The 142516-nt window shown below is 56.5% G+C and overlaps 1 protein-coding gene across 1 annotated transcript; it reads right to left on the reverse strand.

The window, feature by feature from the left end:
* Window positions 1-2585: 2585 nt before the first annotated feature.
* GALNT9 (polypeptide N-acetylgalactosaminyltransferase 9) lies at window positions 2586-93524 on the reverse strand (the record flags this gene model as incomplete). Its single annotated transcript, XM_082852519.1, has 11 exons — window positions 2586-2732; window positions 3673-3840; window positions 7519-7614; window positions 9579-9716; window positions 11762-11947; window positions 38444-38561; window positions 47688-47885; window positions 51046-51220; window positions 53279-53445; window positions 68842-69022; window positions 93284-93524. 11 exons carry the CDS (start codon window positions 93522-93524, stop codon window positions 2586-2588), a joined length of 1815 nt encoding a protein of 604 aa, XP_082708645.1.
* Window positions 93525-142516: the final 48992 nt, after the last annotated feature.

The raw sequence follows: 142516 nt of genomic DNA on the forward strand, positions 1-142516 counted from the left end.
CAGCAGGAAGCAAGGAACTGGAGGAACGGGGTCAGGATCCCCAAGGAAGGAGAAGCGGAAGAGGGTGCCCGGTGGGCAGGGCACTGGGGGAGGGGCACATGCCACTGGGCTTGGGACGGAGGACAGTGAAGTGTAGATTCATTACTTCACCCCAGGGCAGGGGGGCCATGGATGCATCACCAACATGCCCCCTCAGACTCCGAGGGAAGGCCAGAGCCCTCACTCTCCCCAGAGACCCAGAGTTCGCTTCTGTAACTGAGCAGAACCCTGTGGGGCCTTCTTGGGACAGACCCCCTGCCCCTGCCATGGCCTCCGCCTGCCTCTTGTGTGCAGAAAAACTTAGCCTCCTAGGCCTTCCCCAAGTTTCAAAGAATACATTTAATCAGAGAAATGAGGAAATGCAAAAAGAAAGGGAAACAGTCAAGCAAGACTATAATAGTTTAGCCATTAAACAAAGTCAAGGACCTTTAGTTCCTCCTCAAGGGCTGTAGATACTATGCTGAGCCGTGTCCTTGAGCTGTTTTGCAGATACCGAGACCCCCACCAGGTGGAGGACGTTAACTCTATGCTGCCCACAAGCACGTAGACCCCAGACAGGATGGAACCAGAAAGTTGATGGTGTTGACTCCCGATTACCTCGCCACCAACCAATCAGAAGAAGGTCCACAAGGTGGCCATGCACCTGGGAACCGCCCTCCCTCCCCCGAAAGCCCTCAGGGGGTGCGGGGCTTTTGAGCGCTACCTACCTGGGCTCCTTGCCCGCCCCCTGCAGGAGACGCTGCCCTTCCCTTCACCACAAACCCGCGCCAGCAGACCAGCTTTGCTGTGCGCAGGCGGCCGGACCCAAGTTTGGTTCAGAAACACTTCTTCTGCTTCTTTCATATCTTCCAGGAAAATTTTCATCTCTTCTTTGGGGAAAATTCCCCCACGAGAGATAAGATCCCTGGCACTACCAGAAGGGACTTTTCCTCTCCCAGAAAGAGGCTCTATGGGATTAATGACCGAGAGGCAGGGAGCAAGAGGGGGGAGCCTGGGAGGTGTGGGGGATGGACTGGCTCCCCGTCTTCTGGAAGGATGGGTTGCCTGGCCACAGCACAGTGAGAACAGGTAGGATCTTCAAGCCCCCCAGCCTGAAGCCCTGATGTCTGGAAACCCTGCCAGCCTGCTTTCCGGGTTACTCTATACGAATGGGGAGAAACTTGGAAGTTACTGATGGTGCCCACAATTTCTGTCCCTGGGAGACCACCAAAGGGGCCAGGAGACCCTGTGCATGGGGTGGGGGGAGCTAGGTGGGTTGGCTTTCGGGAGCTTGGCATCCCATCTACTGTTCGTTTCCATGGCTGGGTGAGCCAAGCCCTGGGGCCCCTCACCATTGCACAGCTGAGGCCTTCCACCATCAGACAGGAGGCAGGAGGAAGCAGCTAGGATTGGGAAGAAGCTAGCTTGGCACTGGACCTGATGGGGGAAAGGGACAGGCAGAACTTTTTGTCCTGCAATTTTTTTGTGTGTGGTATGCGGGCTTCTCACTGTCGTGGCCTCTCCCGTTGCGGAGCACAGGCTCCGGACGCGCAGGCTCAGCGGCCATGGCTCCCGGGCCCAGCCGCTCCGCGGCACGTGGGATCTTCCCGGACCGGGGCACGAACCCGTGTCCCCTGCATCGGCAGGCGGACTCTCAACCACTGCGCCACCAGGGAAGCCCTGTCCTGCAATTTTAAGTGCAATCTTGAGAGGACCTCCTGGAGTCTCTGGGACAGCCCTGGTGGGGGTGCGCTGCTTCTCAGCTCCAGCCCTGGAGTGTGAAAGCCGCTGTGGACAGTACATAAACCGAGGGGTGTGGCCGTGTGCCAATAAAACTTTATTTATAAAAATAGGCAAGGGGCCGCGGGTCATCGTTTGCTGACCCCTGCCTTAGAGCAACACAAGAGGTGCCTGGCCCCGGGTGAGCCACTAGAACAGGGTTCCTCCCTGGACGGCCGACCAGCTCTGGCTCCTGTGGGCGAGACATCAGGTCTGTACGGTTTAATCACTCTTTACTGGACTGAAGCAGTCACATCAGTCTCCTCGCACAAGCACTGCCAGGGGTTGTCTCTGAGGCCACTGCAGCTGCTGTCCCCATCCCCCCTCACCAGCCAGGGAGAGCCTAGCTCCGCTCGGTTTAGATGGAGGTGGTCACCGGGGCAGCCCCGCCAAAGGGCGGAGAGGTCAGGAGCTCGGAGTTCACAGGGGGCTATTGCTGCCTGGGGGGGTGGACGGGAGCTTCAGCACATGCAAGGAGGTGGCCACTGGCGGCCCGACAGGAATACCGTAGAAAAGGCACGTGATTCAGGTCTGGAGTTGGCGGTCAGCTGATGCGCTCAGGCAGAGCCGCCAGCTGCGGGGGTCCACGCTCCTGGAGGGGGAGAGGTCCCCATGTCCCCATGTCCCCAGGACCCGCCGGCAGCTGAGAACAGGTCCCCCCCCCGAGGGGATGCGGGCACGACCAGGGCCCTCTGGGTTCCAGTGGTGGGCTGAGTGGGAGGGGCCCCACGCCTGCCCCAGGTCCTCGGGGTCTGCGCTGGGGCGGGGGCACAGGGTGAGCCTGGGGGTCAGTGCCGCCCTGGCTTGATCCAGTTTCTGATGGTCCACTTCTGCCCCGAGCACCTCTGCACCACCAGCCGGAGCCCAAAGTTGGCGTCCTTGGACATCTCCACCTCCAGGCACCGGCCTGTGTCTCTGCTCACGATGGGACCGCCCTGCATGGGAGGGAGACCCAGTCAGCCCCGGGGGTCCCATCGCAAGAGCTTCCAAGGAGTGGGGGTGACACCAAGGCCAAGCGGGTCACTGCACGGCCACCTGAGACTCGGGGTCCTGACTCTCCCAGTCCCTCTGTCCCCCACCCCTCGGTCCCTCCTGACCCCCTATCCCCCATCCCTCTGTCCCCCAATCCCTCTGTCCTCTCGCCCCCACCCCCGTCAGCCATCTCCCTTCTCCTGGAGTCCCAGGAGTGATCAAGACAGTGGACCCCAGGGCCGCTGAGACGGGCTTCTCCCCCAGAATTGCCCCCCTGACCCCTGGCATGTCTGATTTGCCCATCAGTCACCTCTGCAGGCCCTCTGGTCCCCCAGACATCAAGGGCCCTGGCCCAAACCCAAGGACCCCCAAGCTCATGTCCTGTACGTCCTCTATCCTTCTCCAGACAGGTCCCTCCCATGCACGCTGGCCCTCAGCGTCCTGGCTCCAAACGCGGCCTCCTGGGGACCCGCTGGTCTTGTTGGGTCCACTTGAGACAGTGACAGCTCATCCCTGCAGCCTCTCCTGTAACCGGGAGCCCCCAGACAGGACCGTGCACGCATCTGTCCCAGGGTCTCCTGCGTGGGAGGAGTTGGGTCGATTTCAACAAATCTCTGGGGAGTCCAGTTTGGCCCGGCTTGGCCAGCAGCTGGGGCGGGGCTTCCGGGGCAGTCAGACCCCATCCCTTCTGCCTAAAGCCCCTCCCCAGGAGGCCAGAAGAGGCAGCCACAGGGCTGTGAACAGCCCGGCCCTTCCCTGGCTGTGACTGCTGGCAGGTCCCCTAACGTCCGTGAGGGGGTCACGTGGGAGCAGCTGGTCCAGCCCCCGAGCCCTGCAGCCCCCGCTGCCCTCGGCTTCCCCACAGGCTGGTCCGGCGGCCCGGGGTCCCAGCAGCCCGCTGACCTGGGTGAAGTCCCACAGCCGCTGCGCTGGCCGGGCCACGTCCTCACACTTCCTCAGGGCGGGCGTGCGGCCCCTGCCGTCATCCACCAGGCACTTGGAGTCGGGCAGGAAGGCGGTGGAGCCCAGGGGGCCCAGCTGCAGCAGGCCCTCGGCGCTGTACCGCACCAGCTGGGGAGAGGTGGAGCGGGCGGTGGGCCGGGGCTGGCCTCACAGGGGCCCGCCCGAGGCCCTGGAGGGAGTAGGTGGGGCATCGCGGGCCGGGCCAGCCCGGTCCGGGGCCAGCCTTGCTGGGGAGGGGCCGGGCCCCGAGGAGCCCCCTCGGCCCCAGGGCGCCCAAGAGGCCGTGGGCGGGGAGCCCACAGGGGATGCATTCCGGTGGCCCCCGCGGCCCCAGCCCCCTTTCTTCCACAAATTCCCCCAGCGGGATGCTCTCGGACTCCTTCCCCGGAGCTCTGCTCGGACCCCTCCCTCCATGGGGCCCAGAGCCTCGGCCTCAGACGAGGAGGAATTCACACGTGCCCCGGGCCGCCCGTCTGCCCTCGAACCGGAGGCCGCCCCAAGTTCATGGCTCCAGGTCACGTCATTTGCCAAACACCAGCTAAGTAACACCTGTGCACCCACGAGGAAACCAGTGCTCTAGATGCCTCCGCTCCCCGGCTGTGTGGCTTTGGGCGAGTCACGCCACCTCTCTGTGCCTCGGTTTCCTCATCTGTGAGTGGGAGATGATGACAGTGCCGGCCGGGCAGGGCCACCGTGGGGAACCCACAGGCGTGTGGAGTGCAGGCTGAGCACAGCGGGTGCCGGGGTCCGTCAAGTGCTTCTCTCCTCTCCTTTCTCGCGTTTTCTCTCCCAGAAGAGTGGGCGCGCGCGCGCCCCTGCTGTGTTTCCGGTACAACCTGGTGGCGCAGCACCTCCCCTGCATGTTCGCGGCCCTGCGACTCTGCCACCCCCGCTTAGCATGGGGCCCACGTTCTCTCCTGCGTCCTCCTGGGGGCGGGGCGTAAACGCGCGTGGCACCTCCCACGTCTCCAGGGCGAGGAGGCCCGAGCAGCAGGGGAGGCCGTGTGGGGAGGGGCCGAGGCCCCGGAGCGGCAGCTCACGGTGGCTCAGACGTGGCCTCACCAGCCTGCCGGGTGGCCTGGGCAGTGCCGTGCAGAGTGGGTCCTGCTGCAGATCTGTGAGTAAAATAAAGACTGTGGTCCTTGCGGGCCATTCTGCCTGGGGACAGGTGGTCACAGATATGCTCGTGTCCCTTCTCTGTAAACTTTCTGAAGCCACGGAGATTTGAATATGGGGTCCGCAGCCCCTGAAATGTCCAGCACAAGCTCCAAGCCGGAGCCCCTGCCACCTGTAGCTTCAGCCTCGGAGGTAAGGCCTGGCGGAGCTCGGAAGCGGGAGCCTCAGTGCCGGGGAGCCAGCACGGCCCGTGCTCAGGGAGGTCTGTCCCAGACGCCGAGCGGGGCAGCGAGCCGGGCTGGGAAGGGCTTCGGTGACCACAGGCGTCGCCGCTGGCTTGTGGGGAAGCCGTGTGCTTTTAGAGATGCGTTCTGAAATACTCTGAGGTGAAAGGACCTGACGCCTGCAACTTGCTTTAAAATGACTCAGAAAAAAATAAATGATGCAAATACGGCCCGGTCTGAACACCACTGCATCAGGATCGGGGTGGAGAACCGTGTCTGTGAGGGGCAGGGACAAGCATGTGTGCTTCATGGTTGCTGCTGCACGTGTTTTCCCTTCTTCTCCCTCCATAAACCTTTAAAAGGTAAAAACTCTTCTTTGGCCGGCAGGCTGCTCTTTGCTGACCCCATGAGTGTGTGGTTGGTCATCTGAAGACTTTTCTACTTTTCTGGAAGCTTGAAAGTGGTCAGAATAAAACCTGACAGGTTAAAGGAAGGGCCTCCTAACGACCCCCAGGCTATGTCGAGTCCAGCCCAGGAGGGGTCGCACGCCCACACGGGGGTGGACGCCCCTGCCCCGTGTCCCTCTCACTCACACTGGTCAGGCCAGCGCAGCGGACAGAGGACAGAGGGCTGGGCCCCATCGTGAGGGGTCCATGCACTGGTCTGTGTCTGCTCCCTGAAGACTGTTCACTAACCATCTGTACGTGTGCAGATTTTGGTCCGAGACTGGCTTTCTTTATGTTGTAGGCTGAACTGCTTCCCCCCAAAAGTCATGCTGAAGTCCTAACCCCCTGGCACCTGTGAATGTGACCTTGTTTGGAAATAGGATCGTTGCAGAAGTGCTCAAGGTAAGATGAGGTCATACTGGGTTAGGGCGGCCCTAATCCAACATGACTGGTATCCTGATAAGCAGAGAAAACAGAGACACAAGGAGAAGGCAGGGTGAAGACTCAGCCACAGGCCCGCCCAGGCCACGTGGTGCCGGAGGCAGAGCCTGGAGGGATGCGGCCACCAGACAAGAACTGTGGGACCACCGGGGCGGGAAGGGCGGCCCTAGAGCCTCAGGAGGGAGCACAGCCCTGCCCAGGCCGTGATTTCAGATTTCTGGTCTCCAGAGCTGAGAGAATAAACACCTGTCATTTAAACCGGTTCCCAGTTGGCCCCAGGACACTAACACAGCCGGGGATTGGGGTTTGGGGATGTAGCTTGTCCCCGTGAACACCTCAGCAGCCTCCACTGAGACCAAACCGACTGAAGTCATTTGCAAAGGAGACACCACCACGGGCGTGTCCGGCCTGGTGGGCACATGGGTCCAACCGACCTCTCCGTGGGGCACGGTCCTGTGGACTGGCCTCCCCGTCCACCTGTGTCCACATCCACCCTGGTTCCAGCAGCGAGGCCGCTTCTGCCGGCTGCCCCAGGGTCCACTCGCAGGTGGAGGGGGGCGCTCCCCCAGGCGTCACGCGGCGTCCTTGGAACACCCACACCTCACTCAGCCACGCGATTCGCTGCCCCAGACACCTCCGAGGCTGGCCCCGCGCTGCCTCGCTCCACAGCAGGGCTCGCTAGGAAAGGACCACTGTCCACCCAGCCACCTGGAGTCGAAGAGGAGCAGGGCGTGTCCGGCGACGCCCCACAGACGTGGCCTCTCACCTCACATCTGTACCGGCCAGAGGATTCCCCTCCTGCAGCTGAGGGCCCAGCAAACTGGATTTCTCCCGGGAGGCCACGTTTGCACCTCGACGGGTGATTCTGCTTTGCTCGCTTAAGGCAAGGCCATGTGCCAGCAGGGGTCCTGTGAAGAGGCTGCAGGGGTGCCAGGGGAGCACCGTCTTCTCCGTCACCACAGGCTTGGCACCCCCCACCCGTGATGGACCCCCGCACAGCTGTGTCAGCGCCCGTGGATGTCCCAGAGTGGGAGCAGGTTCAGAGAGCTTCAAGGGGGCCGAGTGTCATTTCGGGGGTTAATTTAAATCCCACCCACTGAGAAGAAGCATTGTCACTGCAAGCAGAAGGCGGGTCCGCTTGGGATTGGAAACATCAGGCTGTGTGTCGGGGTCCAGCACAGCAGCACCGCCACCTCTGGAAACACACCTGCCTCGGGTCTGGACACCCGAGTGACTGTCTTTAAAGCCCTCCAGGTGATAAGAACTGGTGGCTAATGTGATACTTCCTGGGTTACGTCTACACTGTGGCTACCATTTACCCTCATTTTCCACTTCAGTCCACACGGCAGCCCTGAGAAATAGGTACCGTGATCATCCCCTCGATGAATAGGGAAACTGAGGCACGGGTGTCAGGTGATTCGCCCAAAGCAAAGCCGTTGCTCTTAATTTACCCAGGGCCTGAGCTCACAGCCTGCAGGGTATCAGAATGCCCCGGCAGGCCTGCCTCTGCCCCCTGTGTTCGGGGCTGTGTCCCTCAGGAACGTCACCGCCACCCCTACCTGGGAGGACATCCCGTGGCAGGGGTACAGGATGGCACGGTCATCGTCTTCTGCCCCCTGGTCCAAGCAGTAGCCGCTGGCTTTGCTGTTTCTCACCTACGACCAGAAATCAAAGGAGAGGCCCCGTCACAAGGGTGCTAAGTGCAGAGGCAGGCTAGAGGAGCTCTACCGACCTGTCCCCTGCCCAGGACCTGTGGTCGCAGGAAGGGGTGGCCCTCCTGGGGTAAGAGGAGGGACGGGGGGAGGGGGATGGAAAGGAAGTGGGAGGGCGAGAAGGGGAGGGGGAGGGGGAGAGGAGGGGAAAGGGGGAGGGGGGAGGAGGGAGAGGGAGGACGAGAAGAGGGAGGGGGGAGGAGGGCGAGGAGGGGAAAGGTGGGGGGGGAGGGAGGGGACAGTGCCCTGGCCGGTGGGCTGGCTGCGGAGGGACTGGCTGGGCTCCTCGGAAGGGATGGCCAGGCCTGGCTCTGGGGGCGATGTGGACCGACGTGCCGTGCGCGCGTGCACGTGCAGACCCGGCCACCCTCCCCAGGTGAAGCTCACCACAGAAGCGGCAGCCTCGGAAAGCAGCGAGGAGGGCCTGGCGGCTCCCGGGAACAGCCTCCCCACGCTCACGCCTGTTGCCGCGTGACCGCAGCCCCCCCCCCCCGGGGGTCGGGGGGCTACTCCCACAGCCCCCGAGCCGGGCCTGGAGGCTTGTTCAGCCAAGGGGCGCAACGGAGACGGCTGCGTGCAGCTCTGAGCCGCAGGACACCTGCGGCCCCCGCTCTGCCTTCACCCCTGACTCTACCCTGGGAACAAGCCGGCTGCCCGCTGGGGGTGACAGACATGTCACCTGCGCCCCAGTGCCCTGTTGACAGCCAGCCACCCTCCAGGTGTGTGGGTGAGCCTGTCCCCAGAGACCTGATGTCAGACTGGCGAGGTCAGGGCTGCCCGGGTGACCCCGAGACTTGGAGCAGGCACGGGGCGCTGCCCGAACCCTCTGTGCTCTGGGGATGTTTGTTTGGCAGCACTGACTCACTGACACAGCACTCCCAGCCCAACCTTGTCAGCTGGCGAAGTCCCTAACGTTACGGCTTCTGTGGGCGGGCGACGCATGAATTCAACTCATCGTGGTCAGGAGCACGCAGGGCAGCCTGGGAGGGGCTGGGAGGACAGTGGCCTCCCGCCCACGCTGCTGACGTGCACCCGTGGAGCTCCCTGTCACGTGGGAAACCTCTGTGTCCAGAGGAGCGGGAATCTGGCTTGGGGGTGTACCAGGAGCTCCAGGAACACACGGGCCTCCTGGGATTATCCCCCGCCCCCAGTACCACTTCTCCTTGGCCCACCTAAGTTCATGCATTCCTTCGCCTGGGGAGCCTGGGTCCCCGTGGAGGAGCTGAGGCCTGGGGTAGGGGGAGGCCTGTCCCCCAGCACAGACCAGGACGAGTGGGCAGGAACGCGGTGCCCTCCCCCGGCTTTAAGGAGAGGTGTGCGTGGCCGTGCACGTGGGGGCCGGTGCAGACACGTGGGACTTCCCACAGCTGGTGCCTGTACGGGTGTGAGTCTGTGTGTCCTGTCGTGCACTCGCATGCAGGCATTGTGGCACACAGACGCTGTGTGTGAGCGCACCCGTGTGCAGGGCTCTGCGCATATGTGCTTATGTGTTAACGTGTCATTTTATCTCAGTAACGAGTGTTTGCACCGTGCAGGGCAGGCAGCTTGGGTGGGGTCTGCATACACAGGTGAAGATGTACAGGTAGCTTTCTGTGTGTCTGTGAGCAGAACAGTGTGCAAATGTACACTTCTGTGTCTGTGTGCACGGATCAATGCATGTGCATGAGGGCGTGTATAAACACACGTGTGCGACACAGATACGTATGCACACACGTGTCTCTGAATCTACTTTGTGTACCTCGGTATGCAGGCACGAGTGTGTGTCCCTGCGGCTCTTACACTGGTGTGAGTGTGCCCGTGCGCTCTGCTGGCTGCTGTCCGTGCGCGTGCGCCCGGGGACAGGCCAGGACGCCGGGAGGCGGGGCGCGGCGCGGGTGCAGGGCGCAGCCATGCCGCGGAGGCGGTACCTCTCCGTACGTGAGCGTGTCGTTGTAGGTCCTCATCTCCGGGTACACGTTGTCCAGGTACCACTTGAAGCTGCGGCACTTCAGCCTCCGGCGCAGGGCCAGCCGCTCGGACACGTCCCCAAAGTCCACGCCGGGGTTCTGCGAAGCCGGAAGCGAGGCGGGATGGGCGCTGCGGTGTGCAGAGCCCGCACCAGCCAGGCCTCCCCCCGGGGGGTTGGGGAGCCCCAGGCCTCCCATCACAGGAGCGTGCCCGCGCTCGGGGCTTCCCGGCCCCGAGCCTCATCTGGGGGCCTTCTGCCCTCCCAGGCTCCTGGAAGGTCCAGGGCAGCAGGGCCGATGGGAAAGGCCTGGCATCTCCGGCCTGTTTGCAGCAGGACCAGCTGGAGAGCAGCCGGCCTGGACAGACAGCCCCCGGCGGTGTGTGTGGGCCAGGCTCGTAACACCCTGCACCCGCCGAAGGAAAGACCTGCCCTCAGCCAGCTCCCGGGAGGTGGCTTCAAACACCCCGAGTATTGTTTACGGGGACCAGGCCAGGTCGTCTGTGCTCCAGGGTGATCTACGGGGGTCGCCGTGGGCATCAGCTTGACCTGTGCAGGGGCCGGAGACCAAGGCCGGGCACGTGGAGGTCAGCCCCGGGCACGTGAGCCCCAGTAAATTCTGGAGGCCGAGGCTCGGGTGCGCTTCCCGGGTTGGTGATACGCTGTACATGTTGTCACACATCGCAGCTGGGAGAATTAAGCGCAATTTCTGTGACTCCCCGGGAGTCATATCCTTTCATTATAATAAACCACAGCCCCCACGTAACAGCTTTTCTGAGTCCTTGTCGCCCAACACTGAACCTGAGGGTGGTCCTGGGGGCCCCGACACTCTGTGACAGGTTGGGGACGTGGGTGGGTTTGAGAAAGCCCCTCCCCGAGCCCAGGTCCCCGAGGCTCTGATACCAGCTCAGGAAGGACCGTGGGCCTGGTGTGAAGGGCAGACCCTGGGCTGGACGCGGGAGCAAGTGACCCTGGGAGCCCCCCACCTACAGGCGGCATCACCCGGACGTGGGGCCGCGAATCCGACCCAGTTCAGGAGGTTGCAGTGAAGATGTCTAAAATACCAGGACGTTTTGCACATAATGAAGATAATGTCTGTTAACTTTTTTGTTATATACACGCAGCTCTATCTGCTGACGGCTAGAAACCCACGCACACGCGTGCCTGTGTGTGTGTGTCCTAATCCATGCACACGCGTGCCTGTGTGTGTGTGTGTCCTAATAAAAGGTCAAGCTCCTTCTGCGGGTGGGTGCTTCCAGGATGAGTGTACCCCAGAGACACGAATCCTCCCATGTCCAGGGGAGCAGAAGTGCGTGGGGCTGGGCCTGCCGCCAGTGGGGGTGAGCGGAATGGGCAGCCTGTCCTCAGCACTCCCATGCACACGCACATACATGCATGCACACGGTGCACACACGTGTGTACGCCCAAGCCCCTTCTCCGGGCTGCCCCGCCCCCCAGGCCCTGGTTAGGACCCTCTGGCTCACACCCTTCTTCCCGCCGGCCACAGGCAGACCCCTCGAACAGACGCCTCCTGCCCCCGCGCCCTGCAGGGCAGGAGGATCTGGCTGCAGACATCACACGTGGGAGAAGCCGCCACCCCCACAGCAGGCGGCCCTGAGAGCCTCGTGACAGGGTCCCGCGGGGGACCGAGTTACGTTCCGGCTCTGCCTCTTTTCAGCCGCGCACCCTCGTGTGCCTCAGTTTCCCAATCTGCCGTGTGGAAGTGATGGGGTCATCATTACGGTCATCGTATCACTGTGGCCTCGTGCAGAACTACGGGGAGAGGCTTCTGCGTGGCAAGGGGTAGGCTATGTGTCCCAGGAGGGGCTGTGGTCACCCTGGGGCAGCTCTCAGCGCAGCAGCGACTGCGACCCCGCAGTGCCACGTCTGCGGCCGCTCGGGGGCTCACACCGTGGAGGGAAGGAGCTCTCGGGGTGGGAGGGAGGTGTGCCAACCAGCGTCACAGCTGCTGGAAACGGGCTCTGCTTGGTGAAGGTCATGACGTCCCTGAGCCTCACCCTGGCTGAGCTGTCCAGGAGGCCCCACCTCGCGTGGCCGGGCTGTGCCTTGGATGACCACTGAGGCTGTCCCCGGGGGCAGCCCCGCCCCCAGCCCTCCCCCTCACCACCCGGTCCACCAGCTTACGCTCATGGGGATGTTCCAGGCCATGTACACGTGGGACTTGAAGCTGTCCATCCACACCTCGGCCGCCCGCAGGGCGTTGCGCTTTGCGTAGTAGTCAATGTCATTGTTGTAGGGCTTCTTGGTACGCTCGATGTGGGCCACGCGGGAGCAGGGCAGAACCTCCATGCTGCCGCCGCACTGCCACACCTGTGGGGACCCGGGTCTGGATGGTGGGCCCGCCCCTCCCAGCAGCCACCGGGGCCAAGGGCACCCTCCTCCCTCCCCGCATCCCCTGTTCTCAGATCCCCGGGACAGGCCTTCCAGAGGGCAAGGAGGCCCGGCCGCCTGGGCCGTTCCAGCGGAAGATGCCAAAGAGAAGCCGTGGCTTTGGGTTAAGCCCACCGAAGCCTGGGGGCAAGGCTGCCTCCCCTTCTGGATTTCCCACCGAATTGCATTTCTCTTGCACGTCCCACGATCTAAACAATGGAGGGATTTTTTTCTGATATCCTGACAATTCATTATTATCCCTTTCCTATGGCCCCTGCCACCACTCAGTGTTTGCTCTGGGCCCAGAGCCTGGCCTGAGAGGGGTTACTTCCCACCAGCAGCTGTCCTCCCCCCGCAGCTGCAAGAACCAACCTACAGTCTAATTTTAAAAGAGCAGCTTGTGGGACTTCCCTGGTGGCGCAGTGGATAAGAATCCGCCTGCCAACGCAGGGGACATGAGTTCGAGCCCTGGTCCGGGAAGATCCCACATGCCGCAGAGAAACTAAGCCTGTGCACAACAACTACTAAGCCTTCGCGCCACAACTACTGAGCCTGTGTTCTAGAGTCTGCGCACCACAACTACTGAGCCCGCGTGCCACAACTACTGAAGCTCGTGTGCCTAGAGCCTGTGCTCCACAACAAGAGAAGCCACCGCAATGAGAAGCCTGAGCACCGCAATGAAGAGTAGCCCCTGCTCGCTGCAACTAGAGAAGAGAGCCCCTGTGCAGCAATGAAGACCCAATGCAGCCAAAAATAAAATAAATAAATTTATATTTTTAAAAAAGAGCAGCTTGCTATGCAAACAGTGCTTCAAGCACCCCAGACACAGTCTCGCTCTAAAGGAAAAGTCTAAACAAACAGCTGTTTCTTCTGCAGATAAGGCTCCCCAAAGTCCCTAAGCGCTAGAACCCTCACTTGCGATAGAAATGTTATCGCATCAGGATCTCCTTTCATGCCTGCTTGCTTCTGCACTGCCTCACCTGACAAAACTTAGCCTCACTAGGCACGGGTCGTGTTCGTCTTTCTATTCTAGCCCATCCTATGCGAGCCTACCTGTGCCATGAGGCGCCCAGATATTTGTTCACACGGCTCTGGGTGTGTCCAGGTGAGATGAACACAGGTTGGTCGGCCGAGTAAAGCAGATTGCCCTCCTCAGTGTGGGTGGGCCCCAACCAATCAGTTGAAGGCCTGAACAGAACAGAAAGGCTGAGGGAGGGACAGTTCACTCTTTGCCTGACGGTCATCGAGCTGGGCTGCTGGCCTTCTCCTGCCTTCAGACTTGGTCTGCAACCACACCCTCAGCTCTCCTGGGCCTCCAGCTGGCCAACTGCAGGTCTTGGACTTCTGAGCCTCCGTAACTGTGTGGGCCAATTCCTTATCATCTCTGGATAACCCAGACTAATGTCCTACGCTATCTTATCCCACCCTACCCCACCCCACTGAAAAAATGCTGGTGCAACCCACCAGGTCGACTTCACCATGAACAACTCAGTCTGATCAACTTGGCCCAAGCTCTCTTCGGTCAGATTCTTACCCCTAAGCTTCTTCTAATTCAGACATTTTGGAAATGCCAGGCATGTGCTTACTCGCCTCATCTCACTCAACCCACCACGACCCAGGAAGGACGGGTACCACAGGCCATGTTCTCCTCACTGTACAGAAGAAGATACCGAGGGTCAGAGAGGTTAAGCCAGTCACACGAGCTCACGGGACCTGACCAGGCCTGACTGATCCCACAGCCTCTTAATGTCAGTGCTGTGCTGGTCATACCTCCCCCACACGGCCACCGTCTTCTGGAAACTGTTGTATTTTATAGTCGAAATATAACATCAGTTCACAAACATTTGTCCATGCAGCCACACTTGAAAGTTGTCATTTCTTTTTTTTTTTTTTTTTTTGCGGTACGCGGGCCTCTCACTGCTGTGGCCTCTCCCGTTGCGGAGCACAGGCTCCGGACGCACAGGCTCAGCGCCAAGGCTCACGGGCCCAGCCGCTCCGCGGCACGTGGGATCTTCCCGGACCGGGGCACGAACCAGTGTCCCCTGCATCGGCAGGCGGACTCTCAACCACTGCGCCACCAGGGAAGCCCTCTTTTTTTTTTTTTAATAATTTGTATTGCAATATAGTTGATTTACAATGTTGTGGGCTTTTTTTTTTGGCTGCGTTGGATCTTCATTGCTGCACGCGGGCTTTCTCTAGTTGCGGCGAGCGGGGGCTACTCTTCGTTGCGGTGTGTGGGCTTCTCATTGCAGTGGCTTCTCTTGTTGCAGAGCACAGGCTCTAGGCCCACAGGCCTCAGTAGTTGTGGCACGCGTGCTCATTAGTTGTGGCTCGCGGGCTCTAGAGTGCAGGCTCTGTAGTTGTGGCGCACGGGCTTAGTTGCTCTGCGGTGGAAGGGGTCTTCCCGGACCAGGGATCAAACCCGTGCCCCCTGCATTAGCAGGTGGATTCTTAACCATTGCACCACCAGGGAAGTCCAAAAGTTGTCATTTCTTATCGCAGAGAGGATGGGCCTTAATTCACTTCCTTATTGCCCCAGTCATTAGACATTTAGATTTTCCTCCTGTAGTTTCTTCACTATTAAAATCAAGGCTGCACTCCACATCAGAAACACTTTCTTGGGCTAAATCATCGCGGTAAGTTGGCAGGCACGAGTACTTTAAGCTAAAGTCTTGTTGACAAATACAGCTGGGTGTTTCTCAGTCTTGGGCACGGATTTCACTCCGTGGGTCCCTCTGGCCTCTTGTCTAGCCTTCTTCAGCCTAAACGTTCTGCCTTACGCCCAGTTTAAGTGGCGCTGGCTTCATCAAGGCCCATTCCTCCCAGACAGCGACTGCGCAGAGTGGCCTTGATGCCTCGGGGCTCCAGCCTGAATTTGCAGAACCCACTTTGGGGCCCATGAGAAGCGGGGCTGGCTTCACGGGAGGCGTGGAAGGCGGGGCCTGCTAGAGCTCACACCAACTAGAGGCCGCGCTCGTTTCCTGGGGCTGCGTAACGAGGACCGCAGGCCAGGTGTAAACAACAGACACGTTCTCTCACAGCCCTTGAGGCCCCGCTCCCTCCGGGGCTCCAGGGGAGGGTCCCACCTCCCTCTCCCAGCTTCTGGTGGCCCCAGGTGCCCTTGGCTTGTGGCCCCATCCCTCCCGCCACGCAGCCTCCCCGCCATGGGTCTGTGTCTCAAGTTCCCCTCTCCTCTCTCGGGTAAGGACAGCAGCCATCAGATTTAGGGCCCACCCTACTTCCAGGAGGATCTCATCTTGAGACCCCTCACAGCTTCCAGGCAGAGGTCTCCGGGGCTGCCATTCACCCACCACAGACGCCAAGCCCCCATCTCGGGGAAGAGCACGGCCCAGCCCTGCCTGCTCCATCGGCCCTTCGGTCAGAGGAAGGCAGAGGAAGGCAGAGGAAGACAGGAAAGTCTCACAGCAGGTAACGGGCGGCCCCTCCTGACACCACCCACGGCCGGGATAAGAAATCACCCGAGCGAGGGAGGGGAGGCTGCCCGCTCCTCGTGGCTCACTGAGCACGTGCCCGGCACGCTCTCCCCTGGCCCGGCTCATGGCCACTCGGGACCACTGCTTGGCACCCTGCAGGCTCAGCAGGCAGCCTCCACGGCCTCCGCCCGATGGTGAGAACCGCGCACGCTCTGTATCAGAGACGCCGCGCATGTTTACGCCCAGGTCCCGAGCTGCAGACGCGGTCTTGCTTCCACGTGGCTTTGCTTCCACGTGGCTGGAGGTGGGGCCGCAGGGGGAGGGCTGAGGGCCCTGCCCAACTCCCACCACTTCCGCTCACACACCTCTGTCAAACCCCGGCACGTGGCCCAGCTGCCCAGGAGGCTGGGAGCGCAGGTGGTCACCTGGTGAGCCGGGAACCTTCCAGGAGGCCAAACACTGAAACAAACAGAGGAAGCTCTGCACACCCGCAGGGCAAGCGCCCGGTCCCCCTGCCCATCCTCTGTGGCCACCGTCACCGCACGTTTCCTGAGGGGCCTCCCTGCTGTCCGTGCCTGCCTAGTCTCCAGCCGGGGCCGGGGCTTCTGTCCAGCCGTCCGGGCCTCTGAACCTCCCCTCGCCCCTGCTCGTCTCAGCGCCCACCCCACACCCTGCCAGGGCCCCTGTGCCGGCTGCTCCCTCTGGCGGGAACGCCCTCCCCGAGCTCTGCCTGCCTGGCCGCCTCTCCACCTTCAACTGTGCTCGCATGTCACCTCCTCCGGGATTCCCTCCTTACCACCCCATTTAAAGTGCAGCCCCTCAAGCCTCATTCCCCGGCCAGCCCTGTCTCCCTCTGTGGCTTTTGTGTCTTTCTAACATGGGACACCATTTACCTGCTGATTCCATGTTGTCTGTCTGCCCCACTAAAATGTAAGCCTCGGTCAGTGGGGTTTTCCATTGCCGCATTCCCAGCTGACAAAGCTGGACCAGGAGGTAGCAGTGGGATGACGATAAACCCCAACAATGCCATGCGGGGGCGAGCAGGGGATTAACCTCGCCCTCGCTGCAGACGAAAATAAGAACTGAGGCTCAGAGACGTTAAGAAACACATCCAGGCTCACACAGCTGGTTCGTGGTGGGACAGGGATTCAGAACTCTTGCACGAAGACCCTGAAGTTTCTGCTTCACCCACAGCTGTGAAAGGCGTCACGGGGACGATTCACACGATCTAAGTGTTCCTGTCACACCCACCCTGTGTCTCAACCACTAATTATCTCAATCGACTTGGTTAATTGCCACCCAGACAGAAACAGCAAACACGAGGCAGAGGACCAGGTGTCAGGCCTTCAGGCAGCGGCTTGGAGGGAGGGCGAAGGGCACGGGGGTGGGGGGGCGCCCACCCCGCCCAGAGGGACCCCCGCCCCTCAGCCAGCAGATCTCAGCTCCCGGAGCCTTGCTGCTGGTGTCTGAGGCTGGGATTCCAGAGCAGCAGCCTTTATACACGAGCCCTTCTTACGAAGCCCGGAAATAACGGTCCGTCAGCAGGAACGCCTGTGAAGGTTTATCTACCCTCCAGCCGCCCGGCAATGCGCGCCCGACAGGGGCCCGACAGGAGCCAAGGGGCGGGGCCAGGACCCGGGGACGGGGCCCGCGTGGGGCCTGGGGACGGCAGAGCGGGCGACGGGGCCTGAGGGTCTTCCCTCGAACCGACGCCCTTAGGACGTCCATCGTGAGTCAAGCTGCCGCTTCTCGCGGTTCCTTCCCCATCTTCCTCCTGCACCACAATGGTCCTCACGACATTTCTGGAGAGCCCTGCTGCTAGAAAGCCAGTGCCTCCTGAAACCTGCGCGGAGAAGGAAAATGGTCCCGGCCCCTTGGCGGGAGAGGCCACGTGTCTGTGCATCCTTTGTACGGAGACGCCTCTCTGGACTCCGAGTTCATCCCCTTGGCCGCACAGCCCAGGAGCGTGGCACGCGGCCCCTCGCGGGCCCTGCCTCTCCGCGAGCCTTCCCGTGAGGGCCGAGGGACACGGAGGGGCACTGCCGCGCTGCCAGCGCAGGAGCTCCCAGTCTGCTCTGCGGTAGCATCTCCTGGTGGAGGTTAAAACTCTCACCCCTGCTGACCACACCAGAACTGCTGGTCCGATGGTCGGGTCCCTGGGGCCCGAATCTGCGCGCGGGGGAGGCCGTGCTGTCCCAGGGGCCTCCTGGGGAGGCGGAAGGAGCAAAGCCCTGCGGTTCTGTTTGGATATAGCTGAGCACAGAGGTCTCTGCTGCGGCAACCAGGGTTTCCAACTGGGTCCCCCCGAGAGGCGACGGGGCCCGCGGCTCCACCCTGCAGTGAGACCCGCAGGGCGGCCAGGTGGGTGGGAAAGGACACACGTACGCACACGCACACTCACACCTGCCGCGGGGGACAGCTCGCCCTGTGGGCGTGCAGCTGTTCCGTGGCGCAGCCCCCTGCCCCGTGGGGGGACTTCGGGAGGGACATCCAGGAGCCCCCCGGGGCCTCTGCCGGAGCCCTAGGGCTCAGCGCGCCGGGCCCCTGGGACAGAAGGCTGCTGACACATCTTGGACCCGAAATAAACAGCTCCGGGCCCAGAGCAGAGACCCAGCAAATCTCAGGTCCCTTGGAGCTGGTGGCCCAGCAAACAACTGCAGCTGCTTCTCCAGACGCAGCCCTGGTCCCCGAGGGGGATGGAGGAGGAATGGGGGTCGGGCGTCTGCTGCCTCAGGGCTGACCCCGAAGGCCTCAGGGGTCCCAGCGTCGAAGCTGGAGAGCGGCCGGGGCTGCTGCAGCTCCTCTCCCCTCAGAGTGGCCTGGGGGCCGGTCAGCAGTGCGGAAGCTCAGGCCCGGCCCACCCTCCCTGATCACAGCTGAGAAGCGCCTCTGGGAGACCCGGCGGGAGGTGCCCCGGTGGCCGAGCTCCTGGTCACGAATCCAGTCCCTCCACAGGTGGGCACTGGCTGGTGAAACAGTGCCAGATAACAGGTGAACACGTAAACCACCAGGCTGCGGGGACTCCCTGGCGGCCCAGGGGTTAGGGTTCGGCACGTTCACTGCCACGGCCCAGGGTTCAATCCCTGGCTGGGGAACTAGGGTCCCGTAAACCACGCAGCGTGGCCAAAACCACCCCGAAAAACAAAACAAACAAACAAAACAAAACCACGGGGCTGGTCCCTCAGCCTGGAAACGCAGGCAGTCTGAGCCTTGAGCCCCTCCCCAAACACCTGTCCATCCTTCCTGTGCTTTCAGAGAACCTGGGGAGCACCGCTGGTGGCCCAGCCTGATGCACGCGGCCACTGCCAGGCTGGGTCCGGGCTGGGGACACCACCTCCTTCAGGATTATTCAGGGGAAGGATCACCCCAAAGGGCATTGATTCATGTGCCCAAACGCAAACGTCCGTGACCTATAATGCTGGCTCATTACGAGACAGCTGGCCTGGGCTTGCACAGACTCGAGACGGGCCATAGGGGAGCCACGCAGAGGGGAGAGGAGGGCTGGCCTGTGTAGTAACTGTGTCTTTTTTTTTTTTTTTTTTTTTTTGGTGGCTCCAAGATGCCGGTGGGATCTTAGTTCCCTGACCAGGGATCAAACCTGGGCCCTCGGCAGTGAAAGCTGGGAGTCCTAACCACTGGACTGCCAGGGAATTCCCTTAACTGTCTTAAATTTCTTTATTCCGATACTTTGACGTCTGGGGCCTCGCTGACCCGGAGGGATGGCCTCTCCCAGGTTCCAGATTCCAGGAGGCTGTAAGCCACTCACCTGAGCGCCCCCGTCACGTGTAACCCAGCCAGCCCGATCCTCACCTCGACCCCCCCCCGTGGGCTCTCACCCCCAGGGCAGGGCCAGCCCCGCGCCCCAGAGCCCAGGGAATGGCTCAGCCAGCCACTGCTGGGCTCCCCTGAGGCATCCTTCCCTGGGAAGCCCAGTAAAGGCTCTGACCCCGGTGCACCCCACCTTCTGCCTCCTGACCTCCCCACGGCCCGTCCTCCTGGGAGCTGGGAGTAACCCCCTCCTGTCAGTGGACGTGGTCTCCTGATCCGCTGGCCGCTCTATACCTGAATAACAATAAAACAGCTGGCCAGGGCTGGCGGCTACCTGGGGGCTGGGACAGCAGGTGACAGCAGGGCCTTCGACCCCAATTCCCTCTCAGCTTTCATCTCACAGAGCAGGGTGTGCCTGGCCACTCCACAGAGGCCCGTCCCCGTTATTATTCTCCAGCTGCCCTGGAGGAAGATTCTAGCTGCTGGGCAAACTCAGAGTGTGCTGCTGGGAGATCTGAGAAGCTGCTGGTTCCCATGTGCAGGCCTGGGAGAAACTTCTGCTGCTGTTGGTGGCCTTGCCAGCGTCCTCGTGACTGCTCTCTGGTCCAGCCTGTTTAAGGCCACTTGGGAAGGAATGATGCCCAGACTCTGGCTCTCGGGGGTGCACACCCCAGTCAGGCACCGTGGGCCCCGCCCGGGCCACTTTGGCATAACAGAAGTCGTCAGTTTCACAGGCGACCTGCTCGGGACCCTCAAGTCTTTCTCACATGATTTGCAGGTGACACAGGGAGGCTTTCAGTAACACAAACCATCCCTGGCACGCATCCTGAGCTGCAGCTGTATCAGCCCTCCCCGTGTGCGCAGAGATGCCTGGTGGCGTCGGAGTCACGGCTGTTCCGCGGACTCTGCTGTGCGTCCAGGCTGGAAGGGTTCTCTGAGCGCGGCCCTCGGTTCCTGGTGACGGCTGTTTCTTGGTAGCTGCCTCGGCTGCCACGTGGACAGGCTCACCCAAGCAGACGTCCTCTCCCGCCGTCCGGGGAGCTCACGCCGCTGGGTTCCCTGAGGGCCCAGCCCAGGCCGGCACGTCCCACATCCACCCCGAGGGCCCCAGCTGGCCGTTTCGTCTCTGAGCCCTAGACCTGAGGATGGAGAGAACGACCCTTCGCGGTATCAGGATAGGCTGATGGCTCTAATCAGCAACCGGATCTCACTGCATGCGCACAGGAGTTCACGCCTGGCTTCCGTCTCAGCGCACTGCAGGCAGCGGGGCACAGCCCGGGTGGCTCCACACGGCCCCTGGGGACCCAGCACTTCGTGGCGGATACGTGCTCTCCCAGCGCCTGTTGGATGGAGGAGCGTGGGCGCGGGCGCCGAGGACAGCGTGGGAGAATGTCCCTGCTCAGGCCTGAGGGTGGAGCTGCCGCCCCCTCCCTGCATTGCCCCATCTGGGAGTGGGGGGCGGGGTGGGAGGCCACACCTAATGGGGCGGGCTGGTGCTGGCCTCCAGGAAAGGAAGGCTTGCGGTCACACAGGGGAGCTTTGCTGCAGGGGGAGGGGAGGGGAGGGGAGGGGAGAGGAGGGGGAGGGGAGAGGAGGGGAGGGGAGGAGAGGGGAGGGGAGGGGAGGGGAGGAGAGGGGAGGGGAGGGGAGGGGAGGGGGGAGGGGAGAGAATCAAAATGGAGGGGGGCAATCCGCCTGCGTGGGAGACCCCGTGGAAGAGAAGGAGCACGTGCTGAGCGAAGGCTGGAGAAGCAAATGAGAGGTCCAGAAGGGCCCACCTCCATTCATCCCTTCTAAGGGGCGTCCGTGCCAGAGCTGGGGAGGGACTGGCGTTTCCGAGGCTTCTCCCATGTGGGCTCATCCGCGTGAGTCAATTCCTTGGTTCCGAACAAGCAGTGTAACAGGCAGAGTGGGGAAGCTGGAGGCGGGGTGTGGGAGCCCAGCCTGGCATCTCCTCGCTGCGCCACCCTGCAGCCCTGAAAGGGATTTTCTATGGCAGGAGGCTCATGGCAGATGTCGGTGGGTCCCCAGGCCTGCAGCACCCAATCCTGGCTTCCCGTCGATGTGTCCCTGGCATTCACTGGGCATCTTCCTCCTGAGATCCGTGTGCCCTCATCACCTCTCTGGGAAGGGGCTCCACAGTCTGTGGGGAGTGTGTTTTCTCTTTGGACCGGTGAGCAGGGGGCTCATTGGCAGGGCCCGAGAGAGCCACAGGGGCAGAAGCTGACGTCTTTGCTGAGCGCTGTTCTGAGTTTAAAGCTGGCTTTGTCCAGGTTGTGTATTATGAGGAACATCTTCTTGAGTCTCTGGGCTTGTCGTCCTTGGGCTAGCCTGCGTTTGTAAACGGTGAGGACAACTTGGGGATAATTTAGTTCTTAACTCCTAGGTTTACATGTGATGAACACACACGTTTCCTTCTGGGTGTTGGGATCCACTGAACATTATAGAAGCTGGTTTTCACCTTGAAAATACTGAGGATGGGACTTTGCCTGTCAAGCTATGGCCAACATCTACTCAGGTTGGCCTCTCTCTTCTTTACCTTTGTAATAATCCATGGATCTAAAACCGATCAAATTGTCCATCCACCACCCATTCACTCATTGATAAACCCATTCATCCACCCATCTACTCGTCCATCCATCCATCCACCACCTATTCACCAACCACCAATATATCCATCCACTCATCTATCCATCCATCCGCCCATCCATCCATCCACCGCCTATCCACCAACCACCAATCTATCCATCCACTCATCTATCCATCCGTCCACCCATCCATCCATCCTTCCATCCATCCACCCACCCATTCATCCGCATTAGTGCATACAATCAACGTGACTCTAGGCAATGTGCAAAGCTGTATTAAGACCAGGAAATCAAATTGAGAGGCGAAGCAAGCTCAGTGTTCCTAGCCCAGGCCTCAAGGAAAAAGGTCGGATGCACCAGTGGTCCAGGCTGAGGCTGACAGGAAGCCAGGCATCCTGCCTCACACCTGGCACATACCCAAGAGGTACCAACCATCATCTTCCTTTTGGCCGTACAGAGTTTCCACCTTTAACAAAAAAACAGGGCTTTATATTCACCCTGAAGAAAGCGATGTGCCTCATGTTTAGAGATTTCACATCGGAACCTAATTTTTAAAAAAGATTTACAATCTGCTCAATAGCCACCCCCCCCCAGCCCAGGTCCAATTTCAGGAAATAATTCCTACAGGGCAGCCAAGGCTGATGCCTCCCTCTCGTCACACAGACTCATCGCTCTGCGGGAATGATTCATCTCCAGGGGCAGAATTTGACTGGATTTAGCTTTGGAAAAGCAAGTCCCATCTCCCAGGGCTCAGTTGGGCTCGATTCATAAATTTTTGACAAGAACACATCTCTTCCCGGACTATCTGAGGTTATATATATATACACACACATATGCTATGAAAACTGCTGTTTCAGTGTTCTGTTCTTATGCCAGAAACTTTCAAGCTGAGCTTTCATTCCAGATTCCTCCCACTTGTTTCACTGAATGCTTTGAACGTCTCAGAAAAAAAGAAAAGAAAAAACCAGTTTCCTTCCTTCTAAACAAGTGGTGCGCAAAGTGTGGTCCTTGGGGAATTCCCTGGCGGTCCAGTGGTTAGGACTTGGTGCTCTCACTGCCAGGGGTCCAGGTTCAATCCCTGGTTGGGGAAGGCAGCCAAAAAAAAAAAAAAAAAGTGCGGTCCTTGGACCAGAAGCATCAGCACCCCCCCAACACTCCTTAGAAATGCAGATTCTCAGGCTGCACTCCGGCTGCATTCCTGCTGAACCAGAAACTCTGGGAATGTTTTAATAAGGACTTTGTGGGGGGGGGGGGTCTGATGTTTGCTGCAATTTGAGAACAGCTGTGCTAAATGCTGAGGCTTCTCGTCCCTCCCCCCACCTTCTCATTAGTACTTTGAGCACTTGGCATAATCGTCTACTTCAGAAGCTGTGTCCCTTGAACACAGGGTGGGACCACATCTTATTGAGTTTTCTGTCCTCAAACAGAAGTGAGGCTATACTTTTTAGGTCATGATTCCCATGGAACCAAGCCCACTGTAGCTGGATGAAATGACAAAGAAGACATCTAGCTAATATCATGGATGTGAAAATCTCCCCTATCTGCCCCAAACATATAGAAATGATAGACAAAATGATTTTAAAAGTTAAAAATATATACTAGAAAGCAAGATGAAATTCCGCTTAGCTCAGAGGGAGCAGAAATGCGCTGACGTAAGTGAGGCGGAAGCTCTAAGGCAAATGCATGTAACCCTTATGAGGGGCGGGGCTGAATGTGTAGCCAGGATCCTCGTGTGAAGCCTGGAGCTGAGACTAGGCTCCCTGATTACGAGTAGAAGGCGAAACCAGCTCTGACTGATCCCTGGGGTTCAGCCAGAAATAATCTACCAGGAGAGGAAGCAGACATGTACACAGCACCTGGAATCAATCCGGTTCTCTGCATGAGAAATGAAACTGGAGATCTCAGGGTGAAAACTATCGCTAATCAACTATGGTTCAATAAAAAGAAAAAAAAGGAAAACCTAAGCCACTCAATTCTGAGCCATGGATCTGGGGACAAGATAACCTGAAACTTCCTCCCAGGAATGAGTGAGCGTGCTGTGAAGATACAGCACACAAGGAAACCGGATTCCAGGAGAGTCACCAACAACTCCAGAGATGGGTGGATTTAAACCCAAGGAAAGAGAGAGAGAGAAAGTGACTACGAAGGTCTTGAGCAGACTATTAACATTTTTCAAAGAGATGAGGAATGAGGGAAAAGCACTCCTCAGTACAGAACAGGAGGTATGAATCACAGCAGGCAGTTATAAAGAAGAACAAGCAGATATGAAAAATACCACCGGAAGAGCTCATAAATGTAAGATGTATTCATTAAAGTTGAAAGGCAACGCTAAGTAGGTGGCGTAACTAGTCATCTAGACCTGGCTGAAGGTAGAATTTGTTCACTGGAACATGGAGCTGAGGACATTACCCAGAACACATGGCAGGATGAGGAAGATGTGGTAAAGTGGATGAGCTCTGAAGAGACCTGGAGGGTCGACGGTACGGCCTCACCAGGCATCCAACAGGATTTCCAGATCAGGTGAGGCCACATACTAAGAACCCGAGCACTTTCTGGATCCATAAAACAGAAGCCTCAGGTTGATGACGTACGCCAGCACCCGAGAAGAATACAAGGCAAAGGGTCATAGAACACGAGGGATTCAGGGCCCAGGACTATCTTCCCATCCATTCCTGTGTGACACTCTGTAAACTCAACTGATGTACAGGTGGACAGAGTCTGATAAAATGTTTCTAAGTTCATACAAAAGAGGAAAAGCAAGAGAGCAGCCAGGAAGATTCTAAAATGACAATGAGGAAACATTCAATTGCTAGACATTAGCATATTTTATAAAGCAGGAGATAATGGCTAGAAGTAAAAAGTTCAAAATAGACACAAGCGTATCTAGAAGCACTTAGAATACGATAAAGGTCGCCTTTCTCATCAGTGGGAAAGGATGGAATGCTTAGTGGATGGTGTGAAAAGAGATAGTCCATCATTTAAAACGGTATAAAGAAATATCACAACCTTACTTATATAAATAACATATTCCAAGTGGATTAAAGATTTTAACGTAAAAAAGGAACTATAAAAGTGTCAGAAGGAAATGTGGTCAAATAGTCTTTCAAATAGGCCTTTCTAAGAAGGACAGCAAATACACAAGCCATTTAGTAAAAAAGTAGGTACTTACATTAAAAAATTCTCTCTATAAAAAGTCAACATCATAAAATTAAGAACAAGGAAAGCACTCGTGTCACACAGTAAAGAGTTAATATCCCTAATGTATGAAGTGCTCTTAAAATCTACTAGAAAATGAGGGACGTCATGAGAAAAAAATTAGCAAAGAAAGAGAAATATATGGTCAACAAATGTACAAAAATATTAACCTCCGGCTTCCCTGGTGGCACAGTGGTTGAGAGTCCGCCTGCCGATGCAGGGGACGCGGGTTCATGCCCCGGTCCGGGAAGATCCCACATGCCGCGGAGCGGCTGGGCCCGTGAGCCATGGCCGCTGAGCCTGCGCGTCCGGAGCCTGTGCTCCACAGCGGGAGAGGCCACGGCAGTGAGAGGCCCGCATAACACAGAAAAAAAAAAAAATTAACCTCATTAGTAATTGAAGAAAAGCAAGTTAAACAACAAGACGTTCCCTGTGTGTCTGTCATGTATGAAAAAAGGAAGATTATATTTAATCAGATCACATGTGTTATATGCCTGGGAAACTGCCTCCTCATGTACCATTTGAGAAAACACACACACACCACACACACACACCACACACACACACCACACACACACACCACACACACACACCACACACACACACACACCACATACACAGACACACACCATGTAATCAGACACACACACAACACACACACAATACACACACACCACACACACACACCACACACACATACACAGACACACACACACACCACACACACACACCACACACACCCCCCACATACACAGACATACACACACAGCACACACACAGCACACACACACACCACATACACAGACATACACACACACCACACACACACACACCACACACACACACCACATACACAGACATACACACACACCACACACACACACCACACACACACACCACATACACACCACACACCACACACACACACCACACACACACACCACACACACACCACACACACACACCACACACACAGACACACACACACACCACATACACAGACACACACCACGTAATCAGACACACACACACCACACACAGACATGTAGACACACAGACACACATAACACACAGCACACACCAAGCACACACACCACATACACAGACACACACCACACACAGACTTTTGTGGGGGGCAGCGCGGGGGATTTGGCAAACTGTATCAAAAGCCATAAAATGATGTGTTTCCGCTGATCTAGCAATTCCATTTCTAGAAGCTCATCCTGAGGAAATGCTGAGACATGAAGGAAGATCCAGACGTGAGAACACGACTTCAGGGCTGTGCCGTGTGGAGGGGCTGCCCCATTATAGACAGAGACCCACCGTCGAGTAACTGTCGGGGTCATGGCTTTCCAGAAATGTACACATATATAAAACATAAGTGAAAATGTGGCACACATTATGTGCACGTGGAGAGAATTTTAGACACACGCAAAGCACCTCTGAGAGGACGTCCACCCTGGCGACGACAGAGACAGAATCCTGGGTGACTTAATTTTTTTCCTGTTAGCTGACCTTGTGTTTTTCTAATAAAAGTCACTCTTATAAAGGGAAGAAAAATAGTATTCCAGAAATCCCTGCACAAACAATGAGTGCCGTCACATGCTGGCCACGTTTCATTTAATCCCCAGCCGGCCCCAGGAGTTGTGTCCTATACGCCCCTTGGGGACAGAAGTGGGAACTGAGGCTCAGAAAGGAGGTGGCCCAGGTGGCTGACGGGCAGGGCCACCTCCAAAGGCAAGTCTCAAGGGGACATCTGAAGACCCCATGTAGCCACAGGGGCTTTTCCACAGAACACTCAAGTGGATGAGACTTTCCCTCCCCCGCGTTGCATCTGCTTCCGCTGTCTGGAGGCCTGGGTCATCTGTTTGGGGGAGTGGAGGCTGGCTGGGCAGGCGAGGGGTCCCCCTGTGGGCTACTGGGGAGAGGACGCGCGTCCTTACCTTATCAGGCAGACAGACCCACTTGTGACTAGAACAAGCCCTTCCTGAAGCAGAACCAGATGGGACTTCACAGTCTACTCCCACTGCCACCAAGAAAGGTCCAGGACCAGCCTGGGGGACACCCACAGCCCCTCTGGTGTGGCCCGTGGAGCAGCGTGGATTCCTCCACGAGTAACGAGGCCACTTCCCTGCTCTGGCAGGACAGGAGCCTGTGACGATCCACTCCTGGGGAACAGGGAAAACTTACCACCCGGCCCCCAGATGTCTAGCGCTAAGACAGCCCCTCAGAGGGTCGGGAGTTGAAGGCCCAGTAATTGCCCTCCGTGCTGAGAGGTTTGCCTGTAACACCCTGGGAAGGCAGCGAGTCGGAACATTTTAAAATAGAGAAGCGAACGATTTCCAATTTCTGTGTGGCAGAGCTTTGCCTAACCAGGCGCATGCCTCCTGATTCTGTCTTGACCTTTATTAAACCTAACGGACGCGACGGATTCATTTCCCCCTAATTGGCTCGAGGACTTTCCTCATTACTGGACGAGCAGTTGGCATTTCGACAATCACAGAAATGTAAATTAGCCCCGAGACCACAGAATTACTCCTCTAATTGGACTGAATCTATCAGAAGGGCTGCGTGGCCATCTGTGTTAATGACGGATCGGATTCAGCAGTGGCTTCAAGGGCCATCTGGGCAGGAGCAGGGTTTCCAGGAAGGCGGGGGAGGAGCATGCGGGCCAGGGCCGCTCATGGGCTCCTGCCCCAGGGCCTTTGCACTTGCTGTCCCCTCACCGGGAACACTTCCACACAGCTCGCTTCCTCTCCTTCACGTCTGCTCAGATGTCACATCTCTGTATTCCCTTCCCTGATTACCCCTTTTAAAATGACAACCTCCCCCATCCCAGACACGGCTACCCTGGGGATGAGGGGACGTGCGTACCCTGCCGAATCCCAGCACCTGGGACGGTGGTCGGCACCCGGACGCTCGTCTTCATCAACAAGACACTTCAGCAAATGGACGGCTTGCCTCCCTTTGATGCCCCCCCACTGACCCAGAACTTAGCACAGCACAGAGGCCCCTCTTTCCCAAATGATCCAGCTGTTTATCCTGTAAGTAAACCTAAACGTCGACAGGCAGTCGCATGCAGCAGTGAAGGAGACCCAGCCCTGGGCACAAGGACTCACTCGCATCCCAGCTGGTGACAGAGCAGGGAGACAGGCAGTAAAAAGTAGGCAAAGCAGTGAGACAGTGGTGGGTAGAGCCGCGTCGTGCGAGGAGGCACAGCCAGGCTTTGGTGGGCTGTGGCTGGGCAGGGCCAAGACCAAGGGTCAGGAGCAGCCAGGCTGGGCGGGGCTCCTGGGCTGAGGGGGATGGAGCTCGGTTTGGACGAGGGAGGCCGAAGGCCAGGGGATGGTGCGGGTGGGCGAGAGGGTGGGCACCAGGACACATGGTCAGCAGGATGGCGAGAGGGTCCTGCACACCGTGGGAGGGAGTCTGGGATTAATTCTCAGGGTGGGGAAGCCCTAATGAGGTTGCGATAGCCCTCTCTTCGCTTTTACGTAGAGCGGATGAGAAGGCAGAAGGGTGCAGGCCAGAGATGCGCTGAATTCCAGGTGGGATTGACGCCGACCCGGGTTTTTTAATCAGTAGACGTTGATAAGAGGCCGGGTGAGGAATCCAGGCGAGGCTTTATCAGGGCTGTGCTGAAGCAGCAGGGAGCGAGAACTAGTAAGAGGTGCCTTGCCGGCTCCCGGGGAAGGTGGGCTGGTCCCTTAAATGGGGAGTGGGCAGGGGTGGGTCCAGGGCTCAGGCCGGAGGGGTGCCTTAGGCGGTCTGCCCACCCACTCAGTGATGCCGTGTGCAGGGATCGTGGGCAGGACCCGGTTTTGCTCCCTGCACCTGACAAATGGCAGTTGGTTTGTGGCCTTTTTGTACCTTATTGTTCAAAATTTGCCCCAACTGAGCATGCGTGCAGTTATTTTTAGTCCCTCATACTTTCTTCGTATTCTGTTGTCCAGCTGCAAGCACTCCAGTAAAGGGTCCCAGGTCCCAGCCTGTCTCAAAACCACACTTTTGGGACTTCCCTGGTGGTGCAGTAGTTAGGAATCTGCCTTCCAATGCAGGGGACACCGGTTCTATCCCTGGTCTGGGAAGATCCCACATGCCACGGAGCAACTAAGCCCGTGCGCCACAACTACTGAGCCTGCGCTCTAGATCCCACGAACCACAACTACTGAGCCCGCATGCTGCAGCTACTGAAGCCCGTGCACCTAGAGCCCGTGCTCTGCAACAAGAGAGCAATGAGAAGCCCAGGCACCGCAACGAAGAGTAGCCCCCACTCACCGCAACTAGAGAAAGCCTGTGCGCAGCAACGAAGACCGAACGCAGCCAAAAACAAATGAATTAAATAAATAAAAAATTTTAAAAAGAGTCAATATAACTTATAAAACAAAAACAAAAAGTACCAACAAACAAAAGTCCAGGACCAGATGGCTTCACAGGCAAATTCTATTAAACACTTAAAGAGCTAACAGCTATTCTTCTGAAGTTCTTGCAAAAAATTGCAGAGGAAGGAAAACTCCCAAACTCATTCTACGAGGCCACCTGATATCACCCTGATACCAAAACCAGACAAAGATACCACAAAAGAGAAAACTACAGGCCAATGTCACTGATGAACATAGATGCAAACATCCTCAACAAAATACTAGCAATTCGAATCCAACAGCACATTAAGAGGATCATACACCATGATCAAGTGGGGTTTATCCCAGGGATGCAAGGATTCTTCAATATTCGCAAATCAATCAACGCGATACACCATGTTAACAAACTGAAGGAGAAAAACCATATGATCATCTCAATAGATGCAGAGAAAGCTTTTGACAAAATTCAACACCCATTAATGATAAAAACTCTCCAGAAAGTGGGCATAGAGTGAACCTACCTCAACATAACAAAGTCCATATACGACAAACCCACAGCCAACATCATACTCAACAGTGAAAAGCAAAAAGCATTTCCTCTAAGATCAGGAACAAGACAAGGATGTCCACTCTCGCCACTTTTATTCAACAGAGTTTTGGAAGTCCTAACCACAGCAATCAGAGAAGAAAAAGAAAGAAAAAGGAATCCAGCTTGGAAAAGAAGAAGTTACACTGTCACTGTTTGTAGGTGACATGATACTATATGTAGAAATTCCTAAAGATGCTACCAGAGCTCATCAATGAATTTGGTAAAGTTGCAGGTTGCAAAATTAATACACAGAAATCTGTTGCATTCCTATACACTAACGACGAAAGATCAGAAAGAGAAATTCAAGAAACAATCCCATCTACCATCGCATCCACCCTCAGCGGGGATTCGCCGTCCAGCCTCCTTCCTGGGCTTTGGGCCTGCGTTCCATTCACTCCCTGTCCCTCTTCGTGTCCTGTGAGATGGAGGCCTTCTACCCAGGCCCCCCTCCTCCAGGGACAGGTGGCTTTTCTGGGAGGACACTGCCCAGGGCTGCGAGGCACCCCCGATCAGAACAGAAACTAATCCGGTCGTTTCAAACAGGGGATGCAACACAGGACTGGTCACCGGTAGGGCGGGCGGTGGGGAGGGCGGGGCTCAGGCAGCCAGCGACAGGCAACAGCCGGGCTGTGAGGGGCACGGGGTGCACAGCGCCCAGGCCTCTCCCTGGAAGCTGCCGGAAGCACCTAGGGACTGTCAGGGCAGGAGCTGGAGCCCCAGGCATGGGGGAGGGATGCCCAGCCCGGCCCCGCCAGAGCCTCTCCAGGACCTGGACGTGCAGCCTGCAGGGGACGCTGCGGGCACAGCCCCGAGGCCGGGAACATGGAGGACGGCGTGGCCCACCCCGCCCCCCAGCGGTGGTGTGTGGAACTGCTCCAGTGCCCTGGGTCAGGGACGGCCACGGGGCCACATCGCTGTATGACGTTAAACGACTGTTCCGCTGAGAAGGACATTTAGGAAAGGTGGCTTGAAATGACTCGCGTCCCTGCTCTAAACGGGGGCGGGGCACACCTGCCCACTCTGACCCCCCCACGGCCCGGGCCTGCTGCCTCGCTCCTCTGCGCTCTGCTGTGGCCCACGGGCTGCTGGGCTTGTAAGGAGACCCTGCCCTGAACTCAAGGACTGAGCCGGAGCCCCCAGCCCGTGGGACAGACAGTGGAGCTGCTGCCCTCGGGCCCATGGGTTTCCTGCCACTGGCTGTTAACAGCAGAGGGCAGCCTGCAAAGCACAGGGCAGGCATCGCTGAGGCGTCCCGCCGGCCTTCCCCACCCCCAGGCCTCTGCGAGAACAGCCTGCTGCCCCTGGATGTGGGCCTGCCTTCACCCGACGCCGGAGGGGAGGTCCTGGGGTTCTGATCCCGGCCTCCGGGCTCGCCCGTGGAGGTCCCACCTCCCTTCCATGTCTCTGTCTGATTTTTTCTTTCTTCTTTCTTGCTATTTATAATTTACTTTATCTTGCTGGGATTTTTCTGTTTCCTGGCAAGCTACCTTAAATCCGGTCAACAATAAAAGTTTATAAAAATAGAGTTGCCCTATGACCCAGCAATCCCACTCCTGGGCATATTTCCAGACCAAACTCTAATGCAGAAAGGTCCACGCACCCCCATGTTCACAGCAGCACTGTTCACAATGGCCAAGACACGGAAACAACCTAAATGTCCATTGACAGAGGAACGGATAAAGAAGATGTGGTGTATATATATATACAATGGGATATTACTCAGCCATAAAGAGAATGAAATAATGCCACTTGCAGTAACATGGATGCAACTAGAGATTATCATACTACGTGAAGTAAGTCAGACAAAGACAAATACCATATGAGACCAATTACATGTGGAGTCTAAAACACGACACAAATGAACCTATCTATGAAAGAGAATGGACTTGTGGTCGCCAAGGGGGAAAGGGGTGGGGGAGGGATGGAGTGGGAGTTTGGGTCTAGTAGCTGTAACCTATTATATATAGAATGGATAAACAACATGTCCTACTGTATAGCACAGGGAACTATATTCAATATCCTGGGATAAACCATAATGGAAAAGAGTAGAAAAAAGAATGTATATATATAACTGAAAAAAATAAAAGTTTAAAAATATATATACATATATACACACCTCTGTACCCTTAATGTACGTAAGTATGTGTGATTCTGTACATGCATATCTATCTCTATAATCTGTATGGATTCTACATGCCTGTCTATCCATATCTATACCCAGATCTACAGCAATATCTATATCTACGCCTCTGTAGCTCCATCCACACCCATGTCCACACCTAATCCATATCTACACCTACACCTGCATCATCCCAGTCCGCAAACGTCCCCTGATGTCCCACAGGCAACGCCAACCCCAGACCCCTCCCCGACAGCTAGGGGGACCCCGCCCAGCTCAGAGCCCAGAGCCCCCTTTACAAAGTGGAGACCCAGACCAGGGGTGTTGGGGACCCACCTGTGGTCAAAGCACCAGGGCCAGACGGAGCCTGCTGCCGGGCCTCCTTTTGCTGGACGCCCCTTCTTCAACACCTCGGAGGGTTTCTGTCTTCCTTCCAATCCCTCGTCACTGTGACCACCGGCTAGAACTCACCCAGGGGAGCATCAACCTGGCCCTTCGTCGCTGTCTAATGGCCAAACCCGCAGTCACCGTGCGTTCACAGAGCTCAGGTCTCCCAGCTACAGCTGGGTGCAAGGGAGCTTCCACACCTGGACCCCTCCCTGCCTCACCAGCTGGGACCGGGGGCTTTGCCAGCTCTGCCCTCCGCCTGTGCCAGTCAGCACCCCATGACCCCCATGTGGCCTCGGCTGTCCCCCATGTGCACTGGGCACCTACCCCACTTCTGGACGCCCCCTCACTGCGGGCCGTGCACTGTACGTGGTGGGCGTGGGCACTGCTCGTGTTACATTCGGGTCACCCCCCGCCCCGTCCCCTCTGTCTCCCCGACCACTGTGCAGGGTGCCCTCTCTTCCCAGTGAGGTGTCTCGTGCCCCCAGTTAGTTACCACGGCAACAGGCTCCTGCCTCTCCTTCAGGAGACGCTCCTTCGTGGAGGCTCACCTCCTTCCCCGTTCCCCATGCTGCAAAATCCTCCAGGAGGATATTCCCACCCAGGTGCCACCAGGGATGGAGACAGGCCCGTCTCTCCATCGCCCTCTCCCAGGCGCCTACGTGGTGACACCCAGGGCAGTGCCTCCCCCACCCCCCATACCAAGTTCTCTTTCGGACAGATTGGGGTCTCAGATGGACCCCGACCCTAACCTTACCCCCTACACAGCCTGCTTCCTGGATGCTGGTGGTGGCGTCCAGCCTCACTTCTCTCTCCCCGCCGGCATGTGGGATGAGGCTGTCACCCTCGTCCGGCCCCCCGACACCTGGTGTCTTCTCACCTCGACCACACCCACTGTTTCTCCTTCCCTGCTCGGTTCCCCCATGCTGGCTTCTGCCTGACCCTGCACTGCCTCCGACTTGAGCCACTGCGAGCCCCTGGGGGTCCCCGCCCTCAAATTCCTCCTCCTGCCCTCACGGCCCACAACCCCTGGCCGGGCCCACCTGGCTGGGTTGGCAAGGCCCGGTCGCCCTTCCAGGCAGGTCCCTTCCTGCCCTCAGGCTCCCAGCTGGGTTTGGTTTGGAAGGAGGCAGGGCGCAAGAGGTCTGTCGGGGCGCTTCTCCCCTGCCCCTCCCTGTGTGCGCGCCTTGCGTCTCCAGTGGTGGTTCATACCCCCCAGGGCGGTCCCTCCACCCAGGCGCATGTCCACTGAGCCCCCTGCTACCCACACCCAGGCCAGGGGTCAGGGGCAGCCCCCAGGGGCTCTGCAGCTTCCTTGGGACTCTGACTGTGGTTCCCGAGCTGACATCCTCTAACACTGGGAAGGATTAGAATCCAGTGTAGAGGTGCAGGAATCAGTCAGACACGGAGAGCGGGTACTTTCTGCCAGGTTCAGGAATCATCAGAAAGGATTTGTCTTTAATGACGAAAACAGCTGAGAAAAGTCAGCGTACTGAAGACTCTGCCGGCTAATCCTCTGATTCCATTTTAACATGTATAACTGAGGATTGATTCTCAATTTGTGATTTAAAATTGGACCTTGTCAGAGAATTTTAAACATTTGCAAACAATACCAAAATGCTTCAGAGAAGTTGAGATTTGGTATAAGTTTAATATACTAGACACTCTAGAGTTTTTTAAGCGCTTAGGGGAATTTCTGCAATGATATCAGGCATTCAATGTGCTTAAAGAGAAAAGAAAATATGCCACATTTGTAAGTGTCATTTTAAAAGTTCAAGGGAATTGAATTAACTAAAGGCAGAAATGGAACTGATGGTTGTTTAATAGCATTTAATCTGTTAAACTGAGTTAATCAAGCATTAATCAAAGAAGAGGGGAAGCTGAGTGTTCTTACTTTATCTATAACCACAATAATATGGTCTCTAGGTTTAACTGAAAAGCTTAAAGCAAACAGGTTTGGAAAGGTGTAACTTCAATAAACTGTATATAAGTTTTTAAAAACCAGCCTTAAATAATCTTTTCTGTGACCTAAGTCCCTACAGACAAACAAAAACCTAAATGAAACCCCAGAAAAAACCCACAAAATCCACAAGGACCCCAAACCAATCAGAGTTCAGCCCCACATCAGCAGAGCTCGGCCACGGTGGACCCCGAGGCCTGGCCCCTGGCCGCTGCCCTTCCGTCCATCCGTGGGTGTTTACAGAGCGCTCACTAGTGCTCCAGGCCCTGTGCAGAGCAAGCCTGGCCGGTTTACGGTCCGCAGAGTGGCGGCTGGGCGGAGGCTGGTTCTCAGAGTGGGTTCCCTGGACCAATAGAGTCAGTGGCCCTTGGGAATTTGTTGGAAATTAAGATTCCTGGCTGGGCTTCCCTGGTGGCGCAGTGGTTAAGAACCCGCCTGCCAGGGCAGGGGACACAGGTTCGAGCCCTGGCCCGGGAAGATCCCACATGACGCAGAGCAACTAAGTCCATGTGCCACAACCACTGAGCCTGTGCCCTAGAGCCCGTGAGCCACAACTACTGAGCCGGCGTGCCACAACTACTGAAGCCCGTGCACCTACAGCCCGTGCTCTGCAACAAGAGAAGCCACCGCAATGAGAGGCCCGCGCACCGCAACGAAGAGGGGCCTCCACTGGCTGCAACTAGAGAAAGCCCGCACGCAGCAACGAACACCCATCGCAGCCAAAAATAAACAAATAGATGAATTTTTAAAAAAAGATTCCCGGGCTCCACCCTGCCATACTGAATCCACATCTCTGGGTTGGGGCCCAGTGATCTATTTTAAGGAGCCTCTAAGGGATTCTGGTGCAGCTGGAGTCTGAGAACCAGGCCCAGAGACCCGCCTCACCCTTCTGGTAGGTCTCCTGGCCCCTCCTGCTCTGCCTGTGAACGTGCTCTGCTCAGCGCTCTGAGTGGTGGAGCGGCTGTCACAGCATCCTGGGGCCTCAGTGAGACAGGCTGGGACCTGGAACCTGGGCCCCTTTGCTGCAGTGCTTGTACCTGGACACACGTCTCCTCCAGCAATAAATACAAAGAAACTATACGGGACTAAAAATAAATGCACGCATGTGCAGCTGCTGCAAATTCTGGACAAAAGATACAAAAAGACCAAATAAAACCCAGCTGCCCCTTCTGAAGAGCTGGGAGCCAAAGCAGGGCACCTAGCAGGCCCCCTGCACTCAGCACCACCTGGGCGCTGGGCAGACCACCTGAGCCACGCCTCCAGCCCGACCCCTGGACACACCCCTACCCTCACCCCGTGTAAGGGACCAGCCCCCCTCAGGGAGCGGGCAAGCAAGGGAAGCTGTTGTTTGGTCTCCGCACACCCCCCACCAGCTGCAGCAGGGGCCCCAGGCACGCCTTGGCTGAATTTCCTGGCTGGCCTCAGGCCAATTTCTATCGACTGGGGAAGGCCAAGAACCCTGGTCGGTGTCATCAGGACTCAGCATCCCGGCTGACTGAGATTCTTGTCCCATATAATGGGACAGTCCTGCACACGCTGGCTTCCTCTGTTTTACATCCAGAAACAGCTCTGAACCTGAGGCTTGGCTGCTGGCGGCTGGGAGCTCGTGGCCCACCTGCTGCTGCAGGACTTGCTCTGTCCACTGGCCGTCCCCAGACCCTGAGCCTTGGCCGGAGGCCACGGCAGTGAGGTCAGAGGTGACAGTGTGGGGGTCACATCCCTGACCTCCAGCTCTGGCTTCCCAGCTGCTGGCAGCCTCGCTCCCACACAGCCAGAGCCCCGTGGGCCGTCATTTCCAGGCCGTTGGAGCTGCCCTGCTTCACAGTTTGGACCCATGACCAAGCTCAGTCAGCTTCCCCTGGAGAGAGGACATCACCAGCTGGGGCACCAACAGCTGCCTAAGTTACTCTGCCCCCGGATGGGACGCTCTTGGTGCTGGCAATGCTGATAATTAAGAATAATCAGGGGCTTCCCTGGTGGCGCAGTGGTTGCGAGTCCGCCTGCCGATGCAGGGGACGCGGGTTCGTGCCCCGGTCCGGGAAGATCCCACATGCCGCGGAGCGGCTGGGCCCATGAGCCATGGCCGCTGAGCCTGCGCGTCCGGAGCCTGTGCTCCGCAACGGGAGAGGCCACAGCAGTGAGAGGCCCGCGTACCGCAAAGAAAAAAAAAAAAAAGGTCTAAAAAAAAAGAGAGAGGAAACTTAAAACAGTGGTTTTTTTTTCAAAACATAAAGGGGTAATCAGGTTAAAACAAGGTCATTCAGGTGGGTCCTAATCCAGTGTGACTGGTGTCCTTCTAACGGGGAGCACACACAGAGGGAGGGGACGTAAAGACACAGGGAGAAGACGGCCATGTGATTGGAGGGTCGCATCTACAAGCACCAGGGTTCACAGCAAATACCGGGAGCTGGGAGAGGCAGGAAGGACCCTCCCTGGGAGCCCCCGGGGGCGCAGCCCCGGAGACTTCAGACTCCAGCCTCAGTGCAGTAAGAGGAGGGGGCCGTGGCTTTAGGCCTCCCGGGTGACGGTACTCTGTCAAGGCTAACAGATCCAGTGTCAAAAACTCTTTGATTTGGGGGCTCTGGTGTCGCCACTGGGTAGACAGCTAACCAGCTGGTTAGTTATGCTTGAGCTAGTGGGGATCTGCGTTCCGGCCCCTGGTACCAATGGCTAAGCTGCTTCCCCATCCTGGGCCTCTGAGCATTCTGTGTGGAGCGGGGTCACAGCACCTCAGAAGGAGCATTTGTGCGTGAAGGGCAAGGAATTGGTGACCTGGTGACCTGGTCGTAACCCACGACCTGGTGCTGAGGGCTCAAACCCGAACTCTCCTGGAAGCAGGGTCCTTTGGCACCCCAGGTCCACAGCCCTTGAAAGCCCTGCCCATCCCTCTCTGGATGGGCTGTGTCACGTCACGTTAATCATGCTGTGACCGTCCCGCTGAGCCGTGAACAGAGCCCAGGATACTAGCCTTTGACTGGGCTCCGAACCAAACCTGATTTTATCCTAAGAATACACTGAACCAAGGAGGTGAAAGGCCTGCACGCTGAAAACTACAAGACATTGATGAAAGAAGTTGAAGAAGACACAAATAAATGGAAAAGTATCCATGCTCATGGATCGGAAAAATGTTGTTAAATGACTGTACTACCCAAAGCAATCTACAGATTGAGTACATCCCTATCAAAATGCCAATGACATTTTTCCTCAAAAGTAGAACAGCCAATCCTATAATTTGTGTGGAACCACAAAGACCCCAGAGCAATCTTGAGAAAGAAGAACAAAGCTGGAGGCATCACACTCCCTGATTTCAAACTACATTGCAAAGCTACAAGAATCAAAACATATGGCATTGGCATAAAAACATTCCATAGATCAATGGAACAGAATACAGAATCCAGAAACAAACCCATGCACACATTGTCAATTAATTTATAACAAAGGAGCCAAGAATATACAACGAGGAAAAGATAGTCTCCTCAAAAAATGGTGCTGGGAAAACCGGACAGCTCCATGCAAAAGAGTAAAACTGGACCACTATCTTACACCATACAGAAAAATTAACTCAAAATGGACTAAAGCTTTGAGCATAAGGCCTGGAATCATAAAATTCCTAGAAGAAAACGTCCTCTCTGGAGCCTTCTCTACAAGCTGCCCCCCCCCAGGAGCAGCCGTGGGGAATTCAGATGCTCACAACCCCCATCTGCGCCCTGCTTTACACACATCCACCAAGACAAGCCCACGAAACAGGGTGGGTCTCCTCGTTGCCATCGAGCAAACTCCCCAAGCCGAGGACCAGCCTTTACAGTTTCCACCCCCCCACCGGCCCCCACTTTAGTGTAATGCAACAGAACGCGTGGCTTGTATTCATAATGTTTCCCAGTCGCGTTGCCATCGAGGTTTCTTACACTGACCTAAGTTTTGGGGCCTTGCGTCCCCCTTACTGGTAACACGCAGCTCACGGACCAGCCAGGCCAACAGGTCTGCTCGGCAGACGGTCCCCTCATGAGGCCTCGGTGGCCAGGCAGTGACACTTACCCTCATGCCCAGCTCGATGTTCTCCCCACCGTACACCTCCATGCCCGGGTCCAGCAGGCCGATGTCCCCGAAGTACTCCCGGTCCACCACGAAGGAGCAGCCGATCATGGCCGGGGTTCTGGAGGGAAGCAGGCAGTGCATGAGCTGGTTGCTGGTGTGTGGCCCCGGATCTCCACAGCCTGGGTGGGCTCACCATCCTCTTTCCAAGTCCCCACACCTCATCCCTGCACTCCTCGCCTCCGCTTGGTCACTGTGCCCAGGGCTTGGGACACGGGCAGGGCTGCCTAGGACTTGCCTTTGCATCCCTCAGAGATGACAAAAACCAGTATTCAATTCAGGCAACTTAGTGGAAATTTTTAAAAATCTGTTTACCCGATGAGTTGTTTAGTTGCCCTGATCATCAGTCACTTGCCTACCTCCTTCGTTATTTTATCTGTGTATCAGTAGTCAGGGCTGTAATGGGCGGTTGCACAGGCTGTGCACTGCTCAACTCTATGGAAGCTCTTCAATATCAGACTCTCTCTGAATGACATACCTTGAAGTTGTACAGTACACAACCTGTGCAGCTGTCTGCACAAGACTGCCAACTGTACTATTATTCCTGTAATAATTCTATTTACAGCTACATATTTTTAAAATGTCAGTAAATCTTGCCTTGTCCCAAGCAATTGTATCTGTAAAATCATGTGTCAATGTGCTGGTTATAGTTTTTTCTAAAATGCATTAACAATCTATCAGTGTTGAGATCTCCACTGGTCTCATGGAGCAGCAGGACAGGGTGAGACAGAGTGGCAGAGAAAAGTGGACGGTGTCACTGTGAATAGAACTGCACATTTGCTGACTCATTCATTCATTCATGATACATTCACATCATGAATGCAGGATATACTGAGTGCCTATTAGTCGGAGGGGATAAAAAAGAGAAAGGAAAGAGAACGGAAAAATAGCTTGCTAGCAAGAAGTAGACACAGTCTCTGTTTTGTAAGAAAGCAGGACCTTCCAAGCTTTTGAAGGACGTGTTTCCCTCAAAACAAAGACACCTCCCTTGTAGGCTGAGGGCTTAGTTTCTTCCAAGCTCTGAGAGGACTAGTAAAGGCTCCCCACTGGGGCTTCCCTGGTGGCACAGTGGTTAAGAATCTGCCTGCCAATGCAGGGGACACGGGTTTGAGCCCTGCTCTGGGAAGATCCCACATGCTGCGGAGCAACTAAGCCCGTGCGCCACAACTACCGAGCCTGCTCTCTAGAGCCCGCGAGCCACAACTACTGAAGTCCGCGTGCCTACAGCCTGTGCTCTGCAACAAGAGAAGCCACCGCAGTGAGAAGCCCGTGCACCGCAAAGAAGATCCAACGCAGCCAAAAATAAAATAGAACAAATAAATTAAAAAACAAAAACAAAAAGGCTCCCCACTGTCCCCGAAGGCCCCTGTGGTCCTGGCAAGGCTGAAGGCTAAGGCTGTTTCCTGCTCCGTTCCCCCCGCTGTCCCGCTGCTCCCACAGGTATGAAGTCACTCATGATAACGCCATGATAAATTGTTCTCAATCACAATTTAAAAGAAGCATTTCTTTTCAATGTGACTAGGACATCAGAAGCAAATGCCCATGAGTTGTCCAAGAATAACAGAGGCATTAAAAGGCGATTATCCTTTTATTTGTAAAAAGATCCAATTTGTTCAGTCATGACATTTGAGCCACAAATCTAACAGCAACGAAATTTTAATGTCATCTGTGATGTGTAATAGCAAGCGTTTGACTGGTTAAGTTATGGTTCACCAACCAAGAGAGATATTTCTCTCATTTTCTTAACGACACAAAAATCTCAGGCGATCTCTGGTGAACTTAACTACCAAATCCCTCCCAAGTCTGATGTAGCTAGTAAGAATTTTTTTATTACTGCTCAGAGTTCCAAAATAAACTTAAACTCAGAAGGCGATGGAAGCAGAATCAGCTGGCACGGAATTTATTTGCATGAGAAATTCTTGCTGTGTTTACAGAAAACAGCCAGGGCCGAGGGGTTCTCAGGTTCGGCCGGGCAGGGGGAGACGTGTCGTCCTGGGGGCATCCTTACATCGGGGCTGATGTGCACATGCCGGGATATAGCAAGCGGCATCTCTGCAAAGGGTCCTCACCCGGGCTCCTGCCTTGTAAAGGCAACAGACATGCAGACACACACAGATGCATGGATGCACACAACACACACACGTGCGTGCAAAAGTACACACATGCAACAGACAGGTACACGGACACATGTAGACACACACGCAACACACCCCCTACAAGGCCAGACACACACCCAACAAACAGATGTACAGATATACAGACACATGTAATACACGTACATGGTCCCACAAACGTACCCACAGATAGATACCCATACACACAGACCTACACGTACACACCCAGATGCACACAGGTAACACCCAGAGAAACACACATGTGCACCCCCGCACACATAAACACAGACCCACACCTGCAGTGAACACACACACAGATACACATACAACACATGCACACACAGAGACACACCCAGACACCCACGCATAGACAATCCACATCCTCGAGTCCATGGAATTCTGGAGTTCTGTATAAATGGGAGTGCATAGAATTAAGGTCACAAACGGGTCCTTCAGCCTTCAGGAGAGTGACAAGGGACAAGAGAGTCATCTGCTCCCGGCGTCTTGAGGAAGAACACGTGCTCGCAGGCAGGGCGTGGCCAGGCAATCAGCACAAGCACAGGGAAGGCGTGTGCAGAATCTTGCAGACTCGCTGCCGAACTGGGTGCAGGGGTCACATGCACTGGTGGCGAGTTTGTGGAGAAACTGGGGTGGGTTGGCTCAACTGTCTTGGAAAAGTCCAAAGCTATGAATAGACAGCCAACGATACCTGTGCAGTGATGCAACGACGACCCGGCTCGGTGCGCACCGGCTGTGTGACCTTGGGCAAGTCGCTCAGCTTCTCTGTGCTCGGCTGCCCTGCCCATAACGTGAGAGGCAGGACGGTGCCTCCTCCACAGGCTGCTGTGCAGATGAAAACTGCATAGAGGAGTGTCTGGAGCCTGGGAACCGTTTGCTGTTATTATTTTATCCCCTGATTCCACAGCTGGCATTTATCCTAGGAGACTAATCCAAAAGCTATTCGCACAAAGCTGTGCACTGCAGCGTGAGTTATAGCGGCCACAGGGAAATCAACTTAGAGTCCATCAGTGTAGACGGTCGAATGAATTTCGAGCCATCCCTTTTATGGACTGTTACCCACCCAGCAGGCGAGGTGCTTACCAAGACCCCCAGCACCACGGGAAGTGACGGCTCAGGAGAGGGTAAGTGACAAGTCAGCAGGAAAATGTCACTATGCTACCACCGTGACCGGAGAAGCAATTATGTGTGAATGTGTGTGTGCACGCGGGTCTATGTGTGGTCTTGCGCGTATGTGTGTGTGTGTGTGCGTGTGTGTCTGGGTGGGCGGGTCTGTGTGGTTTTGTGTGTGTGAGTGTGTACGTGTGTCTGTGTGCTTGCATTTGTATCTGTGTGTGCACCTCTATGCACGTGTGTGCACCTGTGTGTGATTTTGCGCATGTGTGTGTGAGTGTGCGTGTGTTACTTGGGGCCTCGTTCCACGCTCCCCTGCTTGGTGGGGGGGACTGGGTGCTGGGAGGGGGCCCCTCTGCCACCCCCCGAGCGTCCCCCTTTCCTCCGGGCTCCTCTGGCCCCACTGGTAGCGACTTACACCCGCGATCCCTCCGCGTCTACCAGACACACTGGCCCGGATCTGGACTCCCCTCGGGGGACGGGGTGCAAACCCTCGCACGAGCTCCACGGCCCCTGGAAGATGCGAGCCGCGTGCGCCAAGGGGCTGCACTGCCCTCCCCGAGGCGGGGGTCCGTACGACGCGGCCAAGACGCTCCGCGCCTGCACCCTGCTGGCAGCTCGGAGCCACGCGGAGACGGGGACGAACACGCCACTGGTCACGGGTCCCGTTTTGACCTCCTTCAGACCCGGGAAATAGCTCCATTTCAGTGACATGGTTTGCGCGTGCGGCCAGCCGCCCCCAGCACGCAGGACCCCTGGGCCCACACCAGGCCTGCGGGCCCCTCACTCCCCTTTCCACGTGCGGGGGGAGCCGTCTTTCTCCTTCTGTCAAGGCTGAGATACTTCCCTCCAGCAATCCAAGCCTTCTTCTCACGCCTTTTTCTTCCTTGAGCTTCAAGGATAATGAACGGTAGGGAAATTTCCTAAAGGAAATCTTCACACGCCAGCCTCTCCCAGGCTAATTTCCCACCCGGGCTCCAGGGTGGGTGTGCGAGCTGCATCCTTCAGGAGAAGGGCAGCGGGTCCGCGCCCAGGTCCGAGGGAAACGAGAAATCCCAGAGCGGTTTTCAGGAGAGACCTTTCCAGGCCCGTGCTGTCCCCGGGGATGCAGTTTCCCAGCCTGGGGTCCGGGGGTCGGGGTGTGCAGGGTGAGGGGCTCCATCAGAGGGTGGCCAGGAGCCTTTTCTGCAGGCACTGGGGTGCCAGGGCTTTTCCCGCGGGGTCTGCTGTCGCGGGGAGGTTGTGTGAAGACCCTTCCCTGAGAAGGGGGAGAGGAGGGCCATCCTCTGGATAACAACCTTGGAAGCAAAGGACCTCGCGGCTGCCCCTGCGGTCCTGTTTCTCCTGAACCCCCAGCTCGAGGCCCGAGGGGAACAGGCTGCGGGGAGCGCTGGGGACTGTGGTGCTGCCCCTCCCGGGGGACCAGTGGCAGCTCAGCTCCAGTGGACCGTCACCAGGCAGGAATGGGGGCCTGGGTTTTCCAGAATCTTCTACTTTTCAAAGAGTAGATATCAATTTCATGAGAAATCTCTTAAGTGTAAACATTGGTTCCAATTCAAACCATACACGGTACAATCGAGGCAACACGCTGTAACTCAGAGGCGGGCTTTTCTAGAACTTGAAGGACGCGGTTACGCCACCCTTGGCTCCCCGGGTGCTGTGCACACTGAGACGGGAGATTCAGAGTGACTTCTCTCCCCAGGAAGAGGGGCCGGGGGTCTGGGGGCAGGGCAGTGAGTCCCGGCACGGAGCCTGCTGAGGGCCAGGCGGGTCTGGGGAGGCTCCGGTCGGCCTCCTCTCTTCCCCGAGGGACACACCACATCTGATTCCCAGGGAGCCTTGGCTGGGCGCGGTCAAAGCCATCAGCCCCGCAGGCAGCCTTGAGAGGCCCTTGTCGGGACTCTGCTTCCCCGCGGGCTGCACTCATGCCCGTCGAGGACGCAGTTCGGGGACTGGCTGTGGTCGTGGCTCCGCGTGGAGCTGAGGAATGCTTGTGACTGTCACACGCAGCACCGGCTCCAGACTGCCACCATGGTCTCGCCTCAGCGTGGCTGTGTGCCGGCTCCATCCCCACGGGGACGCCCTCCTGGCAGATGCCCAGCAAGGCTTAGACCTTCCAGTCTCGGCGCAGGGCTCTGCAGAGGGCCTGTTCTGGACATTGGCCATTTTAGGTTACCCAGCGTGTTCACTTCCCGTGGCTGCGAAAAGAAGTACCATAAACAGGCTTCAGACCAGAGATGTGTGTCCTCTCCCAGCTCCTGACGCCGGAAGTCCGAGGTCGAGGTGTCGGACTGGAGATGTGTGTCCTCTCCCAGCTCCTGGCGCCGGAAGTCCGAGGTCAGGTGTGTCGGACTGGAGATGTGTGTCCTCTCCCAGCTCCTGGCGCTGGAAGTCCGAGGTCGAGGTGTCCCAGGGCCGCGCTCTCTCTGGAGGCTCCAGGGGAGGGTCCTTCCTGCCTCTTCCAGCTGCTGGGGGCCCCAGGCGTCCCTTGGCTTCTGGCTGCGTCCCTCCCGTCTCTGACTCCAGAGTGGCGTGGCCTTTCCTCTTCTGTGTGTGTCTCTCCTAAGGACACTCATGACGGCATTCAGGGCCCAGCCTGGTGATCCAAGGTAATCTCCCCGTCACAAGATCCCAACTGCATCTGCAAAGATCCTTTCCCCAATGAGGTCGCCTTCATGGGCTCTGGGGGTCAGGATGTGGACACGCCTGTCTGCTGCGCCCAGCCTTCTTATAAACACCCCAACATCTTTTAGGGAGACAGCCTCTCTCCTTGCACATTCTCCCTGTGGGACGGTGAGTCCCCAGACCTTCCCCTCTGTGAAGGTCAGCGGGTCACTGGAGGACGCCTTCTCCCATCTGCTTCCAGGAAAGGTGGGGGCAGGGGTTTGCGGCCCAAGTTCAGCCACTGCCTCCTCTGTTCCGGGGACTGACTGGGGTGGAGGGACACCCGTCCGCAGTGTCGGGGAGACGTCTGGCTTTCCTGCTGCCTCCTCCCCAGAGCCGCTTCAGCTCACGTTAGCTGGCGCCCTTCTCTGTTGCTGGAATCCTCCTGGTCCCGGCTCAGAGATGCTAATTTAACTGGCATGGTAAGCAGCTTGGGCATTGGAATTATTGCTTTTTTGTATGTTTTGAAATTCATTTTAAAAATCAACTCAACAAAGTTAAATTTACACGCAACAGGACACATCCCTTGAAAGCGTGTGGTCCGAGTGGTCTGACGGAGGGAATGTCGGGTAACCCCGTCCCAGTCCAGACGGAGAATGTGCCCACGCAGGGCTCCTCGGTCCTCCACCAGGGGACTGCGTTCTCTGGGCTTCTCTGTGCATCAGATCACACACTGCGTGCTCTCGTGTATCTGGCTCTTTCGCCTCTGTTTCACCATTTTGAGTTTCACCCGCATTGTTACGGGCATAACCGTTTATTCCCTTTTAGTTCTGAGAAGTCTCCCGTTACATAGATAGGTTATGCTTCGTTTATCTAGTCACCTGTTGGTGGACATTTGGGTCCAATTCGGGACTACTGTGAATAAAGCTGCCACCACAAACATTCGCAGGTGTCTTTTGTAGACGTGCGTTTTCATTTCTTTTGGGAAGATACCTGGGGTAGAGCGGCTGGTCATACAGGAAGTGTTTTTACCTCTTTGAGAAACTGCAAGTATTACAAAGTGGTCTTGCCGATGCCTTCTCGCACCGGCCGTGCTGAGAGTTCCGACTACTCCGTGTCACCAGCCCCCGCTGCCACCGGTCTGTCTGTCCGTTCTAGCAGGCGTGCAGGGCCCCTCACTGGGACACTGTGTGACTCCGTGGGGGGCGTTTTTCTATGAGTGTGTTAGCACTTTGTCTACCTTCCTGTGTGCAGTATCTGTTCGAGGCCTTTGCCCATTTTTTGTTTGGGTTTTGGGCATCAGGGTTTTCAAATGCTCTCCAGATAATAGTAAGAAGGAACAAAGCTTGAGACGATGCACAGTCTGTCCAGAGCATCCTTCCTGCAGCTCGGGGCACCCAGGCTGCTCTGAGACTTAATTTCTCGCTGGAAGCTCTTTGCTCATGGAGGGTAGGTGCCCGGAAGCCCCCGTAAGACACTCCTAGGGGAAGAGAGAGCTTTCAGAGGCGCAGTGAGGGATGGTCTTGGTCACTTGCGGGCAGAGCGGCTTGTTTCAGCAGGGACACATCAGTTTGTACAGATGAGGCAGGAGGGTCCCAGCCCGAGGCCCTAAGATCCAAACCTCTACAGGGGGGACCTGGCCAAGGCTGCAAGGGGTCAACAGATCCTGCAGATGCACGTTCACTCCAGGAAAAAAATACCTCCATCCTGCTGGGCCCCCAGGAGAAAGTGGTAGCCCCACTAGATTTTGAAACATAGATTTCCCAGGGGCTCAGCAGACTAGGGAAGTGGAAGGAAGGGCTGCAAACTACAGAAGCTCAGTCGGTGATGGAAACAAACAAAGCAGGCCAGGTGCAAGGAATGACAGCGCAGGTAGGAAGGCAGAGCGTCAGGGAGACAATGGGGAGGGGTGGGGATTTCGGGAACTGGAGACCACCACGCTGTTTAGACAGGGGACTGCTTCTCAGCCCCAGGGACTGCTGCCTTGGGGGAATGTGCACCTTCCCATTTTTATAAAGATGCTGGGCTGTGGGGTTTTTTTTTAATTTATTTAATTTATTTATTTGTGGCTGCGTTGGGTCTTCACTGCTGCACACGGGCTTTCTTCTCTAGTTGCGGCGAGCGGGGGCTACTCTTCGTTGTGGTGCGCGGGCTTCTCATTGCGGTGGCTTCTCTTGTTGCTGAGCACAGGCTCTAGGCATACGGGCTTCAGTAGTTGTGGCACACGGGCTTCGTTGCTCTGCAGCATGTGGGATCTTCCCGGACCAGGGCTTGAACCTGTGTCCCCTGCATTGGCAGGTGGATTCCCAACCACTGTGCCACCAGGGAAGCCCTGGGTTGTGTATTCTTTTTTAATATTTTATTTATTTAGTTAGTTATTTGGTTGTGCCAGGTCTTAGTTGCAGCAGGCGGGCTCCTTAGTTGTGGCATGCAAACTCTTAGTTGTGGCATGCATGTGGGATCTAGTTCCCGGACCAGGGACTGAACTTGGGCTCCCTGCATTGGGAGCGTGGAGTCTTAACCACTGCACCACAAGAGAAGTCTCTGGGTTGTGTATTTTTAACATGTGAAAATCTCTCCGTTTTCATGTTTGGGAACCAATTCAAAATAAAATAAATGCTTTGCAGGACAATCTCTGGGGTCTGCTGAAATGCCTGGGGTCTCTGTAGCACACACAGCATCTGTGGTCTCCAGGTCTCTGCTCTGCTCCCCGGCTTGTGTTTGTGACTCCTGTGGTGCTGTCTCTGCCTCTGTCTGTCTCTCCCTCGTTCTCCCTAAGTCTCTGTCTCCTTTCCCTCCCTCTCTCCATCTCGGCACCTCTTGTCCTCTCTGCTCCGTGGCGCCTTCCCAGTTTTGGCCCTTGGCCTCGCTGCCGCCTACGCTGACTCTGTCTTCCTCTGTGCGTCTCTCTTTCTTGTTCCCTCTCACTTTCCTTGGTGAGTCCCCTGTTCTGCTCTCTCCATGTCTGTGTCCCTTTTCTCAGTCTCTTTTACTGGCTCTTTCTCTTTGGGTGTTAGCTCTGTCTGTCTGTCTGTCTGTCTCCCTCCCTCTCCCTCCCTCTCCCCCCCCCACCCGACCTCGTCATCTCTCAGGTCACACACTGGAGCCGCTCCCAAGTTCCCCCATCACATCACCATGTCCCTCTGCACGTCTGGGCAGACGCTGCATCCCACCACATTTATTTGCCCACATGGCGCAGGCCCTGGCTTTCTGCAGGAGAGCACCCCCGTCCCTCCAGCCCCCAAGCCCCCTGCGGCAGCCCTGCCCTACCGCCACCTCCCGCTGTCCTGGCTCCTTCCAGGGCAGGCCCTGCCCCGGGGCCCCGGGGGTCGGCTCACCTGATGGGCGCTGCCTCGTCACCACGGTCCAGCCAGTCCTGGGGCGGGATGATGTACATGCACCAGAGGCCCCAGTTGTAGCCGTGGGCAGCGCTGGCGTACTGCTGCACCTCAAATGTGTCGTACTTGATGTTGTCGATGGCCGGCAGGACGATGCGCCGGCGGTCCTCCCGGATCCGCGAGAGGGCGGGCTCGGCCCTGCGGGGCAGTGCATGCCCATGGGGAAGGGCATGGATGCCGGGAGCCCCCGCCCCATTCCCCCAGGTTGGGGGGCCGGAGCCGGGCCTCCTCCAGGGAGGCGGCCACACCCGGGTCTGATGGCGCCTGCGGACGGCGGATCCAAGAGCTTCACCTCTGGAAGCCCCGGGGTCGCGGGGGCTGCAGACCCGCCTGCCGAGGTCTCGCCCTTCCCGGGCCAGCCCGTGGCTAAGGACTGATGGACACCAGGGATACGGGCACACGGACTGGGCCCAATCTCTGACGCCTCTATGGGTCCGTCCTGGCTCCAGAGGCCCTGTGGGTCAGCTCAGTCTGTCCCTTCACAGCTCGGCCTCCCCCTCCAGTGCATCCCACTTCCCTGCCCTCCTTCCCGCACGGGTGGCCGTACGTTCATTTACAAGCATGAACTGAGGACCTGTTATGTGCCACACCCTGTTTTAACACACCGGAGTACATTCACGAACTAGAAAAGAAAAAAAAATCCATGCCTCAGGGAACTTAGGATACACTGAAGGGACAGAAAGGCTACCAGGTACTGTTGTGCAGTGCACAACCTACACAACAGTATGTGGTAGCCCTGACTGGGTGGGGGTCAGGGGACAGAAAATAATGTATAAATAAATGATATAACATATTAGGAGGTGATAGCTGTTGTGGTGGAAAAGAGAAAGATTTGGAATTGCACTTTTAAATAGGGTGCCTGGTGTATGTTGCCCTGGGTGGTGAACAGAAGGAGGTGTAGGATGTAGCAGGTGGTTGGGAGAGCTGGGGGGGGGGGGCATTCCACGCAGAGGGAGCAGCCAGTGCTGAGCTCCTGGGACGTGCTGGTGCACTTGGGGAGCGGGCCAGGGGCCTGGAGTGGCGAGATGGGGGCAGTGTAGGCAATGAAGCCGGGGAGGAGAGGGAGGGACCGGAGGACATGGGCTGTCGGTTGCGGATCCTCCTCGCAGGAGTCCAAGAGGCAAGCAGGTGCAGCTTGACCCCAGAGACGGCCTTGTCTACCGCAAGGATGAGATGCTGCCCGAGGGCCTGTCACCGAACTGGAGTTCAACGTGGTCGTGAGCAGCCCACTGACGGGGCAGCCAGAGAGACGAACGCTACAGGGGGCCAGGGGGCCAAGCTCAGGCAGGGACAGCGGGGGCAGGGTGGGGCTGGGGCAGTTCTCTGACCCTGGCGAGATGCGCCACGTGGCCCGCCTTCCTTCCTGTGCTTCCAAGCGACAGCCTGGTATTTACCTGCCTTTCAGCTTCATGAGGAGGCTTAATTAATTACTGTTAGCAGAGTACTTCAGACGTGAAAAGCTCTCCGCAAATGCCACATCTGCTAATCAGGCAGGATCTTTGTGGAGGCAATTCTTGGAGGGAAGGGCTATTTGCAGATGGATAACTGGGTTTTCAGTTGTGAAAATTAAAGTTGCATTTTGACGTGGTAGACTTGTGATTCTCCCAAACGCCCTCCAAATGCTCCAGGGAGTTTAACGTATGTTAGAGGGACAGAAAGGCCTCCGAGTACAGCTGTGCAGTGCACAATCTGCTCCCCTGGTGGGGAGCGCGGACCATAACACGTCATTAACGATAGAACGTGACAGGTGTCATGGGAAAAGAAGACTCGCTTCATGAGGGTGGCAGAGGAGAGGGAAGTGGGGGCCAGCAGGGGAAGTCAAAGCAGAAAGACGTCGAATCTCGGTCAGGAACGTACTGGGACAGACGCAGCGCTGAGAACAAACTCGTGGTCCTGGGGTGACTGAGACGCCACAGCGAGAGTGGAGGGAACATGGAGGAGAGGGCTCCACTCACCTGCCGCCCAGGCACAAAAGCCCTGGTCCAACCAGCAGGAGCCATTAGGAAAACCAAGAACTTCGAGAGACACCGAAGGCCAGACCCTCGTGGCCCCAGCGGGGATGCCGGCCAGGCGCTGTGCGGCTTGGTCAGCACGTCCACCACGAACACCTCCTTACAGCGTTCGCAGCCCTCGCGTTTCCCGCAAGGGAGTATCTCAGCGAACGTCTTAGTTTAGGCTTCACAGAGTTTGAAGGTGTGATGTGGGCGATTTGATATAAAAACGGGGAGGTTTAGTCTCTCTTGAAACAGGGCCAGCTGCCCACCCACCCCGGGGCTGACTTTTCCCTGCAGCTCATCTGGTGGGGGCTCAGGCTGCCCCTGGGTGCAGGGCTCATACTCCCTGCCCAGTGTGGACCCCCTGCAGACCCTCCCACTGTGGGTTTAACTTAAGGATCTCGAGATGGGATCATCCTGGGTGACCTGGGTGGGCCCTAAACCCACTGGCAAGGGTACTTAGGAGAGAGAAGAGGAGAGACACAGTCACACAGAGAGGAGAAGCCATGTGAAGACGGAGGTAGAGATTGGAGGGACGCGGCCACAAGCCAAGGGACTCCTGGAGCCCCCAGAAGCTGGGAGAGGGTTGAGCAGTGTCTTCCCACAAAGACTTGTCCATCTGGAACCTGGGAGGGGACCTTATTTGGAAATAGAGTCTTTGCAGATGTAATTCAGTTAAAAAGCCCAAGATGAGATCAGCCTGGATTGGGCTGGGCCCTGAAAGCAAGACGTCCCAGCCTTCCTGCGGGGCGGGCCCCAGGGCACCTCTAGATCACCTCACGCAGATGCTCCTGCGTCACTGAGGTATCCCTGCCGCCCCCCTGGCCACATCCCCCTCCAGGTTTCTCACTAGCAGCCCACCTCACCCCTGCACGGATGGGTGGGAGAAAATGAGTGGACGCTTTGATCTAGAATTTTCCATAAGGATGAGAAATTGCTTCCAACTTGGTGCCCTAGATTTAGGTCTCCATTAACTGAGACCCTACAGACCACGTGTTCATGCAGGAACTGCCCCCAACCTTTGTGTGTTCCCCTGGCCTGAGGTCACACGAGCAGCCTCATTTGACTGTCACCTGCTGGAATGAGTGGCCAATTCAAATCCCTTTGGGGACAAGGTGGGGATACAGATCAATCCTCATCTATATGCATCAGAAACAGGGTTCTGGGTCCAGGAGCTGGACATGGAGCGGCCACGTGGCTGGACTCGGCTGCCCCGGCCCTGCCAGGCTCATCCTCTTTGCGGGGGTCCTGCAGGCGCCAGCAGACCCCCGCCGACCCCGCCCGGGGCCCAGCCCCGCCCTTACCAGCCCACGCTGAACTCCACGTGGGCGTCGAAGAAGCCCACGACAGGGGCCGTGGCGACCTTCCAGCCCTGCAGGCGAGCCCGGATCAGGCCTTCTCTCCTGCCGTTTCGGACGATTTTCACAAGGCCCGGGTACCTCTTGCTGACGTACTGGTCCAGGTGGAGCTTGAGTTCCACTGCGGGGGACACAGAGATGTTTCGGGCGTGGCACCTCGGGGGGGCCTGAGGTCACCGAGACCCACGGTCGTTGTGTGCCCTGGATCTGTATTTCATAAACATTTAAGAGGACCCGCCGTTGCTGGACGTGGGCTCGGGGTGCTGGGGGGGCCTCGGAGAGATGAAAGCCCACCTCGCGGAGCTGCATTCCAGCGGCAGAGGCAATGGACAATCAAGCCAGACTGATTCAGACAGAGGCGCGTGTTGCAAAGACAGCAGGAAACGGGGCTGAGTTACTCAGCTGCAGAAGGGAGGCAGTCCGTGGACAGACGGATGGATGAACAAAGCGTGGCCCATCCATGCAATGGAACAGGATCCAGCCTGAGAAAGGAGGAAATTCTCACACACGTTACGACGTGGAGAAACTCGAGGACGTTACGCTCAGTGAAATAATCCAGTAGCCAAATGACACATCCTGTGATTCCGCTTATGTGAGGTCCCTAGAGCAGACAGATCCACAGAGACAGAAAGCAGGGTGTTGGGTGCCAGGGGCTGGGGGAGGGTGGTGGGGAGTTAGTGGGGTTTTTTGTATTTTTTTGCTGTATGTGGGCCTCTCACTGTTGTGGCCTCTCCCGTTGCGGAGCACAGGCTCTGGGGAGTTGGTGTTTAATGGGGACAGAGTTTCACTTTGGGAAAGTGAAAATGTTCTGGAGATGATGATGGTGATAGTTGCACAATGATGTGAATGTACTTAATACCCCTGAACTCTACACTTATTTTGTAAATGGTTAATTTTATGTTATGAGAATTTCAACTCAGTAAATTATTAAAACACTGATGAGGGCGCAGGCGTCTACGTGAGGAAGCTCGCAATGGCCAAAAGTGCAAGCAACAAAGTAAGTCACCATAGTAACAGACTTTAGCCGGTAGGAAAAAGAAAAAGGGGAAAAGCGAGTGGACATCTGAGTGAGGCGGGAGCTTCTCCAGGTCGGCTGGGCATGTGCGGGGCAGCCTGTCTCCATCCCTCCCCCTCAGTCACCAGGCTCCAGTGGACACTCCTGCGAGGGCAGCCCTGGTCCCAGGGGTACCCCCAGCCGCAGCAGCCAGGGGCCCCGCAGGCCAGCCTTCCTGTGCTCTGTCCCGCCCTCTCCAGGGCCCCGCAGGCCGGCGCCGGCCACCCGCTCCCGGCTCCCTTGACGGTGTCGGGCGGGGCTCCCCCCGCCCCCCGCCCCGCCCTGCGTAGACACAGAGCACACACAGGGCTGGAGCTCCTTCAGGCCGTCCTGGAGGGCTCTGGGAGGCCTCGCCCCGCTCTCCTCCACCCGCCCCCCGACTCCTGAGGTTAGGAGGAGAGGCTGCTGTGATGGGAGAGACTGGGGACGAGGAGGGGCCGGCAGGCCCGGCTCAGCGTGCCAGGGGCTCGGTGTGGGGACCGCAGACGGGGGCAGGCGGGGCACCTCCGGACCCCTGTTAGGGGCTCGGAGCCCCTGTGCCTGCTGGGTGTGGACAGCGTGCTGGGCTGGACTGAGGCTGACGCAGGGCCACGCTAAGGGCCCAGGTTCCGGCCGTGAGCGCCAGTCCAGCTTCCCCACCAGCAAGGCTCCCACTGCAGCTTTGTCCAGGTGCCATTAGCATATGGGAGAACTCAACACGCTGGGGACCTTCCTGGCTGGAGGAGTGATAGCACCCTGCCACAGCTCAGGTCCACCCAGAACCTCAGAATGAGACCTCAGGTGGAGGTAGGATCTTTGTGGATATAACTAGTTCAGGATCTCGAGGTGAAAACCTTCTGGGTTAGGGTGGGCCCTAACTCCAAGGACAAGTGTTCTTAGAAGAGGAGAGACACAGACACACCGGGAAGAGGCCTTGTGAAGGTGGAGTCAGAGGTGGGAGGGGTGTGGCCCCAAGCCCGGGACACCAGGGACGCAGGCAGCCGGGAGAAGCTGGGCGAGGCAGGAAGGACCCTCCCCTGGAGCCCCTGGAGGGAGTGTGGCCCAACTCCCAGCCCGAATTCAGACTTCTGACCTCCAGGGCTCTGACATGCTTCCCTCACGGGGGGCCGGGCTGGTCCCACTCACCGTTATCGCTGTTGTCGTCCACCAGGATGACCTCCCTGAGGAGCTGGGAGGGCGTGTGGTTGACCACGCTGTGGACGGAGCGCAGGATGACCGAGAGGGCTTCATTGACAAAGATGAACACCACGGAGATCTGGGGCAGGTCGTCCGAGTAGGTCATCTGTCTGCACCTGCGGGAGAGACGGGGTTGGGGGCAGTGGTCCGTGTCGGGATGTAACGGGGAGGTGGGAGCCTGGTGCCCCCGCGGGATGCCCGCTGGGACCAGTTCTCAATCCTACTCCCAGTGGAAGGGCGACAGCAATGCCACAGATGGAAAAGGACCGAGCACGGTGAGAGGAACAGCACGATGACGTGTGTCTCAGAAGCTCTGGACTTCAAGGCTCTGAGCCTGAACCCTGCTGTCTCCTGCAGAAAGGCAGGGAACTTGCACTTTAAGGGGTTGAAGTCCCACTGGGATCACACAGAGCATTCTTCCTTGATGCCCTTGGAAGGCGTGGAAGAGAGATGAAAGGAATGGTAGTCATCTCGCGGTGCAGCCCAGTGGAGGGCCCGGGAGAGAGCCCAGCCCGGAGCCCACGTCAGCTCCCGAGGCCCAGCTCTACCTGAGCCCCGGGCAGTCACAGAGCAGGTGGCATCTACCGGGTGGGCCCTGCGCTCAGCGGCCACTGTCCCCTGAAGTGGGGACAGTGCTGGGCTGCCCAGGAGGGCGGAGCGCTAGTGCCAGACGAGGGCTGTTGAAGCGGGAGAGATGCCTGCACGGGACAGTCTAATCGGCCTCCACCCCACCCTAGCATCGAGGGTGAAATGGAAGGATGAAGTATCTTCTTCCCAAGGTCTTATCTTGGCTGTAGGGCTGTGGGAGGGGAAAAGATGGGGGGCAGGGAAAGCAAAATATTCCACGTTGGGTGTGGGATGAGGCCGGTGACAGTGGAATAAGTTCACAAACGGGCAAAGGGAGCTCTCAAAACTAGAGAAATGGGAAAAAAGGAACAAAAAATAAAGTAAGAAAGAAGGCACCCAATCAAGTACGTTGGCTGCTACAATAAACGCAAACAAACTTACTCTCTCCTTAAAATGCCAGAGGCTTTTCTTTCTTTTTTTTTTTTAGAGGCTTTTCAATGAAGTTAGATACATGCACTAAAGCACACTTACACATGCACACACTCACGCAGTCACTACACGCAGCTCTGCTGTGTGCAGTTTACAATAAACACAGTTCAGATAGAGTGATTTTTAATTAATTAATTAATTAATTTAATAAATTTATTTATTTATTTATTTTTGGCTGCGTTGGGTCTTCGTTGCTGCGTGCGGGCTTTCTCTAGTTGTGGCGAGCGGGGGCTACTCTTCATTGCGGTGCACGGACTTCGCATTGTGGTGGCTTCTCTTGTTGCGGAGCACGGGCTCCAGGCGCACAGGCTTCAGTAGTTGTGGCTCGTGGGCTCAGTAGTTGTGGCTCGTGGGCTCTAGAGTGCAGGCTCAGTAGTTGTGGCGCACGGGCTTAGCTTCTCTGCGGCATGTGGGCTCTTCCCGGACCAGGGCTCGAACCCGTGTCCCCTGCATCGGCAGGCGGACTCTCAACCACTGCGCCACCAGGGAAGCCCTCATCTCCTCTTCTAAGGACACCAGTCCTATGGGATGAGGACCCATCCTATGGCCTCATTTTGCCTCAGTCACCTCTGTAAAGGCCCGGTCTCCACACACAGTCACATCCTGAGGTCCTGGGGTCAGGACTTCAACCTGTGCATTGGGGTCGGGGGACACAACTCACCCCCTAACGAGACCCAAAGGCTAAGGAGGGCCCAGCCAGGCTAGGACCGGGGCCGTCCGGTGCGGCAGGAGTGTGTGGGCACGTCTCCCATGGGGCGATGCGCTGTCTCACTTTATTGTGTTATAAACATGTGCAGCTTACAGATGGTTGTTTAAATTAGAAATCGTGCAATATATATGGCTCATTCTTGTCCACCACAAATTTGCATAAAAATAATCTGTTTTCCTTATAATATAATCCCCTTCTCAGTTGAAAAAAAATTGGTTGTGTTAAATATTGAGCAGAGGGAATTCCCTGGTGGTCCAGTGGTTAGAACTTGGTGCTTTCACTACTGTGGCCTGGGTTCAATCCCTGGTGGGGGAGCTAAGACCCCGCAAGCCGAGTGGTGCAGGCCAAAAACTTAAAAATCAATCGGTAAATATTGAGCAGATCGAAGGGGATGTACCTCACACACAGGGAGGTGTGACGTCAGTGAGGAAGTAAGAAACCCACGCCTAAAACCCCGTTGAAGACAAGGAAGATTACCACCCTCCCCCTGAGCTTCTCTTTACAGCCTCTGACCCCAGGCACCTGGCCAGTAGCGCACATGGACTTGACCTTAGGCCGGAGTCCTCCTGTCCTGCCTTTGCACCCGCACAACCTCCAGTGGCCGCTGGGTGGGACTGTCCCACGACGCCCCTGCTTCCCTCCTCCGGGCAGGAGGTGCTGTGTTTCTGGGTTTCCTTCTGCACCTGAATCGGCCTCAGTTTCAGGGCTCAATGTCCTCCCACCCTGCAGGGACTGTCCCTGCGCTGAAGCCCGGGAGGCACTCGGTGGGGCAGGGGAAACAAAACTGGCCGCCACACTGCAGCCCTGGAAGAAGTCGGTCTGAGCGGAGCCAGAAGGTTCTCCTCTGTAATTGAAAGCCCTGTTCCTGTCCGACAGAAAATAAACCACGTTTATGGTGATTGGAAAGAATCAGAGTTCGGCAAGGGGGCGGCTCTGAGAGCTTGTAAACCTGGTGACCCAGGGTGGGCCCCAGGAGTGGGGCAGAGGCCGGGACAGAGGGACTCGGGCCCTGGGGCAGGAGTACCCCATCGCCCCCGCCCAGAGCCTCCGGAGGTGGAGGGAGACCAAGAGCGCTCCCACACGCCGAGGCTCTTGGTCACCGTAAAACTGAAGGAAGACGGGTGACACACTTTAAAGATTCCCACTTGACCGAGTAACATTTCTGCATTCAAACTTGAAGATAACAGGTACAGGTCGGGAGAGAACCGGACGACATCGCCCTGAGCCCTCCCTCCTGCTGCCCCCCACCTGCTCCCCTTAGTGATGAACACGGTCCATTTCTGGCCCACCTGCTCTGGCAAAGCCTTGGCCTTGACTGTGGTCTCCCCGCCTCTCCCTTGACCCTCTTCCTGGATGCGCTCACCATCCGCTGAGAAAGGGCGTGGTCTCTAGGATGTGTGAGCTGGGCCCCCTCTGACCTGACCTCTTTGTCTGTTTCCTTTTGCTCACTCAATGGCCCCACGTGGCCCCAGTGCCTCCAGGAGCACGCCAGTCCTGCTCCTGCCTCAGGGCCTTTGCACGCCCTCCCCCACGCGGCCACGTCACTGACTGCTCTTCTGCTCTTTCTCCCCTGGGCTGGGAGCCCCCAGGCAGGGCCCCCTGTTTGTCTGGTTACTGCTTCACGGCATTTAGAACGGCAGACGCTCCATGGGCTTCAATCCACAACATCTAAGAAGCTTCCATTCACAGCTCCTGGTGGAATCAAAGGTGGGGCATGAGGTGCACGTTTAAAGCTGCGACATGTGTCGGAGCTCTGAATAATTTTGTGCGAGGGAGACGTTAAAAGTCTAAACTTGAGCCTCGAGCTGAATCTGAGGATACGTGTGCACGTACCACATGGGCGCATGCATGCCCACACTCACACACACACCCACGAGCCCTTGACAGGGCTGTGCCCCCGCCCCACTTGGGGCATCTGCCTTATTTGGGGGTCTCTCCAGTCCTGGCTGAGCCACGTCTAATCCATCCAGACCAGGGTCTCCCAGTCTCAGCCCTATGGACTTTTGGGGCTGGATATTCGGATAATTCTCTGTTGTGGCGGTCGTCCTGTGTGTGATACAGTGATTAGCAGCATCCTTGGCCCCCAGCCAGGTTGAGACACCCCAGAATGCCTCCAGACCTCTCCAAATGTGCCCCGGGGTGAAATCGCCCGGCGAGAAGCCCTGGTCTAGGATCTGGGGTCTGGCCCTAGGGGGGCTGGGATTTGGCAACCGTTCCAGCATCGTGAGGCTCCCGGCACCCAGCCCAGCGTGCCCGGTGACTGATGTTAGCTGGAGTGCAACCCTCCCTAGGTCCCTTCCTCCCCCTGAAAATCGAACTCCAGCCGGAGTCCTGTCCATCCTGTCTCAGGCTGTGGATGTCTGCTGTGGTCCTGCTCAGTCTCTTCCTTGTCCCCCATAACATGTGTGGTTCACCCCCCACTGTCACATTCTAAGTCACTGGGTGGAATCCCAGCCCCTGGATGAAGCGGGGGAGACGTGACTGGGTCTGAACCAGGCAGCTCAGCAATAGGCTCAGGAACAGACACACAGAGACATGGAGAGGTTGGCTGGGGCCTTGGGGAGATAGGATGCGAGGCCGGAGCAGCTGCATCCATCTTGCGTCCAGTGGTCAGGATGAAACCAATGAGGCCAATAACAGAGCAGAGAGATGGTGAGATGCCAGGTCCAGATGACATCAGCTGAGCCTCAAATCCAAGTCTACACGAAGCCAGTGCTTCCTCCAGACTTTGTAGTTGCAGGAATAGTACATTCTCTCCCCGTCTCTCCCTTTCTCTCTCTTTTTCCAGCTTAAGCCAACTTGAAATGGATCTTCTGTCAGTCCTGACCCTGCACAGGTCCTGCCATGTGCGTGATGCAGGGACACACTTGTGAACGCCCCTCAGGAGGGGTCTGCCCAGTCAGCCGCACCCCAGAGTCCCAGACCAGGCCGAGAGGGGAAGACAGGGGACCAGTGCTCACAGACGTTAATCTGGTCTTGGCCATTGCACACCCTGTCTCAGGACGTCCCCATCCAGGCGAGCTGGGGGCTTTCTCACATTGTTGGTAGAGATGACACCAGCTGCTTCATCCTAACCCTGTCCTTGTCTAGGACACAGACAGTCCCAGCTTGGGACCTCGGCTTCCTCGAGAGGAGGAGAGAGCCAGCTGCCAACCTCCTCAGCTAAATTCTAGGCAAACCCCATTCTTTGAGACTTGGGTGTCCCCGCCATCCTGAGAGGCAAAGACTGAGCAAACTAAACACTGGAGGGGCTCTGAGAAGGAGCAGGAAAGCATCCTTGCCTTGCATGGTGCAAGGTGAGACACACAGACAGCCCAGGACACAGGAGGGGATGTCTGTAGGGGGCTCTGGGAATGATTCCTCTGTTCTTAAAGAGGGACAAGATGTAGGAACATATTTATTCTAGCCCTTTGGAAATTTGGCCTGTGAAGACGTGATGCCGAGAGCTATGGCAACCATATTGTGACCATGAGGAGATAAGCCCAATGCACTGAGCGTGGCAGAGCAGAGAGGTGGGAAGAGCCCAGGTCCCTGATGATGTCGTTGAACCACAAATGAACAACTCTGCCCCCCCACCCCGAGCCGTGGACTTCTCACTATCTGAGGTCAGGAATCCCGGGGTTGTTGCAGCCGCTTCAGACTTGCTAGGTTTCCATCTGAAAGCATTCTCAGTGACACAGAACATCCATTCTTTTTAGGGGAATCCCATCCTCCCTCGGAATGTCATCTAGCCCTTGTGCCCTCAGACGTCACCTCACGACAGTCCGGGATGGGTGCTGTGGTAGGTCATGCTTTCCAAAGATGCTGCGACGACAGCCCCCAAGTCCCCTGGGACTTTGCCACCCTCCCTTTGCACGACAGTGGGCGCTGCCGCCTCTCACCAACAGGACACAGGGGAGGGGTGCTGCGTGCCTTCTGAGCTGAGTCACGAAGAGCAACGAGGCTTCGCGTGCTGGGACTTTGTTCTGGGGCCACGTGGCACCAGAGAGGCAACTCTGCCCAGGCCGCCGCGCTGTGAGGAAGCCCAGGCCACACAGAGGGTCACGTGTGGGTGCTTGGGTGGACCGTCCATCTGCTGCCAGGCGTGTGCACGCTGCCCCCCCAGATGATTCCAGCCCCCACCGTTGAGCACCCCCATCACACCTTCCCAGCTGAGGTCTCAGGAAGTACTGCTCAGAGAGGCTATTCCCCCTGCACCCCGCCTGACCTCCTGCCCCTCAGTACATTAAAACGTGGTTTAACGCAGCTGACTAAGCAGCGATCGTAACCAGGACAGGTACGTTCCCCAAAGTCCGGCGGCTCTGTCCTTTCCTTGGACACACGCTGTCCTGCGTGGTGCTGGGTACGTGCTGGACGCCACCCGCACGGTGCTGGGTACAGGCTGGACGCTTCCCGCAGGCTGGCCGGCTTCACGCCCGCCCCCTCAGGTCAAGGCCGGAGGAGGGGCTGGGCTGTGGGCCCCAGAGAGGCTCTGGCTCGGCTTCGCATGTCCCATCTGGAGCCAGAGAAGCAGGACATCCTCAACCACCAAGCCGTCTCACGGAGGATTTATGAGCCCACAGAGCACCAGGCGTGGTTACGGGCTCTCGAAGCCACTTCCGAGGTCGTGACTGGAATGCGTCGCACGCCGCGTCCCAGCTGGCCTCCGGGGAAACGGGGCCGTGGCAGCGACACTGATGGAAATTTATGGGGACGCCCTTTGTGCTGCTGGAGAAATAAATGCAGGATGGAGAGGGGATGAAGTGGCAGTGGCCTCCCGGGGGGGCAGCAAGCTTTGCCTGTGACAACAGGACACACATCCATCTCCTGCCAGAGGAGACGGGTCTGGGCTGAGCACAGACCCAGGAGCTGTACCATTGGAAGCCGAGAGGGACGTGTCTGGGAACAGCTGTCAGGAGGGTTCTTGGAAGCACGTCACCGGGGAGTGGGGATGCCTTCTGGGCAGCAGCTGCCTGCTGGCTTGACACGCTCCTGCCCTCTCGGGAACATCGGTGCGAGCCTGGAATCCCAGACCAGTGCATCCCACACCAATGCCTGGCCTTCCTGCCAGCCCAAGGCAAGATCCTGATGGGCACAGAGACAGCGCAGCCCCACGGAAAACCGCACAAGAGGGGCTGCTTGGGAAGGTGGAGAGGAGGAAACCTGAGCAACGAGGAACGCCAGAGCCTCCTGCTTTGGGGTCTTGTCTTTCCCAGCCTGAGTCCACCCATCCGTCCAGGCAGCTGGCTGCAAGACCTCCCAGAAGCAATATGTACGTGCACACACCCAGACGTGCGCATACTACACACGTGCACAAGCACACGTGCACACAAGTAAAACACTGCAAATACACATACATACAACTGCACACACAGCATAGATGTGCACACGCGCATTATACGTGCCCATGATGCATTGACACGCACGCCCTCACGGGCACCTTACGCACAGCCGCACTCTGTGGAGACGTTGCCCATGATGCATTCACACGCACGCCCTCACGGGCACCTTACGCACAGCCGCACTCTGTTGAGACGTTGCCCATGATGCATTCACACGCACGCCCTCACGGGCACCTTACGCACAGCCGCACTCTGTGGAGACGTTGCCCATGATGCATTCACACGCACGCCCTCACAGGCACCTTACGCACAGCCGCACTCTGTGGAGACATTAATGGCTCATATTCATTGGAGGAGCCTGTGCGCGGAGCTAAGGGTGAGTACGGGTCTCAGACTCACCCTTCCACACCCAGGCCCTCACTCACAGCTGCAGGCGACCCACACGCACCTTGGAGAGACACTTGGGCTGAGATGCATGAGAATCACTGCACCACGTGTTCAAGGAGAAATGAGCACACACGCCACCCTCAGAGCTCAGAGCAAAAGCCGGTCAGAAACAGAACACTGGCCCGTGCACAGGAAGGCCCCTCACACACCCCTCCTAGGAGCCCGGTGGGACAGTAACACGTGGGGTCGCGCGCTCACAGACACGGTCGCCGTCTGGCTGCCTGGAGGCCTGCTCGTGCCCAGGAGAGCGAGCGGACTGCACGGGTGGCCAGACCACACAGCCCTGGGTGCAGTGCTGTAGAGGACCCCTGCGCCCACCTGGAGTGGCTCTGCCTGGGCAGTGAGGTCCATCGGGGCCCACGTGTGCGACCTTCAGGGCCTGTGACCTCCAGCCCCTCCAGGCACTCCCTAGGGCAGTCCCTGCAGTCCCGATGACCCGCCCCATGCCAGGGTCCAGCTCAGCGCCGGTGTCTTCTGTTGCCCCAGCAGCCCCAGCAGGGCCCTGGGGATCATCAGTGAGCCCTTAGGGTGGACATTGGAAGGGAAGGGAGAGGTGGGACCCTGGTACTTGTTTGTCCGGCCCCCGACGGGATCTGGGGCAGCCCCACGTTGAGTGGACCCTCCACGGGGCCCTTGAGTGGGCTCCCCCTTCCCAGCAAATCCCCAGATGAGACGGAGCCACGGGGCAGGTGGCCTCCGATTTTCCTGTCTGGCTTTGTTAGCCTCCAACCCTGCTGCAGGGGGACCAGCTGGCTCTAAGGAAGAGCCCGGCACACAGGAGGGTGAGCGGGTGGGGCCTGTTCCCCTCGGCGAGCATCCCAGGCGGAGGAGCAGCCTCAGCTGAGGTGCCCCCGCCCTCCCCAAGCATCTCCTTCCCTGGGCTCCTGGGCCTGGTGGGAAGGGAAGGGGGTCTACTGGCTGCAGCAGGAGGAAAGAAACCAGCCCGTTTCCCTGACAGCACCGTGCTTTCCATCCCGTCATCTGGGACCCTTGCCTCCACTTGCAGACCCTCAATGCCAGTGGCATCTGAGCCCCCATGTGGAGCCGGATTGGCGCGTGGCATGCAGTGCCTGTTTCCAGTGCCTCGCGATCACCATCCACTAAATCCACACTCGTTACCCTTGACCGCCGAGCCACGCGCAGCAGAGACGGTTCACAGCACTAAGACTTCTCCAGCCCTAACGAGGCGGGGGAGGGGGGCATCACTGCACGGGAAGGCAGGACAGGGCCTCGGACGAGGCCGCTCATTTTTACGATGCCGTTTAATTTGGGTTTGCCAGTCTTCCTTCCATTATCCCGTGGGCCAGTCTTAATAATCAAGATCTTTGTTATGTGCTTTGTGGCATAATTAAAGCCACCGCTTAATCAGAAAAGCTATCTACCTCCAGACAAAGGGAAATCAATAATGTATCTAATGGAGAAAGGTAGAGAGAACTTTGGTTTGAGAGTGGATGGAATTGCCAGTTGAGGTGGGAACACATGCCCACACACGTGTGCCTGCACACACACGCACACGCTCCTCCACCCGCGTGTGTTCTGATGACTGCACCTGCCAGATTGGATGGATGGGCTCCGGGGGCTAAAGGCTGTTCAGGAAACCAAACTGAAAGTTTCAAACGGGCGTAGACAGAGCTTGCATTTATGTATTGATTCATTTAATCCTCCACGCATATTTCCTGAGGGCCCCCTAGGCACCGGGCACGGCCACCGATGTGTGACAATGCGCAGCGGCTGCTGTTTGCGGAGCGCAAGGCTCCCCGGTGCCCGCGAGCGAGCCCGCTGCAGCGCCAGCCTCAGGCCTCCTCCCGCGGGCGCCAGGCATCCTCAGCGCGGGGTCGTCGTCATCTCGTTTCCTGCCGCGGCCCCCTGCCAGGTCTCGGCTGGCAGTGCCGGGTCAGGGACTGTGGAGCGGGCTGTCGGGTGGGGCTGAGGCGGCACCGGCTGGCGGGTCTCTGAGCGCCGGCTCTCGGCGCCCGGCCGCATGGACGCTCTGCCGGAGCGCGCGGGGCCTTCCTCACAACGTGGCGGCCCCTGGTCCAGGGCGCCTGCCGGGCTGGCGGGGAGCCCTAGAGCTCCACAGCCTCACGTCCGCCCTCCTCGATGGAATGACCAGCCTCAAAAGCCCCCCGACTGCAAGGGGACGGACACTGTCTCCACCTCTTGATGCGGGCGGGGCAAGGTTCCAGACGAGGGGTTTGCGTCCACCTTTGGAAAATACGATCGATCACACCGGGTGACGTGAGGAAGGTAAGACTGGGGGAAATCACGCCACACAACAGGCTGCCTCCTGGATTTGCAGATAAAGCTTTTTGGGGCCAGAGCCATGCCCGCTCATGTGCCTACTGTCTGTGGCTGCTCTCGGGCGGCCCCCAAGCCTGAAACAGGTCCTGTCTGGCTCATGAAGTAACGAGAAACATGCACTGGTCTCTGTGCCCGTTTCTCAGACACAGAGCCGCACCCTTGGAACCTCCAGGGCGATGGGCGAGGTCGGAGTGTTCACACTGAGCTCCGAGTGCCTTGGGAGTCCCTGGCTGACGGGAGGGAGTTTTGTTATAATGAGGCAACTCTGGGTGGGCTCCTGGTTGGGGGCTGGTCATCAGAAGGACCGAACCACGATTAGAAGTTGGGCTTCCCTGGTGGCGCAGTGGTTGAGAGTCCGCATGCCGATGCAGGGGACGTGGGTTCGTGCCCCGGTCCGGGAAGATCCCACGTGCCGCAGAGCGGCTGGGCCCGTGAGCCATGGCCGCTGAGCCTGTGCTCCGCAACGGGAGAGGCCACAGCAGTGCGAGGCCCGCGTACCGCAAAAAAAAAAAAAAAAAGTTGGCGCTTTCAGCCCCTCCTCCCCACCCTCTGGTGAGGAGGGGCTGAAGGCGAAGCTAAAAATGGATCATGCCAACGTGATGAAGCCTCTGAAGGACGGGATTTGGAGAGTTTCTGGGTCCCAAACACATCCAGTGCCAGGAGCGTGGGATACCCCGGCTCCTCAGGGACAGACGCTCCTGCGCTCAGGACCCTCCCAGGCTTCCCGCTGCGCAGCGCTTCTTCCAGCTCCTCCCCCGTGTCCTTCATCGCGTCCTCATTCTAGAACACGCCAGTAAACACAAGTGTCCCTAAGTTCCGTGCGCAGTCCTAGCAAGCGTCTGAGGCCAAGCAGGGGTCACAAGTGCCGGGGCAGAGCCTGGAGCTGAGGTTGGCATCTAAGCCCTGCACCTGCGGGTCTGATGCCGACTCCAGGCAGAGAGTGTCAGAACTGAACTGAAGTGCAGGACACACAGCTGGCGTCAGAGAACTGGCTGGCGTGGGAAAGCCCCACACATCTGATGTCACAAGTGTTGTGAGTGTGGCAGTCTTGTGAGAGTAAAGAAAAACAGGGAGGTTTTTACACACGGCCTTCTTCAGGAAAAGTTTTCTGACGCCGCCCACTGCAGAACATATTGTATGTTACTGAGCAGCTTTCTCAGCCGCTGCTGCGCTCCCTGGGTGCCTCAACGTCCCTCGGGGGGTTCCTAGATTCTGCCCACATCCCTCCTGAGGATGTCACCAATTTCCTTCCAGGATCCTGACTGACCCGACTTGAAGGCAGGCAGAGCTGATGTAACAGCGGCGTCCCCTAGATCAAGCCGTGCCTGAAAGCCTACCCTTCAGCGCCTGAGCCAATACATTCCCTTTTTTTGCTTCAGCCGTTTCAAACTGGGTTTTAAGTCTTACCAACCCAGCCCCCAGAATGGTAGGCAATAAGGGGAATTCCTGTTGGAGGACTAAAGGTCAGGGAAGATCTCACTTCCAAATATAGAAGACCGGATGCCTGGTCATGCTCATGAGAAGACCCCAGCTCCTCGTCAGAAAGGCCCCAGGGGACTGGAGCCCGTGTTTTAAGCGAGGCTCTCATGAGGGCTGTCACTGCTTTGAATAATCCCCATGATGCAGTCCCCTGAGTGCAGAGGGAAGCTCTGGGTTGAGTAAGCTCCAGAGAGGCCCTGGGTGGAGCCTGTGGGACAGGAGGGCACTGGGGGGAGGGGCGTGGGGGGAGGGGCGTGGGAAGACCCCTCTCTGATTCTTCAGCCACATCGCCCATGGGGGTAGGAGGGGTGGTCTGCACATGTGCCTGGTGCCAAAGCCTCCTCACTTCTTTTTGGGGAAGAAATGGGATATAAACAACCAGGTAAGTAACTAGATAAAATCCACATTCTCTAATTCAGGGAGGCAGAGAGCTCCGCCCCTTCAAATCAGAGTTTCTGTAAAGCAGGTTTCTATCAATTAAGGCAGACTGTAAAGGTCAGCTCTTTCAAAGTTCGCCCTGATGTCTTCTTTTGTGACGTGAGAGTGACAACTGGGATTGATCACTGTGTCAGCTTTTATTTCGGCAGGCTGAGGTTTCTTACGGGGGATCTGAATCCTCAAAGGGAAAGCCAGAATCGCTCCTGCTGCTTGAGCAAATCCCAGGCCCAGCAAGACATGGGAGGACAGTGCTCCCGAGGACAGGAGAGTGTGCAGTGACACACCACACACATCGGGTGGAGCCCTTTCAGCTTAAAAAGCAGAAAATCCAGTGCAAATTTGCTTAAGCAAAAAATTTAAAGTATATATGTGTATGTGTGTATACTAATTTACTGCAGAGTCTAGCGGACTTATTTATAAAATTTATTTGTAATTTATTGCAAGTGGCTTCAGGGACAGCTGGATCCAGGTGCTCATAGCACTGGAACCCAGTTCCTCCCCACATCCCAGCTCTGCCATGCCCTGCAACCGGATTTTTTGCTTCGGTTTCACAAGTGCGCCCTGGGAGCTCAAGCTCTGCCCTCATGATGATAAGATAGTGCAGATCCCCAGGCTCCTAAACTTGCACTTTTATTTTTGGGGAAAATCTTGGTTTTCCCCCCCATGGCCTCAGGTAATTCCGAGGCTCATGCTGGACTGGCCTAGATCATGTGATCTCCTTGAGCCAATCACTGTGGCTGGTGGACCGTGAGCTCTGATTGGCTTAGCCCTGGTCGTGTGACCCACCCTGCAGCAGGGGTGGGAAGTTTCCATGGGTCCTCATATGGAAACAGGGAGCTACTGCCCGAAGAAAGAGAACTGGATTTTGAGGCGGCGACCGACAAGTGTCTGCTGCACGCAGACGCACATCTGTTGTGTAAGCACCACTGCTCTGATGTTGGGAGGACCGTTGGGAGACCCCTGCCCTTGGCCCAGGGCTGGGGGTGGTGGGCTAGACCCCTGTGGGCTGGGACTGCTCTGAAAGCGGGCCCTGGGGGCATTCAGGGGGTCACAGAGAGGTTTCAGCTTCATCATAACTTGGTCATGACTGGACTCAAGCCCAATGCCCACTGGGCAAGGGGTCCAGCCATGCAGAGGCAGCGTGGAGGGGTTCTAGAGGGTTCCGCAGAGCCCCCAAAAGAAGACGATCTCTGGGAAACAGGGCAAGAAGGGGCTGTCTTCAGTTATGACAACAAGTGCCATGAGGTGGAGGAGGAGACGCAGCAGGAGAACGCCCCCCCCCCGCCTCCGACCCAAGTCCAGGGGCTGCAAGCCCCCGGAGTCACAGGGACGGGGTGCTGTGACCCGATGTGCCGCGTGGCTCAGGAAGGTGGAGCACGGTGCCACTTCCGTACCAAGTCAGCTGAGGTGGCCCCACTAGGACCACGTGCACAGGAAGGGGCCAAGGCAACAGGTCTGGCTCATCCATGCCCTGCACCTCTGGGGAGGTGACCTCTGAGCCCTTGGAACGTCCTGCCTGAGAAGAGCGTCACCTTCACCTGGAGGCCTGGGGCCTTGCCAGGTGGTCTTTGCTACAGTGGGATTCATGGGGGGTCTCGGCTTGACCTCTGCAGGGGCTGGAGACTGAGGTCAGCCAGTAAAAACCCAGACGCCAAGGCTCAAGGGAAAAAACAAACAAACAAAAGGCTCGAGGGAGCCCCGCGGCTGGCAATATGTCACAGCGTGCTCACACCTCATTGCTGGGGTAATTAGGCACTGTCCCTGTGAGCCCCACCATGAGGGCCAGCTGGAAACTCCTGCCTGGTGTCCTTCAGCGATAGCAAACTGCACCATGCGTGTAACAGCTTTGCTGAGCCTTATGACTCATTTTAGTGAGTTATTGAACTTGAGGTTGGCCTTGGGGGGTCCCCCGAACCGCACCAGGGCTGCCCAGGAGCTCAGAGCTAAACGCCAGCAGCTGTGCTGACCCTGCTGGTGGGCAACTTAGTTCATCCTCCAAAAGTCAGGACACAACGGGGGCTTTCAGAAGGCGACTCACACTCAAACACATGCGCACGCACACGCGTGCACACACACTCACACACACCCTCAGAGCCCCTGACTCATTCAGGTCCGCGTCCGTGACTGCCGTCACATCTCGGCACCACCTGCGTTACTATTTACTTTGTAGGTTTCTCCAAATTGGCCTGTTTTACACCTAAATGCATTTTTTAAATTCAAAACGGCACCTTTATTTCATCGCTGCAAATGCAAAGCAGCACCACTTATGCTAAATCAACGGTAACCATGAAAATAAATGCGGTGAAAATAAAATAGCGCCATCACAAGCCGCGGTGGTCAAGGCGGGGGGGGGGGGGGGGGGGGGGGGGGGGGGGGGGGGCGCCTACTCCAGGCTCTCTGGGTACAACGCGACAGGAATGGAGTCACGAGACGGCCTAACCTCCCACTCTGCAGCTCACGCATCCCGGCTGCGGCTAGAGCACGGAACCTGGGCAGACGCTCTGGTCCCTGCGCCCCAGGCCCCAGCACTCCCTGGGGCGGCCACGCGCTCACTGCCAGCCCTGCCCCAGCGCCCTAGAAACTCGTTTCTGGGCACCTCACCTCACTCCTCGCACAGCAAGCCCTCAAGCTTGGAGGAACAGGGAGTCTGTGAGAACCGCTCCCTGGTCCTCCCTGGGCTGGGGTAGCACCGAGGCCCTGTGTCCCCAGTGGAGCTGATCCGCGGCCGACCACCTGTACCCGCAACGATGATGCACCTTCTCACGCTCCGGGCCCTTCCCTGTCAGCCTTCCCACCCCCTCCCAGGGCTTCTGGGACCACTTCCCAAACCAGAGTCCTATCTCAGAAGCCACAACTGGAAGAGGGGCAAACCAAGACAGGCGCTAAAAGGAGACACTCCCCCGCACCCCCCACCCACCTTTCCTTGAAGGCTGCTCCGCGGACTCAGGACTCAGAGCGGCAACTCTGACCGCACGGCTGCCCGGCCCAGCCCAGCCCTGCACTGCGGCCCCTGCCAGGAAGAAGGTGCTGCTGAAAGTGCTGTCCTGTTCAACGTTGCGAGCGGCAGGCTGAGTTCCTGCGGCCAGGGCCACCGAAAGGAGCCTGGCTTCATGTCCAGGGTGCAGGCGCCCTGCTCGGCGGAAGTTAGTAAAGCAGTGAGGTCCACTCAACATGGAGTTTTGTTCTAGTCTCGCCTCTGCTTTACTGCAGGATGCGATGATCTGAGACCAGGAGTCCTGAGTGACCAGAAGGCAAGGCACAGCCATCGAAGGGTCCGACTTTTCTGACTAATCAACTGCTGTGGCTTTGGGGGTGTGGGGGACAGGGGTTTACAGGCAAGTGACAGAAATGGAACGCCTTTTAGACACGGGCGATGCCCATTTCAAGCAGAACCTCCGCCCCCCATCGCGGCTCCTGCACCGAAGGCGGGAGGACAGACGCCTTTGGCAGAGACTGTGCTTCAAGCTGTGTCACTTGTCACTTGTGTCATTTGTATAAGTCGTGGCACCTGGAGCAGCGGCGATGGCGCTGCCCAGCTTCCTGGGCGGCGCCGTCCCTGAGCAGCCTCAGTCCTGTACTGGGCACCTGCAGAGGATGCCCATGGCCGAGAGCAGAGAAGACGGATGGGGGGTGCCCCACCTGCCAGGGCCCCCCTCCCTCCGCTCTGCCTGCCCAGCAGATCCTGTGAACATCTGGGTGCCAGGAGCCCAGGCCTGCGCGGGGCTGCCTGGAGGTGTCTGTGGGAGGGGCGGCGTACTCACTTTTTGGGCCTGTAGTCAGGGATGGTCCTGTCCAGGGAGATGCGGTCGCTGAGCTGTGCGTTGTACCCGTATTCCTCGAACTTGCCCTCTGTCTCCTGGCTGTCGTCACGCAGTGTGGCCGCCATGCCGCCCTGGCCCAGGCCGCCCGGCCCCTCCACCAGACCGATGGGCTTGGCGAGCCCTGGCGGAACGGAGAAAAGAGGGGGTCAGGCACGTCCCAGGACCTACCGTGTCCTTCCCCCGCCCTTCTCCCAGCCTCACCCTAAAAGGCCCTTTTTTCAGGTGCAAACTCAGCAAATTCCTCGCATACTGCAGGATTCCAGCTCTAGGACACTGCAGGAAAGGCAAAGCTATGGAGACAGTAAAAAGATCAGCGGTTGCCGGGGTTTGTGGGGAGGGATGAACAGGCAGAGCACAGAGGATTTTTAGGGCAGTGAAGCTACTCTGTATCGTTCTGTAATGGTGGGTACATGTCCGTATACATTTGTCCGAACCCAGAGCACGTACGGCACCGAGAGTGAAGCCTCATGTAAACTGCGGACTTTCAGTGATTATGATTCGTCAGTGCAGGTTCATTAATTGTAACAAATGTACCACATCAATGCAAGGTGTTAATAACAGGAGAAACTGGGCGGGGGCGAGGCTACATGGGAACTCTCTGTACCTGCCACTCAATGTTTCTATAAACCCAAAACTGTTCTAAAAAGCAAAAGCTATTTTTAAAAAATATTTACTTATTTATTTTGGCTGCCCCGGGTCTTCATTGCCGCGGGGTCTTTAGCTGTGGCATGCGAACTCTTAGTTGCGGCATGCATGAGGGATCTAGTTCCCTGACCAGGGATTGAACCCGGGCCCCCTGCATGGGGAGCAAGGAGTCTTAGCCACTGGACCACCAGGGAACTCTCATGGTTTTTTAAAAATATAAAATAAAAATAAATTAACTTTAAAAGTGCAAAGCAGCTGCCCCACTTGCTCACCAATCCTTGATATTGTTGGTCTTTATAATTTAAACTAATGGTACATCCACACAATGGAATGCTACCTTGGGATAAAAACAAAGGAACTGCCAAATATGCAACAATCTGGATGAGTCTCAAAAGCATCATGTTGAGTGAGAAGCCTCCAGAGACACAGAGGAAAACATACGTACGACTCTCTTTACAAAATTGGAGGAACAGAGGAAGCTACTCAATGGTGACAGCAGCAAGAACAGGGACCACCGGGGTGGAAGGTGGCATTGGCTGAAAAGGAGCCCTCCCGGGATGACCAGGGTGTGTGCGCATGTGTGGGTGCCTGAGAAGGCCAGGCCAAGGGAGTGTTTTCTGGAATGTTCTATTTGGTCACTTGTGCCAGGAGAGGAGACATCATGCCCCTGATGCCAGGGACCAGAGCAGTGCCAGTCAAGCAAGGACAACACCCCTTGTTCTCTCTGGGATGGGAGTGAGGTCTGGGGAGCAGAAGTTTAAGCCAGAAAGAGTTGGGATGAATTCCCATCCCAGAGATGCAGTTAATAGCTTCCACAGAGAAGTCTCTGGTCCTAGCTCAGGCCACTAGAAGTATAAACCCAGGGAAATATCTAACATTGATGTCACACGCTGCCCCACACTGGGTACCAGGATCTTCTTTTATGACACCCACTCCCTCCTTAGGTTTTTAAATTAGTTAAACAAGGAGGCCACTTGGCTGGGGGGTCTAATACATGGCCTGTGTGCAAACAAACCCAAACCTAAGCCTGTGAATGCCTCAAGGTTACGAAACGGAAACCCAACCACACACAGCCAATCACACACAGAGAATCACAGCCAATCACACACAGCCAATCACAGACACCCACACACAGCCAATCACACAGAGCCAACCACACACAGCCACTCTCAGCCAATCACAGACAACCACACACAGCCACTCTCAGCCAGTCACAGACACCCACACACAGCCAATCACACAGAGCCAACCACACACAGCCACTCTCAGCCAATCACAGACAACCACACACAGCCAACAGCCAATCACAGACAGCCAATCACACACAGCCAATCACAGCCAACCACTCACAGCTGGGCTTTCAGCCATACTGGTTAACGATCACTTTTGCTTTGCTTCAGCGCTTAATCTATACTTTCTCCAGCTGCTATGGGTGGGGCGCTCCTAACCACTTCCAGTTCTAGGTTGCCCCATTCCAATCAATTTTTGTCCAAATATAATCCTGTTTATTTTTTGGCTGGCAGTGCGCATGCGGGATCCCAATCAGGGACCAAACCCACGCCCGCCTGCAGTGGAAACCCGGAGCCCTAACCTCTGGACCACCAGGGAATTCCCATGTCCAATATAATCTTAAAATTTGCAATATGCCTCAGTTTGTCTTTTAGCGGTTCCCAGCGAGGGCAGGGGTGGGGAGCCGACCTCCATCCTCCACACAGCCGGGGGCTCCTCTGATCACCAGAGCCAAGGTCGCAGGCTCCAGGGACACCCCCCCTCCCCCAGTTCCCAGACCAGGGATCAAAACCGTGCCCCTGCATTGGGAGCGCAGAGTCTTAACCACTGGACCCCCAGGGAAGTCCTGGGAATACTCCATTGTAAATGACAAATGTAGCGTTGGTATCTATGTAGGACTGAAGGATACTCACTGGATGTAAAATTGAAAAATCACATGACACAAATCACTTCCGCTTATCTTAATACTGCAATATATATATATATATATATATATATATATATATAATCATGCTGTTTTTAAACGTCTGTGCTGTACTTGCAGTTTCTTTGAAAGGTTTGTAAACAGACGTCTCCCACAGGCAAATGTGCTTCCACACCTGAAGAGAGAGTCTCACTGCTCATGGCAGCCCAGCCTCAGAGTGCGTTCAGGTGGCCGGAGGGAGGGGCTGCCCCGGGTGGGACCGCCTGCTGCAGCCGGGCCCCGGCAGCGTGGCTGAGGCCATCACACCAGGTTCCGCTTACGAAAGTAAAATATGCACCTGTTGAGAAATTCAAACCCTCCAGAAAAAGCTATAAAATGAAGAGCCAGCGCTTCCCGTGCTCTCCCTCTCTCCAAAGGAAATGACTTTTTCTGGTGTCAGGCCTTCTCATTTTGTCCACTGTGGACACGCAGAGTAATTTTATGGGTCTAGTTTTTGTCAGCCAGAGACTATTTCCCTTGACTTCCTGGCATGAAAGATGAGGATTTAGTCCATTTTCCCTACCGCCTACATCCCGCTCCTGCCTCCCTTGATTTTTCTTAGCTATGTTATTATTTTTAGTTGTTCTGGTGGTTACTTTTGTGACCTTAAAAGGAACACTTAAGGCTCTATTTCTGGAAGTATCAACTTTAGCTGCTGTCTATGGACTCCTTACCAGGTTACAGGAGAAATTAACATACTCCTGGGGCTGCTGTTCAATGGGTATAAAGTTTCAGTTATATATATTTGTTCCAGGGATACACACACACACACACACACACACACACACACACACACACACCTCTGAATAAACTTAGAGGTCTGCTGTACAACACTGTGCCTAGTTAACAATACCGTATTGTGCACTTAAAAATGTGTTAAGAGGTCACATCTCCTGTTCAGTGTTCTTACCACAATATAAATAAATCAAATGTTGAATCGCAAAAGAAAAAGAAAAGACATTAGCATACTTCCTTTGCGTCTCCCGCTTAGCTGCGCCATCCCTTTTATGGTGTCAAAGATCATTTGTAACATCTACATTTTGCTCTGTAACTGCGACTGGGCTTTCCACAGATTTGTCCATGGGTTGATTCCAAAACGAGAGAGGAGTCCACATTTGCCACACTGTGATTATGTTAATATTATTCACTGTGGAGACAAGCAATGAGGGCCCGTGAGGACTGAAGTGGAATTCTATCACTAACTGAACCCGTGCACTTAGTGAAGAATTTCCAAATGTCAAGGCAGTATTGATTGCTTTTGTGATACTCTGTTAATTTCCCCGAAGTATGCATATTTTGGTTTGCTTTTAGGTTTGCAACTTGACTTTCTGTACAGCTTTTTAAGATGAACGTGTAAGAATGATAACAGTTAACATTCAGCTAGCATGTGTCCTTTAGATACCAGCACACTCATTCCCCACAACACCCCTGTGAGGTAGGGCTATAATTCACCCCATTTTGCAGATGAGTTAACTGAGGCACAGAGAGGTCCAATGGCCTGCTCAAGGTCACGCAGTTTGCAAGCACCAGAACCTGCCTCTGTACGCAGGCGGTGTGGCGCCGAGGGAAGGTGCTTCACTGTTGTGTGCTGCTGACTCTCCCGGAGCTTCCGAATCACCTGCCTCGTGAGACAGGGTCCAGTTTCCTCTTGCAGACACTCCTCACGGCAGAGCTGGGACTAGAGTGAGGTGCCCGGGGTGCAAGTTTCAAGGAGACGCCCGCCTTCAGGGTCCCCGTCTCTTAAAGTCCTCCACGACTTTGCTCCTTGAATCAGCCATTTGCCACGTGCCCACGTCCGCAAATGACCACAAAACACCGCTGCGGACGTGCTGGTGGGACCAGCTGGACACTGGCTGTCGCTGGAACCAAAGCCCCGGGAGCCTTGTCCGTGCTCTTCATTGCTGATCTCCCAGCAGCCACAGAGCCCGGAGGGACGTGAGCTGGGAGAGTGGATGGAGAATGAATGACTGAGTCCGACGGACAGAGAGGGTGGGCAGGGAGGCAGCACGCCAACCCCAAGGGGCTGTACCCCTGAGACACTCTCCTGCTGGGCCCTGGAGGCGGGGGCTCCGCGGAGCAACAGCTGCCCTTAGATGGCTGTTCTCAAACGTGGGCAGCGACCCCTGGAGGACACAGACTGCAGGGGCCCACCCGGAGCATCTGATTCCGCAGGTCCGGGGTGGGCCGGAGGCAGAACTGGCACCTCTGAGAAGCCCCCAGGGCATGCTGATGCTGCCTGCTGGGGACCCCACTCGGAGGACCTCTACCGTGGAACAGGCGCTCACCGCCTTTCACCCCGCCACAGGTACAAGACGCACTGCAGGCGAGAACACGGTGCACACCCGGCCTTTGGGCTCCAGTGGGGCTGGAAGCAAGGGGAGGATCCTGGGTCGGCACCTTCTGGGCCTCACCCTGGGCCTTCTTGGCTCTGCGGAGATGGCCGACCCAGAGGAGGCTGCAGCGGCTCTCAGAGGCTGGCCCCCCAGAGCACCCTTGCGGGGAGGCAAGGGGTCAGAGCTGCCCGCCGGGGGTCTCTGATCGCCCCCGTCGTAGTCTCCAGAGCAGTAAAGACCTGTAACCGCTCGCCTGATTGAGAACCCACGGATCTCGTTTCGTTTTCAAGGAAAGTCGCGCACATCGGTGCTTCCCCGCAGGGCTCCCGGAGCTCTCATCCCACCTTTTTTTCTCGTGTCCCAGCGTTGACTCACATCTCTTCTCCCAGAGAATTCCTTCTAAGAGGCGGGATTGATTGGTACCCCCGGGAAATGAGGGCAAACGGAGAGAGAAGAAAATTGTCAAGATTAAAGATGGCTCGGCCGTTACTGCAGGGTCTGAGGCCCACTGAACCGATGGCCAGGTAGGGCCTGCCGAGGCCTGCTGGAGCCACGCCTGCAACTGGGCTTTTGTCCTCACATCTCTCAGCTCCTGGCATCACCTAGCAGCCCGCAGGGGGTGGGGCCGAGGGTGGGGGCCGGGATGGGGCCTGGGGCGGGGGTGTGGCTGGGGTGGGCCGGGGGCGCGGGGCTGGGGCCAGGGGGGGCGCCGGAGGTGGGGCCGGGGGTGGGGCGGGGCCGGGGCCGGGGTGGGGCGGGGCCGGGGCCGGGGTGGGGCAGGGGCGGGGCTGGGACCGGAGGGCTGGGGGTGGGGGTGTGGGGAGGCAGCAAAGTGCCCTCGTTCCTGCCCTGCCTCTTGGGGCTCCTGCTCCAATTAGCCAGCCTCGGTGCGAGGGCCCCTGAAAGAGCAAGAAACCAGATTCTCCAGACGGTTCTGGGTTGAACTGTGGCCCCCAGAGATACGCCCAAGTCCTGACGCTTGGGACCCGTGGGTGCAAACTTATTTGGATATAGGCCTTTGCAGATGTAGTCATTTACAACGAGGGCATCCTGACTTGGGGTGGGTTCTAACCCAATGACCTGAGCCCCTTAAAAGAAGAAGGAATTTTGGACAGAGACACACAGAGAAGATGGCCATGAGACCATAGAGGCGGTGTTGGGAGTGATGTGGCCACGAGCGCAGGACACCTGGGGCCACCAGGAGCTGGAAGAGGCAGGAAGGACTCTCCCGTGGAGCCCCAGAGGGAGCGTGGCCCTGCACACACGTTGGCTGCAGATTTCTGGCTCCAGAACCGTGAGGGAACGGATGACTCTTGTTTCAGCCATCCGCTTGTGGAAACGAACACACAGACCCACCACTCGCACCGCCCGCTGGGACGTGACCTGCAGTGGATCCTGAGAACTGCACGTGCCAAGGTGCAGCATCCCTCCCATCCGATGGACGCTCAGGCCGTTGTCAGGCTGACCTGCGCGGATGCGGGTGCAGATTCCAGAGGCACCGGCTTCCTTAACAGGAGCAGAGGGGTTGTTTTTCCTGTTTGAAACCCTCCACCTCCTCCTCCAGTGGAGGGTGCCGCAAACTTGTCATTTCGTCCTTGAATAGCCGTGATTTTGAGAACAATGGGAAATTTGCATTCATTAGCTCGGAAACCTCTGTCGGACAGCTTTTCTGACAAAAGAAACAAAAGCCAGCATCCTCAACGCAGTTCTGGGACTGGAGGTCAGAGCTGACGTTTGCTGCACTGGCCCGCCCGTGCCAGGCACTGCCCACACCTGCTTCCGTTACTCCCCATGGACCCTTCTATGCCAGGCGCCTTCATCCCCCCACTTCACGGAGGAGACCACCGAGGCTCGCCATGGCCCCAGAGCCAGGAGGTGGCGAGCCCAGCCTCTTAGCCACGTGCTGTAAACTTCAAAGCATCTCCAAGAAGCTTCTTAGAGGGGACTCAGAAAGGTCACCAGCTTTTCACTTTGACATCAAGGACATTTTAATTACCATTACTTGTCACTATTACTACCATCTCATGAAAGGAAGGTCCTGCACTACACCCTGGGCAGGAAGGATGCACCCTCATGGTAGCATTTTAGTGAAATACACCTGGCTTTCATTTTGCCCAGGCAGGTGGGGGCGCAGGGGTGAGCTTCAGGCCCACACTACAGGCGAGCCACGGGAGGCTCTCCCAGCACCTGCTGGTCCACGGTGCTCCTGGTCGCACACTTCCCCTCCAGCCAGGTAAGGGGCTCCCTCTGTGGGTAGGGGGGGAATGCCAGTCAAGGTTAGAGGCAGGGATGGTGCCGGGAACCCCCACAGTCAGCATGGCACGGGGACCGACCAGGTGACGGTGGATAACAGGTGCAGCCACGTCACAGCATCCAGACTGAACACAAGCCCTGGTCTATGGAGCCCCTCTGCACACCCACAGGGGCCTCACATCTCTCCCAAAAGATGAGCTGCCCACTGACATTCAGGGAACTTCTCCAGCTCAGTGGGAATCGGACGACCCAGGCTTCCCTGGCGCCCGCTGGCTCCCCGCGTCTGCATTGCCCTTGGGGAGGGGCCGGGGGGGCACCAAGGGGCAAGTCCGCATCCTTCTTTTGCTGCCACTTAAAGTTATCGTCAGTGTCTCCTGTGCTGTTATATGTGACTCGATAATTATAATTAATAGTCACCTTTTAAAGCACCAAGATATTTAAACACTTACTTAACAGTTCCTATGTCTGGTACATTGACTTATTTATTTATTTTATGCATTCAGGTCTGTTTCCTTATTCAGATATTGAACCACTGGGTCAAGGATAAAATATTTTTGCGGATCTTGCTGCCAAGTTACTTTCCAGAAAGTTTAGATTTGTTTTATGTTGTTGCCAGTGATATACGTTCTTACTTCTCTAATTAGAAAGTGCATTTCTGCTGATTGAAAAGATCATAAATACTCATTGCAGAAAATTCTGAAGCCACACACACACACACACACACACACACACACACACACACACGCCCACAGGGCTACCCAGGGTCTCACTCCACAGGGAAAACCAGTATCAGTATTTCAGTGCTCTAGATTATTTTTATAAGATTGTATATAATAGTTTCAACTAAGTTTAATAAATACACATGACGTATATACAAGCCTGCATTCTGCTCTTATCACTACATCCTAAGCATTTTCTTATGTCACAGAAATTCTGCGTAAGCATCACTTTTCATGACTGCGAACATAAAATCTCATCTTGTGGCCGTACCATTTATTCCTTCAACCATTCATCAAAAATACATGAAGCATCTCAAATGCCAGGATCCGTGCCAGGTGCTGTGCGTAGGTTCCCGGGGGAACACGCGCAATGCCTGCCCTCGGGCAGGAGACAGTCACACAAACGCAATCGTGGGCCAGTGTGCTGAGGTCAGCCACGCTCACGGGAAGACACAGGGCAGCTGCCCCCGCAGGCTGGGGTTGGGGGTTCAGACACGGCCTCCTGGAGCCTCCGGGGAGCTTTCTGAACCTGCAGGAAAGGGGCCCACAGAAGGGCCAGAAACACTAACCATCGGGTGGAGGGGGCTCGGAGGGGCCTGTGCTGAGTCTGACGGTCTGGCGGTGGCGTCCAGGTGGGAGGGGGTGAGGGCTCCCTGCGGGCAAGGTGGCCTGTAGGCATGGGTGACCCAGTGCCTTCCCTCCCTCTCTCTCCCCCCGACCTCAGCAGACCCTCTCTAGTTCTTTCAGGAACCGGCCCTCTCCATGGCTGTCACCCATGTGGCCTGCCTTCTCCGCCACAGGGTTCCAATGAGACACTTCATCCCCTGGACACTGGCCAACGGTGGGCATGTGCCCCAGGAAGATTAATAACCAGGAGAACAGCCCCCTCCTCTGTTATCTTGAGCACCAAGAATAAGGGCTTTGAGGGCCATCCTGGTCTCCACAAAGGGAGGCTGCCCGTTCAGGTGTTCTCCATCCCAGCCCGGATGGGTGGTCCACTCAGGTGCAGTCCAGCCCAGCCCAGGTAAACAGGAGCTGAGCTGGCCAAGGCAGAACAGGGCTGAGGCCCCAGCACAGAGGCCTGGTGGGTGGGTGGCTCTCCCAGGGGCCCAGATAGCTGGGAGTCCAGGCGGAGGGGGCAGAGGTGGGTCCCGAGCTGTAGGAAGCGACTCATCAAGGTCGGGTGGAAAGCAAGGCTGCGAGGGGCAGGCACAACTCAAGACCCTTTCCAAATCCAAAGTCCCAGCATGCTCCTACTGATGGAGTGCCTGTCGGGGTGCCCACTGCTTCCAGAACATTCTCTGCTCTGCTGCTCTGGCCCAGAGCCCGAGGGGACACCTCTGGTGAAACGCATTTGGCTTCAGAGGCAACAATTTGACTTTCCAGAGGTAAAGTGTCTTCCGTTTGAGGGCCTGGGTGAACCGTCTCAAATTCATCTCTGCGGTAACTGGCAGGGAACGTGCACTTATGTGAAAGACCGCCGGTCGCCCACAGCAATTCTACTTTTATGGAATAATCATTTGAAGTTCCTTTCCCACGACCTGAGGGAGCACACTTTTCTAATTACAAGAGATAATTTGGAAGACGCAGTGGCGAGGATATGTCTCTATCCGAGCGCAGGTGGGAGACCCTATTCACGTGGGGGGCAGGGGACTGACTCTGGGTTGGAAGGCAGGACAGCAGGAAGGTGCAACTGAGGAGATGACTCAGGAGCTGAGGGGAGGAGTCTGGAGCCCGTTTCCCAGACGCTATCTCTTGTTGTGCCCCGAGAAAAGTGACAATGGCATTTCATGATAAATAGGGACTGTCGTTCGGCATGTGTCATAGGGCAATAGGGAGGGGTGGGGACTGCGGTGAGTGGGTGCACACGCCCCACCTGCGGGGACCACTCCAGATCTAACAGGTCCAAAGCCACCAGATCTTCTAAACTTTCGAGAGAAGGCAGCAGTACAGATTCATCTCTCTACATATCAGCAACTCATTCATATTTTGGAAAAAAATCTCATAAGTTAAGTAACAAATAGGGTCTCTATCTGTTAGTTAGCCAGGACCAGTGTGGTGGGCTAAGTAATAGCTCCCAAAGATACCAGGTTCTAATCCCCAGAACCTGTGGACACGTTGCCTTAAATGGTAAACGGGACTTTGCAGGTGGGATTAAGTTAAGACCCCTGAGATGGGCAGAGATGGGTGACCCAGGAGGGCCCTAAACGCCATCACAAGTGGCCCTGAATGGAGAGGGTTGGGGGAGGTTTGGCAGAGACAGAGAGGGAGCCCTGTGACGTGCAGTGAAGGCGGGAAGGATCCTCCCCCGGAGGCTTCGGAGAGCGTGGCTCTGCCCACACCCCGACCGTAGCCCAGGGAAACCCATTTTGGGCTCCTGACCTCCGGAACTGTGAGAGAACAGATCTGCGTGGTGTTAAGTCCCCAACACGTGAGCTGTCACCGCAGCTCCAGGAAACGAACTCGACAGACAGACCTGCTGCAACAGCAGGGGAAGCTAACGTCCTGGGCGGTTCCTCTCTCGCTCCTCTGCCCTGGGGCCCTGATGTCCCCAGGATGTGGCAGGGGACCAGGCAGAGCGCTTGCTGGAGACCTGCCCTCCAAGGTGGGGAGGCCCCCAGAGCTGGGGTCTTGGGATGGTCTGCTCTCACCAGCCCTTGCCAGTAGCCCTGGGCTGGGCAGTTGAAGCCCTTTCATCTGCCGTCAGCACACGTGAGCCGTGGCGCCCCAGGGATGGCGGGAGCACAGACTGTCAGACCCGGAGGTTTGGGGGGTGGAGAGGCGGAAGGCGTCTGCTGAGGGGCCACATGAGCTGGTGGAGGCAAGGCCAGGCGTGGAGTCCAGGCGCCCGGGTACACTGGCCCAGGAGTCCAGGTGCTCTGGAGATGAGCCCCGGCCCGGGGATTCTGCAGCTGCTGGGCACCTCAGAACCTCAGGGCAGCCGGCTAGAGTGAAGGTGCCTGGGTTCTGAGGTGCCCGGCAGCTGGACACGCCTCGGGACCCTCGGGTGCTGACCCTCAGCTAATGCGGACGGTCCGGACCCTGCAGAGGACCAGCCAACAGGAGGAACCAGCGGGCCTAGAGCGGGGATGAAGCCCCAGAGGTGCTGCTGTGGGTCCTGGTGTTTTCCCCACGTGGTGCTCTTGGAAATCAGCCCATGCAGGTTTCACGTGGAAGCCTGACTCCAGCTCTTTGGAAGGATCTGGCATGCTGGCCGCACAGGCCTGCTTCTCCACAGGGCAGCGATGGGCTCCACCCCCGCCCCAGGCAGGGCCTCTGCTCTCTCGCCGTCCCTGCAGGTTTTGCACGGTGCCCTGGAGGTCGAGAGGTTGTGCCCCTGGTTTAGACGGTTGGAGAGGGGTGCTGGGCTGCATGGTGGCCCCTAAGGCGTTGTCCGGCAGAAACCTGTGACAGTAGCCTCATTTGGGAAAAGGGTCTTTGCAGGTGCAACTAAGGTAAGGACTTCGGATGAAATCTCTGGATGAGGGTGGGTCTTAAATGCAATGACCTGCGTCCTTACGATTTAGAGAGACACTTACAGAAGGAGACGCCACACGATGAGGGAGAGAGAGGTTGGAATTAGGCGTCTACAAGCCAAGGACTGCCGAGGATTGCCCGGGGCACGAGAAGCTGGGGAGAGGCCTGGAACAGACGTCCTCAGAGCCTCCAGGGGGGATCAGCCTGCCAACACTTTGATTTCACACTTCCGGCCTCCAGGACTGTGAAAGAAGAAATTCCTGTTGTTTAAAGCTACCCTGTTTGTGGTCATTTGTTACAGCGGCCCCAGGAAGCTCATAGGAGAGGGAAGGAGGAGGGGGAGGGGGAGAGGGAGGGGTGGGTAGGAGGGGGAAAATGGCCAGCTGCACACCCTGTGGTTGCTTGGCCAGCATCTATTCTCTCCATCCTTTTTATTAGTAGAACCTCAATTTGTTTTGGAGAGAAATGCCTTCAGCTAAAAGGCTCGCCTCCCTGGGCTGACCTCGCAGCTAGGAGTGGCATGTGACCAAAACCTGGTCAATAAAATTTAAATGGCATTCGCTGGGTGGAATTTCTGGGAAATGTGTCTAAAAGGGGCAGAGACTCAGCTGGTATATGTGGGGTCTGTTTTTGGTTTTTGCCTTTTATCTACAGCCCTTCCCCCTTTCTCCTACCTGGAACTAGGACTCAATGTCTGGGGCTGGAGCAGCCGTCATGTGACCATGAGGTGGAATGCCACACGAGAGGAAGGGGGGAGCTGCGATTCAAATGGGGTTGGGCTCTTGAGGACATCTACCAGCCTCGGGATTTCATGTTCACAAGAAAAACAAAGCAAAGTGCAGTTAGGTCATGTCAGTTGGGGTTTTGTCAGGACTCTGAATTCTTCACCCAGAGAGGCAAGGGGGTTCAAGTTAGGAATAAGAGGACACTGCAACAAGAAAGGCCAAGCCGCCTCCCCCAGCCAGTGGCCTCCCACCCAAGGAGGACTTGGCTGCCCACCCTGAGCCGAGAGCCTTCCCGGGACGCGGATGGAGCCGCCAGCTCCCGAGGACCGCCCCCCGGAACATCCTCTCCCCAGAAGAGTCATTTCACACTTGGCCAACCCACTCCTTCCAGCACAGAAACCTGGGCTACGTGGGCGACTGCAATTTTTCAACTTGGAAGGAAGCGTGGCTTTCAAGCTTCCAGCTTCTCTTTGAATCACTGATTTCCATCTGTCATAGCGACTTAAGCCAATATTCTGAGAGAGGAAACAGCCCAAGTGGAGAGGCTGCCGGTCACAAGATAATCTGAGAGGAAGAAGCAGAATGAAGACACCTTTGGGAACCGGGTTGGACAGGCCCGTGAGGTACGGCCTCGGTGTTGGGACACCCCTGGGGACACACGGCCACTGGCGGCCTAGAGAAGGGGACTCCGTCAGCAGAGTCCCCATAGGGACAGGACAGGACAGTCGGACTGACCCGCCGCCCTAAAACCACTACGATTTAGAACAAAGTAACAAAATCAATTGTGAAAAAGCGCTAAGCATCTGACAAGACGGGAAGGAATTACTGGGATGGGCGCGAAGAACAGTGGAGATCTGGGAGATGAATCCAGGACTTGGCTTTTTCCCCGGAGGATGTTCTGAACTCTGTGGACTTGGGGGCACAGGGGGAAGGAAGTCAGAGGGCCAGACGGACCCCCGTGTGGGGCATACAGCCTCTGGGAGGCCTGGGGAACGGCGCAGTCACAGATCCTGCCCGTCCAGGCCTCCAATGAGGCCGCAACTCCGTGTTTCCTGACGATGACCAGCACGCAGCAAACACACCAGGACACTCGAGAGAACAGAGACAGGCTTCAGACGGGCACTGCCGGGTTGTGGGTCCTCACGCTGCCCTCGGGTCAAAGAGGCCCTCAGTCCCCTCTCCTAACATCACCCAGCAAGCGGGACTCCACAGTGCGCAGTGGAGAAATCCCCCGTCACCTGCCCGTCACCTGCCGGGCTCTAGGTGGTGTCCTTCCAGTGCCCGTGACCTTGGGGTTGGGGGGATGAGAGGTGGCAACGGTGGCCCCGGCTTCCCTCTTTCCTTCCCCTATGAGAACTTAGGCTGATTTAACGTGCCTGATTATTAATTTTGATGATTACAAAGAGGAGATTAAAGCAAGAGCCCCTGGTTCGCCTTCGAAGATAACATCCCTCCCAGCTTCAGTTTTAGCCACTCTCTCCAAACACAACGGCTAATTTCATTACAGACAGGTCTTTTAAGATTCCCTGGGGACCCAAACCAATAACATATTGTCAATAGTGGGAAGGCGGACTGCCCTTCTGAAACTATGAAGCCATGAATATTTTGCAGGACGTGGCAATACCTGTAAAATATATTCTCACTGAGACTAATATGGTATTTGATGAATCTTCACACATAATACTCCTGTTCAACTAATATGAATATTTATGGGGCCAAAGCCTGGGAGATAAGCGATGACTGGAAACATCTGGCGAAATGCCTTTCCTAGCTCCTTCACTTTGTAAAGCACATGGGCCGTGGAATGTCCCTCGGCCAGCTCTTGGGCCAACCTGCCCCAAATTTGGGCCTGATCACTGCTGGGGAGTGGGCACGGGGGACATTTGGGCGTCCTGTCCCTTCAGGGGTGACCTGGCTCTGAGCGAAGCTGCCCAAGGATGTCAGGGTGGCTGGGGCCCGACCTTCCCCACGCCCACCGCATCGGGCTCCGGTCCCGACGGCTGAATCTCCCGGGAAACACTTGTCCCGTAGGCCAGCCCCGCTCTGGGGGTCACAGGCAGGAGGAGACCTCAGAGCCCACACTCAGGTCCCCAGGGAGCCGAGAGTCTGGGCAGCCCAGAGAGTGAGGCTGGCCCTGTGGCCCTAGCCCCATTGGACAGGTACAGAGGGCCCGGCCCCACCCTGGGCCTAGCTGCTGACATCCTGGGGCAGGGGCTGCCCGCCTTCCTCAGGCCAGAGCCAGAGGACCTTGTGCATCGTAGGTGCTTATGAATGAATGAACGAAGTCACATATGCATGAATGAAGGGGCCGCTGCAGGGCGCCCACCGAAGGAAACGGAACTGGAGCCAGGGGTGTTGCCCCCACACTCCGTCTGCAGAGAGTGTCCTTCCAGACAAAGAATGATGGATGAGCGTAAGAGCTCACGCTGACCCTGAGGATGCAGAGCGCCCCACGGCGTGGGACCCCCAGCTCAGTCAGCTTGGGCTTCGTAACAGCACCACTGACGGGGGCCTAACAGCAGACATCTATTTCTCACGGTTCTGGAGGCTGGAAGTCCAGATGAAGACAGCGATTTGGTTCCTGATGAGAACCCTCTCCCTGCCCTGCAGATGGTGGCCCCCCTGCTACGTCCTCAGGGGTCCCTTCCTCGGCGTGTGCACGCAGAGAGAATGAGATCTCCGACCTCCTCTCCTTACGAGGCCACTAATCCCATCATGGGGGCCACGCTTATGACCTCACCTCCCCCAACCACATCCCAGAGGCCCCACCTCCTGACACCAGCCCACTGGGATTAGGGCTCCAACGTAGGAATTTGGGGGACACAGACATTTAGTCCATTGCATTCCACCACTGGCCCCCCGAATTCATATCCTTCTCTCACGCAAAATACACTCAGTCCTTCCCAACACCCCTAAAGCCTTAATCCGCACTGGCATCAACTAGGAAGTCTCAGCTCAAGGGCTTCCCTAAATGTGTAGCAGCCACTCGTGTCCCCTCAGACCTGAGCCCCTGGACAGCTGTGGCGCCCGGCTCTCCAGGACCCAGAGCCGGGCCGGGGCCGAGTCCGACGTCTCATTTTGCTCCTGGTCTAACCCCCCCTCCCCCCTAAATCAAGCTGGAATGTGTTTGAGTTGGAGGCTGGAGCGAAGCCACCAAGATTCAAACCCCACCTTCGCCCACGTCCTAACTTCAGGCGAGACGCTCAGCCTTCGTGTGCCTCCCTCGGGGTGAAGGGGGCAGAGCCCCCATCCCAGGGCTGCTGTGGGGCTGGACGAGGTGGCGCGCGTGACACTCAGCACGACGGGCGCTTGGGTCGTTTGTCCTCCTGGCGACACACAGTCGAACGGCTCCTGACACAGGGGCTGTTCGCATTTCCCCGCCGTTTGGGTTTCTCTCCCCCACGTTTACATCCCAGCCACTCCCACCAAGACAGGAGAGTCACGGGCCCACCGTCAAGTGCCTTTGAGAAGACCCGAGGGCAGAGCGGCACAGGTGCAGCCAGGCGTGGGCAGGTACGGCGACCACAGCTACGCGGCGCGGGCGGAGGCGGGAACGGAGGGCTGGGCGAGGCTGCGGTAGGCAGACCAGCTCCTGCTGGGGGATGGTCTGCAGGCTCCAATCTGCAGAACCGCTGCGAGCCGGGCTGGCTGCCGAGTCAGGACAGATCAGACCGGCAGTGGCTGTCCCCGACCCACCCTCAGAATCGCCCTCGACGGCTCCAAGTTCACTGAACACAGTTCTGTGGCCTCCTGGCTCCTCGCTAGCGCTGGGATGAAGTGAGACCAGGAAGAGGGCTGGGGACCTGTGGTACCCACCGGCCCGAGGGGTTCCCTCTAATCCCCAGAGGCCGCTCCAGCCGCAGGGCCCCAGGTCGGAGGCAGAGTCCTGGGCCCGGAAGAGCTGCCTTTCTGGAGGGAGGTGGGGTGCAGCGTGAAGACACCTGCCCTAAGTGGCGCTGACTGAGGACCAGCAGGTCCCTGCTTCTTGGGTCCTTCTGACCCCACAGGCCATCAGGTCAGGAACAGAGATGCCAGCCCTTCCAGCAGCGGAGGGACCTTGGAGGCGAGGAGGTGAAGGCCTAGAGCTTAGCAGTTGACTTCCGCGGGTCTCAGAGCCACGTGAATTTTCTCTGGGTAGCTCTCTGGACACACTCGCTCCCAGCTGCCAGGAGTCTGCTCTGACATCTGCAGCCCGGGAGGGAGCACGTGCCTCACAGCCCTGTTCGCGGGGGCAGCAAGGGCTTCCTGCAGCCCCAGGCAGTGCCCAGCACTCTTTGACTGTGCCACAGGGCGGGGCCGCCCTTACACCAGGGCCACGCCGGATACAAGGCTGTCTTCCTCACACCTGCGCCAGGCCAACTGTTCATCTCCACAAGGGCGTGCGGGGCCCCCGCCTTCCTGGCCCTCTGTCCTCCTCCAGCCATGCCAGATGCCTGTCCCCCTTCCCCACTGCTTGGCTTTGCACCCTCTATGGGGTCTCCTCCCATATTCATTCATCCATAATCCATCCACCTCCCCACCCATCCCCTTGTCCACTCAAACATCCTCCCTCCCTCCCCCCCTCCCTCCCCCCAACCATAAATGCATCCACCCATCCAGTGAACATTTATTGAGAAACTCTTATGTCGGGCGCCATGCTAGCCATCTGTCCCAATTCCGCCTCATTTCAATTCTTTTCCTTCCATTGTCTTTGCTCACATTCCTGAGGACCTGTTATGTGTCAGGCACTTTCACACGCATCATCTTGTCTAATCGCCTCAAAATCCTTTCCTGGGGCTTCCCTGGTGGCGCAGTGGTTGAGAGTCCGCCTGCCGAGGCAGGGGACGTGGGTTCGTGCCCCGGTCTGGGAGGATCCCACATGCCGCGGAGCGGCTGGGCCCGTGAGCCATGGCCGCTGAGCCTGCGCGTCTGGAGCCTGTGCTCTGCAACGGGAGAGGCCACAACAGTGAGAGGCCCGCGTACCGCAAAAAAAAAAAAAAAACCTTTCATGGAAGGATGATCACCCTCCCCATTTCACAGATGGGAAAACCGTGGCTCAGCGAGGGGAACTGACCTGCCACGGTCTCCCAGTTGGGGTTTGGGTCATCTATCCAACTCCAGTGTGCAGCTCCAAACTCCTCTCCTTCCAGGAAGCCCTCCTGACCTTCAACACAGCCCATCAACACCGTGCTTTCTTGTCACTCACACTCACTGCCTTAGAGCACAGAGAATGCCAGGCAGTTGCCTCCCCGCCACCTGGCTGTAAACTCTCAGAGGAAGGCACCCAGGCCCTGAGCTGTGGGCACACCGTCCTGTGCTCTGCAAGCAGCCAGCGTTGGCTCTGTGAATAAAGTGTGAACTGGATGAAACCACCTCCCTGATCCCCACTCCCCAACTTCCCGTGGATGCCTGGGGGCCATGCGTTTTTCTGCAGGGGTGGGGCTGCGTCAGAAAGGGACCCACAGGGCTGGCGGAGTCGGTGGGGGGAAGGTCAGGGGACTGTGGACAAGCGGAAAAGAGAGCTGGAGCTCAGCCAAGTCAGCTGAGCGAGACCCACGCGCCAGGCATCGCCCAAGAGCTCACGTGCTTCCCTCACTTACTTCTCACGGTGACACCGGGAGATAATCAGCATTTCATCCCATTTTACAGGTGAAGAAACTGAGAGCGAGGCCGTGAAGGAAGCTGCCCGAGGCTGCAGGGAGCAGGGCCGCTTGCCCGGGTGGGCTGGCTCTGCAGCCACATTTCAGCTGCAAAGCTCTGCCCCACCGAGGAAGATAAGATTTCCTCCTTCCCTGCGTCCACTGCTAAGGGCTCAAGCTCATGGAATATTAACACATTTTCCACAGTCCGCTCACATGGTGTGAAAATAGTCCCTTGCATAACCCAGGCACTTTCTGTTACTTTCTTTCTCTGAAATGAAATCGAGGCTTGCTGGGTCTCAGATGCAGGCAGCGCCCAGAGCTGGCTTTGACTGGACTACATCCTGTTAAAAGGACAAGCAGTCCTTTCCGCTGTAGCCGGAGGCATAAGCCCTCACCACCGAGCTGACCGGGCTGATGTCTTTCCCAGTCCATCCCCAGGGAGGCGGTCCAGGGCAGGGGCCCTGGCGCCAGTGTGCCGGGGTCCAAATCCCACCACTACCGTCCCCCGTGGGACGTCAGCCCCTAGAGGCAGGAACTCGTGCCTCAGTCACTCCTCACTCGGCATCAGGAACACGTGAGGAGTGAACAACACACGGATGAAAGAGCTTTTCCATCATTCCAGAGAGGGAGAGCTTCCGCCTGCAGGGGAGTTTCCGAGGACCCCTCTCGCCGTGAATCGGCCTTGCCCCTCCCTCCTTTGACACCTGGCCAACCTCCCTTCAAGGGTACCTGTGCTTTTTGAGAGCAGAACAGAGACGCTGACCAAACTGTTCCGAGACCTGGATCCCATCTGGGAATGTCCTCAGTGGGACATCGGATATGGAAATGGATAGAGACTTTTTTTTGTCGAGTTTCCAGCCAACGAAGGATAAGCTGTCCTTTCAGAATACGGTGCCGAAACTTTGAAATACGCAGATTGCTGAGCTGAATTGTAAATGCAATCACTTAGCCCCGGCACACTCCCGAGGCGGGGATCACCGCCTGCATGAATTATTCCTAGAAGCGCTGCCCCGCTGGATCCGCAGACAGAAGTCTGCGGATAGAGCCGGCCCGGGTGAGGTCCGCTCCTCCCAAGGGAATTACGTGAGGGGTGTTTCTCTCAGGGTGAAGCATCCCTGCCTCTCGTCCCCTGAAAATGCCAAGGCCCAGGTCTGCACAGCGCTGACCTCTGTGACCGGAAGTGGCCTCGGCTGCTCTGACTCACCAGGGGTCAGCTGGGGTCAGAGCCGGACCGGCAGGCAGAGGATCACAGGCAAAGAAGAGGGAAAGAAGCAAACCCGACGCGCTCTTAATCCTCTCAGGGTGAGCGAGGTGTAATTGCAGGCAGCTCCGGCGGCGGCGAAGGGAAAGGCGCTTCCCGCCAAACACCCCGCCGGCGCGGCGGCGGGAGGCCTGGGCTCCGGTTGGGCGCGCCGAGTATGTTCTCACTTTCTGTAGTACAGCGACAACAGGGGGGGAGATGTGAGACGGATGCAGGGGGACAAGGCCCCTCGGTTAATGGCCCGGGGTGGGGGGGGGAAGGGCCAGCCAGTTAAATGCTGCCACTTTGAGGCAAGACGTGCCAGGACCCGTGATTAAACCCCGAACAGACGGCAGCTGTTCCTTCAGCCGCGGTGGCTCTGACTGCTGGGATGCGCGAGGCAGGACATTTTAGCTCGTAAGGCAGGTTCAGGGGGGACGGAGACGGATGAACTCAAGCTGGAAAGGCCCGGAACCAGCGGGGAGCTACTCCTGGAATTAAAACTCACGATGAACAGGGGAAGCTTTGTGATGAAATGTGCGCGCCCTACAGGTGGAGTGTGGTCTTCAGAACGGAGCTACTCGCGCACAGAAGGGCTCGGAACCCCTCCTGAGAAGCCGGCTCTCAGCGGCTGGCACAGGAGTGCCACGGGGGCAAGGGCGGTCCAGTGAGGCGGCCGGCCCCCCTCTGGCCTCAAGAACCTTCCATGCGCTTCTCAGACTCCCACCCAGCCCCTTCTCCACGACGCTCTCCTGCAGGCTCCACCCAAGCGTGTCATTCATGCTTTGGTCGCGTACACGGTGCCGACGAGGCGCCTCCTCCCCCCGGTGCCACAGTTTGAGGCACCTGCTGCCCTCAGGTGGCGTGTGACGTCTGAATCCCGTCGCAGGTGGGGAAACCTCGGGCGCCTCCCCAGATTCGGCTTCTCAGCTGTGGCGCCTGCCTGCCGCCGAAGCAGGCACGGGGAGGGCGGCTGCAGAGGAGACGCATGCTCCCTCTGTGGCCCGGGGGTCCACGGGAAACGCACTCTCCCCACCCTTCTGCTTCTCACCTCCCCCGGGGGCCTCCCGGCCCCAGCTCCTACAGGCTTCGATTATTAAAACTCACGGTGCTCAGACTCTTGCTAGGATTTCAGCTTCCCGATCTGAAACCTGGGCCCCGCCGCAGCGGAGGCAGCCTCAGGGACACACGCCCCTTGGCAACATGACAGCCCAGCTCCCCACTCTTCCCACCCCCTTCCTCCATGCCCGCACCCCCGTACCGTCCCCTCTGCTGCTCTGATGCAGACCCGGGCTTCCCAAAGTGTGGGGTCGGAACCCTGGCAGGACCGGCACGCAGGATAGGATGGTTGGCAGAAAACGAACGCGGTGTTAAGCAGCATTGACTCGCGCCATGCGACTTATCGCCTTTTAAAGTCTGTCTCGATCTCCCGATTTCTTCGAGGAGAAAGTCTTGGTTTCATGGCAATATATCCCCCATACGCGAGAATCTCCCTTTTAACAAGGAGAGGGCAGGCCTCTGGCTCAGAGCCTCTGGTGACAGCTGCGTCACGCTGGAATTCAAGGGCGTGATTTTGTTTTCATCGCATTCATTCACGCAGTCCCCTCCTGCTTATGGGTACAGTGGTGATTTGCAAGTGTCTTGTAAAATAAATTTATTCTAAACAAAAACAATTGTTTAGAGAAAGACCCGCTCACTCGCTCATCCAACAGATATTTATGGGGCACTAACTATAGGCAGGGTGCCTCCCTGGACCCTGGGCATGTAGAGTTGTGAATAAAACAGACAAAAATTCCCACCCTGAGATGAATAGCAGAACAGGTGTTGTGCACAAGTCTGGTAAAACAGTGCCAGTCTTATGTGAATGTGTCTAGTTTGAGAGACAGCAGGGCCAGCAAGTACCTCTTCCCAGTGGAGGGGAAGTGACGTTGGCAGGGCTGGCGGGAGGGGGCCTGCACCCGAGATGCCCAAGGCGATTGCCCGGTAGACCACAATTGGACCTTCTGTTATTTAACTTGAACTTTTAATAAGTGCAGAAATGTAGATCATTCCGAAGCAAGTATGCTTTTAGCAGCTGCCATCACTAACTTTCTAAACAACCTGGGGCAAGTCCTGCTGTCTCACTGGCCCTCAGCTTTTCCTCTGTACAATGGGCCCATGGCATTGACTTCTGACTGTAATGGCTTTGACCTCTGACTGTAAAGCACTTGGGCTGGGGTGGGTCTGGTTAGAGGGAATTAACGCACATGTGTCTGAATTTTAAAAACCAACCAGCCAACCCAAATGGAAACCCTCCCATCCCATCCCCAGCTTGAATTCAGCCTCTGCTCCTAAGGGGTCATAAGAAGGCAGAAGGGCTTGAACATACGATCAACTGAATGGGACTCTCTTTCCCTTCTCACTGAGCTTAGAGGTTCTCCAATTCCACTTTGGAAAGACTCGCTGTGCCAGTTGCAGGCAACGGAACCAGGGATGCTATATTTTATGTGCAATTTAAGATATTCAGAAGGATGATTTTTGTCTATAAACATTTCTTCTTACCTTGAGCACTGAATTTAGAAGCAAACTCTCGTGTACATACGGGATGTGACTACACTGCATTTCCTTAAAGAATATTTTCCCCCGGGTCCTGTGAATTGGAATCTACACACACCGCTTAATAAGTCTTTGCTGAGGTCAACAAGACATCTCGAGTGAAGGTCACTGGACCGGCTAAAGAAAGGGTGTGGGGAGAGCTGGGGAGAATACCCTGCCTCTGGGCCCTGCTCCTGGGGACAGCCTTTCCTTCCCACCAGCTCCTTCAAGCCAGGAGAGGTGTTTCTAGAAAGCAGTCAAAGCAAAGGGAATATAAGCAACAAATCAATTTTGTTGGGTCTCCCCCTCTCCTTTCTACACTCAGCTGAATTAGTGTCGAGTGGAAACTCCAGGAATCCATTTCATACTTCTTGGATCTAAAACACAGCAGACACTAGTGCAAAGGGCAGCGGCTCGCCTCTTCCAGGAAGCATTCTCTTTGCCGTGCTTCAACACCCTTAACACGGGAGTCGGTGCCAGTTTGAAGGGGTGAGCACTGCTTTCACACAGCTTCCTGTGGACCAAGGTCAGCCCCACTCCTGCACTGTCCTGTCCTTAGGGACCGACCTGGGGTGAGGGTTAGATTGGGGCTCTCTTGTCATTTCCAGGAACAAATACTGGATGACCCCTGGGTAAGATGCTATGCTAGGCACATGGCCTAAGAGAGGGATGCAAGACGGATTCATCAAAGAGAGTGGGGTTGGGGGGAGTGGACAGAGGGACAGAACAGTTGGAGGAAGGGGTGGGTAAAGAAAGGAGAAGGAGGGCTTCCCTGGTGGCGCAGTGGTTGAGAGTCCGCCTGACGATGCAGGGGACACGGGTTCGTGCCCCGGTCCGGGAGGATCCCACATGCCGCGGAGCGGCTGGGCCCGTGAGCCAAGGCCGCTGAGCCTGCGCGTCCGGAGCCTGTGCTCCGCAACGGGAGAGGCCACAGCAGTGAGAGGCCCGCGTACCGCAAAAAAAAAAAAGAAAAAAAGAAAGGAGAAGGAGAGAGGGACATTGATGACGAGGAAGAGACTTGCTGAAGGGAAGAGGGAGGAAAGATTTTAAAAAGAAGAAAGGAGAAAGGGTGGGAGGAGGGGGAAGAGGGAAGCGAGGGGAAGGGAGAGAGGAAGGAGGGAGAAGCCGGGAGACAGGAGAGGGAGAGGCTGGGGTGGGCCTGGGGATAACACTCCACTTTCCCGAAGCCCTTCATCATCTCCCGTCAGTGTCGGGAAAGTCTGTCGAAGGTCTTGGCTTTTCCTGACTCCAAGAATCCTGGTCCCTTCTCACCCTGAAGGGTGGGGAGGATGGCTCTCGGTGCTGAGCGGGCCGTCATGATGTGACAACCTGACACGCTGCCAGTGTTTTTATAGAATCCTCTGGTTTCCCCATAAAACAGACCATAACACCCTGGCAAGTACACTTCAATAAAGCTGTGTGCTATTACTGGGGCACGCCGCCTTCCCGGAGATGAATCACTGCCGGAATGGTCAAATAGCAGTTGAACCAAACTGTTCTGCCCTCGTGGCTTCAGCTGAGCAGGAGAGATCAGTAAAGCCACGGAGCCCACCAAAAGTACCTCCAGAGAAAAACCAGGAGTTCAGGGGTGGTGAGAAGGTGCTTGGGAAGCCAGAGGACGCTCTGCCTTCCCCGAGCAGGTGGGCACGGCTGCGGACAACTCCTGCGTCCCCGGCGTCACCCAGCCTCAGGTTCAGAGCCGCTGCTCCGAGGCCGGCTGGGCCTCCAGAAGAGAATCCTGAGATGACCCTCACGTCGGGCAGGCGCCACGCAGAACAGGCCCTGCCTGTGCAAGCTGGCTCCCAGACAGCTCCTGCCGGAGCCTGTTACTGACGCTGCCTGAGGGGTGTTGCTGGGTCTGCTGATGCAGAAACCGGAATAGCACAGGACAGAGGGGAGCTCGCGAGTGAGGTAAGCACTAACTTTCCTCCTTCCTCCTCGTACCTCGGCACCGGGTGAACCGACAGGGGAGCAGCCGCTCTCTTCTGCTCCGCTGCATCCCCAAGTGGAAAAGTACTCCCCCCCCACCCTCACCCTCCTTGACTCCCACTCTGACTCTCAGGGTGACCCACACCTGCTTGGGATGAAACAAGGCGTCCACCTCCAGGAGCTGGGCTTCCTGGAGAAGCTTCCAAGGACTCCCGGGTCCATCTAGGTAACTAAGACCTGCCAAGCCCCTGCTAGGCCCTGGAGTCTCTCCATCCACGAGCCACAGGCTCACGGCCTCAGACGTGGCCCACGACTCTTTGTGGAGGGAGCCCCGAGCATCCCCAGGACAGGGGGCTGAACGGGCCCAGTGGCCGGGGGTACCTTTCTCCACCAACATTTAAAGGACACCTCTGAAGGGCAGTGTCACCACCCCACCTCTCTGCACTTCCTCCCCGAGGGAGGGGAGTGAGTCCGGGCTAAGCCCCGATGCGCCACATCTCCCAGGGCACCACAGCTCTTGTCCTGGGCACAGCCTGCTCTTAACGCAGGTCCTACAACCTCTAGAAGTTCTCTCACATCCCCTCGGGGACAAGGCGGATTCCCCTCATGTGTGCTGGGGGGAGGGGGGACGGTACGCAAGGGTCCACTGGGCGAGTGAATGCGTGAGTGGCCAAGCAGGCCAGTGCCCTCTGCCACACGGAGCCTTCATCGCTTTTGGCCTCCTGCCTAATTCCCTGCCAAGAAACAGGAGTTCGACCCCAGCCCTAGCTGGCCATCGGGCCCCTGGGGTCCTCAGAGGTTTTAGCGGTCGTGCGCAGTGCAGCGTCCCAAGCACGGGGACGCTTCCCCCCTGCCCAGCGCCTCTGTCCCGAGCGGGGCGCCGGCTCGGCTCACCGTTCAGCTGGGTGTAGACCACCTCCTCCAGGTGGTCGAGGCGTTGCAGGATGGCCTCGCGCTCCGCCAGCGCGCCCACCGTGGCGTGCCGGCTGCGCACCCGGCGGTCGGCGCTGCGCACGATCTGCACCGGCCCCTCCGAGCGGTCCTGCAGGCGGCAGTACACCGAGAAGAGGATGATGCCCACGAACACCAGGATGTTGACCGTCAGCAAAGTTTTGATCTTCCTGGCCACCGCCATGAACGCGGCTGGAAGCTGGGGGCTGCCTCACCCGCGGGGCATCCCCGTGGGCCCGGCGGCCGCAGGAGCCTCCGTCTGGCCCGCTGCTTCGGGGACCATGAGCCAGCCCGGCTTGCCGCGGGCTGGGGGCTGCGGACCCGCTGCGCGCTCTGCCGCCTGTCCCCGGGAGCTGTCCCTTCAGTACCGCCCGCGCCGGCTCAGCACGCCCCTCCGCCTCCCGGGTTCCCCACGCGCAGGGGCTGCCCGGGGCCGCGGATGCAGGGGGCACCCGGCATCCTCTGCAGAGGGGCGCGGCCCAGTCTCGGGGGCGGCGGGGCGGGCCTCGGGGCCCGGAGAAACGACGGAGGTGCGGGCCGGCAGGCGCTCGGCTGGCGTGCGGCTCCTGCCCGCCCCGCCGCCACGGCGCCGGTGCGGAGTGACGCGGCCGCCCAGCTCATCAGCATGCAAGCGGGGCCCGCACCCTCCCCCGCAGGCCCACCCTCCCGGGACGCCCCCTCCGGGACCACCCTCCCCTCACCTCACCTCCCCTGCGGGGCGCAAGGTCCGGCGCGCGCTCCCGGCGCCCGAGCAGGGTGGGGCGGGGCCTCGCGCTCAGGGTACCCCGACCAAGGGCATCCGGGCGGGGGCGGGGGCGGGGGCGGGGGCGGGGGCGGGGGGGGGCGGAGCACGCGCGCAGTCTCTCTCCACTGCCCTCCCCAGACTTGACCGACCGAAGCGGGGTCCTGGGGAGCGCCTGGTCAAGGCGGTGTAGTCCGCGCGGATGAGCAGGGGTAGGCGGGGGCGTCTTTATGAGGAGAAGGGGGGACAGTAGGGTCAAAGCCACCTCGGTGGCTCGTCTCCCCCTTCCCTAGGCCAAACTGAATCTACTCCCGGCCTCCCTCCCCTTGCGCCTCTCTGGGGCTGAAGGCTGGGGAGAGCTGAGTCCAAGGACGGGTGGGCCGCGCTTGAGAGTCGGTGGTACCTAGGGGCACCTCCAGGCGGAACTGCGAAACCCACCAGGAGGGGGAAAAGGTGCAGACCCCTGGGCGTCGGGCGCTCCAGGTCGGGGTCCTCAGACCTCAGGTGAGAGCAAACCCGGCTCACCGCGTCCCCACTCCCATCTCTAATCTAGCCCCAAGCCCGCGTTTTATAGATGAGACAGCCGGGCTCCGTTGGAAACTGAGCGGCCAGAGGCAAGGGGTTCTGTCGACTTCACGCTGTCTCGCCAGTGCCTCGTGTTTACTTGGTGCTCAGTAAATACTTGTTGAGTGAATAATTGTGGAAACATGCATTAAGAACTGGCTTTGTGGGGCTTCCCTGGTGGCGCAGTGGTTAAGAATCCGCCTGCCAATGCAGGGGACACGGGTTCGAGCCCTGGTCCGGGAAGATCCCACATGCCACGGAGCAACTAAGCCCATGCGCCACAACTATTGAGCCTGCAAGCCATAACTACTGAAGCCCGTGCATCTAGAGCCCGTGCTCCACAACAAGAGAAGCCCCCGCAATGAGAAGCCCGCTCACCACAACTAGAGAAAGCCCGCGTGCAGCAACGAAGACCCAACGCAGCCATAAATAAATAAATAAATAATAATTTTTTAAAAAAAGAGCTGGCTTTGTGCTGGTCCCTCACTATACAGAGATGAATAAGATACTGACCCTTGGACTTCAGGGAGCTCTTGGCGTGTGTGTGTGTGCACATGTCTGTATGCACGTGTGTCTGTGAGTGCATTTTGGGTTTTGGCCACATCACGTGGCATGTGGAACTTCCCTGACCAGGGATCGAACCTGTGTCCCCTGCAGTGGAAGCGCAAATTCTTAACCACTGGAGCTCCAAGGAAGTTCCTCTGTGTGTGTATTTGAGTGTGTGTGTTCATATGTGTGTCCACGTATGTGCATTTGTGTGTCCCAAAGTGCATTTATGTGTGTACATATGTGTACATGTGTGCATTTGTCCATGTGTGCATTTATGGGTGTGTCCGTGGGCATGTGCCTATGTGTGTGTTCGTGTGTATATGTGTGTGTATCCATGTATGAGTGTTTAGGGGAACTTCGGGGTCTCTGGCTCTTGGTCCAGTGCTCTTCTTGCAAGCATACATTTCTAAACGTCAGACATACTAGCCTATCCAGCATGGAGGTTCTGCGCCTCTTGGTAGATTCTCCTGAGAAGCCGAAAGACCCCTTGCTCCTTTCCCTCGTCAAAACTTTCTTTTCTTTCTCAGGAAGTTTGTCCAAGAAAGGCAGAGAACCATCACCAGGAAGGGCCCAGCCGTTGGGACTTGAGGCCACAGCCGGCTACAGGGCGTTCGCCTGAGAGGAAGCTGAGATTCTGTTTTTCATCATCATTCTGGGAGAGTCTCACATGCAGCAAGTTTGATAAACACTGGTCTGTTCTTGGTAAATAGCCATTCCCCTGTCCCTCCTTAAGAAATACTGTATTTTTCTGTTTATAAAATGCCAAGTTGTAAGATGTTTCCCCATTTTACAAGGATGGCTTTTGGAATAAAAATACAAACGGCTAACATTTACACAGTTGGTAAGATTGTACCAGACCCTGTTCTAGGTCCTTTACGGCCATTAACCGATTAGGACCGACAGCAACTGGCATGATCTAATTAAACTACGAGGAAACTGAGGCAGTGAGAGGGCGAAAGGCTTGTTCAAGGTCACGTCAAGGGCAAAGCATGGATCTGGGCTCCAAGCCCAAACAAGTTGGCTCCAGAATCCAGTGTATTAGCCACTGTCACTCGAGAAAAGAAGAACCAAGCACTTTTCATTATGTGTCTATTGAACATGACGTTAGAGTGGTTTTGCAGAAGGAAGCATTATTTTGTTCATGTAAATACATTGGGCTGCATCCTAAGGTTTAGCAGGAAATGATACATCCCCAATATGCATTCGTATTTGGCTACATTTCATTTGAAGTACAAGCACATAGACCTGGGAAAGTTTGGGGTACTTTGCAAGGACGGAAATGCATCAGTCACGCCAACTGGTGTTCATTTGATTTCTTAAATAGACTGAATGCTCAGCAGTGAGTTGTGAGATGTGCTGCAGTAATGTGGCTCTAACGCAGGACCGTGCAAGGAGGAGAACCACCCCCCCTCCACCATGACCACCTTCCCTCTGACAGACCTCTGGCTTCCCGGGGGCTTCCTCAGATGCCAGCCCTTCAGAAGCCACAAGGGAGCCTGCAGTCCACAGTGCTGATTGGCCAGCCTGGGAAAACTCTCACTGGAATTGCGGATACCAGGTGGGAAGGCATCCACGGGACTAAGGGAGTCTTGTGGTCACAGCCTTGAGGCGGGCAGGCGTCTGTGCTGGTGCAGGCCACGGGAAGGCGGAACCATGGAAACACAAAGTGGCCCCAGGAAGGGATGCGCTAGGTCCTCTGATGTCCTTGAAGCCAGCCTTCATCCCGAGGTTTGCCTTGAGGCAACACTCTTGTCTGAACAGAACTCACTCTGACTTGGGCCTTGTCCTTCTGTGGACCCCAAACTGAAACTCAAGATTCACTAGATGATTCCCTCCCAGCTCATGGAGAGGAGGGCGTTTCCTGTTCAGAATTCAGCCTGTGTATATGGCATGCGGTGTTTCATTATCTAAACGTATCAGTCAGGAGAGCCTGGGTGGTGTTGCAGAAACCAACGGCCAAACCTCGGCAGCTCAGACAATGCGGGGCTGTTTCTCGGACAAGCTGCACATCCACGGGGGTCAACAGGGGTGTTTGCTGACGACTCACCTCGGGACCCAGTCGTCCGAGAGCAGCCACCTTGAGCGTTGCCTACAGCTGTGCCGAGGGGAGAGGAGAGGAGAGCTTGGGGGGGCCTCACGCTGGTCATTAAACTCCCAGCCTAGAAGTGACACCTGCTCTTTCCACTCAAAATGTATCGTCCAGAGAGTGTCATGTGGACCACCCTGCACCGACGGCTGGGGTAGAAGTGAAATTCTACCGTGCACTTGGGAGAGGGCGATCTGGAGACATTTGGGTGAATAACACTCAGGATCCGCACAGCAACCTTCCAGAAAATTAGGATTTTATTCCAAACTCCTCCCACACTCCCAAATACCAGGCTCCCCAGGGTAGCAACACGTGATTGTTGTCAAATTAAAAATGAATGCAACCATTTTATGGAAGACTAAAGCAAAAAAAAAAAAAAAGTGCGGTGAATTTTGGTGTAGACAGGAGTCATTGCTCCTGAGCCGCCATCCGCTGAGAACTGCAAGCTGAGCTTCTGAATGACGGGGCTCCTCCCCATGGGGATTCCCAGCTGGCAGGGGCCCAAGACGAGGCAGAGGTTGTGCGGGCCAAGTTCTCGCTGAGAGATCGACCCCCAGACACGGAGCTGCAGGAACGCTCCAACAGCTCCAGTTCATGACCAGAGACAAAGTGGGGAGCTAATGACACCCCAGGATCCCAACTCCAGTCCTGTCTTCCCCTGCCTCTGACTTAGGCCACCAGATCTGACGCTAAGCAGCTTTAAAGAGGCAACAGAGATGCTGGCGGGGTCCGTTCACTAACCACGGGCCCCTTTGGATGCCCCCCATGACAGCGGCGGGCCTGCAGCCCATCACCCCCCCAGATGGGCACATCAGTCCTCGGGCAGGTGATGCGGGTGCACAGTGGGTGGGGAGGCAGGGAGGTCTGAGATCTGCAGGCCAGATCACCACCTTCCTTCTCCGGGCACAGAGGGCACCTTCCACCGAGCCAAGAGAGGAAAGTAACGCCAGGATGACCAGAAGGTGCGTGCAAGGGGTGGGGAGGGGAGCGGGGGTGTGAGAGAGAGATGGACAGGGAGAGAAAGACGGGCAGGACGGGGAGGGCGGAGGAGAAAGAGAATTTGGTGCGAGATGGGGTGGAAGGGAGCGTCCATCGCAATGGAAGACGCTGGGTGTCGCTTCCTGCTGTCATTTCTCCCCAAGACATTCTAAAACGGTGATCGAATTTGCGAGCGTCCTCGCCGCCTGAATCACGTCAGGCCCTTGGGTTCTGAAGCTATAACCCAGCTTCACAACTGCTCCGGCACAATGGCATTGTCTATTTCCTGACAGTAATGGTTCAAAGGTCTGTTCCTCACTGGTCTCACGTAGAACAGAAACCTCATCTAGGAGGCCTTCCGTGTCTGACTCGTAATATATTTACCAGACACTTAAAGAGCGTTTACCACATGCCAGACACTCATCCAAGTACTTCACAAAATGCATTCACGCAAGCCTCAAAGGGAAGCCATTATGCCCACTTTGTAGATGAGGAAATAGAGGCACAGAGAGGTTTAGTAACTGCCTAAAGTCACACAGGTATCGGAGATGGAGCTGGGGTGCAACCCAGGCCACCTGGCTCCAGCTTTTAAACTCTACGCTCAGGTGCCTCTGCTGCCAGTAAGCTATCTAAAATATATTCTTCCTTTTATCATATTGAAGATTAGTCTCTCCTGTTTCCTACTCGCCCATAACGCTAACTTGTCCCTTCGTCACAGGTGCCTGGGCTGCTGAATCATTAACCCCCCAGGGTATTCAAAGCACCACCGAACAGCAGCTTAAATCGACAGCATTCGGTCATTCAGCAGGTGTGTCTACAGCAAAGGCAGGGCTCACAGGTCAGGCTCATCTCTGCTCCATGACGGCTGGGGCCCCAGTTGGCATTAAGGAGTGGAAGGGGACCATCTGAAGGTTCATTCACTCGTGGCTGTCGTTGTGGCCAGTGGTTGGCTGGGACCTGGGCTGGGCTACCAGAACACCCATGCTGGCCCCTCCGCTCACACTGGCCCCTCCACGTGGCCAGGGCTTCCTCACAACGTGACTGCCAATTCCAGGACCAAGCCTGCCTAGAGGGCCAGCCACACTGCCTCTTGTGACCCAGCCTCAGAAGTTACACAGTGTTGCTTCCGCCACCCAGATTGAGGGGAGGGACACAGACAACATCTCTTTGTGGGCATGTTTTGGAATCACTCTACCTGGGGACCTCTTCCCTAACCAGTCTGATGAAATGTCTCTTGCTCTCACTTCCCAGCTGTTGGAAGGCTATGGCTCAAGCCTAGCTGCACGGAGGACCATCCCCCCCGGTGGAGCCAGGGGTCTCGTTTGTGTGGGCATCATTCCTGACTGCAGTTAGGTTGTAACAGCTACACCACTTGAGCAGCTGAGTCTAATGTCATAAACCCTGGGCTGGAGTCCCAGCGGGGCAGATGCCATCAGTTGCTTACCCAACCTCCCTTCCTTCCCTGTTGCAAGAGCAAAAACAAACGCCTCTTGGCCACAAACGCCTATTTCAGACCAAGAAATAAATCTTGATTAGTTGAAACCAACCCATGATAGGTCTATGGAAGGTGCTATGGTCTGAATGTTTGTGTCCCCCCCTCAAATTTCATATGTTGAAATCCTAACCCCCAAAGGTGATGGTATTAGTAGAAGGTGGGGCCTTCGGGAGGTGATTAGGTCATGAGGTGGAGCCCTCAAGGGTGGGGTTAGTGCCCTTATTAAAGAGGCCCCAGAGAGCTCCCTCGCCCCTTCTGCCATGTAAGGACACAGCCGGAAGTTGGCAGTCTGTAGCCTGGAGACAACCCTCACCTGACAATGCTGGTGCCTTTATCTTGGACTTCCAGCCTCCAGAACTGTGAGAAATAAGTATCTGCTGTTTATACGCTACTCAGTCTGCGGCATCTTGTTATAGCAGCTCCAATGGACTAAGACAGGTGGTCATATTAGGCGCTTGTGGCCGAGAGTGTAGGCAGAAGTCTGCAGGGAAGAGCTTGTAGGAAAGGTTTTCTTCCTTGAGTAAAAGGCACTGATTCTACTGATCTGGCCAACTTTCCCTTTCCCCCTTCCATTTGTCCTCTCTGGAACTCAAATGTGATGCCTGGAGGGACAGCAACCGTTTGGTAACCATGAAGCTACAAGCATATGCATGAAGGTCAACACCCATTAAGGATGACAAAACAGAAAAGTGAAGGAGGAAGGTCCCTGACAGCATCACTGAGCAGCTCGCCAGGACTGGGCTGCTGGCCTGTGGAATCCTGTTACGTGAAACAAACGAACTGCTATCGCTTGAGCTGCCGTTAGCCAGGCTTTCGGCCCTGCATCCCTAGTTAATATACCTCATGAGCTGCTCCACGGTTTGGGGCCAGCTGAACCACTCAATCGCCCACCACAAGCACAACTTCCATGGTCCCCTGACTCATGAACCCCCATAAATGTCTACCGTCCTATAGCTGGCGGACAAGGGTCATGTGTCTTCCCCGTCCTGTGTTCCGAGCAAGGAGCTTTTGGTGACGGCGACCAGCAAACTGTTGCCAAAGCAACACGTACAACCTGGATCTGCCCTGAGCACCCGGGGCCTCCGCTTGGGGCTCTGCGCATCCAGGGCTGTCACGGCACCCGGGCATCCAGGCTACTCCAAGGCCAGAGGCTGCAGGCTGCTTGGTACCCTTGCAGTGAAAGAGGAAGGGAGGGAGCTTCCCATGACCTTGGCTGTCCTCGCCCTCAGAGCCTTGCCATCAGCTGAGCGCCCTGCGGGTGGAGGAGGGTCGCCTGCACCCGGGTGGGAACGCTGCCGCAGGCTCTGCCAGCCCCACGTGGCATCACCCCCATCCTACCTGTGCCCGCCTTGCCTGGGCGTGGCTCGGCCCACACCTGCTTCTCTCTGACGGGGCCCCTTCTGTGGTCCGTGCCGACCGGGAGTCTGGCCCCGTGGAGGAGACGGACCACCAGGGCCTCCTGAATCCCTGTCCCTCCGTCCTGCCCTCTGTGGCTAAGCTTCCTGGTGCGGCTGCCTTTGCTTCCTGCTTGGATTCCCATCCTTGGTTCCCCCTTCAATGGCACCCCTGCCTTCCCACCAGAAGGGCTCTCGTGAAGGTACTTGCCAGACTCAGGGACCTGCTCTCAATTCCTCCCTCACACCCCTCCCATGCTGTGCTGGGACGTGTTTAACAATCAGCTCTGCAGGCGGAAGAGAGCATCTGTGTAGGGTTTGCCAATTTCCGTGGTGTAAATACTCCCATCACGGCTGGTTTCAAGCTGGCAATGTGACACCACTGAACGTAGAGTTGGGGACATGCCCAGTCGGGCTTTGTGCGCCGGGTGGAGCCTCTCCGCCCGGCCAGCCTCTCTCTCCGCGGCCCTGACACCAGGTCGCTCGCCTTTCTCGGAAACTGCTCTCCAGCTAGGGTGGTACCACCCTTCCTCGGATTCCCTCCTGCGCCTCTGGCCTCGCCTTCTGGGTCTCCTGTGGGGACTGGTCTTCCCTGCTCAGCCTTGAAGTGCGGCGCCGCTCAGGGCCCTGTCCTTAGACCTTCCTTCAACGCACTCCACCCGACTGCCTCCACACCCGCTTCCATTTCTGTCCGAACGCCCCGAGTCAGCATCTTCTTCCCATACTGTGGAGCTTAGGAGAAAAGCCTGCGGATACAAGACCAGAATGGCAGAGACCTCAGCGAGAGGGAGACGCCGACTCCCCGGGTCCGTCCAGGCGACTGGTCCCATCCTGGTCTCTGCCCATCCTGTGGTTCGGTGGTCCGCACTTTGTAATCCTCATTCCACACCACACCTTTCTTTCCTTCCCAATCAGACCACACAGCACAGGTCTTCATCACCTCTTCAATTTGGTCCCCATGGGCTTCCCTGGTGCACAGTGGTTAAGAATCCACCTGCCAATGCAGGGGACACGGGTTTGAGCCCTGGTCTGGCAAGCTCCTACATGCCGCGGAGCAACTAAGCCCGTGCGCCACAACTACTGAGCCTGCGTTCTAGAGCCCACGAGCCACAACTACTGAGCCCACATGCTGCAACTACTGAAGCCCGCACATCTAGAGCCCGTGCTCTGCAGCAAGAGAAGCCCGCACAGCACATAGAAGAGTGGCCCCTGCTCACCGCAACTAGAGAAAGCCCGCGTGCAGCAACGAAGACCCAACACAGCCAAAACTAAATAAATTAAATAAATAAAATTTTTTTAAAAAGTTGTTCCCTGTGACCCCCATCCCTCTTGCCATCCGTCATCGATGGTGGCATGAGGATTCCTTCCAAAGCACAGCTCCAGCAGGGGTGCCACACTTCCTCACATGCTTCCATGACTCGCTAGTGCCTCCAGGATAAAGTCTGCCCCGGCAAGCCTCAGGCCTCTCCACGCTCGCTCTCCGCTATGTCCCCAGCATCATCTCCTGCTGTGCTCCATCTCCCCTCACCACTGGTCGATAAAATGGAAACCTGCGCTGTTTCCTCAACACCCTGCCCCGTGCCCCTGTGCTTGAGCTCAGCTGTCTCTTCCCAGGAATCCCCGGACACGGCTGGCTGGTAATGGTGTTATCACTACCGATTTGCAGACAAGGAAACTGAAGCTCAGAGACGTGAAGTGACCAGACAGGCCACACAGTGGGGGAGCTGCACAGCCAGGATTGGCACGAGGGCAGTCGTATGCCAGGTCCACACCCCGCCAGCAGGCTCTGCCTCGTTGGAAGCGAACTTGGATCTCAAGACATCCAGAGTGTGGAGCCCCAGTCATGCAGGCCCAGGGCTGCCACCTCCCCCTTACCTGGAGGACACGTTTCGAGGTGCCCGGTGTGCTGCCAGGACGGGATAAGGGGGCTCAGCAAGTTCCTGAGGCCCAGAAGACCACGACGAAGGCCCTTTGTCCAGGGTTCCTGCTGATGTCATGTGGGGAAGTGATGTGACCTGGGTCAGCGCGTTATCAAAGAGAAACAGACATCTTTGCATGAGGAACATGAAATTACCATCATCTGCAGAGGGACCTCTTTGCTTCCCCTTCCTGCTGTAGGTAGAATTAGCTCAGAGCTCACAGAGAGCAATTCAGCTGGAAAAGGCCATTACTGGACACTCTTCCTTCTGCCAGAGGAGAAAATCTCCGTCTAAACGGTTTTCATTTCCATCGACTCCCAGGCCTGGAGTAGACCTGTAAGCTGGCCAGCCCGCCCTTATCGGGTCCCTTGAAAGGGTCTAATAACACAGGCTGACTTGAAAATACAGCATTCACAGTTTCCAGGGACCCACTGCCCAGCCTTCGCGGGGTCCTGTCCAAGCAGAGGGAGGCTGCAGCCTCTGGGGAGCAGCCCCAGCGCGGAGCTGTGGGCCGCCGATGACTGCGGTGTGCTACCCACGCAGTCGCCAAGGCCGGCCGGAGTCAGACCTTCGTGGGCCGAGGCTCCCAGAGCGGCATGGGGCGCGGGTGAGTGAGCAAAGGTGGCCCCGTGCCACACACGGCCCTGAGAGGCTGGGAGCGTCCAGCCTGGACTTCCGCGAGCTGACGGCGGGGTCTGACCACAGAGGAAGCTGGGGGACACACAGTGGCTTGGGAGCGAGCAGAAGGCCCCCAGAAGGGGCCCCTGTCCCGGGGACACGCTCTGTGGCCCCACCTGACCTGGAAAGATATCAGCGTCGGGCGGAGTTGGAGGAGGTTGTAGACACAGAACAATCGCACGATAAGATCGGGGGTTTTCCCCACCTTTACTGGGGTAAAAATGGCAAATAAAAATTGTAGATACTTAAGGTGTACAGTGTGGTGACTTGATACGCGTACACATTGTGAACCGATCTTCACGTTTAAGCTAATAGCACGTCCATCACCCCACCTAGGTACCATTCTGCGTGTGCGGTGAGAATAACATTTCCTCTCAGCAAATTTCAAGTACACAGTGCAGGCTGTTAAACACAGTCTCCACGCTGTCCGTGAGGTCCCGCTTGCAACTGGGACTTCGTGCCCTTTGACCAGCATCTCCCCATCCCCCCCCACAGCCCCTGGAAACCAGCATCTACTCTTTTCGCTTCTCTGATTTCAGATTTTACACACATTCCACATGTGAGTGAGATCATACGGTGTTTGTCTTTCTGTGTCTGGATCATCTCACTTGGGTCCATCCATGTTGTTGTGAATGGCAGGACTTCCTATTTTTTTTTTGCGGTACGCGGGCCTCTCACCGCCGTGGCCTCTCCCGCTGCGGAGCACAGGCTCCGGACGCGCAGGCTCAGCAGCCATGGCTCATGGGCCCAGCCGCTCCGCGGCACGTGGGATCCTCCCGGACCGGGGCACGAACCCACGTCCCCTGCATCGGCAGGAGGACTCCCAACCACTGCACCACCAGGGAAGCCCCATGGCCTTCTTTTTTTTAATATTTATTTATTTATTTGGAGTCTTAGCCACCGGACCACCAGGGAAGCCCCAACATGGTCTTCTTTTTAAGCTCCTTGTGGGAACAGAAGCTATCTGAGGGGGCCTCTGACTGCTCAGTCGGCAGCCTCGCAGGGGGAAGGGTGGGGCTGAGGCCTGGAGAGGGGCCGGCCCTGTGGAGGACCTCTGTTTTCTTGCCGCCCACCCATCACCCCTTCTTCTGGAATAATGTCTGTTTGGGGGCACCACCGCTCATTCAGCCACAGTCCAGGGGCTTGCATGGCTCCCCTCCCACCCCGCACACACCCCGTGGCAGGCAGGCATCAGGTGGGCGGATCAGACGCTGCGTTGTGCTGGTGACCGTGTCACAAAAGGACAGTGACCAGGCTGTTGGATCTGGTCAGAGGTGACCCAAGACTTCTGCTTGAGTGACCAGGAAAGACAGATTTGGGGGCTGTGAGCTGTGACCCCGGTGCAGCCAGTGGCGCTGCAGGGAAGTAACCCAAAGGGCCATGCGGCCAAGCCCCGGGGAAACTACAGCCTCGGGACGGGAAGAGCTAAGACCCTGAGGCAGTGACCGAGCCTCTGGGTCAATCTGTGCCTGAAGCCGGTACACGACTGTGTCAGTTCAGTGCCAAGACCAGACGAGAGGCGCAGGAAACCTATGGGAAGAAATGCCTGCAGAGGGAGCGAGGGAGGAAACCGGAGCGGGCAGGGGCGTCTTCACACCGAGCAGGTCCGGCCCCTGCGGCGGCAGGAGGAAGGAGCATCAGGGCCGCGGAGCCCAGTCTGAGGTGTGGCTGGAAAGTCTCAGCCAGGCTGGCGGCGTCCTCCAGCCAGCGATGCCCCACGTCCTGCAGGAAGGCCTGCGCCCACCCCAGAAAGAGAGTTCACAAAGGAGGAAAGACAGTGGCCAGTACATTTATGGGGAAACAATCAACTTCTCTGGTGACCAAAGACCTCCAGATTAAAACATCCATAAATATCACTGTAACCCCTCGACCAGCTGGGGCCGAAAGGACAGCATGACGTCATGGGGCGGGAGTGGGGCGGGGCTGCCTCTCCCGCTGCAGGGGGAGTAAGTGGGCGCTTTCTGGGGGCGACCTAGCCCTACTGACCCAAGTCCCCACAGTCACAGACCACCTTTGACTGCAAAACCACGTCTAGTCATGTGTGCTTCCAAAACAGAGATGTGAACAGACAGGTGTGCAAGGAGATTGGAGTGCTGTTTCAGGAGGGGGTGGGGAACGCTTTTTTGCCAGGTGTGCACGTGAGTGTGTGTGCAGTGTGTGTACGTGGAGGTGACTTGCAAGTGGGTGTGTGCTGCGCGTGCTTGTACACAAGTGTGGTGTGTGTGACTGTGTGTGTGCACGTGCCCGTGTGTGCCCCCCACGGCGACAGGGCCTGACTGACTTGGCGGGAGTGGGTGGCATGCGGCCGGGCAGAGAGGGGAAATGCTGGTTTGCATAAGTCACCAAGGCTGCTTTGCAGAAAGGAAGGCCAGGGTCAGAGGCCAGGAGGCCGCAGCGCGTCGTCTCGGCGTGAAAGCCTGACGTCTGCGCGGACTTTGGTTCTTCTGGGCACGGAGGATGGGTGCCACGCCTGGGCGGCAGGGACAGAAAGCAGGCTCGCCTCTCCCCGGCGACCGGGGTACAGGCGCGTCGCCCTTGTCTCAGGAATCCTGACCTCACGCAGTCAGGCTGCTGGCGCCTCTCAGGGCCCACACGCACAAGCATCGCCCCACCGCGCACCCCCGGGGCTGCCGTCCTGCAGTCTGACGTCTGCCCCGTGGTGGCTGTGACCCCACACGGGCCCGTCCGAATGCAGAGGCCCTGGCCCTGCCCGAGGAGCCGTGGAGGCCCCGGCGCGGCCCCTTCACTGAGCCAGACACACACCCACACCCTTGGCAGCTCGGGCCCCAGCCTCACTCACGCGGCGCACAGGCGCTGTGCCCTGGGGAGGGCCCGCGGCTGCGCATAGCGGTGGGGGTCTGAGCAGGCGGCGGGGCGCCCGGCTCCTCAGAGGAAGCCGCCAAGCAGGAGGCCCCGACAGCTGAAGAAGGGAAGCGTCATCCCGCGAGAACCTGGTGAGGATGGGCTCCGCGCGGGGTCAGGGAACCTTGTGGAACCGGGAGCAGGCTGGAGTGGCTGAGCCGCGGCAAGAAAGAGGGAAAGGGCGGTTAGGACGAGACGGGGAGGCCAGAAGCGCGCAGCCCAAGGCACAGTTAGACCGTGTCCTGGACGAGAGGGGAGGGTTCCAATCGCGGAGGGCGCCTCACACTTCGTTGGAGAAGGTCAGGCTTTCTGTCCTGCGGTGGGCGGTCGGGGGACAGAGTGCGAGCTCGTGCAGCGTGGCTGGGAAGCAGCCAGCAGGCGGGTTGGATGTGCAGGAGAGCGAAGCGAGAGCGGAGATGCCACGGGATGGAGGGGCTTCGGCAGCCAGGAAGGGGCTGCCCGTGGGGGAGGGGGAGAGCTTCCCCCGTGGAGGAAGGAGCACAGGCAGGTGCTGGCGCAGGCAGGGCTGGGGCTGGGCGGCAGGAACTCCAGGCTTTGTGGTGGCCCCGAGCCGGGACCGGGAGTGGGCAGGGCCGACCTGACTTCTCCTCTGAAGTCTCTGCGCTGCCTTCCAGGGCCCTGGCTGAAGCTGTGAGCAGTCGCCTGCGGGAGAACAGGCGAGGCAGGTGGGGCGCAGCGGCCTCCGACCGTCGTGGCTGAATGGCAGCCCCCCAAACGCACGTCCATGTGCCAAGCCCGGGGCCTGTGGGGGGGACCTCGTTTGGAGACCGGGCCTTTGCAGGTGGAATTAAGGCGAGGATCTTGAGATGAATTATCCTGGGTGAGGGCGGCCCGGCAGCCAGCGGCTGGCTCCCTAAGGGAGGGGAGAAAGGGGGATGGGGGCCCACGGGAGGGAGGGCGGGCGAGGCCAGAGCAGAGACCAGAGTGCGTGGTCCACAGGGCTGGGGCCGCCACTCCAGGAGCGGGAGAAGCAGCAGCAGATCTGCCCTCAGATCCCCCAGGAGGAACTGGCCCTGCGACACCCAGGTCTCAGATTTCTGGCCTCCAGAACTGAGAGGACAAACTCCTGCGGTTTTCAGCACTCAGGAAACTCATAACAGGACTTTAAAACAAGCTTCAAATATAAACAGTGATAACAATGGACACCAGAATGCATGAGGGAAGTCCCGTTTTCCTGTACAGTCTGTGGCGGACCCCGCAGGCGTGAGGTTAGACGGGGGGGGGGGGGGGGGGGGGGGGGGGGGGGGTCTGCCAGTGGGGGAGGGGAGGGGACTTTATTCCATTTGATGTTTATGTGGTCCTCACTGTTGCCAGGGCTTCACAAATCTCATCTCCGGCCAACTGTGGCCCCAATGTTGTCAGAGGTTCCAAAATTTTCAAGAAAACTAGACATTTCAAATTCCACGTGAAATTTCTCAGTATTTAAATGCTGGCAAGAGCGGCACGTGCTAAAACGCTGTGGATCAACACCGCGTCCGAGACGCCTGGGGCAGCTCCTCTGGAGACGCACGGGGCTCACGCCCGCCCTTCACCTGGGAGCGACCACCCGGTAAGCAGCGAGGGCTGCTGGGGGCTGGATGACATCCCGCTGGGGCTTGAAACCGGCCATGGCGGGAGGTTCACGCCACAGACCCCGGCAGAGGCTGCAGCTGCGCCGCCCCTCCACCTCCACCCCACGGTCTCGGCCCCTGGTTAACACCTTGCTCCCCAGCATGCCCTCCCCACCAGGGCCAGCTTGGCCCTCTCTTCCCCACAAGCGGGGCCCTTTTCCATGCAATGACCACAGGGAGGCGGGCTAATGCCAGGCTCTCCCCACCTCCAATCCACGGGCCCAGAACCCGCATAGCCCACCTGGGCTGACCCCGCTCTCTCTGCCTTGGGCGCGGTGGGCCGCCTGCTTGGCCGTGGCCGGGATGGCTGCCTGCACTTTCTCTCTCTGCCGGGGTCACTAAGGGGATGAGATACACACCTGGAGGTCCTGGTCGCAATTCTGGGAGGGAGCCTGCCTGAGGATACAGTCAATGCCCAGGGCAGCAGAACTGAGGGAGGGAGGGAGGGCGGACGAGGGAGACGCGCACACACACAAAACACACACAGTGTAGGGAATCCATGCATAGTACATACGTACACATGTGTGCAGTCCCTCCCCATTGTTGGAGGATTCCGTACTTGTGCGTGTGCCTGCCCACTGGAATCTGTGTGTAACCTCACGGTCGGCACTCATGGCTCTTCCTGGTCAGTCGGGGACGTGGCAGAGCAGGAGAGACGTGACTGGCCCGACACGCGTCTTCCTGGCAGGGGCGGAGCCAGGCGATGCTGCCGCCTTGTGTCAGCTCTGGGGCTGTAAGCAAGTGCACTTCGTGTCTGTTTAGGGCCATGTTTTTTGCATTTTTGTGCTTTTTGTGGGTGATTTCACTGTTTAAGACAGCCCTCAGCACAGAGCTGAAGCACCATCCAGCGTCCTAAGGACAAGAAGGCTGTGACGTGCCGCTGAGAAAATGCGTGTCAGAGGGTTTTTCTGGTGTGGTCACAGCGCTGTGGACGTGAAGTCCACATTCCTGAATCAACAACATAGATTAATTGAGATTTCTTTAAACAGAAACGCACATAAAACAAGGTGATGTATTGATTATTTGATGAAAATGTTGTGACCAGAAGCTCACAGGAACGCAACTCTGTTTTACCCCTAAGAACAGCAGTTTAGCATCCACTGATTCAGTATTTGCAGTGACTATAGAACATAACTACTGAGAATAATTATAATAGACCAAATACACAAACACGTGTGTATATGTGTGTGTGTGTATATGTGTGTGTGTGTGTGTGTGTAAATTGTAATGATATCATTTAAGCCCCTGGATCCAGCTATGTCTGAAGCCCTAGGTCCATCACACAACCCCTGGTTATATAAATCAGTACATTTCCTGTTTTGGTTAAACTTGTGTGGGCTGGGACTCTACTGCTTGCTAACAAAAGCTTTCTTTTTTTTTAAAATTAATTTCTTTTATTTATTTATTTATTTTGGCCGTGTTGGGTCTTCGTTGCTGCGTGCGGGCTTTCTCTAGTTGCGGCGAGCGGGGGCTACTCTTTGTTGCCGTGAGCAGGCTTCTCACTGCGGTGGCTTTCTTGTTGCAGAGCACGGGCTCTAGGCGCGCAGGCTTCAGTAGTTGTGGCTTGCGGACTCGGTAGTTGTGGCACACGGGCTTAGTTGCTCCGCAGCCTGTGCAGTCTTCCCAACAAAAGCTTTCTTACTAACACATTACCCAGGATGTAATTTCTTAGTTCTAAGAAGGAGTCTCCCTGGGAATCCCAGAAAGATCTTTACTTGCCAAGCACTTTGTCCAAGCTGACAGCAGGAAAGGTCTGCGCTTTCGGTGACGTTTGGAAGCAGTGAGAGTCGGGGTAGGACACGGGCACCCCTGTGGGCCATCTGACATTCCTCTCCCCTCCGGGCGGTCTCCCCAACTCTGGTTTTCCAGCTGAACCCCCCAAGATAGGCAACAAAGCAGAGCCGGCACGCAGGAAGATCTACAACAGCCTTTTGTACACGCGTGTGTGCTCACGGACACGGTGCCCCAGCCGCTGCCTTTCCTTTCAGTTAGTGTGAAGGAGCAAGCGGGTCCCAAACTGCATGGACTCAGTCCTCGTAAGTCAGACATCTCTGAGCACCTGCCGGGACGGCCGGCTCTGGGCGGGGCGTCACTGCCCTGCTCCCGGCTTTCTTCCGGCCAATGGAACGGTCCCGAGGACGGTGGGCGGGGAGACCCCTTCCAGAGTGCGGGGGTGGGTGTCAGTGATGCATCCATGGAGGTGGAATGCGTGGGTGGGCGTCCGCGAGTAGGAAGTCATTCTTCCCGCTTGTCTCAGAGTCCCAGCCCCGGACACCCGTGACCTGCTGACCGCCGTACGCAGTGTTCACCCGACTCGCTCCTTCTCGCCTCTCAGGCCCGAGCTCAGGCCCCGAGCATGCCCCGACCCCCACTGAGCCCCCGCAGTCACTGCGTCTGTCTCGCTGTGCTTCACGGTCCTCGTCACCACAGAGCAGGCATCCGGGGTCCTGGCTGTGTGCCTGGGCTGTGTCTCCAGTTCAGACTCCGGGCCTCAGGGACAGTGCCTGGCGCTTGGGGGGAGCCTGATAAACACTTGCTTCCCATTTCCCGGGACGGAGGAGAGGTGAACTGCACGGTCTGCCTCGGAGAAGCCAGTGGACACAGACAGCTGGGGTGGGCAGTGGAGGTGCCGGGGAACCCCAGACTAGCCCTCTTGTCCAGCAGCCAAGGGTCTCGAGGGGGCCCTAACCAGCTCCTGTAAGAGTAGGAACCGAGTCCCGAGGCTGAGGACTTACCTCTGGGAAGCTGCCCGGCTCCACGCCCTATTCCCAGCTGGAGGTTCGGGGTGTCTGCAAACACAGATCCAGAAAGGAAGGGAAGGCGCTGGCCGGGGGTACTGGGGAAGGCGAGCTGGCAGTGAGCTCTAATCAAAACCTCAATTCCTCACCAAGCTAACAGAGAAGGGGGCGCCAGAGCAGATGCAGAGAGGGCGTGTGGGTGGCTGGATCGTTCCAAGCTTTGGAGGACGCCTGGCTTTCCACCCTGTCGTAACTCCATGAGTTAATTTTTAGGGGAAATCAACGCTCTTCTGTGCTGGCCGAGAAAACACTTCTGCAGCTCTTCCCATCTCTGACCCGATGGGATCGGATTTGGCCAGAGTGGCACCTGGGAGAGTGGCAGATGGACTCGCCCCCCCCAGACCTCACCTGCCCTCTGCCCACACGCATGTGTCCCCCGCAGGCGCACCCATGACACTCCAGACAGCGGTCACGGGAAACCGCCAAGACGGGTCCCAGGTCTGAGGCTGGAGGAGGTCACAGCCTCGGCCAGAGCTGGTCCCCTGGGGCCACCTGCATACAAAATTACCGTCGCGAGAAAGCTACCTGCTCAGTGCTCCCCACGGCTACCTCTGGGCCTCCGGGGGCTCGGCCATCGCAAGGGTGTCCGGAGAAGGTGGGAAAATGGGAAGCCGGCAGGGAACGGTGGCAGTGATGCCCGGATGCTCTGTGCCGGGGGTGCGTCGCAGAGCAACTGCCAGTGCTGCTGCCGCGAGCCTTGTCAGGTGTCCCCAGGACGTCCTGAGGCCGTTCAGGCACAGGAATGTCACCTGCCCTTTTTCTAAACAAACCGTCTAGAATAACCTGTAACAACCTCATTAGAAAAGCAATCCGTGCTGCTTCAAGGCTTCCGGAGCCAGAGCCGGAGCGTGGGCTTCTCAGCTCTGGGAGCGCCGGCCTGGGCCTTTGCCAGCTATCACTACTATATAATTTAATCTAATTGATCAATTAAATCCAAATAATTTTTCAACAAGCTGTAATAACAGTTATATAATTTCAGTTCTACATATAATTTTCTTAACGACTTTATCAAAGGAAATTGCTCACTGGGACTTGCTTTGTGTGTGGGAGCTGTCGTCGCCGCGACTCTGAGACCCACGCAGCTGCGGGCAGCAGCCCACGCGCAGAGCTCGCTGACAGGCTGGGGTCGCGTCCCCCCACAGGGGAGGCAGCTTCCCGTCTACCTGACTGGTGGCCCTGCTGAGTCACGTCCGGGCGAAGCGTTCAGGTGGGCTGGTCATGAGACCTTGTGGAGATGCTGTGGCTCTCTCTGTCTCATCTGTTGAATGACGTTCCGTTACGCTGAGTCACACTCAGGCGCTCGGAGCAGCAGATGCCCGCACTGAACAGTTATGTTTGTCCACGGCGAGGTCAGCCGGTTCTCCTGGGCTGGCTCAGCTGTCGCGAGAGGACAGCTCTCCCCTCCACACAGGTGGACCCTTGGCTGAGATGACCCGGCTCCCCCGCGGGCTGGCCCGGGCACCTTCTGGAAGTGCTCACAGAGAGGAAAGAGAGGGCCTGAAAATGCACAAGGGCTGTCTCAAGCCTCCGTCTGCATCTAGGCTGCTCTGCCCGTGGCCAAAGGAAGGCGTGCGTCACAGTGGGGGGCCCGCAACGTGGGAGGCAAAGGGCCGAAGGGCGGGGCCTGCTCCTGGGGTCACAGGTGCCATCAATCTACCCAGAGCCCTTTGTTCGCTGGCCACAGACACTGATCCCGAATAACAAGTGCAGGAATAGGGTCTACGGGGAGATGTGAGCGACACAGGAGGCGGAGGGAACAGCCGAGCTCTGAGAACGGCCAGCGCCCCCTGAGCGGGGTGGGTGGGCGCCGAGATTGGGGGCGGAGCGCCGTGGGCCTCCGGCTGCACCAGCATTAGCCCTTCTCTGCTCAGGAGCCAGATGCTGGGGAGACAGAGGCCAGCTGGCTTCTCTTTGGAGGGCAGGGAATGGCGTCTGGCCGGTCCCTCCAAGACTTCACACAGCGGGGCAGCAGCGACCCCAAACAGAAGAGGGCTGCAGTTTCCAGAAGTGGAAGGAGCGGGTGTGGCTGCAGAGACAGCGCAAGCCCCCGTGCGAAGCTCCCTCGCGCAAACTTTCCCAGGAATGCCCCCACGGTGCCCCCAACACGCAGCTTCGCCCTGGAGCGGCTCTCGCCATCACCGGGCCCTGGAGGCTCCGCCTTGAGGTGCTGAACCGCTTCACTGGGGCGTCCCCGTCACAGCCAAGCCCGCGCTGTCAGCTCCCGGACTGACATGCGTGCTTGTATGTGTATGCACTCTGTGGGTGTGTGCATGTGTATGTGTATGCATGTGTGTGCAAGCGTTGTATATGTGTACACCTGTGTGTGCATGTGTTTGTGTGTGTGCACATGTGTGGTGTTGAAGAATGTGCATTGTGTAGTCGTGCGTGTGTGTATTGTGATGTGCCTTATGTGTCGGCATTTGTGTGGTGTGTGCGTACACATGTGTATTGTCATGTGCCGCGTGTGTGCATGTGTGTACTGTGTGGTTATGTATAAGTATGTGTGTGCATGTGTATGTGTGAATGTGTGTGCAGGCATGTGTGTATGTGTGCTGTGTATTGTATACACGTGTGCACGTGTGTGCCTGGTGTTTGTGTGTGCATGTGCACACGTGTGGTGTGCGCATGAATGTGTGTTGTGTGCTGGTGTGTGCTGGGATGTGTGTGTATTTGTGTATTATGTGTGGCGTGTGTGCCAATGTGTGTGTGTGCACACGGGTATGTGTTGTGTCATGTGTGCCCCTTTGTGTGTGTGTGTGCTCCCATGTGATGATGTATGTGTCATGTTATGTGTGCCCCTTTGTGTGTGTGTGTGCTCCCATGTGATGATGTATGTGTCGTGTTATGTGTGCCCCTTTGTGTGTGTGTGTGCTCCCATGTGATGGTGTATGTGATGGGGGCTGTCCCTGAGCCTCTGCCTTCCTTCCAGCATTGGGGATCTGAGGGCTCTTGGGTGGCCTGGTGGTGCTGGGCAGGCCTCTGGTGTGTCCTTTGATGTGGGGGACATTTAGAGACTTCTGTGTCCTGGAGACCCCACATCGAGAGCCACTGAGGGACACACCTGCGTTCGAGCCTCGCTTCTGTGACCTCGGGAAAGTCCCCTCACCTGCCCGTGTCTCAGCCTTAACCTATTTCACCTGTGGAACACAGGGGTGAGCGGCAACTGGAGGGTCACTTGGGGCACATGTGCTCAGGGCTGACCAATCAGTGCGGGTTCTGCCCAGCCCCCAGCCTGCCTATGAGAGCGTGACAGCCCCCATTCTGGGGAGACAAGGGTAGAGGAAGAGCCGGCTGGAACCGCCCTGCCTGGTTCCGGTCTAGACATGCCGCTGTGTTCGTCTGCTGGGCCACCCCACCGAGCACCTCGCACAGTGGCCCCTGCAGCACACATTTGTCCCCTCGTGTCCTGGATCTCAGGGCTGGTCCTCCGAGGCTCTCCCAGTGGCTGCTGGCAGTCCCGGTGTCCTCGGCTTGCTGCCTCACCCCCTCCACGTCTGTCTTTGTGTGGCCTTCTCCCTGGGTGCATGTCTGTGTCCAAATCTCCCCTTTTAATGAGGACACCAGTCCCATGGTGGATGAGGGTCCACCCGCTCCAGTACGACCTCATATTAACTTGACTAATTACATCTGCAAGGACCCTGTTTCCTAGTGGGGTCACGTTCTGAGCTACTGGGGGTTTGGGATGTCAGCGTGTGCATTGCCGGGGGGAACACAGTCTGACCCATGATAGCCAATGAGGGGCTCGTGGCCTTGAGCGGAGCACCTCAGCTCTCTTGACAGCCTTTCTGGTCTGAGAAACGGGGTGCTTTCCACCTAAGGCTGTGAGGATTTAAAGAATAAACACCTGTAACATGTGAACAATGGGGCCTTGCGCTTTGGAGGCGCCCGGTAGACATCAGCCATCCTGTTATTCATCAGGATGAGTGTGCAGCGCCCAACTCCCAGCCTGCTGCGTCAGCCACTGCCAGAGACACACCAGCTCCTCTGGCCCTACCTCCCTGCTCCACACTTCCTTCCCTTACTGTGGCCTCGGCCCAGGGAAGGGGCGTTCCTCCGGGCCCGGCCCAGCAGGAGAAGATCGCCTGTTTCGGGCTCTGTCTCCACTTGAGGGGCTGGGTTGGAGGGCTCTCAGAGAGCCTTGTGGTGAAATTACCAGAATTTCTCCTGAAACCAGCAAGAGAGCTTTCCCTTACCTCTCCAGAAGAGTAAGCGCTCCCCCAGGCTCCAATCCCAGGCTGCTGTGGAGCTAAGTTTTCCCAGAGAAGCCCTGTTTCAATCTGAACACCAGACTCCTCACACAGCAGACTGCTGAGATTCCCACCCAGCCAGGGAGAACAGGGTGCCCTGGGAACCCTGGGATCTGGACCCCCAGGCCTTGGAAATGAGGGGGATGGATCTGGAGCTCCGGGAGAGACCTTGCCCCCTACACCTGGACCGGGGCTGCGGAGGTTCAGGGTCTTGCCCCAAGCCCCTCTGGCTCTACTCTGTATCTCCTCCAGTGCAAAGTCATTTCAAAGAGGGCCTTCACATGTTCCCAGTAGACCTTTCTCTTGTCCACCAACACTTCTTCAAAAATTCGAGTTATTTGCCAATATCTACAAACCAGAATATTTCACATTTAAAAGGATTTCTGGTGTCTCTAGAAGTACTGAGAGATGTGGCCACCTAGGGCTTCTATTTCCTCGTGGAAACAGTAGATGGAGCTGAGTACCACTCCTTTTAGAAGAACATGCAAATCCAGTCTGCCACACTCCCGTCTGGCCCACCTCGGCCATTCACTTTACCTTTCTGGTCTGTGGACTTTTAAGTTTGGGATCAATTTTATAGAACACTGACCCCTCTCCAAATCTCCTGTGCTAGGAGCAAAAGTGCTACCACCAACACCACCACCATCACCACCACCATCATCGTCATCACCATCACCATCACCATCACCATCTCATTATCATCATCACCATCACCATCACCATCATCACCACCATCATCACCACCATCATCATCATCATCATCACAACCACCATCATCATCACCATCATCATCATCACCATCACCGTCACCATCACCATCTCACCATCATCATCACCATCATCATCACCATCACCATCATCACCCTCATCATCATCACCATCATCATCATCATCATCACCACCATCATCACCACCATCATCATCATCATCATCACAACCACCATCATCATCACCATCATCATCATCATCATCACCATCATCACCATCATCATCATCACCACCATCACCATCACCATCTCACCATCATCATCACCATCACCATCATCACCCTCATCATCATCACCATCATCATTATCATCACCACCATCATCACCATCACCATCATCATCATCATCACCATCACCATCACCATCTCACCATCATCATCACCATCATCATCATCATCACCATCATCACCACCATCATCACCACCATCATCATCATCATCATCACAACCACCATCATCATCACCATCATCATCATCATCATCACCATCATCACCATCATCATCATCACCACCATCACCATCACCATCTCACCATCATCATTACCATCATCATCATCATCACCATCATCACCCTCATCATCATCACCATCATCATCATCATCATCACCACCATCATCACCATCATCATCATCACCACCATCACCATCACCATCTCACCATCATCATCACCATCGTCACCCTCATCATGATCAACATCACCATCATCATCATCACCACCATCACCATCACCACTATCATCATCATCACCACCATCACCATCACCATCTCACCATCATCATCACCATCGTCACCCTCATCATCACCATCATCATCATCACCATCATCATCACCATCACCATCATCACCCTCATCATCACCGTCGTCACCCTCATCATCATCATCACCATCATCATCATCACCATCATCACCATCATCATCATCACCATCATCATCACCGTCCCATTATCCCCATTAGCATCACTATCACCATCACCATCACCACCATCATCATCATCATCACCACTACCGTCACTATTACCACTGTCATCGTCACCATCATCATCTCCACCTCCTCCACCACTGTCCATACGCATATCCCTATATACTCACACAGAGACTCTCTGTGTCTGTCTGTCTCTTTCACCAGATTCATTTCTTTACCTCTGACCTCTTTCAGAGCTCTCTCAACGTATCCAAGTGTTGGCAGCTCATGCAAGTACAAGTTAACGCAACTGGGTCAGAGCTGGTGGGGGTGAGAGTGGTGGTTGGTGGAGGTGGGGTTGGAACCCTGTGTTAAGAATACCCATCTTGGGACTTCCCTGGTGGTGCAGTGGTTAAGAATCCGCCTGCCAGTGCACGGAACACGGGTTCGAGTCCTGGTCCGGGAGGATCCCACATGCCACGGAACAACTAAGCCTGTGCACCACAACTACTGAGCCCACGTGCCACAACTACTGAAGCCTGCCCGTGCCTAGAGCCCGTGCTCCACAACAAGAGAAGCCACTGCAATGAGAAGCCCGCACACTGCAACGAAGAGCAGCCCCCGCTGGCCGCAACTAGAGAAAGCCCGCGCAGCAATGAAGACCCAATGCAGCCAAAAATAAATAAATAAATTTATTTGTTTTAAGAAAAGAATGCCCATCTTGCTGAGACCTCCTGGGGAAGACGTGCTGGTGAACCCTGCTCATACAGTGCATCTCTCTTTGGCTCCGTGTCCAGCTGAGGAAGGATACCCATGCCATTATTTTCTGTTAACAGCTGTCTGGTATTGACTGAGCGTCCAAGATTTCTTCAAGGAGCCGCCTATTCTCAATCCGTTGGTTGAGGTGAGGAAGACCCCACTTCTAGCTCTGAAGCAGTCCAGGGTTCCTCAGGTCAGTGAGCATATTCCATGCCCGTGGCCCAAGGACTGCTATGGAGGTGGACACGTGGCCCAAGACAGGTCAACACGACCCAATTCTTGGACTTTTTTGTGGAAGACTGGCGAATGGTGCTTTTTCCCATGGGCTTTGCACATCTGGTGGGATATGGGTGAGGAGCTGCCGGGGGTCATCTTCACAGCGACTGGGGAGCCCGGCTGAGAGTGAAGAGCTCAGCAGAGAAGCAGACGATGGGTGGAGCCAGAGGCCCCGGGGGCACTTGTTTATCTATTTATTCTTGGCTGCGTTGCGGCGAGCCGGGGCTACTCTTCGTTGCGGTGTGTGGGCTTCTCATTGCGGTGGCTTCTCTTGTTGCGGAGCATGGGCTCTAGGTGTGTGGGTTTCAGTAGCTGTGGAACACGGGCTCAGTAGTTGTGGTGCATGGGCTTCATTGCTCTGTTGCATGTGGGATCTTCCGGGAACAGGGATCAAACCCATGTCCCCTGCATTGGCAGGGAGATTCTCAACCACTGCACTGCCAGGGAAGTCCTGGCCCTGGGAGCACTTGAACCCCTGCGCCCAGCTGTGCCTGAATCCACTCTCATGACCAATAAATCTGCTCTTCTGCCATTTTGAGTTGGGTTTCTGTCACTTACAATCAAAATAGCCTTGGAATATTCGGCTCCTTTCCCAGAAGACATTTCTGGAAATGTTCCAGCCCAGGGCTTGAAGGTCACTTTATCCTCTCAGCTTCAATTTCCTTCCTGGAGAAATGGGATAATTGTACCGGCCTCGATGAAATAACGCACACGCTGTGACCCAAGTTGCCTCCCCAGAACCAGCAAGAGGTGGACACTCCAGGGTCTGGGTTCTGCCCTGACCCCACCCCGCCCAGCTCTAGCTGGGACTCCTGGGCCACAGGGACCAGCATGTTCTCGCGACCCTGGGGACTGCTTCACCGTGGTGGTCTGGCCGCGAAGGTTTCCAGCTAAGCCAGCTGTGCCCTCTGGGGATGAGCGCTGCTTCCTTGGGAGGGAGTTATGGCTGGGAAAGGTTGGTGGCCCCCCAGACACCCTGATACATCCCTAGAGGCAGCACGGGACCACGTCCGTGCCTCTGCCCCAGGGAGTCGTGCTGAGACCCAAGACCCCAGACTCACAGCCCCGGGCGAGTGGAGCTTTCGGGCAGGACACCTGTGCCTTCACCTCCTGACTCCCCTGCTTGGCCACCCTCCGCTCAGCTCAAGCTGACCAAGTTACCATGTCAGATGGCCGTGGTCCCCCAGGTACTATTTTTCTTGTTGTTTCAGAAGTACTGGTCCCAGAGACAAGTGTCAGGTTTTCTCATCTGTAAAATCTGAAGGCGAAAGGATGAAAGAGAGTCTGGACCTTCTTCCCACACACAGTCCACACGCGCTGGCCACACAGCCATCACCTGAGACACACGTGCGCAGGACAAGATGTGTTATGGGGGCTTTCACTGCACAGCTTGTTTCCTTGGAGGCTCCCAATTGCCCCAGTGGATAAGTAAGGTGGAGATTCCAATAATTTCATAGGCGAAACCGGCACCAAGAGACTGACCAACCTGCAGACGCGGCAAATAATTAGAAACAGACGTGAAAGCACAAGTGGACTGACCCTCTCGTTGCACCATAAGTCAGACCCCCAGACCCCTAGCTGCCACGTCCTGAGTCCCCAGGCCAAGAACCAAGGGTCCCCATCCTTTTCCCCAGCCCGTCAAACGCCCAGGACCCCCTCTCCTTCCCTCCTCTCTCCTCCACACACCTCCCCACGGCCCCCAGTACTAGACTCTGTGTCCTGGCGGGAGAGAGACCAGAGGGGAGCAGGGACAGTGACTGAACGAGCACCGCAATTCCTTCCCAAAGAAACCCTTCCTCAAGTAGATGAACTTAAGTCTCCTCTCCTCCTGCCAGTACCCCCACGCCTAGCAGTTCCGACGATGCCGTGGGTCTAAATGCTTCCTTCCCTGCCTCTCCCCAAGCGAGCTCAGGAAGGAAGAAGGAAGTGAGCAGGAATAAAAATACGCAAACAGATAGATGTGACGAGCGGGTCTAGGAGTGGGCTTGGGACTCACTGAGAATTCTGTGTGACTCTGACTATTATCCTTTCACGTTTTCCAGACCAGTCCAGAGAAAGAGACAGAATTGCTGCACACTGGCTTCTAAAGCTGGCTTCCCCCAGGGGCGGGGAGTCTGGGCCCCGCTGGACAAGCAATGATTAAAACAGGAATCCCGACTTGTCATCAGGAAGCAGCCCAGGCTCTGAAATGACTTTGCTAAGCTTCTCTCCCTCCCCAGGCAGCCCTGAACGTCCTCGATAATGCAGACAGGGCTGCCTCTGCTGCTGCACTTAGAAATAGTTGATCTATTAGCTTATCAGTGGGGACAGCTTCCCTTTGCTACGTGCCTCGAATGTTTCCACAAAAACGTGACCAGATTTTCTCAGAACCTTCCTCGTGCCTCTGTCAATCTAACAAGGGTCCCAGGTGAGGAATGCTACATAACACGGGCTGAATAGTGAGGAATTTGGGGCCGGTCAGCTCGACATCCAGGCTGGAGAGGGAGCAGGGGGTGTGGCCCAGCTCTGAGCATCAGATCGGCATATGGCAAGGAGCAAACCCGCAGACGGGCAGATCGGCAGCAAAGCTGGGCGGAGCCTGCCTTCTCTCCTCGGCTACCTGGACGTACAGCTGGACTACATTTCCCAGACTCCCCTGCTGCCAGGTGTAGCCATGTGACAGAGTTCTGACCAATGATGTGTGAGCGGAGATGATGGGCTTCCCTTCCAGGCCTGGACCTGATGATCCTGGCTCTGTCCCCGCTGCTGGCTGAATGGAGAGGATTCAGAGGGCCAGAGGAGGACAGAGCTGCAAGACACAAGAGGGGCCTGGGTCACTGACCCTGATGACCTACACTGAATAATGACATGAGCTTTTTTGGGTTTTTTTACTTTTTTTTTTTTTTTTAATTGAAGTAGAGTTGATTTACAATGTTGTGTTCGTTTCTGGTATTCAACAAAGTGATTCAGATACAGATATAGATACAGATATACCCACATATATATATTCTTTGTCGTATTCTTGCCCATTATGTTTTATTACAGGATATTGAATACAGTTTCCTGTGCTCTACAGTAGGACCTTGTTGTTTATCTATTTTATATACAGTAGTGTGTACTGCTAATCCCAAACTCCTAACTTATCCCTCCCCTATCCCCTTTCCCCTTTGGTAACCATAAGTTTGTTTTGTATGTCTGTGAGTCTGTTTCTGTTTCATAGATATGTTCATTTGTGTCATATTTTAGATTCCACATATAAGTGATATCATATGGTATTTGTCTTTCTCTTTCTGATTTACTTCACTTAGTATGATCATCTCTAGGTCTATCCATGTTGATGCAAATGGTATTATTTCATTCTTTTTTATGGCTGAGTGATATTCCATTGTACATGTAGAGACATGAGCTTTTTAATGCAGAAAGTAAATATTTTTCTGAGATTTTGAAATTTCATAGTGTATCTCTACCAGCAGCCAGCGTATTTTACATTTGCTGATATAATGCTCTGAGGCAATATGTGGTGGGTTGGTCAGGACTTTATGTGTGGCAAATAACAGAAAACCCAACTCAGAGGGGCTTGAGCAGAGTAGATGGAATTTATGAGCTCCTGTAACTGTGAAGTGAGAGACAGGCGGGGTTCAGGCACAGCTTGATCAGGGATCCAAAAACCAGCACCAGGAACGCATGTCTCTCCCAGCACAGCCCCTCTACACTGGCTCCGGTTCGGCCAAGCCCACCTCTGTGGGGACGGAAGTGTCTGGCCAAGCCTGGCAGGGGTCATCACCCCAGAGTCCTTGTCTCTGGAAGGGTCACATGTGCAGGGAGACATGAGCTCTATTTGTCCAGGCTGAGGCATACTGACCCTTCAGCTCAAACAGAGTCGTGAGTGGAGAAAGGGCACCTGCACGCCAACAGGGAGGCTGTCGTTGGAGAAACTGGGGGCACTCTTGGCTGGTTCCAGGAAAGGCCGTGGTGCCTGAGCCAGTGGATGCAGGCACAGGGGAGGGTCGTGGGGCAGAGCAGATGTTGGACACAAGCATAGCCCACCCACCCGCTTCCCTTGGGGACCTCCCTCCGTCCCACCAAAGGGCTCCAAGGGCGGCCTCCACTTCCACACATAATCCATGCAGATTGATCCAACCCAGCCCAAGTCCTGCCCTTGGAGGTTTTTATTCCACAGGGGGAACAGAGTGAGGCTTCAGACCCTGAGGGCGCTGGGACTGGGGCTGTTAGCCCATCCTTCCTGGGAGGGAGACCCCGGTGTGATGGAGCTGAGCTGAAAGCCCAAGACTCGAGACTCAGGCACGGGAGAGCCAAGCCCTGCCATCTGCCCCTGCTTTGCGTCCCCGAGACCGCCTTCAACACATCCCTCCTTTGCCAAAGTTAGTTCAAGTCGATTTTCCATCACTCAAAGCCAAAGGCACCTGAAAACACAGACTTCTTCTACAGACGGAGTTCTTTCTTCTCTATTGTGTGTGATGAAACTTCAGATTTACCTGAAGTCCTTTCAGTTAGTCTGGTGACCTGAAGTGAGACCTACACACGCTCAGGGATGGACCCCTTCATGCCGTTTGAGGCCAGGCCCATCCCCAAGAATTCCTGAAGTCTGGCCTGGCGATGCTGCCGTGCCGAGGGTCCTCAGACCCCTCCCACCACCCCCTCAGTGCTTTGAATCTGCCACCAGTAAAAATAACAATGGGAACAATCCTCGACGTGCACCATTGACATTTCATCGTCTTAAATACTCTCAATCTTATATAAAAGTAGCTTTAGAACACACGGCGGGTTCCGTCGGTCTGCAACGTACAATGACCACGTGATCTCCCCACATGTTTAAAAGCAGACGGAGACCCCACGCCCTACTGTCGACCAAAAAAATTCACAACCTATAAGCTGAGGGTATGTTTTATTTGGCAGACAACCCTGAGGACTCAAGTCCAAGACACAGCATGTCAGGTAACGGTGAGAGGCTGCTCCGCAGAGGCAAGGGGGGCGCCAGGATACGTAGGAGTTTGTGCAACAAAGACCAGGTCGTTGGAACATCAAAAGGTTACTGTTGATTAAAGAAAACCAGATACTTCAAGTTAAGGGATTTAGTGCTTTTCTATGTATGGGAAGATGCAAGAGTCTGGGCTCACTGAAGTCATTCCTTTGATGTGCACCTCAGCTCTCTGGGGCCAGCGTCCTGTGTTTTCCCATCCTGAGTCCCCTCAGGGTGCACTGTCGGGTGGGGGGTGGCTGCAGCAGGTGACTGCTAGATGCGGGGCATCCTTTCTAGCCTGAGTTCCCTCAGGGCTCACCATGGGGGCAGCTGCAATGTGATGACTTGATGGCTACAACGTCCCTTGTTTACTGTTAGGCAGGCAATATCCTTCATTTACCCCACCTTTGGGTGCCCTGGAGCCACCAGAACTCCGAGGACTTTGGAACCATCTCAGCTGTGGTCACAGGAAAACTAGATGGGCTGGAAGAAGTTAGTGGGTCAACGGTTCCCACCAACAGAGCGGCCCCTGGACGGATGGAATTTTGGAAACTTGGTCTGTCCCTGATGGTCATTCATGAGTCTGCCTGGTGGGAATCCGGGCAGCCCTGTGTGGCCCACCTGCTCTCAATCTCACGTCCTCCATAGGAAGAACCGCCCTGTCCCAGGCACCCATATTTCACTTCTGCCCCCAGGAGACAGAAATACTGGTGGCTGGACTTGAGTCTCATGGTCCTTCCCTGCTTTGGTTGGACTCCTGGGGAGACGTCTGGAGAAGAGGAAGGAGAGAAGCGGCAGTTTCCCAGCCACTGCAGAGAGTGACTCAGGCGGCTTCTGTGCCGCGGGGAACGGTCCAGCTTCCGAGGGAGCCAGCTCCACCAACTCAGCCCTGCCATCTGGAACGTTCCGTCTCGCTGCTGTTTACTTTCTGAAACTTTGCATTCCTGGGGCCTGAGCTTGGGAGCAACTGTGTGTGGAAAATACGTGCTTCCTTTCATATGTTCCAGTGACACATAACAGCTTGCTTTCAGCCCTTTAAAACAGAAACCGAAAAAGAAGGAAAGAGAGAAAGAAAAGCCTTTGCCAAACACTCTCCCCACAGAGGAGAAACCCTGGGGATCCTAGAACAGAAGGTGCTCTGAGAGGTGGGGCACCGCCAGCTGTGTGGCCTCGAGTGCCCGGTTGGTGCAGAGGAAGGTACCAGGTGAGGGCCATGTGAAGGGCCTTTTGTGAGGGGTGAGCGCGGCACAGGCCGGCAGGAGCCACCCTGGGGGTCCCACGCAGCACCCTGGGTGGAGCCCAAGCTTCTCAGAGACATCAGCCTGGGGGAGGGGGAGGGGGGAGGTTGCAGGGTCACGGGGAGGGTGTGGAGCCTCAGCTCCAGGCTGACCCTCTGGCCCACATGCCATCCAGACTCTTGCTGGTAAGAGGTGGAAACCCAACCTGAACTCACTAATTGGAAGCAGCATGTGTTACCTCATGAAGTCTAACTCAGGGAAGCGTGGAGTGAAGCTCTTGGGCGATGGAGACCAGAGCTTCGGGGCCTGGGTTCTCTGGTTTCCTTTGCCAGCTGTCTCCTCCCCCTGGCTTCCTCCATGCCAAGCCCCCAGACCCACACTCCATAGGGCTGGGCTCTGTAGCAAAGTCTGAGAGCTGTTCATTCTCCAAATGTCTCCTCTCAGACCGCAACCTGGTAACAGAACCCAGATTAAAAACTACATTTCCCAGCCTCCCTTGCAGCAAGGTATGGCCACATGACACATTCTGGCCAATCAGCTGTGATGATGGTGATGCTGGGCTCACCCAGGGAAATGTCCAGCACCACGTCCTCCCTTCCCAGGTGGGAGACGCACCTGGTGGAGAACTCTCCTTAGAACACGGGCAGAGACAGAGCAGACACATCTAACGAAGGAAGGAGAATGTGCTGGGAGACATGCCCGGCCCTTTCAGATCTTGGACAAGTCAGGGCCGGCCTGAGAAATGGCCCACTGGACACAGGTAAGCCAGACTGCAGTCATCTTGGCACCGGTCACCCCCCAGGTGTGTGACAGCCCAGAGCTCGGGGCTCCAGAGGGCTTGGCGTGGAACCCTCAGCCTGAGCTCTGGCCAGCTGCTGGTGGACAAAAACCTCTCTCCAGACCAAACCTTCTCTTCCTGGGGTGCCCTCTCTGGGGCCCTGCTTCCCACTGGGTGATGATTTGGGTCCATGAGAGCCTGTCAGGTTCTGTCTCCCTCCTCTCAGGTAACCCAGTGACCTGCTTCACGAGAAAGCACCTGTGTTTGTTTAGCAGGTGCCGCGGGAGCCGTGGGTCGCTGGGTATTCAGGCAGGTAGTTCACTCAGGTGTGGCCGTTGGGTGGGGAGTCTTCCCAGGCTCACACCTCCACTTCCCTCCCCACCAGCAGAATCGCTCCAGTCCAGCGGTTCCTGCTGTCACATCTTCCGGATGTCTCACATCCCTGTGGATGGAGAAGCAGCAGCGCTTCTGCGAGCCCAGTGTTCCTGAGAATTTACCTTGAGGCGCAGCTGAGTGGATCTCCCATGCTCTGGCCTCCCCCGCCCCTCTGTCCTCCCGGGACCTCGGCTTGGCGTGTTTGCTTCTGCTCCCACAGTCCCAGTAGCCCCTATTGCTTTAAGGCTAATACTCAAGTCCTTGATGTTGTCCCCAAGGCCCCGGGGGTCCAGGCCTGCTGCCCCCACCTCACCTCTCGTCTCTTCTCCCTTCTCACTGTATTCTAACCACCTGGTCCTCGTGTGATTCCTTGGATGTGCCAGGCCCTCTCCTGCCTCAGGGCCTTTGCATGTGCTGTTCCCTCCGCCTCATCTGTTTCCCTTCCATCAGCTTAGCTGCTGCTGAGCTTTCCAATCTTAGCCTCCCTCCCAGAATGTCAGGATCTCCTGCTTTTCTCTTTGTAGTCCCATGTGCTTTCTTTCAGAGCACTTACCAAAGTTTATAGAAATGTAATCATGTGGTTATTTGATTAGTGTCTGTCTCTCCTGCCAGACTAGAAGGCCCCCTGAGAACCAAAATATCCATCCCTACCCATCACCGTATCTTCTGAATACAAGTGTTTGTTGAATGAATGATCAAAAGGCAGACACAGGCCACACAGACATACATGACACAGACAGGCTGTCTGTGGTTCCCTCCTTAGGGGTTGGTCCCCGAACAAGGGATTCTCCCCCAAATCAGGGAAATTGTGAGAGTGGGCATGTTACCCTTCCTGAAGCTTCTGTCTGTGGTCTTGACACTGCACTGCACATATGATCATTTTTAATTCAACCCACATTGTCCGTATGGAAGAGCCAGGAAGCTTGGCTTCAAGGAAGGATTCATTAGACGGATATATCCTTTTATGTTACCTATAGGACAGAGCGGTTTAACTGTTTCCATTATCTTTGAGCTTTTATTACCCTGGTTACTGATCTTCCCTTTTAATGAAGCCCATCATTAAGCAAGTAGGAGGCTGTGCCTGGTCTTCATGAATACGCTGCCGGGCACAGCTCAGCCACGGAGCCCCCGCGGCCGTGAAGCAGAATCACCGCCTCCTCCCATCTCCTGACCTCTTCTGTTCCTTGGCTAGCGCGAAGGGCAAAGGAGGAGGGGGGAGCCCAAGGGCTTTCCTGGGGACACTGTCATCAGTAGTATAAGCCGGAGCCCCCGGCAGACACGCAGGAGGGCCTGGTCCCACCGCAACGGGGCCAAAGCGTGGGGAAGGAGAAGAGACGGGCAGAGATGTTGGGCACTCTCCTGCATCTGACACGCGGAGTCAGGAAGCCCCGTTTCCAGACGCAGGTAACGGCGATGACTGTCTATCAGCCTAGGGCACAGAAAATTACACATCTTCCCTTTGTTTCCAGCTAACCATCAGTCACACGCCTGGCTCACTCCCTGTGTAATAGACACCTGTGTTCTGCCCTCTCAGAATCCAGTGCCCCTCCTGTGGGGCACCAGCAGCACAGCTTCCCTTGGGGGAGTCCCCGCAGCTCTCGGCACCCAAGCTGTGGGTGAGGTTGACCCCATGACCTGCTTCCAGGATCGGGTCCTGGCCAATCAGCACATTCCACCCCCTGGCCCAGGGACTGGTTCAGGAAAGAAGACATGACCCAGTCGGGCAAGGTCAGACGCAATCCTAGGATCCCTGCTGCAGCTATTGAGAGATAGCGAGCATGGGAGAGAGAGAGAGAGGGAGAGAGACCTCCAGGGGCCACCTCGCGGCGAGAGCCTGCCTGGAGATGAAGCCCACCCAAGAGAGGACAGAGCTGGGAGCTGGGGACAGAAGACTCCCGACAGCATGGATTCAGCGCCTGGATAAAGCTATGCCTGAAGCTCTGTCTGTCCTTAAATCTTCAGTTACACGAGCCCTTTGGGGCTGGATCCAGGTTGAACTGAGTTTCTGTCAGTTAGGATTGCCGTATGATTCACTGTGGTCACAGTAAGTCCAGCGCATCTCCCTGGAGGCTTTCCCCGCCACCTGAAACCATAGTGATGGGGGTGTCAGTTCAAAGGAAAGCCCTGTTTCTAAGGGCTGGACGGGCAGAGAAGTGAGTGGGATGCACGCCTAGTGCCACGAGGTGGCGCTGTTGATCGCTGGTCCTGCACAGTCCCATGGACGCCGTGGGCTGCTGGTCCAGACCCGCAGAGGCTCTGACGGGGCCTCACCTGGGCTCTGTGCTGTGGCTCAGCCAGTTGGCCCCAGACCATGGTGCCGTGCTAGTTTGGAAGGAAGCTAAGGAGATTCCCACTCTGGCCAGCCAGTGTGCTGGAAGGAACCCTGTCCCCTGTCATCCAAGCTCCAGGTCCCCCGCCATACTCCCCACCTGAGGCCTCCCTGGGGGTTTGGAATCACTTACTCGGGGTTTCATCTGTTGCTGCATAACTAGCAAATCACTTAAAGACATAAAGCAACAGCAACCATCTATTTTGTTCACGAACATACATGTGGGTGCAGATTGGCAGGGAAGGGCCATCTCTGTCCCACGGGGCACCAGCTGGGGTGGCTCGGCGTGGACGGGGGGCCCTGAGTTGGTGCCAGCTGTTGGCTCAGTTTGCCCCCATGTGGCCTCTCTGCGGGCCGTCTGGGCTTCCTCACGGCATGGAGGTCAGGTTCCGAGATCAGAGACAAGCATCACCTTTAGGACCTAACCCCAGAAGTCATGTGACATCACTTCCACCCAGGGAGGGGACAGGGACCCCACCGCTCAATGGGAGCATGGGAAATGGAGTGTCGTTGGTGTCCCCCAGAAAAATACGATGGAGTCCTACCCCAGGACGTCAGCTGTGACCTGATCTTTGTAGATGATCTAGTTGAGATGAAGGTGGGCCCTAATACAACATGGTTTCTGTACACTTCTAAGGAGTGTCCTTATTAGAAGGGACTAGGACACGGGGAGAAGACGGCCGTCTACACGCCAAGGAGAGAGGCCTCAGGACAAACCGGCCCTGCAGACACCTGGATGTCAGACTTCCAGCCTCCAGAACTGAGAGAGACTATAAATGTCTGTCGTTTAAGCTTCTCAGTCTGTGGTACTTTGTTATAGCAGCCACAGGGACTGATACAAGGAGATGCTGTTGCAGCCATCTTTGGAAAACACATCCCACCAGAGGATGTGTGATAACCTAGAGTCTCAAAGAAAGTGGGCAGAAGCAAACTGACATATACAAGGCATGGCTCTGCCCCCGTTCCAGGGGAGGCGGGGTCTGGGGGCAGGGCGGGGTGCAGTGGGGCGCATCTTTGGCTGGTGGGGAAGCAGCGACAGAAACACAATGAAGCCACCCGTGTCCGACCCCTGACGGGCTCGCCTGCACGTTTGTCCAGCAAGATGCGTTTGCTTTCACGTGCTTTCTCTACATCTTCTCATTCAGGTTATCTTGGCAAATTGCTAAAAAGATTCCAAGCCTGGAAAGTGGGCCCATCGGCGCACGTTCTCCCTGAACAGCCCTCCACACTCCCGCGCACGCCCCTTCTTCGAGATCCTGGCTCCGTGCATCTGTTACCACTTCCCTGGAGGCGGCGCTGTCCTGCCCCCCCTGCGCCTCGGGAGCCCGCGTACTTACATTCCCATCACAAGAGAGGCCCCCTAAGCGAGTCCTTCCCACACCACGAGGGGCTGCTCCAAGGTAATGGTTCTGTCCACCTACAAAGGCAGGAGCTCCTACTGCAAATAGGAGGTGCTGCTCCAGCAGGCGTCTGCGGGATGTGCAGGTGAAGGCAGCCCCTGGGACGGGCACAGCAGGCGTCCACGGGATGTGTAGGTGAAGGCAGCCCCTGGGATGGGCACGGCAGGATGCCCGGCCAGATCGGGGGGCCCTGTCTGACAGTGCCACAGAGCCCAGACCTGGGGCAGCCCCAGAAGGTCCAACAGGATGGAGCCGAGGGGTGCAGCTCCACCCCCTCAACCCAGCACAGTACCTGCATGCGCCCTGGCCCCCCGAGCGTCACCCCTCAACCCAGCACAGTACCTGCACGCGCCCCGGCCTCCCCGAGCCTCAACCCAGCACAGTACCTGCACGCGCCCCGCCCCCCCCCGAGCCTCCCCCCTCAACCCAGCACAGTACCTGCACACGCCCCGGCCCCCCCGAGCCTCCCAGGTTCTTCGGGAGTCCCGGACCTTCCTGCAGTAAGAGACGGTGCATCTGTCTAAGTCGCAGCTGCAGACTGCAAGGCAAAAACGTGATTACTTCCCTCCTCAAATTATGGGTAATGACACCTGGACTAAGTGTAGTAATTACGGACAAAGCGCTGTTGATGCAGCTGTCAGGTACGATGTTGACTCAGCCAACCCTGCCCTGCCTTGGAGAATGAACAGGCAAGTTGGAGCAGCAGAAAAGAAGAATAAATTCACATCTGAAATATTTCTGTTCTCTGCCTCTGCAGGAGAAATAACAGAGAACAGAACAGAACAGTGTGACATCTTTCTGTTCGGAAGGGCTGGCTCCCTCTGCCTGGAGACTGCTTCCTGACAGGTGGGTGGGCAGGTGGGCGGTGGGATGGGGTCCCCCACCCCCCAGCAGCACTGGAGGTCGCAGAGACGCCAGGAGGGGGCCGCCTGGGTCCAGCGCTTCGGGGCCCATCTCAGGCTCAGGGCACCCCCCCGCACCCCTGCGCGGCCCACTCCCACCCCCACCCCCGCACCCCTGCGCGGTCTCACTCCTTTGGCTCTGCACAGGGCAGTGGCTCCAAATTCAGGCTCAGATCAGCCAGACTGAAATCTAATCCTGGGTAGCCAGGTGGCCCTGGGCTAATATAGTTCACATCTCAGTGCCTCAGTTTCCTCTTCTGTGAAATGGGTGCAATAATACAACCTTCCTCGTGGAGTTTTATGAAGATTAAATAAACACAGAGTTAGCATTGGTCCAGGCAGGGCAGTGAAACTCTTCTGTATGACACTATGGTGGCGGAGACATGACACCATGCATTTGTCAAACCCATAGAATGTACCGTACAGGGTGAATCCTTGTTGGACTACAGACTTCAGTTAATAATGACGTATTTGTTCAGCAGTTGTAACCGGTGTACCCACTAATGTAAGACGTTCATAAGAGGAGATATTGGCGCAGAGGGTCTATCTGGGGACTCTCTGTACTTTCTCCTCAACTTTCTGTAAACGTAAAGCTGCTCTAAAAATAAAGTCTCATAACTTCTTTTAAGGAACCAAAAAATGTCAATTTTCATTTATTCACTACTGTTGCTCTCACGCCGGTCTGCTGACTTCAGGCCTCACGCCCCCTCTTTCGACGGATTGCTTGGTTCCATGGTCTGTTCCATCCTGATGTGGCTTCTCCCCAAAGTGTGTGCGGCAGCAGCAGCCAACTGTCTACCTAGATCCGGTCTCCCCCTCCTAACAGAACCCTAATTTGGTTTGGGTGGCAGTGGGACAGCTGTACAAAACTACATTTCCGGGCTTCCCTGGTGGCGCAGTGGTTGAGAATCTGCCTGCTAATGCAGGGGACACGGGTTTGAGCCCTGGTCTGGGAGGATCCCACATGCCGCAGAGCAACTAGGCCCGTGAGCCACAACGACTGAGCCTGCATGTCTGGAGCCTGTGCTCCACAATAGGAGAGGCCGCGATAGTGAGAGGCCTGTGCACCGCGATGAAGAGTGGCCCCAGCTTGCCACAACTAGAGAAAGCCCTCGCACAGAAACGAAGACCCAACACAGCTAAAATAAATAAATAATTTTAAAAACAACAACAACAAAAAAAAAACTACATTTCCCAGATGCCCTTATAGTGAGGCATGGCCATGTGACAGAGAGTACTCATGGCCCAATGAGTAGAGATCTCCTGGGGATTTCTGGGAAAGCTTTTTTCTAACTTAGGTGTGGTGCCTTTTCCTCCTTCCTGTTTTGAATGTAGATGTAATGCTTGGAGGGCAGCAGCCATTTCGTAGCCATGAGGTAAAAAAAAAGACACACACTAAGGGTGGTAGAGAAGGAAGTGAGTCTGAGTTCTCACTGGCATCCTCAAGCAGTTGTTCAAGCCCTACACTATTTTTGTGTCCCTATTTGCTTAGTCAAGTTTCTGTTAGGTGCAGCTGAACATAATCCCAAATGCTGTGTGCTGCCTTTGAGACTAGCCCTCTCAGGCCTACACACTGTGACACATGGGCAGGTGACCCTGCACCCATGCCTTGGTCTCAGCATCCCAGCCTCCTGACCAGTGGCCATGTCAGTGCCAAGGAACCCTGATGACACAGGCTTCCAATCAGATTATGAGAAGGGCCAAGTAATCAGGACTCAACAGAGGAGAACGACAGGCTTCCTCTGGCGGGAGATCTCTGGAGAGCGGGGGCACAGAGGAGTACTGAGCTGGCGCTGGATTGGCCCCAGCCAGCATGGGAAGGGAGGGAGCTACTCATTCCAGCTTGACCCAGGAATTCCCTCACTCAGCCTGGGACGAAAAGGGAACAGAGCTGAGGAGCTGGGCCACCGCCTCCGGGCATCCGAGAAGGCACAAGGCAGAGCTGGGGAGGGGGTCTGCATCTGAGAGCAGCACGGATGCTGGCAGCCCGGGCAGCACAGGACACGCCCTTGTCTCGGGCGGTGCGGTGGAAAGGGAGGTGCTTCCGTGGGCACCAGCAGATGGGCCTCAGCCCCGCTTCCTCTTAATTTGTGTAATTCAAACAAAAGGAGCTTTCACATTTTCTCTGAACATTTGTGCACCTCAGCCTCCCCTGCTGGGCCCAGAAGCCCGAAAACATCACAGGTTCTCAGCACAGCCTTCTCACTTTCTTTCTCAGATGAAACCTCTTATTTCAGAGCAGCTCACTGGGGGTGGGGTGGGGGCCTTGAACTTGAGGCTTTGAGGCCAGTTCTGCAAAGATGACTTCAAGAAACTGTGACCGCCTTTGAAGGAGGCTCAGAAGGTGGGTGTGGCCTCCCACGTCCTTCCTGCAGCAGCCAGGGGATGGAGGAGGGGTCATCCAAGGTGACTTGTCAGCGGCGGCAGGACGCTCCTTCCTCGCCACGGGACGGCCTGGCCTGGCCTCACACCAGCTGCGAGGAGAGGCTGTCCACAGCAGCGGTACATGCTCCCGGGCAGCACAGATGTGGGGAGAAGCCCTGGCCTCCGTGGGCTGGCAGGCCAGGAGCAGGGGCTCAGGGAGGAGGGATTCTCACCAATGGCTCAGCACGAGACCCTGGGCAGTAGGCTTCTCTTCCCTGACATTCAGTTCCTCATGTTGAAATGATAAAAAAGCAGGGCTTTTTTTTTTTTTTACTTTTTAAAAAAATTTTATTGGAGTAGAGTTGATTTACAATGTTGTGGGTCTCTGTAAATGGCAGTCACCCCAACTGAAAGTGGCTTAAATCAGAGAAGGGTATGTATTGGCACGTGTGGCCGAAAGTTTCAGGCGTAGCATGAACTTCAGGCACATCTTGATCCAGGCGCCCCACCAGTGTCATGGAGACCAAGTCTCTCTCCTGACTCTGATTCCACCGCACTGGCTCCATTTCCATCCCAGCTCTCCCCTCCTGGTGACAAGATGCCACCAGCAGAGTGTGCAAGCACTTGAGACAAAGGAAGCCTCTTTCCCACCACTGAGCTAGAGCTCTGGGCGCACCTGGTTGGCTCAGCCTGGGTCACGTGGCTTTCCCTGAGCCAATTGGATGGTTAGAGGAAGGTGACACTGTGATTGACCAGGCCCGATCACATGCTCACCTGTGGGTTCACAGATGATGTCACCTCAAACACCAGACTGGAAGAGGGAGAGAGGGGGTCCTCACAGGAAATGCAGGGAGTGGTTAGCAGCAGGGGAAATGCTGGGCCTTGGTCTCCTCCTCCCTGACCCTTTGTGACTTGACGGGCATGATGCCCGCAACCTTGAAGACCACACCTGGCAGCATCCCAAGGCATTATGGGTACAAATGCCTGCCCAGGTGAGTGAAGCTGGTCCCGCAGCCCCCTGCAGGCTGCCAATCTCGGACGCCTGTGCGGTGACTGCAGGGGAGGGAAGGGCAGGATCACGGACCATTAAACCTCAGGAGCTCTTGAAAAAGTTGGGCTCAAGGGCCATAAACCCAGACGTGCCAGGCAGGTAAAGGAAGCTCTGGGGACCAGGCGTCTATGCTCCGTGTGTTTAGCCCCAGAGTGTGCCTGCCTGCAGCAGGTACTCAAGAAATAGTTGTTGGGTGAATGAGGCAGTGGGTAGAAAAAGGCCAGGGGAGGGAAAGCCAGCACAGGTATTGCAAACGTCAGCTATGCCCGGACTGGTGGCAGGGCTGTGTGGAGTGGTGGGGACTGTGGCCTGACGGAGGGCACATGCCCCACAGAAGGCAGTAGCCACCACCTAGTGGTAGTCAGCTCTCACCGGAGCTCCACCTGGCCAGAACACAGGCTTTTAAAGGAAACCAGACGCCCTGGTTTTTATGAAAAATTTCATGATTTTAAAATCCTTTTTAACACGCTATAGAGAGAAAAAAGAAAAACATATCCAGTGACCCAGACTGGACCCGCGACAGACATTTTGTAACCGCTGATCTGGTCCAACCTGTTTTCCAGGCAAATAAAATGAGAGCTGGACTAGCGCTCTTCTAAGCCAACACAGACAGAGGCTGGCTGAGGGCCCCCGCCGTCCTCTGCGGGAGAGGCCAGAGCACCTCCGGCCCCAGCTTGGGGTTCCATTCCAAACTTTGACACCCAGGAGCAGTTCTGACTGCAAAAGGAGTATACAGATGAATCTGTGGGGGTCCCAGGAAAGTGTCCAGCACGGCATGAGATCCCCCCGAGGGTGCCTCCTTCCGCTGTGGGCAGCCAAAGCGTCGCCTGTGAGGAAGGAGTTCTCATCTTGTTCGAGCCATTCCTGGAAATGGAGGAGGATGGAGGTCTCACCAACTCCTGTGATGAGGCCAGCGTGCCCTCCGTAGAAAAGTGGACAAGGTAATATGCTGTCACGGTAACAAGCCTTGACTCTGGACCGAGTGTACAGATTCCATATGAGATGCTCCCTGTTCCTGGAACCACCTGAACGTCCTCAGCTGGAATGGAAAAGCAGCTGAAAAGCACCTGAAAAACGAGGGACTAATTCTCTCTTATCCAAGGGACTGTAAAAGCAGGCTGGTTGCAGCCGGGTCCATCTGCGGCTCAATGAAGATTTCTCCTCGCGACTTCAAGGCCGCCTCCAAGTTCCAGGCAGCCCATCTTCATGTGTCAGCATCTGAAATCCTCTGGGAGCCAGTCTTTGCCTTGTGTCCTTTATAAGAGGGGAGAAAATTTCCCAGCAGCTCCTGGCAGACTTTCCCGGAGTCCCATTGGCCGGGTGGCCTGCCGGTTCCCTTAGGGGCTCTCCAATTCCGGCGTGGCCAACTGAATTGCAGGACTGGCTGCATCCCATGGAGACCAAGCTGGGGAGGCACCACCTCCCCTGAGTGCATTGCTGCTGCCTGAAGCCTGAGCAAAGTCAGAGCTTGCTTAGCTGGGGGGAAGGTTGCCTGGCAACCAAGTGTCAGCCACCTTCTCACCAACTGCTGTCAGCTTGGCTGGACGCTGCCTCAAAGGTGCGAGGCCAGGCCCAGGGCAGCCCAGTGGCCCAAGGCGGCCATTCACGACGAAGCCTTCCCAGGCACCCGGGGGCCCAAGCCCATCCAGCTTGGCACCATTACTACTCTACTCACTCCTTCTGGCCCAAAGAGCAGAATCTGCATGAGATCCCAAGGTGGGTCCCTGGGGATGGCTTCCATCTTCCCTGATGCCAGCATACCCACCTCTGCAGCCAAGAAGAGTGAGGCCAGGCCCAGGGCCCCATCCAAACAGAGAGGCCTGTCCTGCTGGTTTACTCTGCTCTGCCCAGGAACAGGTGGAGGTAGAGTGAGAGGAGAGTTTCACTCAGTAAATACCTGCTGGACGGGTGCACACACACATGCGCGTGCACACACATGTGTTAACATGCACGTAAACATGTGCACACACACACGCACATGCATGCATGCGAACACGCACACACATACACGAACATGCATGTGCGTGCACACATGCATACGTGCAGAGACACATACACAGGACACATAGCCCCCGACCTTTGGATCCAGCTCCACAAAAGCAGCTAATTTACGTTTCCCACTATAATTACATTTCTGAACCCATCAGCATGACTATTCCACGAACACGTAACTCGCCGTGTGGCAAACAGAGGCGAGCTCGTGACTGCAGGTGGGCCAGTGCTGGGAATTTCCATTTTTATTTTACTTGAAATTCAACACCAAGTAATAACAGCACCGCGTGGATGGAACACATTTCCACTTCAATGAAAACAGAAACGATCCTTCTTAGCAGAACCCCCGGGGCCGCAGGCGCCAAGGTTGCACAGCGGAGGGGTGGCCAGGAAAGGGGCTCAAGCCCGCCCGTCAGGGAGAAATCTCTGAGGATGGGAGGGGTGTGGGCGCTGGGAGCGGAGCACGGGCGTGTGGCCCGCAGTTGAGCCGTCGCTGGGACAGGTTTCTGGGCAGAGCCGTGTCCCCCAGTGCCCTGCTTTTCAGTGCCACCCACTGGCCCGAGGAACACAGGGCTGGCTCCGGGGACACTGCCCCCAGGAGGAAGCCAGGACAGCGATCCATGGCCCCCAGAGGGTCAGCTCCTGGAGTCGTGGTTGCTGGCCCTGCGGGCACACCCTCCGCAGGGGAAGGTGTGGCGGCTCGCAGCCCACTGGGACCTGCCCTTCCTCCATGCTCCCCACCCCCTCTCACTGGGTCGCCTCCGGTCCCCTCAGGCTTTGTGGGGATGACAGGACCGGAGGGGATGCCTTGTTAAGGTGAGTCTTACCTAAACCCTCCCCAGAGCGAGTAGACACAGCCGTCCAGGGTGTGGGATTCCAGCAACACCAACAAGAAGGCGAGCGCCAGCGCCACCTCCCACGTGGGGCTGGACCGCACTCCAGGGGGCCTTTAGCTGCCTGCTCCCCCCTTGGGTTTGTCCGCTCAGCACCAACCTCTCCAGTTTTGGTAGCTGAACCCAATTTCCCTTCCAGGAATCTGGCCCTACTCCATCTCTGTGTACTCAGTTTTGGGTCAAAACCAGTCTAAATGTTGCTATGAAGGTATTTTTTCAGATGTGATTAACATTTTTTTTAATTGTGGTGAAATACACATGACATACAATTAACCACCTTTAAGTGTACACTTCAGGGTGTGAAGTACATTCATACTGTGAAAGCAGCACCACCATTATCTCCAGAACTTTCTCATCTTCCCAAACTGAAACTCTGTCCCCATGAAACACTAACTCCCCATCCCCCGCCTCCAGCCCCGGCACCCACCATCCTGCTTTCTGTCTCCATGGATTTGTCTGCTCTGGGGACCTCATATAAGTGGAATCATACAGGATTTGTCCTTTTGTGACTGAGTTATTTCACTGAGCATAATGTCCTCAAGGTTCACCCGTGTTGCAGCATGTATCAGAATTTCCTTCCTTTCTAAGGCTGAATAATATTCTATTGTGTGTGTATGTACCACATTTTGTTTATCCATTCATCTGTCTGTGGACACTTGGGTTGCTCCTATGTTTTAGCTATTGTGAATAATGCTGCTGTGAACATGGGTGTGCAAATATCTCTTCAACCCTGCTTTCAATTCTTTTGGGTGTTTACACAGAAGTGGAATTGCTGGATCATATGGTAGTTCTAGTTTTAATTTTTTGAGGAACTACCATATTGTTTTCCATAGTGGCTGCACCATTTTACATTCCCGCCAACACTGTCCAAGGATTCCAGTCTTTCCACATTCTCCCCAACATTTATTTTCTTTCTGAGGTAGCCATCTTAACGGGTATGGGGTGGTACCTCATTGTGGTTTTGATTTGCATTTCCCTAATGATTAGTGACGTTGAGCATCTTTCCATGTGCTTATTGGCCATTTGAATATCTTCTTTGGAAAAATATCTTTTCCAGTTCTTTGTCCATTTTTGAATCAGTTTGGGGTTTTTCTGGTTAAGTTTTAAGGAGTTCTTTCTACATTCTGGACACTAATCACTGATCAGATATGTAATTTACAAATAATTTCTCCCATTCTGTGGTTTGTTCTTTCACACTCTTGACAGTGTCCCATCATTCTCAAAATGCACAGAAGTGTTTTTATTTTTATGAAGTCCGATGTATCTCTTTTTTCCTTTTGGTATCATATCAAATAAATCTTTGCCAAATCCTGTGTCATGAGGATTTCCCCCTGTGTTTTCTCCTCAGAGTTGTATAATTTTAAGTCTTACATTTATGTCTTTGATCATTTTGAGTTATTTTTGTATGTGGCATTAGGTAAGGGTCCAACCTCCTTCTTTTGCATGTGGGTATCCAGTTTCCCCAGCACCATTTGTTGAAAAGACTGTCCTTTCTCCATTGAATGGTCTTGCCACTCTTTCCAAAAATAATCTGACCATATATATGCGAGGGTTTATTTCTGGGCTCTCTGCTCTGTTCCACTGGTCTATACATCTGTCTCGATGGCACACCACTTGGATTACTGTAGCTTTGTAGTATGTTTTGAAATCAGGAAGTGTGAGACCTCCAGCTTTGTTTCTCTTTTTCAAGATTTTTCACTTTGGCTAGTCAGTGTCCCTTGAGATTCCACACGAATTGTAGGATAGAGTTTTCTATTTCTGGGGGAAAAGTGATTAACATTTAGATCAGTAGGCTCTGAGTAAAGCAGATGACCCTCCATAGCATCAGTAGCTATGGCAAGACGGGAGCATCTCTCACTGCAGCCCATGAGTGGACAGGGAGGAAGGAGAGGGAAGAGGGGAGGGGTGGTGGGGGGAGATGGAGAAGGAGAGGAAGGAGTAGGAGAGGAAGGGTGGACACCAGCTGAGTTTACTACCTTGCCCGGCAAGAAAGAAGGAGCCGGTGGGGAAATCCTGAGCAGTCATTCGAGGGGAAAATTCGTGGGTTTGGGGTGTTAGAAAGAGGGGTTCATAGGTGCTATCCTGATGAGAGATTGAAAGCCAGCACTATAGGTGGATGAAGGAGGGAAGTTTGCATGTGATTGGACGAGGTGAGCACCTGCTCACTGGTCAGTCTTCAGTTACTCAGGGTCTGGAGTCCTGGGTCACTCGGCACTCATCATCCACCCCCTTCTCAGCTTCGGATGGTTGAACCATCTGGATGAAACTCAACCGTGGTGTCCAGCCTCCTGTGCGGCCCCCATGATCCCCACTCCTGCCGGTCACACCCTGAGGAGCCCCTCCCACATTAAATCGCGCTGACGTGTGACACCAATAACATCTGGTGGAAGCTGTGGAGAGTGACTTCCAGAAGCAGATCATAAAGGACGTGTTGGCTTTCACCATACTCTGTGTCCTCTGGCGTTGCTCACTCCCGGCGGAAGTGAGCAGCCCCAAGGAGCCCAGTGAGGACGCCACCTTGGAAGTGGACCCAGCCTCGGTCAGGCCTTCAGATGATGCAGCCCCAGCTGCCAGCTTGGCTGCAACCTCAGGAGAGACCGTGGGCTTGGAGCCACCCTGCCAGGCCTCTCCTGAATTTCCGATGCAAAAAAAAAAGGAGAAAGAAATGTGCAAGGTAGTAATTGTTCATTGCCATTTAGCTGCTAGTTTGGGGGGTGGGGGTAATCTGTTACATTCAGTTGTGATGGTTCCCAAGCATTCACTACCCCAAGAGGAAATATTTTCTTTTATACGTTTCTGAGTTACCCTCGGTCGGAGGGGCCCCAAGGCAGGCTGGCTCGCGCCCCAGTGCTTCACAGTCTGGGTGAGGAGAAGAAAACTTTCCTGTCCGTAGTCTTTTGTAGGTTGGATTGTGTCCCCTCAAAATTCATATGTTGAAGTCCTAGCCTGCAGTACCTCAGAAGGTGACCTTGTTTGGAAATAGGGTCATTGCAGATGTAATTGGTTAAGATGAGGTCATTCTGGTCATCCTAATCTAATACAGCTGAATTCTTATTAAAAGAGAAATTTGGACACAGAGACACACACAGGGAGAAACTGTGTGACCGCAGAGGCCGAGACGAGGGATGTGGCCACAAGCCAAGGGATGCCAAGGGCAGCCGGCCACCCCAGAAGCTGGGAGGGTCAGGAAAGACCCTCCCCTAGAGCACAGCCCTGCAGACACCTTGATTTCAGATTTCCAGCCTCCAGAACTGGGGGAGGATAAATGTCTGTTGTGTGGAGGCCCCTCTGTGGGGCTGTGTAGCAGCAGCCTCAGGACGCTCGCACAGGTGGCACAATTATGCTGCACAAGGACGCTCATCACAGCGGGTGCTCTTCCTAACAGGGTAGATGGCATGATTGTCCCCGGATAGCAGCGGGCCCTCGGAGAGGAGTTATGCGTCTCTGTCCCTTGATGGCAGGCTCTGGCACGGTCTCACCTGGGCCGACAGGTGTGAACGGAAGCTTCCGGAGCCCTTGAGGGGCAGAGCCCCCTCCCCTCTGCAGTCAGGCCTTGCTGCTCAGCGTGCCGGGCCCAGAGACGAGTGTGAAATGGCCCTTTTCTGTTGTAACGGCTGATCTCGAGGGCAGCTCCCCACAGGGGCGCCTCACCTAAGCAGACTCAGCGCTAACCCACCGGGGAGAGGAGAGCCTAGCAGCAAAGCAAGAGGCTGGCCAACCCAGCGGGACCCGTTTACAGCACAGGAATATTCTCTGATCTTTAAAACCTTGTGATAAGAAACATGATATTCAGGATATATTGCATTTTTAAGAGAGTACGTCATGTGGAATTCGGACTGGATTTTGTAAACTCAAGGAGCACAGTTTGACCGCACTGAAATGCAAATGGGATCTCCACTGGGTTATAGCCTTATGGGCAACACTTATTCCCTTATTCACACTTCTATTCCTTTCACAGACTACACAATAAACCTAAGTTTATTGTAACGTGATCAGGGAAAAGTACGCTTTACTTCGATTCGCGTTAAAACACAAAGAATGATCAAAATGCCACCAGTAACGTAGCCTCACGTGCCACACCTTTAAAAAGCAGACCTCTGGGCTTCCCTGGTGGCGCAGTGGTTGAGAGTCCGCCTGCCGATGCAGGGGACACGGGTTCATGCCCCAGTCCGGGAAGATCCCACATGCCGCGGAGCGGCTGGGCCCGTGAACCATGGCCGCTGAGCCTGCGCGTCCGGAGCCTGTGCTCCGCAACGGGAGAGGCCACAGCAGTGAGAGGCCCGCGTACCGCAAAAAAAAAAAACAAAACAACAACAACAACAAAAGCAGACCCTGCAGCCTTTCTGCCACGCTCTTCAATGCTCTGCTCCTGAGCCAGGCCGCTCAGCGCTTCCCGGGACCACATCTCAGCAAAGTCTTCAGTCAAGACAGGTTAAGTTTTGCTGTAAACCGAGAAGCTCATCTTTATTTCTAGGCAATTCACTTAAGAGCCTCCTAAAATCTGCTAACTTCTGTGACGAAAATCATTAAAAATCAAATGAGTTTTCCCACGGATAAAACCTAAGATCCTCCCTCAGCCCTGGGAAGGACAGAACTGAGTGGTAACTTCTCCTCCTGCAGGGAGATGAGCAGTGGAGGGGCTGGCACTGTCTCCCGAAAAGGAACCTGAGACCTGTTCTCTGAAGGAAAAAGCAGAAGCAGACGCGGTGAGCCCGGTGGCTGTGCTGGTGGCCACGGAGAAGGCCGCCCCTGCAGATGCACCCTGCCTGGTAACCAAGCAGCAGGCACCTGCGTTCCCGCTGGCAGATCCTCACGCCCGCTGCTTCCCCCATTTACGCGCAGCTAGACCACAACCTACGGAGTAGGGTCCCCTGAGTCCATCCTCATGCAAAGAGATGTTTTAGAACCACCTGCAGAGTGCAAAGTGCCCGGGCAAAGCAAAACTGACCACGTGGCCCCAGCCAGACTCCTCAGGGCCTCCCAAACCTCCCCGTGCACCACCACAGGCGGTGCGAGGTTGGCTCCCCTCCCAGCCCCCTTTGACTCTGCCTTGGGGAGTCTGTTATCTTCTGCCATAATCATGCTTCTTAACAATTCACCCCAAAACGCAGAGGTTTTCAAGAAGGATTCAGCTAGTCCACCAGTCAGCAGGTCCACAAGTAAACTGGGCTCTGTGGGGTGGTCTTCCTGGCCTAGCCTGGGTCCCTTCACTCGTCTGGGGGTAGGATGGATGCTGGCTGGTCTAGGCTGGTCTGGGCCGCTCTCAACCAGTCTTGGCCAGTCTAGACTGGTCTGGCCAGTCTGAGCTGGTCTCAGCTGGTCTAATCCAGTCTTGGCCTTGGCCAGTTTTGGCCGGTCTAGTCCGGTCTCAGCTGGTCTAGACCAGGCTGGGCTGGTCTAGGCCTGTCTGGGCCGGTCTCGGCCCATCTAGGCCATTCTAGGCTGGCTTCTGCCAGTCTAGACTGGTCTAGACTGGTCTAGGCTGGCCTTGGCTAGTCTAGGCTGACCTCGGGTGGTCTAGGCGGATCTAGGCTGATCTAGGCTAGTCTAGGCTGGTCTAGGCTGGTCTAGGCTTGTCTGCCATTGAAAATCCCATTTTGATGGATTTCGCCCCAATCCAGGAGTCTGCCTCAGCAGTGTGGGAATCACCCCTCTCCAGAGAGACGGGCCATCTGAAGCTGCCCTTCCAGATGCTCCACCGACCTGGGAGGCCCGGGCAGAGTCGAGGAGGGTGAGCGAGGATGAGGGCGTCCTGCAGGGAGCTCTCAGCCTGGGGGTCACCACGGCCAGGCAGGGTGCGGGTTCTGTCTGGCAGGTGGACCCGAGGCTCAGCCACCCCGGGGCACCAGACCCCAGCTGGGGCTGGAGAGCACGAGGAGGGGGTGGACGGACGGAGGGAGGATGTCGGGGTAACAGGCAACGCTCCTGCTGCCCCCTCCCCCCACAACGTGGAGCCTGGGGCCCAGGGAAAGCCTGTTTCTTCCTAGAGCCACGGCTGCTATCGACTTGCATCCCCTCCTTCCTCCCCATCTGCCCGTTGCAGACAGGCCCCAGCAGGAGGAAACGGCGGGCGCTGTGGCGTGGAAACAAACCCACAGACGTGATTCCCAAAACTGGAAGAACACAGGGGGCGCCGGCCTTGATCCCACACGGTCTCTAAGTGAGACCAGAGACCTGGCGCCTGGGCCGGAGAGGACAGCAAAGGAAGCTCTCGAAGCCCCGCAGCAAACCTCAAGCTCTCGGCGGTTT

The sequence above is a fragment of the Leucopleurus acutus genome (assembly GCF_964270905.1).
Source record: "Leucopleurus acutus genome assembly, chromosome: 13".
Taxonomy (NCBI): Eukaryota; Metazoa; Chordata; class Mammalia; order Artiodactyla; family Delphinidae; genus Leucopleurus; species Leucopleurus acutus.